The sequence below is a fragment of the Ursus americanus genome, chromosome 15, assembly GCF_024610735.1.
Source record: "Ursus americanus isolate L20-20 chromosome 15, mUrsAme1.1.p, whole genome shotgun sequence".
NCBI classification, from domain to species: domain Eukaryota; kingdom Metazoa; phylum Chordata; class Mammalia; order Carnivora; family Ursidae; genus Ursus; species Ursus americanus.
The window spans coordinates 45,397,601-45,541,779 of NC_142141.1; positions in this window are offsets into that span (position 1 = coordinate 45,397,601).

Here is a 144,179-nt window from a genome sequence, read left to right on the forward strand (position 1 = left end):
TTGGGAGCAGCCAAATATATAAACCAATTAATAACAAAATTAAAGAAATTAATTGATAATAATACAATAATAGTAGGGGACTTTAACAACCCACTCACAGCAATGGACAGATCATCTAAGCAGAAGATCAGCAAGAAAATAAGGACTTTGAATGACACACTAAACCAGATGGATTTAACATAGTCCTAAATCTCTTATCAAGGTTATGAGGCCTACTCTTGCTAGATCCCTGTTGTCTATTAAATGGTCTAATGAGGAATAGGGAAACCACATGATTTCTTTTCATTCTTTCTCTACAAATTTTATCCGAAGATTCTATTCCAGGGATCTTCTGATTACTGTTGAGTCTTTTGCCTTTATTTGCTCAACAATGCAAAATTAAAACATGTTGTTGATAGGCATAGAAACAATTAAGATTTTAGCCTGCCAGATATCAAGCTCTATTGAAAATCATAAGAATCAAAACTTTTTGGACTTAACATTGAAACAAAAGCATCAAAGATGTTTTATTGAGATTAGTTGAAGAATATCTGGATAAATTAATAATTGTATAGATTGGAAGAAGATAATTTAAAGATTTTAACCTTACCCAAAGCATCACTGAAGAACTTTTTAAAAATAAGAATTAATAAGATAAATCTAAATTTTTTTAAAGATTTTATTTATTTGAGAGAGAGAGCGAGTGAGAGAGAGAGAGAGGAGGAGGAGCAGGGGCAGAGGGAGTGGAAGAGGGAGAAGCAGGCTCCCCACTGAGCAAAGAGCAGGCCTGAGGCCTGACATAGGGCTTGATCCCTGAACCCTGGGATCATGACCTGAGCCGAAGGCAGATTCTTACCGCCCAAGCTACCCAGGCGCCCCAAGTTGAATTTCTATATAAAATTTAGATTTATCCTGGGGTGCCTGAGTGGCTCAGTTAGTTAGGCATCTGCCTTTGGCTCGGGTCATGATCCCAGGGTCCGGGGATGGAGCCCCAAATTGAGCTCTTTGCTCAGCGGGGTGCCTGTTTCTCCTTCTCCCTCTGTCTGCCACCGTGCTTTCTCTCTCTTTGTCAAATAAAAAGAACAATCTTTGAAAAAAAAAACGAAATTCAACTTGAGAATTAAAATATTATCTATGTCAAGTGAAAGACTGGATATAGTCAAAATGACTTATCAATATTAAAGTTTGGCAAAGGCAGAGTTTTGGCATTATTTGATTAATTAACATGATACTATGGTCTGACTGTTTGTGCTCACTCTACCCCCTCCCAGCCAATTAACATATTGAAATCTTAATGCTCTGATGCAGTGGTATTTGTAGGTGGGGCCTTTGGGAGGTTCTTAAACCATGAAGGTGGAACCCTTATAAATGGGGGCTCCAGAGAGATCCTTAATTCATTCAACTATGTGAAGACACAAAATGCTGCAAACCAGAAGATGACTCTCAACCCACTGTGCTGGCATCCCAGTTTCAGATTACCAGCCTCCAGAATGATGAGCAATAAATTTCTGCTGTTTATGAGCTGTCCAGTCTGTGGTATTTGTGATTGCAGCCTGAATGAACTAATCTTCAAGACTGCTTTAAGACTAGTTTAATTTTGACTCTTAGTTGAGAGAAGTCTTTGAATTTAAAATGAACATGGTGGTGTATTTACTCCAAAGTGCAAATTCTGTGATTGTGAAAATTTATTTCTACCACTCTACTGCTTGATTATTACATATGGTTTAAGTGATTTCTATTCTTTATATTTTTACTATACCCTTATCATAAAAGAAAAACATTTATATTTCTAGTGTGATACTATATGAGAGATGGGTAGTTAGGTTTATATTCAGGTATATAAGAAATATATTACAAAAAATTTAGAACTCAACTAAAAACAAGACAATGATTTTTTTAATAGAATTTCTATCTCAATAACAATTTCTTCATTGCATTCTGTTTTTACAGAGCAAATAATTTCCCTGTGAAGAAATTACTTCAAAATACACAAGTAGTTTGTGGTCAATAACTATAAATGCCCATATGTTTTCCCCTTCTTTGTGTGCAAGTTTTATTTTTATTATTTGAACATACCCAAAATTTGAAAGTTTAAGGAGCTAGAAATTCCCTAATTATTTATATTATTTTAAGAAACATGTATCAAAGGATGATGGCTCATGGTTGACAGCTTGACCTCTATTAAATATGATGTCTTTGAAATTCTAAAAAATAAGTAGCAATGAAATTACCTCAGCTTCCCTGTTGTGTGTATGTGTGTGTGCGCTTTTGCTCTATAATTTATAATGTTATTCTCTTTTGGATTCAAGGTAACTAATATTCCTGTTTTGAATGAGTCTCCTGACTTCAGTCGATATAGCTTCTTAGTAATAACAGGCAGCTAGTGTACTTCCTAAGGTTGAAGAGTTCACTGGCATTGTGATGAACAGACAGAGCTCTAGCTTTATCTACTTTACTCACAAAACCAGAGAGCACTGCCTAATAACCATGAGATATTTTCTCTTATTTCTCCAGACATAAGGCTGATGCCTCTAAAAATGGTAAAGCGCAGCAACAAATTCTCTTTTATATGTATCTGCTAGAAATTCAATATCTATGATTTTAGTATTCTAGGAAGTATTTAGACTTTTCAAGCATCTAAGGGCTAAATTCCTGTGCGATACTACATTTTTCCACTTATTAAATAGAATATGTAAACTTTAAAAAATTTCAACTGATAGCAGGTATTTGATTGTAAAGCCAGGAGAAACAATGTCAAATTTTCTCAGAATTAACAGCTCTATTTTTGTGAAATATTAATCATAAAAGGATTTGGGAAATCCAACCCATTATTCTTTATTTTATTTAACTTCTTGGTTGTATAACTAAGTCTGGAGATTCAGAGCATAGGAAGAATATACATTTTACCACAGATTTTTTAACTGGCAGGAAAGTTATAGACTTCAATCCAAATACTCTTTTTAAATAATGGTTCTTGAAAATAATTAGGAAAAAATAACATTCATAAGTAAACGTTTATGAAATATTTTAACTACTATTTGTAATTATTAGGTATCCGTATTTCAATTTTTTCTATTATTTAATAAAAATGTGTTTCTTTTATGGTGCATCATCTTCATGAAAAAAGTGAGAAAAACACAAAATGGGTAATTTTATCAGGTCTGTCTTCTGTGAAAAGATTAATATATGTAGGTTTTTGGTGAAGGAACTCAATTGCCTAAAGATTTATGAGCCACAGAGCAATGCAAGTGGGTCTCTGAAGACCCGCAAATAATAATACATACATAAATCCAGATTCTGACATCCTAGTGGGTCTTTTTTTTTTTTTAAATCAAGTAAGAAGTCAGAAAATTTAATAGCACTAACTCTATCTTTAAACTATTTGAAATCCACAATAATACGTTATTCTTATGGATTATTTTATCACAACAATAGTGTGAAAATAAATCTGGACAATATTCACTGTGGGAAATATAGAAAGCATTTTTAAACCTCATTTCTATTTTTCTCATAAATCTCCCTTTAAATCACCATACTGACTATTCTGAATTTATTTGTTTCAAAGAGAAGTTCTAAGTGGTTTTAATTTTTAATAAACCAACTTTTTAAAATAAAAGATCTCAAGTGCAGCTAATGAATTTAATGAATTTCCTGAGCAATTTAAATGATAAAACCATTTATGAACATCCGGGTCAAATGAACATTCTACCTCTTTAATTAAATGCTTAGAAATTGGTGACATTTTGAAATAAAATAAAATTGTTTAGGGTATCCCTATTTTGCATATTCATGAAATTTTACATTAATTGTAGATATAGCCCATTACAAAACTCCAAAACTTATTTTTGAAATAAATAATGACAATACAACTATTCCTACACTGTGTTCATTCTTCTGACTGACAACTGGTCTACTTCTTCCATTGCTATTGCTGCTAATATATCAGCAACTGTTACAACAGTAGTTCAGCCACATTTAGCTTCCTATGACACTCAGAGTACTTAACACAAAAAAAAGTTTTCACAGAATTCCATTTAATATGCACAGCTTTTATGTTAAATGGTTGTAATTTTCAACCCCTTTTAATGTATAAGAAACAAAGTAAAATATTAATGACATTATCAAAATGATTTATGTAAACCATTGTTTTAGCTCATAGAAGAAAGCAGCATATTGGAAATGTGACCAGCCCTATGGTATAGAAATATAAAACAGGCTGCATGGTTCCATTGTCAAAGATCATCTCCATTTTCTCATCTATCATGATATTCAATAAGAGATGAGATTAAAGTCACTCGTGAAGTGTAGACACTGAACATTTTAGAGTCACATGCAGTCAATGAAAGCTTTTAGAACATGTCAGTAATATAATTCTACACTACTCTGTTTTTATAGTAATAAGAGTTCATATATTTTACATAAATCATATGAAAAGTGCCTGTGACATCTGATAGAATCCCATTAGAAATTTTACTTTAAAGTCTGATAATGTGGTTCCATATACTATATTATATGCCCTCAATGTTTTAATGAAATATTAAAATAACCTGAAGATCACTGAAGTAAAATCGTTTTATCTTTTTGGAAGAAAGAATAATGATTTCTGGGTGTAGAGTTTGGTAATAGACATTTTTCCAAAGGAGACATACAGGTGGCTAACAGACACATGAAAAGATGCTCAATGTAACTCATCATCAGGGAAATACAAATCAAAACTACGATGAGATATCACTTCACACCTATCAGCATGGCTAAAATTAACAACGTGGAAAACAACAGATGTTGGCAAGGGTGCAGAGAAAGGCAAACCTTTTTATGATTTGGTGGAAATGCAAACTGGCTGTGCAGTATGGAGTTCCTCAAAAAGTTAAAAGTAGAACTACCCTATGACCCAGCAATTGCACTACTAAGTATGTATGGAGGTTCCTCAAAAAGTTAAAAGTAGAACTACCCTATGACCCAGCAATTGCACTACTAAGTATTTACCCAAATGATTCAAAAATACTGATTCAAAGGGTTACATTCACCCCAATGTTTATAGCAGCAGCGTCAACAACAGCCAAATGATGGAAAGAGCCCAAATGTCCATTGATTGATGAATGGATAAAGAAGTAGTAGTATATATATATACAATGGAATTACACACACACACACACACACACACACACACACACACACACTGGGATATTACTCAGCTATCAAAAAGAATGAAATCTGATCATTTGCAATGATGTGGGTGGAGCCAGAGTGTATTGTGCTAAGCAAAATAAGTCAACCAGAGAAAAACAAACATCCTATGATTTCACTCATATGTGGAATTTGAGAAACAGAACAGATGAACGTAGGGAGAAAAAAAGATAGGCATACCATAAAACAGACTCTTAACTATAGAGAACAAACTGAGGGTTGCTGGATGGGAAGTTGGTGGAGGACTAGACTAAATGAGTGATGGGTGTTAAGGAGGGCATTTGTGATGAGCACGGGGTGTTACATATAAGTGATGAATCACTGAATTCTACTCCTGAAACTAATATTACACTGTATGTTAACTAACTGGAATTTCAATAAAAACTTGAAACTATAAAAAAACAATTTGTAAATGTAAAATCATGCTGTATTTTCTTTGTTAATCCAAGAAATATATTTTTCATTCATACTAAAAAAATACTTCTAGAATAGTGCATATTTTTCTCAATATATATATTTTTCTCTTAAATTTCTTGACTGTGTAAGCAAGGCTGAAATTCCTTGCTTTAATCCATCTTTGGCACGTTTTACACTTTGTTGCTTAAATTAAAAGCTATTTATTTTTTTTAAAATTTTTTATTATGTTATTTTAGTCACCATACAGTACATCATTAGTTTTTGATGTAGTGTTCCATGATTCATTGTTTGAGTATAACACCCTCTGCTCCACGCAATACATGCCCTCCTTAAAACCTATCACTGGCCTAGCCCTATCCCCCACCACTTCCCCTCTGAAACCACCAGTTTGTTTCCCAGAGTCCATAGTCTCTTGTGGTTGATTCTCCCTTCTGTTTACCCCCCTTCATTCTTCCCTTCCTTCTCCTACTGATCTCCCTGCTATTCCTTATGTTCCATAAATGAGTGAAACCATATGATAATTGTCTTTCTCTGTTGACTTATTTCACTTAGCATAATCTCCTCCAGTCCCATCCATGTTGCTGAAAATGTTGGGTAATCGTTCTTTCTGATGGCTGAGTAATATTCCATTGTATATATGGACCACATCTTCTTTATTCATTCATCTATTCAAGGGCATCTCGGCTCCTTCCACAGTTTAGCTATTGTGGACAATGTTGCTATGAACATTGGGGTGCATAAGGCCCTTCTCTTCCCTATGTCTGTATCTTTGGGGTAAATACCCAGTAGTGCAATTGGTGGGTCATAGGGTAGCTCTATTTTAAATTTTTGAGGGACCTCAACACTGTTTTCCAAAGTGGCTGTACCAACTTGCATTCCCACCAACAGTGTAAGAGGGATCCCCTTTCTCTACATCCTCTCCAACATTTGTTGTTTCTTGCCTTGTCAATTTTTGCCATTCTAGCTGGTGTAAGGTGGTATCTTAGTGTGGTTTTGATTTGAATTACCCTGATGGCTAATGATTTTTTCATGTGTCTGTTAGTCATTGGTATGGCTTCATTGGAAAAATGTCTGTTCACATCTTTTGCCCATTTTTTGATTTGATTATTTGTTTCTCATGTATTGAGTTTGAGAAGTTCTTTATAGATCTTGGATACTAGCCTTTTATCTGTAGTTTAATTTGCAAATATCTTCTCCCATTGTGTGGGTTGCCTCTTTGTTTTGATGACTGTTTCCTTTGCTGTGCAGAAAGTTTTTATCTTGATGAAGTCCCAAAAGTTCATTTTTTCTTTTGTTTCTCTTGCCTTTGGAGACGTGTCATGAAAGAAGTTACTGTGGCCGATGTCAAAGAAATTACAGCCTATATTCTCCTCTGTGATTTTGATGGATTCCTGTCTCACATCAAGTTCTTTCATCCATTTAGAGTTTATCTTTGTGTATGGTGTAAGAGTGGTCAAGTTTCATTCTTTTGTATATAGCTGTCCAATTTTCCCAGCACCATTTATTGAAGAGACTGTCTTTTTTCCACTGGATGTTTTTTCCTGCTTTGTCAAAGATTAGTTGACCATAGAACCGAGGGTCCATTTCTGGGTTCTCTATTCTGTTCCATTGGTCTATGTGTCTGTTTTTGTGCCAGTACCATGCTGTCTTGATGATCACAGCTTTGCAGTACAGCTTGAAATCAGGCAATGTGATGCCCCTGGCTTAGATTTTTCTTTTTCAACATTTCCTTGGTGATTCGGGGCCTTTTCTAGATCCACACAAATTTTAGGATTGTTTGTTCCAGCTCTTTGAAAAATATCATTGGTATTTTGATCAGGATGGTGTTGAAAGTGTAGATTGCTCTGAGTAGCATAGACATTTTAACTATGTTTATTCTTCCAATCCATGAGCATGGAATGTTTTTCCATCTGTTGGTGTCTTCTTCAATGTTTTTCATCAGTGTTCTGTAGTTTCTAGGGTATAGATCCTTTACGTCTCTGGTTAAGTTAATTCCAAGATAATGTATGATTTTTGGTGCTATTGTAAATGGAATGGATTCCCTAATTACTCTTTCTTCAGTCTCGTTGTACGTGTTTAGAAATGCAACTGATTTCTGAGCACTGATTTTATATCCTGCCACATTACTGAATTGTTCTATGAGTTCTAGTAATTTGGGGATGGAGTCTTTTGGGTTTTCCATATAAAGTATCATGTCATCTGTGAAGAGAGAGAGTTTGACTTCTTCTTTGGCAATTTGAGTACATTTTATTCTTTTCTGTTGTCTGATTGCTGTTGCAAGGACTTCTAGTACTCTGTTGAATAATAATGGCGAGAGTGGGCATCCTTGTCGTGTTCCTGATCTTAATGGAAAGGCTTTCAGCTTTGCCCCATTGAGAATGATATTCGCTGTAGGATTATATGGTTCTTGTCTCTTCTCTTATTAATGTGATCTATCACACTGATTGATTTGTGAATGTTAAACCACTCTTGCAACCCAGGGATGAATCCCACTTGGTTGTGATGGATAATCCTTTTAATGTACTGTTGGATCCTATTAGTTAGGATCTTGTTGAGAATTTTGGCATCCATATTCATTAGGGAAATGGTTCTGTAATTCTCCTTTTTGATGGGGTCTTTGCCTGGTTATGGGATCAAGATAATACTGGCCTCATAGAATGAGTTTGGTAGTTTTCCTTCTGTTTCTATTTTTTTGAAACAGCTTCTGGAGAATAGGTATTATTTCTTCTTTGAATGTTTGGTAGAATTCCCCTGGGAATCCGTCAGGCCCTGGACTCTTGTTTTTGGGGAGGTTTTTGATCACTGTTTCAATCTCTTCATGATTAATCGGTCTGTTTAGATAATCAGTTTCTTCCTGTTTCAGTCTTGGTAGTTTGTAGGTTTCCAGGAAGGCATCCATTTTTCCAGGTTGTTTAATTTATTGGCATATAGTTGTTGATAATAGTTTCTAATGATTGTTTCTAGTTCCTTGGTGTTGGTCATGATCTCTCCCCTTTCATTCATAATTTTATTAATTTGGGTCCTTTCTCTATTCTTTTGAATAAGTCGGCCAGTGGCTTATCAATCTTTTTTATTTTTTCAGAGAACCAGCTTCTAGTTTTATTGATCTACTCTACCATGCTCCTGGTTTCTAAGTCATTGATCTCTGCTCTAATCTTGATCAACTGCCTTCTCGTGCATGGGTTAGGCCTGTTCTTCTGTTCCAACTCCAGCTTCTTTAGGTGAGAATATAAGAACTGCATTTTAGATTGTTCTATTCCTTTGAATGAGGCTTGGATGGCTATGTATTTTTCCCTTAGGACCGCCTTTGCAGTTTCCCATAGGTTTTGGACTGATGTGTTTTCCTTCTCATTGGTTTCCATAAATTGCTTAAGTTCTTTAATTCCCTGGTTTACCCAGTCATTCTTAAGCAGGATGGTTCTTAGTTTCCAAGTATTTGAGTTTGCTCCAAATTTTTCCTTTGATTGAGTTCCAGTTTCAAAGCATTGCGGTCTGAGAATATGCAGAGAATGATCTCAGTCTTTTGATGTCAGTTGAGGCCTGTTTTGTGATCTAGTATATGGTCTATTCTGGAGAAAGTTCCATGTGCATTCAAAAAGAATGAGTATTCTGTTGTTCTAGGATCTAGTGTTCTGTATATATCTATGAGGTCCATCTGGTCAAGTATATCAGTCAATGCTCTTGTTTCTTTGTTATTTTCTGCTTAGATGATCTGTCTATTGCTGAGAGTGGAGTGTTGAGGTCCCCTACTATTAACGTATTATTATCTATATGTCTCTTTATTCTGGTTAAGAGTTGGCTTGTGTATCCAGCTGCTCCCCTGTTGGGGGCATAGTTATTTATAATTGTTAGATCCTCTTGCTGGATACACCCTTTAAGAATAATATAGTGTCCTTCTGTATCTCTAACTACAGTCTTTAGCTTAAAATCTAATCTGTCTGATATGAGAATTGCTACCCCAGCTTTCTTTTGAGGTCTGTTGGCATGAAAAATAGTTCTCCATCCCTTCACTTTCAGTCTGGATGTATCTTTAGGCTCAAAATGAGCCTCTTATAGACAGCATATGGATGGGTCATGTCTTTTTATCCAATCTACAACCCTGTGGTATTTTATGGGAGCATTTAGGCCATTCACATTGAGAGTGATTATTGAGAGATATGATTTTAATGATGTCATGTTGCCTGTGAAGTCTTTGTTTCTATAGATTGTAAATTTCTGTTCTGTATCACTCTTGGGGTCTTTTTACTTTTATAGAACCCCCCTTAATATTTCTTGTAGGGCTGGCTTGGTGGTCACATAGTCTTTCAGTTTCTGCTGGTCTTGGAAGCTCCTTGTCTCTCCATCCATTCTGAATGACAGCCTTGCTGGATAAAGAATCCTTGGCTTCATGTTCTTTTCACTTGGTGCTCTGAATATATCTTGCCAGCTTTTTCTGGCTTGCCAGGTCTCTGTAGACAGGTCTGATGTTATTCTGATGTTCCTCCCTCTGTAGGTAAGGATTCTCTTCCCCCTGGTAGCTTTCAAGACTTTTTCCTTGGATCTAAGATTTGTGAATTGTACTATTATGTGACGTGGTGTTGGCCTGTTATCACTGATCTTGGGAGGGGTTCTCTCTGCCTCTTGGACACAAATACTTGTTTCCTTCACCAGATTAGGGAAGTACTCAGCTACAATTTGTTCAAATATCTCCTTTAGACCTCTCTCTTTCTCCACCTCCACGGGGATGCTGATGATTCTGACATTGGAATGTTTCATCGAGTCAGTAATCTCCCATATTCTTATTTCTTGAAATTGGAGTTTTTTAAGCCATGTTCCCTCTTTTTCCTTCTTTTCTATCATCTCATCTTCCAATTTACTAATTTGGTCTTCTGCCTCGTTTACCCTGGCTTTCAGAGCATCCAGTTTAGACTTCCTTTGATTCATAGCATTCTTAATTTCTGCCAGATTAGCTCTCATTTCCACCCTTAGAGATGCTATATTCTCGTTAATATTTTTGTTAATATTTTTTTCAAGCCTACACATCATCTTGACCATTGTTACTCTAAACTCCATTTCTGACAATTTGGTTGTATCCATATACATTTGTTCTGTGATCAGAGGCCACAGTCTCTGTTTTCTTCCTTTGTTGGGACTTTCATTGTCATTCTGATGAGGTGTGGTTGTGGGGATGTAGAGAGCCCAAATTATTGACCAGGACCCAATCAAGGTGCACTTGTTTTATAGGGACCTTAGGGATGTGGGCTTCTTGTTTTTTCAGCCTGCATTCTGGGAGAGGGGCCTGCCACGCTGATACTCAGGCAACCTTGTTTGGGTAGAGTTGCCTTGTCCCGGGGGGTTGGAGGGGAGGATGGGCACAGTGCAAACTTGTTTTTCTGGGCTTTTGTTTTCTGGCGGCTTTCCCTGGTGGCTTTCTGTGACTCTTCTGAGAGTCAGAGCAGCAGTGACTGTAATATCCTAGCCTCTGTCTCAGAACAGAGAGATAGCAGTCTGCTCTTCACTGAACTCTCCTGGACACTTTAACTCTGTTTCTGTCGGTGCTGCTAAAAACCCTGCAGTGTCCTGGGTTGTGCACCCCACAGCCATTCTCCCAGTCCTCACTCCCAGGGCCAGCACATCTCTGCCCTTTGTGTTTCTAATACCGCCAGCCACCCCCGGTTCCCGGGGGCACACACAAGCTCCTTATTTCAGTATTGTTCTCGTCTGCTCCAGAGCTCTGGTTTTCAGTCTGGTCACGAGCGCACTCCCGAGCTCCTGGTTTCAGACTGGTTTGCATGCATGCTCCGGAACTCCCGGTTTCAGTCTGGTTTCCCAGCGGCTACTGGTCCCGAGTCTGGCCCACTCCCTTTCCTGGTGCCCGAGCGCAGCGGCTCCCTCCCCCTTCTATTTATCTTCTGATATCTGTGCACAAATTCACGGCTCCCCGCTTGATACCTCAATACCCCGATACCCAGCGCCAGAGATGTTCATTTGTAGAGATCCAGATGTATCTTCCTATGTCTCAGGCTGATTTCGTGGGTGTGCAGGATGGTCTGGTAGATATCCAGCTCGATTCAGGGGACCAGCTGAAAAAGGGTCCACTACTCCTCTGCCAACTTTTTCCCCCCCAAAAGCTATTTCTTTACCATTGTTTCATTTTTACTGCTTGAAAAATATAGATTATTTGAACATGAGTAAAAATCTTGAACATTTTAATTTAACATGAGTAAAAATCTTACCTATTAGAATTTAGTAAGACATTTTGCCAGCAATATTTTTAGTGTTATTTTGAATAATAGTTATAAAAAGCTAAAATGGATAGCTATACTGCAATCCTGACTATGTTCTTTTCATTTAATTGAAATAGCAGTTATCTTCAAATTGCAGAATTCAATAGACCAGTGCTTGACAAACTGCTTAAAGGGTCAGATATAAAATGTATTAAGTTCATGTGCCATGTAGTTTTGTCACATCTATTCAGTTGTGCTGCTCTACCACAAAAGCAGCCATGGACCATACAGAAACAAGTGGATGTGTACGTATTCCAACAAAATTTTATTTACAAAAATAGATGTCAGTCCAATGGGCCATAGGTTGCCTACCTCTGAAGAAGACAATTATTGGTGATCTTATTTGACCTTTACTATTGTTTTACTGAAAATAAAATGATGTTTTGACTGTTCATTTCTTCATAAAGCCTATGTACTTTAACATTAGTGCCATTTACCTAATACTTGAATAAAATATTCATGTTTATTTGTTTTTACTAAAGTTAGTCCATTTCTTGAAATATATTTCTGACACTACATATAGCTACATAAACTTAACTGTCTTTTGTAAAGTCATGACTCTGAAACCTACAACTTCTGCCAAAATCTTATTCCTGAATTCCACCATCAAATATTCTTTTACTTATTATATATAATCTCACAGAAGCCTTAAGTTTAATAATGTCCAAACTTAACTCAAACTATTTCACCCAAGACCTCTCAAAATTAGAACTTAAGGTATGACGTCTTACCTAAATTAGAAACATGTGTTTCTTGCTAGATCTTCTTTTGTCTTGAAATATTATGTTCAACCAATGACAAAGACCTTTTATTCTTGTTTCCTAAATACTTTGCCCATACTTTTTTTTTTTTTTTTTTTTTATTATGTTAGTCACCATACAGTACATCCCTGGTTTCCGATGTATGGCTCAATGATTCATTAGTTGTGTATAACACCCAGTGCACCATGCAATGAGTGCCCTCCTTACTACCCATCACCAGCCTATCCCATTCCCCCACCCCCCTCCCCTCTGAGGCCCTCAGTTTGTTTCTCATAGTCCATAGTCTCTCATGTTTCATTCCTCCTTCTGATTACCCCCCCTTTCTTTATCCCTTTCTTCCCCTACCGATCATCCTAGTTCTAGATGAGAGAAATCATATGATAGTTGTCTTTCTCTGCTTGACTTATTTCACTTAGCATTATCTCCTCCAGTGCCGTCCATGTTGTAGCAAATGTTGAGAACTCGTTCTTTCTGATAGCTGAGTAATATTGCTGTTGCAAGGACTTCTAGTACTATGTTGAATAATAGTGGCGAGAGTGGGCACCCTTGTCGAGTTCCTGATCTTAAGGGAAAGGCTTCCAGCTTTTCCCCATTGAGAATAATATTTGCAGTAGGCTTTTCATAGATGGCTTTTATGAGATTGAGAAATGTACCTTCTATTCCTACACTCTGAAAGGTTTTAATCAGGAAAGGATGCTGTATTTTGTCAAATGCTTTTTCTGCATCAATTGAGAGGATACTATGGTTCCTGAGTCTTTTCTTGTTGATATGATGTATCACGCTGATTGATTTGCGAATATTGAACCACGCTTGCATCCCAGGTATGAATCCCACTTGATCGTGATGGATAATCCTTTTAATGTACTGTTGGATTCTATTAGCAAGTATCTTGTTGAGGATTTTGGCGTCCGTATTCATTAGGGAGATCAGTCTGTAATTCTCCTTTTTGAGGGGGTCTTTGCCTGGTTTGGGGATCAAGGTAATATTGGCCTCATAGAATGAGTTTGGTAGCTTTCCTTCTGTTTCTATTTTTTGAAATAGCTTTAGAAGAATAGGTATTATTTCTTCTTTGAATGTTTGGTAGAATTCCCCAGGAAAACCATCCGGGCCCGGAGTTTTGTTATTTGGATGGTTGTTTATCACTGACTCAATCTCTTCATAATTAATTGGCCTGTTTAAAAAATCAATTTCTTCCGGTTTCAACCTTGGTAGTTTATAGGTTTCCAGGAAGGATTCCATGTCTTCCAGATTGCTTAGTTTATTGGCATATAGCTGTTGATAAAAATTTCTAATAATCCTTCCAATTTCAATGGTGTTCATCGTGACCTCTCCTTTTTCATTCATAATTTTAATAATCTGGGTCCTTTCTCTTTTCTTTTGGATAAGTCTTGCCAGTGGTCTGTCAATTTTATTGATTCTCTCAAAGAACCAGCTTCTAGTCCTGTTGATCTGCTCTACTGTACTTCTGGTTTCTGCTTGATTGATTTCAGCTCTAATTTTGGTCAACTGCTTCCTCGTGCGTGGATTAGGCCTGTCCCTCTGTTGCTGTTCCAGCTTCTTGAGGTGAGGATATAAAAACTGCATTTTAGATTTTTCTATTCTTTTGAGTGAGGGTTGGATGGCTATATTTCCCCCTTAGGACTGCCTTTGCATTATCCCATAGGTTTTGGACCGTTGTATTTTCATTCTCGTTGGTCTCCATAAATTGTTTAATTTGATTTTTGATTTCCTGGTTTATCGAGTCATTCCTGAGCAGGATGGTTCTTAGTCTCCAAGTGTTTGAGTTTCTTCCAAATTTTTCCTTGTGGTTGAGTTCCAATTTCAGAGCATTGTGGTCTGAGAATATGCAGGGGATAATTTCAATCTTTTGGTATCAGTTGAGACCTGTTTTGTGTCCCAGAACATGGTCTATTCTTGAGAATGTTCCATGGGCATTAGAATAGAATGAGTATTCTTTGGTTCTGGGGTGTAGTGTTCTATAGATATCTATGAGGTCCAACTCGTCGAGTATGGCATTCAAAACCTTTGATTCTTTGCTTAGTTTTTGCCAGGGTGTTCTGTCTATTTCTGATAGTAGAGTGTTGAGGTCCCCTACTATTAATGTATTTTTATTTATATGTCTCTTTATTCTGGTTGAGAGTTGGCTTGTGTATCTTGCTGCTCCCCTGTTGGGGGCATATATATTTATAATTGTCATATCCACTTGTCGATGCGCATACTTTTATACTCATTTTTTTTTCTGGTTCATCAACTCATCCTTTATTTGCTGAACTCACACAATCATTCCTTACTCTAGCACCATCTCCCTCAGCACATCCACTGTGCTACTCCCTAGGCACACTTGATCAGATCACTCATTTTAATATCCTACGTTTACTTTCATAGCTTACATGACGATCAAATTACTTATCTTTGTACAAAGTGCTCTTAATGATCCAAAGGTTTTTTTAACTCTCTTAACTGTTTAGTTGTTTTTCTTCCCCACATCCTCTTCCACTTTCCTTCTACCAATACTAAAAAATAATAGTTGCTTAATAAGCATGCCATTCTCTTTCATTTTTTTGTGCACATTCTAATACAACCTCAGATTTCTTCCTCTACATACACACATGAACAGCTCTTATTTATTTTGTGACTGGGTTGAATTTTTAAATATTCTGAGAAGTATTTCCTTGTTTCATATTATCTATTTATGTACTTGTACATTTTAATCTATTTTAAACATTTTAATTATTTAAATCTGTACACTATACTATAATATTGTATAATACATTTGTTTCTCATTAGAATGTGAAACCCTTGTAGATGTAACACTGCCTTTGTTCAAGAGATCTTTAGCATGTAATACAGCTCCAGATATAATAGGAAGATAGTAAGTTTTTATAATGGTTAAAATAAATAAAGGATAAATGAAGAAGGAATTAGAATCTTTTAACATATTTTTAGAATGCAAAGATTCTATACATTTCCTTATATTTCATTTTCATTAAAAAATCAAACTTTTACCTTATTTAAGTTCTGCCCTTGATCCCACTTTTCCTATTTTAGGACAGATATTTGCACTAGTTTCTTAGTACAGTACATGCCATAAAATTTTATTTCTAATTTTCTGTGTAAGGAAAAGCAATATGATTGAACATACTTTTATACATCGAACAAATAAGAATCTAATGCCTTCAATTTATAAGGGATATTGCAGGACTTTACATTGTAAGGTGGTAAATACTCTCCCTTAGACGTACATTAAATACTTTATGGTAATTTTGAATATGTCCTCAGAATGGCATTAAGCAATGTCCGTAAATTAAAGTCAGTTGATGAATGCATAAGCACATTTTAAGTGATTAATCTGGCCTATTATTATTTTTATTTAGTTGATTATGTGTCTTAGAATATTTTCTAACTTAAATAGTATAATGTACATATTCCTATATGTAATAATATTTCTATATGGGTATATGGTTACTATAGGTAGACAATCTTTTAGAGCAGGATTGATTTTCAGATTGGTGTTTTGTGTGTGTGTGTGTTTATTCATAGGCCCATTTGTTAAAAAAAAAAACTTACTTAAAAGCTCAATATCAAACAATCTAATAAAAAAAAATAGATTTGCTCTGTTTGAAATGGGGGTCAGGGGCTCTGAGATATATTTGCCAACAGCACAATTCTCAATTCACTGGTTAACAAATAAGGAAAAGTGCAGCTCTGTTAAAATATCTGCATTTAGGTCTCTAGTGCTTACTCTGTTTTTGTTTAGTGCTGTTTTAGGTTCATTTCCCAGGGGTAGAGTAAATTGTTTAGAGAGTACGTTTCTGATTGCCTTAGGATTGTATCAGTAATAATTTCTGTCGAACAGTTATATTTCCCTCATTAAAAAATTGCATTCTATATCATTCTTTTTTAGAGGGTTATGTTAATTTTCTTATGAAAACTAGTATTTCTATATGTGAAATAACCACAAGAGACATATTTCATTGTATAACTTATCATAAAAAATTGAACTTCTGATGATTACTGTAGCCTTTATAGCTGTAAAATATGTAATATTTTGTTTAAGACTTAAGTATAAAACACTTACAAATACTGCAAACTTTTCAATCTTTCTTTTTCTAAGGAATGATTATTTGACAGTTTCAAAAAGGATGACATTCAACTAACACTCCTAAAAATACTTCAGGATCCATTCATACCATTTATTTTGAATTCATCTCCTTAAAAAATATTCTTGGAGGTTGATAATTCCAAGCTCTGTTTTAGGTAGATAGGTGATAGGTAGGTAGGTAGATAGATAGATAGATAGATAGATCAATTGATCTTTGCTTTTTTGGTATGCTTTACTTTCTATGTACAACAAAGTACATTATTTGATTTTGTATGTCTTTAAACTTCATAAAGTTGCCACATTTTTAATATATTCCTTTGTAACTTTTCTTAATTCTGTATTATATTTAGGAGATTCATCAATGTGGATCCTTTCAATTGAAAGTAATTTAATCTCAATGCTGTAAAGTATTCTATTGTGTAAATATTACTCAATTCACTTAGCTGGTGTGTGTATGTGTGTGTGTGTGTGTGTGTGCGTGCATGTGTGTAGCGGTATTTAAATTTTTTGGATAGTTTTGCTTTTAAAATCATTGCCATCAAAGTAGGCTTGACTATGTTATATCATATCCATGCAGCAGTTTATTTGAGGTATATTTCTATTTTTGAAATAACCAGCACAAGGTCATATCAGATGATGAAAAATTTCTTGCTAAATTAACTAGCTTTGTAATTTTTGATGAGTTGCTTATCCTCTCTATGTTACAGCTTCCAATATATTAAATAGGGATCCCTAAAATACCAGATTCACATTTTTCTGGAGGATTAAAGTCCTTAGAGCACTGATTGTCACAGGCATTCAGTGAACTTTAGTGATAAGAATATCTATTATTATTATTTTACTGTTATATAACTGGGATGTAGTATCAATAATATAATTACCATTCTAATTATAAACATATATTTAACATACTATGCTACATATTATATACCAATTGTATAATATTAACTATAAAATAATTACCATTTTTCCATAATTATATTTTATTTATTATTATTATAATTTACTTAGAACCAATGATTGTTAATGATGTGAATTAGAGTCCATTTTTTTTTTTTCATTTTGGGAGTTCTATGCCCCAACACCAGTTAGTGACCTGTCAGTCCATCTTACCCCACTTACCTGCAATGTCACCACTGCCATTTTTCAATTTGTTTTTCAACTTATGTAGGTCTATTTTTGGTCTCTACACTTGCATTCACTATCTTTTTCTTTTTCCATTAATTCAGTTTGCCTTTAATATATTAAAATACATGTTATTATTTTTACCTTAAAATAAATAAATTTAGTTTAGTTCCTAAATACTTATATTACATCTTGTATATAGTAAGAAAGTAAGAAGTAAGTAAATAAATGAACAATAAATAACTTGTATCTAGCAATATTGTTACTCTTATTTACCTGTTCTCATTATTTCTATCCTGGGCTTCCTTTCAAGAAAAACATATCATTTATGAACAGCAATAGCTTTGGTTTTTCCTTTCTTGTTTCTATGCATTTTATTTCATTTTCTCATCTGTGTAGACCTTGCTCTCAGATACACTGCTAGATGGAAATAATTATAATATCTCACATCTGATTTTAAATGGAATACTATAAACTGTTCTTTAAATGAAGTTTGTTATAGGTTTTTGGAAATTTTCCTTTATAAGAGCAAAGTGTTTTTCTCTATTTCCAGTTTGCTGAACATATGTGTAATAAACAGGTCTTGAAATTTATCGATTTTTTTATCCTTCCATTATAATAATGGCTCTTTTTATTTCTATTAATCAGCTGATATGGTAAATTTGACTTATAATTACTCAAATTGCAGAAAAATCTTACATAATTGGAGTAAAATCAGATATGATGAACTTTTCCATATACAATACTAGATATGTTTAGCTACTATTTTGCCTAGTAAATTTCCATTTATACTTTCTGTGAGATTAGTCTATAAATTTCCTAGCTTGTATCTTTTTGGTATCAAAATTATACCTACTTCACAAGGTGAATTTTGAAATGTTCCTCTTTTTTTCTAGTGTCTGGGAAAATAATTTTTAGTTTGGAATAAAGCATTTCTTTTTTAATATATGGTAGAACATGGCTTTCTTAGTGAAATATGATCTTTGTATTCATTCTTAATATGTAGGAAAGGGTTTATATTTTATAAATTGTTAAGTGTAGGATTCTGTATATAGATGCAATTTATTCAGATCTTTTCTATCATTAGTTAATTTTTTGCTTGGCTTGACCAGTCTATTTCTGAGAGAAATTTCTTAATCATTATCAGATACCAACTTGTGTGACTCCTTAGATATTTTTGTTTCCTATAATCTTCCTCTTTTGGTAGCTGTTTCACACATGTAGATTTGTCTGTCCACATTTGGATATGGAGATATTGCCTAATTGTGGGGATGGAATCTTGCTTCTTGTGTTAAATGAAAAGCCTAATGGAACACTTTTGGTAGTGGTTGTTTAGAAGAATGTTGTTTAATTTTTGAATAGTTGGATTTTCCAGAATTTCCCTTTTGTTATTGATACTGAATTTTATTATGCTTTAGTCAGAGAATTCTTTGTATAATTTCACCATTTTAAATTTATAGAGTGCTATTTCTGGTTCTTTTTGTGTATTTTGTTGTTTATTCAACTTTCTATGTACATTTGAAAATAAATACTTACTCTGTAATTTCTGGGTATAGATTTTTTACAAATGCCACCTAGGGCAAGCTATTGAGATTTTTAAATTATTATTATTATTAGTAGTAGTAGTAGTATTTTAGTCTTCTGTATTCTTTCTCTTTCTTTTTTAGTTCTTTTAATTATGAAAAAAGAAATATTTTAATTTCCACCTCAGCTATAATTGTGGATTTGTATATTTCTCTTGTTTTTTGCAAATTTTGAAGTTTTATTATTAGGTCCAAGCACATTGAAGACTGTCATGTCTTCTAAATAATTTGATTCTTTTATCATTATGCCAAAAACAGCTGTAGCCATTCCTTCACACTCTGAAATTGTGTTAATCTTTGAGAAGTACTGTATTTGAGCAAAAATGCCTCTCAAGCAACTCATTTTTTCTAGTTGTTTCTTTCCCCCCTATGCAACTGTTGCTTTATTTTTCATTTATTTTGTGTATCACACCCTATTTTCTGGATCTTTTTCTCTCTTGCTGATGTATGCATTTAAAAATTGTGTGTGTGCATGCATCTGTGTAATGGTTTGCTGGCTGTAAAATCTTTCTGATCCAATTTGAATAAAAATTTAATTTTGTTCCTTAAGTGAATTATTTTTAGAAAAGTTTATATTTTCATTTTTTTATATTTAATCCATTTATTTAATCCATACCTTACACTTCAGAGATTGTTCTTCATGCCTGATTTTATCCCTTGGCTCATTTCAAATTCTGTGTAAGTTTGGTTTCCCTCTTTGTCTTCATTATTCCTCAATGAACCTGATATTTTATTAATTTTATTAGTTTTCTCAATTATAACATTGTTTCTTTATCTGGCACCTTCAACTTTCATTTAAATCAACTCTTATATTCAATGATACTTCACAATAATTCTTGAGGCAAATATGCAGCTTTACTATTACTTATAATAAAACTAAATAATTTATGGTATATTTTCCTCTGGGGATGGAATAGAAATGATTTTATAAACAGCATTCCTTCATTTTCAGTGATTTAAGTTTGGTTCCTCTATGGACAAAGCCCTTTAAGTATTTAGGTCTGTGTTTAATATTTATATCAGTTACTTATTTCCTTGTAACAAACTAGCCCAAATGAAGTGGCTTAAAACAACATTATTTAGCTCAAATTATGTGGATCAGAAAATTGGACACCACACAGTGGAGTAGCTCTTCCAGTCCCATGTCAGCTCTCTCATGCCACTGATATCAGTAGGGTGCTCTGCTCTGGGGGTCTGCCGGCTCAGGCTAGAATGACTTGAGAAAAGAGTTTGGAACATGGGACTCATCATCTGAGTATGGACCCAGAGGGAGAAATACCTGAAACTTTTTTTTTTGTAAAGTGTGTACCACAATATTTTAATCTGAATATTTAGTTTAATTGAATTATATTTACAGAAAGGGCTTTAAATAGTACTCTTAAAGAATTTCTTAAGTATTTCTCTGTAGCTAAGTATTTGAACATTAAGTTTTGAAGCTGAGCTTTTTCTCTGAGTTGAAAAATGTACATTTCTAGTATAAAACAATTTATGTAAGTATTGCATTGAGTAGAAAGTGAAAATTTACCAGAATATGTCTGCTTAAATGAACAAGAGCAACAATAACAACAGAAGATTTCTGGAGAATGTTTGAAATGACTGTCATTTAAATTGATTTAAATTTTAATGTATATTGAGACACTACTCAGTGAGTCACCATAAGTGTCTCCCCCCAAGGGTGTAAACCCATACATTCCATCCAATTACCTCTTAAGGCTTTAAGTTCAGTATCTTCTGATATTCTCTACATTATGCCCGAGACTAATATACAGGGGAAAAAAGTTAACTCAAACATGAACTACATATAAAATGGCAAAATGCATTATAGTTATTTTAGAGAAGAAGTAGTTAATTTAAGTTTTAGGCCATTTTCTTAAGTTCTCAATACTTGGGAAGCTAGGGATCAAAAGCAAGCAGATTAAGACCATCTGTTCCACTCCCTAATGATAAATACCAATACCAGTTATGGAAAGCTCCTTAAGAAACTATTTCAGAAGGAAAGAAGGAAAGAAAGAAAGAAAGAAAGAAAGAAAGAAAGAAAGAAAGAAAGAAAAGAAAAGAAAAGAAAAGAAAAGAAAAGAAAAGAAAAGAAAAGAGAGAAAGAAAGAAAGGGAGGGAGGAAGGGAGGGAGGGAGGGGAGAGGAAGGAAGGAAGGAAGGAAGGAAGGAAGGAAGGAAGGAAGGAAGGATAAAAGAAAAGAAAGAAAGAAAAAGGAAATGATTTCTTCATAAGGATACTATAGAGGATAATTAGTTGGTTTTTGAGGATTGTAAGAATTAGAGAATGTGGCAACTAATACTGGTGACACAGATAATATAACATATTGGGAACAAATTGGGGAAATCATAGAACTATAAAAGGAAAAACAAATAATAATTTGACTAAACCTAAATGACTTAAAAAGAAATAGTGGGTTGAACAAATTTATATAGAAATTTGGCCACAAATAAAATGATCTAGTCTTAAGTCAGTAATTAACCAATTTATTTTAATATTTCAGGCAGAGAAACCATTTAAAAACAGCAATGTTTTGGTTTAATGAATCTGGCTTTTTTATGTAACAGTTATTCAGATGGAAAAGTTTGTGAATAAGAAGGCTCTTTGAAAGAGGTTCATGATTAAATTTTGTATCATAAAAAAAGGACTTATAGGGAGTGGGAGTGTCTAGAAATGAATAAAAATGAGTATTAAAGAAAATAACCTTCTCTTAACTTTAATATTTATTCTGAATTTTGGATATTAAAGAGGTTAGTAGGGAATATGAGAAAAGAGAAATTTAGGGAAAAAGGAAACATTCGATAGAGAAAAGTATTAAGCTAATAAAGTATCCTGTAAGTCTAATGATTGATTACCTCTCTCATACTGGTAACTTCACCATCTTTTGTATTTAATAATGTTAAACCTCAATATCTATATAGAATCAGTTGGCCTTCTTACCTTCTCTTTCATCCCTGTAACTCTAATAATATACCCTGATGCATAATAATTATTGGATTAATCTGTACTGTTTGATTATACAGTGTAAATTCTGTAAGACAAATTCAATCTCATATATCACCATGACCCCATATGCTTTTTCTTCAATATGCGTATTGTCACCTAAACACACCCTATTTGTTGGTGGTATTGGACTTATGTTATTGCCAATAATTTTCTTCCACCCTCCTTCATCTGAAAAATTCTGCTCATCTTCATTGTTCCAATTCAAATATTGCTACTTTGTGAAGGAATTCTATTCTATTCTTTCAGTCAGTTTTCTGAACTCTGTTCTCTTGACATAGTTCTATTATATTGTTTATTGTATTGCAGGATAAATCAATTCTACAAATGTGTTTTCTTTACCCTATGTTTAACCTCCTTCAAAGCAAAAAGGTGGTTTTCTTCATTTTTATATTTATAGATCCTACCTCACAATGTTATTGTAAGAATTAGTGTAAAGTATCTAGAGAAGTGCATAACACAGAATTGGATAGACTCTGTTGCTGTAACAAACTACCTGAATATCTCAGCAACCACATATTTATTGTAGGTCAGCAAAGGCACTCTGCTACCACGTTTTGTCGCTGATGAAGACTCCATCTTGACATATGCTTTCAATATTGCAGAGGCAAGGGAAACCACATGCTGGCTCTTGAAACTTATGCTGGTAAGTCAGGAAAGGCACTTCTGATGACATTAATACCTTGCAATTAATGAGCTAGGTTTGATTGTTGGGTTGCATACTGATATTCACATTACTAATGTTGTATGTTGTTAGTTACATAGCTGTGTAGAGTCTGGATAGCAAATTTTGGAGGAAACAATAAATAGAAGATAAAATGATGTTTTGAACAAAGGACATAAATTATTATTTTATCTTATGATTGTATTCTTAGTTGATCTCTATCTTTACCATGGGATAAATCATGTGCATCTACTCTTTGTGTATCTTAAAATGTGGTTATCCCTAATGCATAATAAATGCATTTATCTTTTCTCTTTTTATGATTGCAAAACTAAACACTAGCTTATGTTACAAGTAAGTAAGCATAAGAAATATATTTTAATTCATGAGAGAGTTCATGAATATTGGTATAAGTATAATACACAGTAATTACTCTGATAATTCCAAATAAAGAATCTAGCACTATACTCCTATGGAGAAAGAAGGTCTAATCCTAAGAAATGCAAATGGTTGAGGCTGATTGATAAGATATGCCAAATATTCAAAAACTTGAAAAGATATTTTCTGTGGTTGTGTCATTATAGGCACAGTATTAAAATAAATTTAAGAATAATTCCTAAAACTGAAGTCAGTTATTAACATCTGAATAAGTGTGGTAACATGGTGGCAGCACATGACTTAGGAGAATATAAAGAGTAGAACAAAAGAAAAACGTATTTAAAATGCATACATTTCAATGAGAACAACTATGCTTATCAGCAGTTTCCAATCTAGCTTATTATTGGGCTTTAATTTTTGTATAGAACGTCACATGGCATCCCTCGTTAGTAAATAATATAACAAACCAGTAAGGCAGTGTGCAATAGATTTTATATATGCAATCCTTGGAGTATTACACTTAGAGGAAACCTAACCCTAGTGACTTCATTCCTCTGAAGTAGATACCTGTTGTTAATATACTAATATTCAATGGACTTTTGAGCAACTAGGCTCTCAAAAGTATGATACACACTTCTCTGAAATCTCACTTAAATTCAAACATATACACACACACACACACACACACACACACACACGCACACACACACACACACACACACATTTAAAGGTATGGAATGAATATAAGACTTCTCAACTTGAATCTCCTAGATTTCAGCAATCTTGATTTTGGCCTTTAAATAACTCTATCTCAGTAGCCAGTTCTATAGCATTCATTACTCTTTTCATCAATTTTTAATTCCCTAATTTTTAAAGGGAAATAAAAAAAATTACTAACAATAATAAATCTGAAAAATAAAATGGGAGAACTTTCCAGAGAAAAATGTTCAAAAACATGTATATATACATATATATGTTCACACGTTGTGGAGGGTGACAAGTTGTGAGATCTGTAGTTGGCAAGCTGGAGATGCAGGAGAGCTGATGGTGTAAATTCCAGTTGAAGGTCAACAGATACAAAACCCAAGAAGAGCCAGTATTTCAGTCGGAATTCAAAAGCAGGAAACAAAATGGAAGTCCCAGCTCAAGGTCGTGAGGCAAATGGAGCTCCCTTTTACTTATGGAAGGGTCAGCCTTTTTGTATTGTTGCTGTTTTCAGTTGATGGATGGGGCCTACCCACATTAAGGAGGTCAATCTGTTTTACTCAGTCTGTTTCAAAAGCTAATCTCATCCAAACCATCCTCATAGACACACTCAGAATAATATTTCACCAAATATCTGGACATGTGGCTTAGTCAAGTTGACAAGCAAAATTAACCACCACAATTATGTAGTAATAAATTAAAAATATGTATATTAGCATATATGTATGTTTTCTTTCTCATTACATAATAATAAATAAACCTTTTAAAATAAAGAAACCGTGGTGTGCCTGGGTGGCTTAGTCAGTTAAGCATCTGACTTATAATTTCTGCTCAGTTCATTATCTCACAGTCTTGAGATCAAGCCCCACGTCTGGCTCTGCATTCAGCGTGCAGTTTGCTTGTGATTCTCTCTCTCCCCCTCCCTCTGCCTTCCCCGTCGTGTGTGCATGTGATCTCTCTCTCTAAATAAATAAATAAAATCTTAAAAAATAAAATAAAGAAACCACGCAAAGAATAAACAACAAATTGCACATAAATCAATTGAGGTATTGGATATAAATAAAAGATACATACTGTGTCTAACATAAGCAAAGAAAGGAATTTCTAGAGAAAATACTTGACTTTGATGGGAATTTAAAGCATAATTGAGCAAATACTCCTAAGGAGAGCCAGGCACTAGAACAAGTTCAACGTCCACATGAAGAAGCAGCAGGTTATAGACTTATCTTCTGGTTTATGCACTGCTGTGACCAAGCTATAGAGGAGAATAGACCCCCCACCCAATATTAATTCAGATATCAAGCCTGATGATACCACATACAAACTGAGAACATAGGAAGTTTTATTACTCACATACTGAGACTCCTGTGGATAACAGAGCAGATCTTCAAAGTTGTCCTAAAATAACTTAAGAGGGCAAGGATGGGAGACTGGTTAAAGGTTTTTGTAGTATTTAGGTGGTGGGAGAGGACTGAGGGTCCCTATGCTAAGGTAGGGTGGTTTGAAAACATGTGTGGTTTGAAACTACATCTTGTGTCAATGCAGGAAACACCTAGGCTTTTTTATCAGCTTACCCAGATATGAGGCTAAGGGGAAGTTGGAGAGATGAAGCAGTCAGCAGTCAAACATCAAAAATGGGATTCAACTCATTTTATATACTCTGTCTGATCAAATTGCATGTCCCCACTGCTTGTTCAGTGTTCTTCAAAGAAGATGAAGTTACTAGGATTGTCACTGATATATTTGCATACTTGTATTAGCATCCAGAGAATATGATTTGTAATTGTTGTTTCACTTAACAATATCTGGGTGACTACCACATTTAAGACAATGCTCTAGTCTAGGCACTCTGAGTCACTGAGCTAGGTCTGAGTATTAATGAGTGAAAGGAAACACTAGGGACATTGTTGGATGGCAACAATGCAAAGCACTGGAGTCCTGTTCTGATTTCCTACCTTGGTCCCCTTCTTCGTAAGCATTGAATTTCTTAATGTGTCCTGCAAGTTTTAACTGCTTAAAATCTTTATATTATGGTTAATTCAGTGTTGGTAAATTTTAGCTCCATCCGAGACTGCTGACAACATTAAAAACAAAGCAAAAATTTAAAGGATTCTATTCTATTGCCAAACATGTTAAATAAAGCTAAAAGTTATCAAAACTAGAATCTAATAATTAAGGAAAAATTTATTCTAATAGCGAAGACTTTTATTTATTCCCATAGTGTTGTTTTATATATAAATCTGAACTAACTAGTGCTGTTACATAGAGCTCACTATTTAACACACAGTGTTTTTGTTTTTGTTTTTTGCTTTTCCATCATTATACTAGATAAGGAATATCATCTAGGCAGTGGTATCTCTCTCTCTCTGTCTCTATGTCTCTCTGTATGAGCCTACGGTGCAGAAATTTCTCTCATTTACTATTCTTTTTAGTGTGTGTGTGTGTTTTGGGGGGGAGAGAGAGAGAGAGAGAGGGAGAGAGATAAGTGCCTTCAAATTAACTGGTCGTGCTATGACTTCATATAATATGTTTAGGATATAACCCAGTAGAATGAAAAGAACTATAAACTTTGAGTTAGAAGACAGAGGAATGAGTCTGGGTCTACACTTACTAGATATTTTTACTGAAATAAATCAGTTAATAAAACACAGCTAGAAAGTAAGATCTCTTCTGCATGATACCACTTGCCTTTCTATTCTAGGCTGCTGTCTTCACGTATAGAGTGAGGGATTTAGTTTAGCTGACCATAGAGACAGCATCCAGATATATAGCTTAAAATTCTATAAATCACTTGACAGCATGTTGGTGGGACCTAAGATTTATTTAAGATAGGAAATCATTAATTTCTCCTTTCTTGTTTGTTTTTTGTTACTTGGGACAGGCAATTACTAACCAGCATTAGTGTTTAGAAATAGTACATAACAAAATCCATGAATTTGGATAATAATTTCTTCTTGAATAAACACTATGGATTTAATATTCATTGTATTTACCAATTATATTTGGAAACTGAAATATTAGGTAGCTCTTAGTATTGACAGATATAATATTCCATAGTAAAATATGCTTTAAAGATTGAGCTAAAGAAAACTCCACCATATTTTCATAATAGGTATGCACTTGATTCTAAGCCTTTAATAGTGTAAAAGTTTGTACCAGTTTGATAAATTGTATTTATTATTTATAAAATATTAAATTATACTGTAAAGTGTCTGTTGCAATTACAATCTAATAACAATCTTTTAACTAATGGTGTCACTGAATAGTGCACTAAAATTTATTATTAAATTATAAGTGTGTCATATTATTGTATGTATTCATTTTTTCAGGGTTGCTCCTACAACTTAGCACACACTGCTGAAGTGGTATAGTCTAGTAAATAAATTTCTGTTGAATATGAAACATGACATTGAAATTAACCTGAGTAATGCCCATGTTGAGTTGAAAATCCTACTTTGGCCACTCAGTTATGTAGAAAGACAAGGAAATAATAATAGAAGGAGATGTAATGAATATATCCTTATATCTCAAAACAACAACAACAACAGGGAGGTATCACATCAAAATAAAAATAAGTTTACTAAATAACTTCATGTATTTTCTCTTCTGAAAGCACATTAAAAGGTTTCTAATTATAAATCAAAGCAAACATTTTTGGAAATTTCCTCTCCTCAGTGTTTTAAAATCTCCCATTCCCTTTGTCCATAACTTTTCATTCTTCTCCACATACAGTATCCTATAAATTCTACCCCTCCCATATAGCTTATCTTTATGTTTTATAAAAAACAAACAAACCAGATTTTTCCAGTGTAAACTTCAAGTTATTTTACTGCTTAAGGGCCATCCTGATAGGTAATGTTGGGGTTGAGAAAATGAAGACAGAAAAAAGAAGTACTTTTGAGACTATCAATTTTTTCCTAACAGATAGAATAACAAAGGGTCTGTGTATACTAAAACATTTTTTATCAGGTCTCCTTAAACACACACACACACACACACACACACACACTCATATATACATACAGGGTTGAAGTTTTTATTATGATATGAATTATAGTGGTACCAACTATAAATTTAAATAATATGAATGCATACGGATAGAGATGATTGATTAAGTTACTAATAATGATACGGCTTTTCATGACCTGTTGAAATTTGTCATTTTATAAAAGTAACTTATTAAATACAAGTACAAATCCATTTACTGAGAAAGAAAAGTGATATCTTTCTATCTATAATTAGTATATATTTATAATAGAAGTTGTACAAATTATTACATAAGATTGAAAATTAAATTTATACATTTTTCTAATGTTCCACTTATTGGAATTGAATATATTATTTTTACATTTAAATTTAAATATCCAGTAAAGAGGAAAACAAAGGAATAATTTATTAAATTAATGTGTATGTTGGAATTCCAGGAAAAGGAATTATGATAATAGCTAGAGTTCTGTATTAATCTTCTGGACCAATCCAATGGACTAGTGTATGAGCCTTTGGGATAAATTGATGGAACTGTCCTAACAAATATGATACATTGGAAAACAAGAACACCTCTAGCCCAGGTAACATATTATAAACTAAACTAGGAGAAAGTCATTCTTCACATATTTGCAGGGTGCAGAAAATGAGAATTCCAACAATGCCTTGATTTTTTTTTTAAGATTTTATTTATTTATTTGACAGAGAGAGAGAGTACAAGCAAGGGTAGCAGCAGGCAGAGGGAGAAGAGACTACCCACTGAGCACAGAGTCCTACGTGGGGCTTGATTCCAGGACCTTTGATGTTTTAACAAATATCATTAACAGCAGATTTAGAACTTTGTAGAGTTGGAACCCCAAACTGGCCTCAGGATTCTAAAGATTGGCAATTGTGCAAGTAATTCGAGTTGTTTTGAGAGCAGCAGAATACTAACATGGGGGATGTCACAAAATAATAAACAAATTAAATACACACATGGGACCTTCTAGAGATACTCCATAATAATTTGGTGTTTGTGTGTGTTTACTGGTGTGGGTGTTGATGTGTTTTAGTGGAAAGGATGATTTTGCAATACTAAGTGAGGACAAGTTTCTGTGAAATTAAGAACTATGAAGTTAATCAATGTAAACCAATTTCAAACTTTTAGCTGGTGATCCTACAGAAACATTGTTCACGAATATAAAATTGAACTGTCTGAATTTGTACTTGAAGAATAAATATTGATTTTTATCATGAAATTATAATGTCCAGTAGAAAAGAAACATGGAGTGAATTCCTTTGCAAATTCAGAAAATTTTAGTGCTTGCTATGTACCAGGCACTTTATTCCCTAACCAGTAATAGTTATCACCTTATTGATTTGAAAATCAGTACAAAATTTTTCCTGTAAATTTCAGAAACTCTTCAATTTTGGAAAATAGGAAATTCATCAATGGAAAAGCCCATAATTGATATAAATTTTTCTTAGGATCAACCCTATTGAATTTCTATTTGACATTGAATCTCTACTGCTTGCATTTTTAACTGAGTTAGGTGATCAGAATCCAGTGGGACACCAGACAGGCTAGGTTGCTCTACAACCGAGAAGGGAAAGCATTGTCAGAGACTCTAATGAGAGGACCTATTCTAATAGAGGAGATCAGGAGAGACTACCTATAAGAATGACATTTAGTAAGACAATATAAGTAATGGGTTTTTAAAGAGAGAAGAGAAAAATACTTCAGGCAAACGAACAACCATTTAAGAAATGCAAAGGAATACAAAATATGTGAGAAAGAGAAAAATAAGCATATAAACTGTGATAAAGTAGTGGCAAGGAGAGCATTTGAGGCCATATTGAAGCTGTGAGTCTTTATCATAAGCTACTTAAGTAAAGCACACGCCCTTAATGCTAGCATAAGGACAGGACAGACCCTGAAGTGATTTAAAAAATGTGTATATGTTTGTACACACATACACACACGCATACACACATGCATAATATATTCATACATAATATGTATTGTAGTCTCAGCTCTAATTACTTTAGGCATCTGGTCTAGCTACTGGGGAAAGTGCATATGAAAAACTGTTCTGAGAGTAAAATTCCTGTCTGAAGGAAAAAATAAAAAGAATGTACAGACAGCATACCCATGGTAAGTAATATGAGAATGATTGTTTTTTTAACGAGCAGCATATGCAAACATAAAAAAGTAATATGAAAAATAAAGTATCCAGTATTTGTGGTCAGAGAGATTTTAGATAAAATGTTATACATTTTACTTCTGTGTGGCTTAGAGCAAATTACCATGTTGAGATAGATTTTCTCAGGTTGTTATTATCTATTTAGTATCTTTCATTTAGTAATTAGATATATAGATTTAAAGAAAATTCAGATTATGTAGTTATTGTTTAATATGTGTCAGCTGCTATTATTTTATTAATTTTAAGAATTATATTATTTCACAATATAGCCTTGATTTGTGATTGGTATAATTACATCCCATACCTAACAATAAAAAAAATGCTGCAGAGATATTATCACTTTATTCCATTGCATTTATTCACATTTTTAATAAGACTGTATGAAATACTTATTTCACAGTTGTATTATTTAAATGTCTTATCTGTGTAATTTATAAATATGCATTTAAACTACAGAGTATAACCACTTGTAAGTCATTTTGGTCTTTAGGGTTCAAATGACTTAAGAAGTTGCCAAAAATTATATAAAGCTCAAGTATCCCAGGTGAAATCATGCATAATTAGTGACATGTCATTGAACTTTACTGCAGTGCTATAAAGATATAACATGACAAATTTACTTCAATTATATTATTGCTTTTATATAAAACACAATAAATAGACATGGAGGGTAGTTTAAATAGATTTAATAAGTCAGTAGTGTTCATACATCATAAAATTTATTTTTCCTTCTTACCAATTAGGAGATTTCTTAAACCTTAGATTGGTAAATTATACCAATTTATTTTTTTGTGTGTGGAAATATTGTCAGAATCTCTGACTAATAATTACTAGGAAATTTTTTAAGTGGTTTTTTTTGGGTTGTTTTTTTTGTTTTGTTTTGTTTTGTTTTTGGTTTTAAAAGAAGATTTGTAAATACAGCATTCCCATCCAGGCATGGATTCTATATTTACAGTTATCCATTGTTCAATAAAAAACTGCTTTATGGGGCACCTGAATGACTTAGTCATTTAAGCATTCAAATCTTGATCTCAGCTCAAGTCTTGATCTGAGGATTGTGGGTTCAAGCTCCACACTGGGTGTGGAGCCTACTTAAAAAAAAAAACAAAAAAACAAACAAACAAAAAAAACAACTACTTTGTAACTTAGTGGCTTTAAAAAGATATTTTATTTTACTTATGCTTTTGTAGGCCATCAGTTCCACTCAGCTGGGTATCTTGTATCTGTTGTATGCATAGTCAGCAGGGCAGCTCCACTGGGAACCATAGGATTGACTTTCACATTTATTACTGTACATGACTGGTAACTGATTGCTGTATTGACTATCCTAGTAATCCAAGGGCAAGATTCTTCTCCATGTGGGTTTATGATAGGCCACTTATACTTACTCACAGCAGGTGGTGTGGGTTACAAGAGAAAACTGGGTCTGCTAACTAGTCGTGTCGCTTTTGTGTATTCTGTTACTCAAAGCAGTTCTAGACCCTTATCAGATTCAAGGGGAGATGACATTGACCTCACCTATAGAGAAAGAGTATCAAAAAATGAATGCCAATTGAGGTGCTTGGTGACTCAGTCATTTGGGCGCCTGACTCTTGATTTCTGCTCAGTTCATGTTCTCGGGTTGTGGGATTGAGGGCCCCCCACCGCCATGAGGCTCCATGCTTAGCACTGAGTCTGAGTCTGCTTGTCCCTCTTCCTCTGTTCCTCTCTCCTCTCTCTCTCTCAAATAAATAAATAAAATCTTTTTAAAAATGAGTGCTTATATTTAATCTACTACAAGTCCTAAATGCCCTGTGTATGAAAGTCTATGGGGGTTTGCAGTTATTTGAAATAACTGTGCTTGATAAATATAGATCCTAAATATAAAGTACTTAGAGGAAAGCATAATAGATTTATTTCACTGACAATAAGATGATAAATTGAACTTAAGAGTCGTAATAAGTGGTAGGATTCAAATACTCAAGATATTTATCTATATTGTTAATGTGACATTCCTGTGTGTTTTGAGATTTAGGCTCAGGAATAATTATCCCCAGAAACACACAACTGAAATTCCTTTGAAAGATGCAGACTTCATCTCAGATAAAAATAACATTACAGAGAGTGGTATTATTATAAGTCAGAATATAGGCAGAGGATGTGTCTAAGTTTGGATTACCCTTCCCCAAAAGTAAAACTTGAGACAAAAGTATGTGTGAAATTTGTTTGGAACATGAAAGAAATTATGTGTTGGGAGAAGTAGAGAGAAAAGAAACAGGAAAGTAATGGCTTAATAAAGGGGTTATTTTGTATACAGCTACCATTATGAGAATTGGAGTTTAACCTTGTTGGGAAAATGCTGGAAGTTATTTTAGAATGTACATCTCAGAGTTACTCCCTGCCTCAAGGTACAGATACTGGGTTATTTATGCAACTATTATCATCAGTCATCCCTTGAAGGCTACTTTCTGGGGAAGGTATTTCTCTGGTACTGTAGTCTAACTTTGGGTGTAAACAGGGTACCGAAACCAGAGGAAGCTTCAAGAAAAGAGGACAGATATTTGGAGTCATAAGTTAGTATAGCATGCACTGAAGCACTGCAAATAAGGAAGTATGGTTGGGGGTTGTCAGCACCTGCTATAAAGAAATGTATAAAAAGAGAAAGGTGTACCTATGTTTAAAAGGTAAATCACTAACTTAGAGTTAGATTATGTAATAGATATACATACCTGTGAAAATAAAGAATTAAGAATTAAGATGTGTTTAGGCTTATGTAATATGAGAAATTCTGAAGAGCCACATACCTTTAAGTAAAATAGTATCTTTAGTACTAGATACATTTTTTATAATTTAACCTTACATTTTAAGATATTGTTTTTGGATTTTATATGTTTTGGTTAGCATATAAATTAAAGATAATGGATCATTTTGCAAAAATAAACAGCAATCTTTAAAAAAATGAGACCTTGCCATTTGTGACGACTTGGATGGACCTAGAGGGTATTATGCTAAGTGAAATAAGTCAAACAGAGAAAGACAAATACCATATGAGTTCAATTACATGTGGGATCTACAAAGCAAAACAGATGAATAAACAAATAAACAAAAAGCAGAATCAGACCTATAAATACAGAGAACAAACTGATGGTTTGTTTAGAGAACTTAGTAAAAGAGGAGTTAACAAAAATATATATGGAATTAACTCGCTCAGAGAGGGTGGGCGGGGGGGGAGCAAAATAGTGAAGGGGGGAATACAAGCTTCTAGTTATGAAATTAAAGAGTTATGGAATAAAAGGTACAGCATAGGAAATATAGTCAATGATATTGTAATAGTTTTTCATGGTAACAGATGGTAGCTATGTGAGGTGAGCATAGTATAATGTATAAACTTACTGAATCACTATGTTTTACACCTGAAACGAATGTAATGTCAACCATACTCAAATTAAAAAATAATAATAAATAAGCAGCAATGTTTAAAACACTTAAAATACAATTTTGTCAAAATATATTTGTGATAAATAATAAAAGATGCTTAGTGAATAACTTGGATATATTTAATATAATTAGCTTTTATGCTGGATATACATACATCATCAAGAATTAAAGGATAATAATAAAAATACTTAATATGATTCTGTGGTATATTTAATAATAATCAAATACTTATGGTTTCATGCCATACTACATTTGTATTATTTGGATTGGCTTTCAAAGTTTTCAACCCAAAATACAGAAGTTTTTATAATTCTGTTTAAAATGTTTGTATTATTTTAATAGTTTACTCAGTTTTAATTTTATTTGAAATAAATATATAGATCAGCATTCTGTTCCAAATAATTTAAAATAAATAATGTTTATGTTTGATCTTACCTATTTAATCAGTTTATTTTGAAGGTTAGGAAAAAGTACTGAATGCTTTTATGAACACTCTAATTTACTCCTTTCAGATTTTCCCATTGTTAAATAAAATGGTATATGTATTATTACATGTAGTTCTTTCAGCCCTCATTAAAATTCTCCAGAAGCATTCTGTTTTAGGACTAAAATCAGCAGTCATGGATTGTATGCTTAATAATCATTCCACTGGGTTTATTTTTCAACATCCCTAGGGCATTAATCTTTTGAAAACTCTCTTGCAGTTGAGATGATTCTTCTCTAAAATATTTCTTCATTCCCAATAGCACAATATAATAGGTACTAGTTCTGTTTTCATGGAGCATCAACTAATTTGCAATCACAGCAGATCTTAAGCTTTCTTCATTCAAAATGTCTTAAGCTGCCAGAGGTTATATTCATTCAATTAATGTTTGCTGAGTGAATTAATTCCATCTATATTTTTGGTAACTCTTCTTCTACCAAGAATTTCTTTGAGCCAGTGTGTCATGTTATGATCCTGGTGTTTTTGTGTGTGTGTTTGTTTGTTGACATCTAATGATAGGTCAGTGCAAACTATATCTGATGATATCTTGTTAACCTTTTTAAGTCTAACATATGCCATGCAACTGTTTCAAACTAATTCTTTACCAAAGCATTACATTTAAAATATCAGAAAGGTTTATTCTGAAAACACTTAATGTACTTAAACCACATAATGTTTTCAACTTTGTAAGAAAGGCAATGTTCATAGTGGGTTTGAGATGAGCACTTGAGTTTGCAATTTGGATTTCTTATTTACCATGTGAAATTGAGTGATTTATTTAAAATATGAGTGCCTCAGTTTCCTAACAAATAAACCTGTTATAATAAGCACACGTGACTTTGTGTATATATGGAATAATCAGTCACACTAAAGGATGTAGTTAGTAGCCTACAAGGCAAATCATTTCAGCAGCTGACATGAATATGTAATTAATTCAGAATCTCTGTAAGTGGAAAATCAAGCAGATACAGAATAAAATAGTCTGATATAAATCAACAACAGATCTAAAGCTACCTTTGCTGCTTGGATTTGAAAATGGACAAAGCAAAGATGAAGCTAAACCTGATCTCAAATAATTCTATTTTGCTATACTGTCTAAAGATGTACTTTGAGATTAAATATAAATATTGTCTCCTCCCAGTTCTATTTATTTGGTACTTCTGCTGTATCGCTTCACATTATTATTTTTTATTCCTGGCTTCATCTCTCTGACTGAATTTAAAGAAGAGGCTTTATTTTCCTCATACTTCTTTGTACAGTATTTATAATTGCATTAGCCGCAATGGCTTCTTTGTGCTTCAAAATATTTTATTGATTACAGTTTCTCTAATAACAGAAGGACAACCTAGGAAAAAAGAAAACAGCAGGGCCTACCAATGTAGGCCACGTGTGTTTCATGTACCAGATGGAATCTAGAAACCAAAGGAGCATACCAAAAGAAATCAAAGTGTTAATAGTACAGATTATGGATACAGATTGGAACCTTTATATACACCATGACAATCCTAGGGAACAATACATTGTGCTGTAATGGATACCTGAGAGCATAAATTATCAACCTAATAACGGAGTAGGGAGACAACTGCCAAGTGGATACAGGGGAGGCAAGTGTGGCATAGGATGGGCATGAGAAGTAACAACATGAGTAAGCCCTGTTTTCTCTGGCTGAAAGAATATGGGAGAACATACCTGAGAAGAAATATAAATAGTGCAAGAGAACCTATGAAAATTAAAAACTCCATATTTAAAAAGAAATTTCCACATTTAAGAACCTGTGAAAGTCAAAACAATAAGAATACACAATAAGGAAAGAATAGTCTTATCAGTAAATTGTGTTGGGAGAATTGGATAGCCACATACGAAAAAAAAAAAGGAAATTATGTCCTTATCTTACACCACACACAAAAATTAACTCAAAATGGATTACAGACTTAACTGAAAGACTTGAAACCATAAAGTTCCTAGAAAAAAACAGAAGGTAAGCCCTTGACATTAGTCTTGGCAATGATTTTCTGGATAAGACTCCAAAAACACAAAAACAAAAATAAACAACTAGGACTACATCAAACTAAAAAGCTGTACAGCAAAGGAAATAATCAACCAAGTGAAAAGTTACCCTATAGAATGAGAAAAAAATATTTGCAGACCATCTATCTGATAAGGAATTAATATCCAAAATATATAAAGGATGGCTCCAACTCAATAGAAAATCAAATAACCTAGCTAAAAATGGGCAAACTATATGAATAGTCATTTCTTCAAAGAGGATCTATAAATGGCCAACAGGAACATGAGAAGGTGTTTAACATTACTTATCATCAAGACAATATAATCAAAACCATGATAAAACATTACCTTATACCTATTAGGATGGCTATTATCAAAACAAGTGTTGATGAGGGTGTGTAGAAAGAGAACCATTGAACATTGCTGCCGGGAGTGTAAATTGGTGCACCCGTTATGAAAAGTAGTAATGGAAGTTCCTCAGAAAATTAAAAACAGAACTACCTATGATCTAGTAATCCTACTTCTCTGTATATGTCCAAAGGAAATGAAATCAGGATCTCTAAGAGATATCTGCAGTTCCATGTTCATTGCAGTATTATTCACAATAACCAAAATATGGAAACAACCCAAGTATCTATTGATGGATGAATGCATAAACAAATGTGGTATATGCATATAGTGGATATTATTAAAAAAAGAATCCTGTTATTTGCAAAAATATGGATGAATTTGGAAAACATTATGATAAGTGAAATAAGTCAGATACAGAAAGATAGATACTCTATGATCTCACTTCTATCTAAAATCTAAAAAGATTGAACTCACAGAACTGGAGAGTAAAATAGTTTTTAGGGACTGGGGGATAGAGGAAATGAGGAGATGTTGGTCAAGGAATAAGTGTGCAGTAATAAGATGGGTAAGTTCTGGGGATTTAATTAAAGCATGGTAACTTTAAAAAATATAAAATCCCAAATTTAGAATTCCATTTTTGAAAGACTCAGATTAACAGTCCCCATTTAATTTTCTAAGGTTTGGATTTACATTCTTTTTTTTTTTTAAGAGTTTATTTATTTATTCGACAGAGAGAGAGACAGCCAGCGAGAGAGGGAACACAAGCAGGGGGAGTGGGAGAGGAAGAAGCAGGCTCACAGCGGAGGAGCCTGATGTGGGGCTCGATCCCATAACGCCTGGATCACGCCCTGAGCCGAAGGCAGACGCTTAACCACTGTGCCACGCAGACGCCCCTGGATTTACATTCTTGACACTTACAAGCTGTGTGATGTTTGGGTAGTTATATAAGCTATCCCAGTCACGATTCCCCAGATTAGAGGGTGAATAATATCAATTATGAACAGTTATATTCATACCTTTATTGCTATTCTTACCCATATGGTATATACTTTTAGTTTGAAATGTATCAATACACATCCATAGATATTGATGTCAAAGGGCTATTCCAATTTCTCGGCATTATTGATGCTGTAACTGTAAAAGATGTAGTTGTAAATTTTCTACAAACTTTCAATTCATTAATTAGCCAATATAGAAATAATCTCCCAGTGAAGTCTTCTCTGTCCAGTATTGTTCAGAATTACTTTATACCAAAAATTGAGTCAACTTTCAGTAAGATCTTTAAATTGAGTTTCATTCACTAAATAACTTAGATAATTAGGGGAGATATCAGGCACTGGTTGTATAAACATTGAAACCTCTGAATTATTATTAACCCATCAAAGGCAACATTTTATAAAGTATTTAATACCATAAATTACATGAAAATTAAATAATAAAGAAGTCAGAAATGTCTCTTCTGACAAGGTATAAAAAATACAAAGCAAGATATTGCAACATTTATTTTAAGGTGGCTTTGTTTTCTTTGTTTGTGTGTTCAACAATGAAAAGTGATTTTTTAATAGAAATATTGTGTAATAAAAATTTATTTCAAGCAATGATTTTTGCTTACCTCAAAATTATCAATATTAAAGTAGCTAAAATATTGCCTGTCAAGAATCTTAATGATATTCAACATTCTGAAAATTAAAAAAAAATCCTTTTATCATTTGCTGTGAATTGAATTGCTTCCCCCACACCAAATTCATATGTTGAAGCCCTAACTCTCAATGTAATGGTGTTTAGAGGTGAGGCTTTTGTGAGGTAATTAGGCTTAAACAAGATCATGAGGATGGGGATACCATGATGGAAATGTCCTTTTAAGAAGTTAAAGAGACCAGAGGGGTTAGGCCAGTGATGGGTATTAAGGAGGGCACATATTGCATGGTGCACTGGGTGTTATACTCAAATAATGAATCATGGAACTACATCAAAAACTAAGGATATACTGTATGGTGACTAACATAACATAATAAAAAAATATTATTAAAAAAAAAGGAAAGGAGTCAAAAGACAGTCAGCGATGCAAGCCAGAGAAGGGGCTCTCACTAGGACCAAATCTGCCAGCACCTTGATCCTTGACTTCCCAACCTCAAGAACTGTGAGAAATAAAAATGTCTGTCGTTTAAAATACATGTCTATGGCATTTTGTTATAGCACCTGAGCTGACTAAGAGACAGCATTCAGCTACGAAATCCATAATATTTCTTTGAAAATGAAAATATACTTAGAAGGAGCCCTTATGCCAACAATGCCCGTTCAAATGTTCTGCAAGTTTTTTCTTTTGTTGAAATGATTTTTAGAGCATTCAAGGTATAAGACACACTCCCTTTCCTTTGCCGAGAAAGAAATCGATACCAATGGAGTGCATAGGCTAGTGGTTTGGAGTAATTTTCCTGTATGACTTTAGATCCTGAAAAGATATTATATAAAATAACTGATGCAGGAGAGTGTAACACCATTCACAAACTTCACCTGTTCTAACACCTAGAGCAGTTATCTTGCAAAATTGTCCCAGGGTATGAGTTCCTTCCTGTAGATGAAAAGAATCTCCACTGTGTTTCTTTTGATGTATACAGAGTTGGGTAAAAAAAAAATTTAAATGTGCATAAGGAATATCCTGTTTTGGTTTGGATAAGTAGTAATATATTTTTGTGATGCCTTATCAAGGGAAGGTAATGTGAGGATTATGATTTTATGGCAATTAGTTGTCTGAGAGAGCATACTGGATTAAAAACAAATGCAGAGCTGTATAAACGTCTTTTGAAAAGACTAATGGTACATTGTGTCTTCTGCTATCATTTGGTATTCAACTAACTTAATACAAAGTAGCATAAATTATCTTTTTGAAAATATTGTAGTTATTCATAAAGTTCTCTAGACTCCCTCTGACACTGCTCAAGGCACAGTGGAATTAGAGAATTCAGTTGGACACTTGTATTTGAAATGTGTTAGAAGAAAATTCTGTTGACTTAAAATAATTTAGAATGTCTATTGAAATAAATTTTATATTTAAAAATAAAACTGAAATTCACACTACTTCATAATCTAATAGAATAGATCCATCTTTTTTTTCTATTATGGAAGATATGAAATATTAATGTGCACTGTCATGTGAAAAAAAAATGATGTGTAGATAATAAAACCCCCTATTAAGAAAATTCAGGAGAATCAAATGAAGTAAATTGTAGCATTTAAAGCAAGAGAGTTCATTCAGGTTGGCAGACACAGATCAATTAAAAATTATGCTTTTCCTACATATATCCTAAAAATTACCAGTTTAAACAAATTAGGCAAAACATTTACATTAATAAAAATAGCAGCAATAAAATTATCAAGTGCCTTGAAATAGTGCTGTAGGAATGTCAAAGACATTAAGCTGCATATCCCAAAATAGAAAAGAATATATAAGAAAATTTGGATAAATGAGAGAGAGCTCATGTCTTTTGGTTTAGAGCACAATACTGTGTAAATATCAATACTCAATATTTATTTGTAAATTCAATTCAACCTAAATAAAATAGCAACAAGATTATTTGAAGAACTTGGCAAGCCAATTTTAAAATTCATATGAAAAAGTAAATGTGCAAAAGAATAGCTTAGACAAAATTTGTTAATGGATTTTATCTTTTGCTGTCAAAGTAGAAAAAAAATGGTTATTTTAATTTTTGGTGTGAACTATGCATTTCATCATCCTATGCATGAATCATTTTCTTGGAAAAAGTAATATCTAGGGAACTATTTAAATATATTCTAGTTATCCTTCACACTATTTTATATTTTCAGTAACTATTATATGTAAATTATACTCACATTAATGGTAATAAATTATACATATATATAAATGCAATTATTACATATATAACTGATTATATGCAGCATATTGTATATATATAAAGCATATATAAACAGAGAGCATAAACACACACATACATATATATAAAATTATATTTTGAACATATTTATTAAAATAAAATATTTACATGGAAATTAATCTTATTGTATGGCTGTGTCTAAATCATATTGAAATGAGGTGGTTACATATAAATAATTTTTACATCAACCTTCATATTTTAAAGCATTGAATTGTACTTTAATTACTTTTATTTCTGAAATTGGCTTCAGAAAACTATTTTGACTCTCACAAATAGATGAATATTCTGTAGATTTTATTTTATGCAATTTAATATTCTGAACATGGCTTCTAATTTTTATTTTCTAGTTTATTTAAAATACAGTGACAATCTAGATTTCTTTAACAGTTTAATACAAGCTGACTTCACATTTTGTTTCTAAATATTTTGTGGACAGATTTTAATTGAAACAAGGGACTTTTATTTTTGTCTACTATTGTCTTGCTCAATTCTATACTTTATTTCCACCCATTTAAATTCTTATGTTGGCATAAGGCTAATTACCTTGAAATACTTATCTATATCAAATGTCCTTTCAAGATCAGAGAATAACAGCCTTTCTCCTTTTGAATGTCTACACAAATTAGCACTTATTTTACAAAATAATCACCCAAGTAATGTTAATGTTAATATTCCTGGTAAACAGTAACTAGAATTAGTATTGAACAAATTCTACCAAGAGTTACAACAAAGCCACAAGGTGGCCCCACTATGGTGTCCTGTCTCTGGCCCTTAATCATCCCTTTCAGTTAGGATCTCTCACTATTTGCTATTGCTTCCATCAGGCTGTTTTAAATACACTCTGAGTTTTAACACTATGTCAAGAAAAACTTTCCCTACCATCTTGCAGAAGTGGGCACACAGTTGTAATGTTCAAACCTATAAAAATGCAGGCAGGGATACTTGACCCCAAAACTTTAATCTTGAAGGAGGAAAGGTTTAAAAGGAAGTGGCAGAGCCTCACATAGCCCATCATGGGTAGATTTTATGCCTAATAAATAATAAATAGTGTCATTTAAAGCAAAATAAACCGAACCTCAAGAAAAAGTCAACATGGTAAAATTTATTTTCTGATGAATTGTTACAACTTTCAATGTATTAATTGTCCTTAAAACTACTGTTACTTTCCTAAGAATTATGTAATATCTTACATTATGAAACCCAATTAACTCACTCCATGGGCTTCTTTTCCAGGATCTTTTTAGAATGAGCAAAATGAAGCATTTAGACTGGGTGTTCTTTACTACTACCAAGATTTGAGATAAGATGGAGGACTTAGTATAATAATTACAAGCATGTGTATCTGCCATTATTGAGTACTGTCAATATTTGAGATTATCATATAAAAAATTATCCCTTGTTTATCTGAAATTTAATTATATGCACTGTTTTTATCTGGTAAATCTGTCAACCTTACTGTTACTGTGGCTACTTCTTTATCTCCTCCTACTGGCTAATATTTTATTGCTGGCTTCACATGTGGCATGTAACTCTTTTAAGTATTTTATATGTATTATCTCACGGTCCTCACAAAAATCATGTAAGGATGCTATTATTATGCCCATTTTATCAAGAGAAAAAAACCTAAAGCAAAGAGAGGTTAAATAACTTGACAAAGGCCACACACAAGTAAGTGATGTGGCTTGTTTCAAAACCAGTCATTTGAAATTCAGAATCCATGTTATAGTAATCTAAGATTTACTGCTTATAAGATTTTTTTCCTACTTCAAATGTAAAGAATTTCATCCTATATAAGATGCTTCATTTGGATGTGATTACATTCAATATTATGAAATACATTCTGTTCAGGAAAGGATTTTAGTTGGCTGCTAGTATAGAGAAAATAATTTGATCCACGAATGAAAGAGAAATCAGTTGCCTGGGTAATTTGCAACACAAAAAGAGAGTTGTTTCATATCCATTAAGAGAAGAAGGTCTATTTTCCAAAATATTTTGTTCACATATTTTTACCTTGACCTGTGCAGATTTCTAACTCACAAGTATGTATCTCTGCTGTTATAACCAAACTGACAGTCTGCAAACAAGAGTGTTGCTCACTTATTTATTTCAAAGTAAGAAAGTACTAATTTGACACATAAATTTCCAAATAATTTTCTGTATATGTGTGCTATAATTTGCTTGATTGCCTAATCTCTTCTTTATGGAACCTGATGATGTTAATCTACAAGATAAACCCTATTGATTTTCTGAACCAACTCTGGTGACCGTGAGCTCTAAATTAGACTGCCTCTACCAGAAATTACTGTAAGTAGTAGTATATATTGGCCCAAGCTATAACTCTAAGTAGGTAATTAACAGAAACATGTTGAATGAAAGGGAATAAATATAGAAGTATATAAAGTTAGCTTGAGTATTTTATGGAACATTATTTGGGTGCCACCTAATGCTATCTCGAGAGTTCCTTAATCTGACTTCATTATGTTTTCTGGCTCTGTTTTTCCTACCTGAATTTACTATAGTGACAGCTGTTCCTTGTTGATCTTGTTTTGGCTTCTGCATCTGGATTCACTCCTGGTACATGGTCACACATCCCTGGTTTTCAGGAGGCTTAATTCCTGCTTTCTGGCATCGGCTACTGCATTCATTCAGATCCTGCAATAGGTTCCCAGCAGTGCTTCATTCTCCATCATTTCAAATCAGCTTACATCTATTCAGACAACCCATTCCAGTCAATTACCCAGTTATGCCCATGGAATCTACCCCTGGTTGGCCCCATGGATTATAGCACATGCAAATCCTATTCTAGTCAAAATCCATATTCAGAGTTCTGTTTTCACAACAGGACTGGATTTTTGCCCTAACAACAATCTGTATGGCTGAGACCTTAACATTCTCTCTAGTTCCTGGCAGTTCTGTGGAAGATAGTTAATATACTACAGTGTCTCAAATCAACAGACTGGAACATCTAAACTATTTCTACCATATCCAATGCAAGGATTAAAATTACTTAGACATCAACATTGACCCAAATCAATTCTGTAACATCTTTGTGCATTGGACATTTGACCCCTAAGTAACTCTTAACCATACCCCATTCCTACATACCTTAAAAAATAGACTGCAGTTAGATTATTCCATGTTTAGTACAAATCTACTGCCAATTAAATGTATCTTCTGTTGAATAAAGCTTTAAGTCACTATAATTTTTTTCTTTAGCATCATTTTCATTTGGCCTTTTCCTTTGTGTCTTGTCCATCTTTCTTTATTCTATTTTTCCTATTTTTTTTAAGCCCACGGGAAAACATTTAAATGGAACAACATCACCAAAAACAAAAATTCTAGTCAATGTGTATTCATGTATTATTATTATTTTTATCTTTAAGCATGATGAAATCACTGTTCTTAAGTAAAATGATGTATTTTCTCATTTTTAGTTTTGGGGATTTTTTTTTTTTTGAGGGGCAGGGAGTTAATTTGTTTTTGAGTTTTGTTTGTTTTTAGATTTTGCTTTTACCTTGACTCGTTATGTCTGTGCTATATATAGAATAATCCAACAACTCTGCTTCCTCAGTTACTCGATTTTTTTTTTGTATAGACTTCAACTATTTTATTCTTTTAGCCAACTTGTTTATTAAATACCTATGTTTATATTGGCAGTTGCCATTTTAGGCCCTGATTTTTTTAATTGTTTCCACTTTTTTCCAAATAGGAATATTTTTACCACCTCCAATCAAATATATTGTCAGGCTTATCATATAGAATCCCCAGAAAGAGCCATTTTCTAAAATATTGAGAATGACCTCTTCTTTGTATGGAGGTCCTGAATCACATAAACCAGATATTGCTGAAATCTGAGCGATATGTAATTTCATTCTGCTCCCTTTGCTGTGAAATATAGAACCATTGGTGTCATGAAATCGAACAAGGATAAAAATGAAGGTCTTTACTGATAGAAGCATGTGCAGTTTATATTAGATTAAGAGGGACGGAAACAGATCTGTAGCTTTTGAAGTACATGAAAAACTACAGTAGCACCAAAGATACTGGCAGGTCAGGGGTGTAAATGGAAATAACTACTTTAGGGACAGACTGTTCAAGACCCATATTGAGAACCTGTGTGTCACATATTTCCAGAAAATCAATTTATTTTCAGTAACTTGGGAGTGCTATGGTTTATGAAATATAGTTATAGTTCAACTGTCAGCACAAAGCAAGATTTCAAAGTGAAGTTCACCAGTGTTGTTTTGCTCCTTTAGGAGAAAAACACACCAACTATTTTACTTTACTATGCACTTTTCAGTTTTCTACCTAAATTCATTCCACAAGATGTCTTAGTAGATGTGTTCATTGCTTACAAATTAAAATAATTTGAACCTGTGTGAATACGTTCATATGATAGATATGAGTCTCAAGTGAACTTGTCAAGTTGAATAAAATATTTAGACAAACTGTGATAAAAACAATTTTTTTCTTGTCACTGACTAATAAGGTGAAGTAATCTCTGCCTACTGAACACATCTACCTACAGATACTTTTCAGTTGTAGCAAATAAGTAGTAAGCGTCTATTTATATATTGATAGCCCCTCAAAATAAATTATAATCAATTTACAGTTATTCTGAAATATCTCCTTCAATACTTTATGGTTCATGGTGGTAACGGGAAACACTTACCAAACCACATTAGTTATCATATTGAAAAAATATTTAGTTCCCAGAATTATATATAGCATTGTATCTTATTAATGATTAAATAAATGTCAGCGTGTTATTAAATCAAACTACCATTTACTATTTAATCAATTTTCAGTATGGGAAAATATTTTATAAAATACTTTGAAATATATATAATGCTATTACCTATTATATTTATCAAGTAAAATCCTTTTCTATTAATAATAGAATCGGCTTATATTTCACCTACTGGTGTCTGAAGAGTTTTCTTCCTTTCTTCCAATAACACTAATCAAAAGATATTTTATTGATATCCTGAGATCTAATGGTCTTTGTTTTCTCCCAGAACCAATATGTGGCACATTTATTTAGCTAAACTTTGAGACCTCTGAAGAAATGAAAGTATGAATTAGTATATAGGAATGGTGATGTAGAAGTACATGAACCTTCTGTGGCTCACTGAGTTCAGATTTTACCAATATCTTTTCTTGTGTATCTGTTCTGCGACAAGAAATGCCTTTATTCTGTAACAAATAAAAAGCATATATTACCTGGAGGTAGAGGTAGAAAATATCTTTACAGAGTTAGTAAATGCCTATAGTCATGCATTCAAAAACCTTAATCTTTTCCTAGACCCAGTCTTGACAAAAAATTCATCATCATGTGTTTCATACTTACAATTTCCATAAAATGTAAATGCTGCTGTTTGACCTTGACTGAACATGGAATTTGACAATAAGTTTAATGAAGAAAAAAAGAGTAAGATGGCATGGGTGTTTTGAGGTTTGATGAAGAAAAGGGAGAACACAAAAGCTGGAAAAAAAAAAAGCTTTGGGTAGAAGATATAAATTTTGAATGCATCACATTTTTTGTTGATCCCCAGCAATGGTTGTCTGGAAGATCTTTGGAAAGTGTGTAATCTAGCATTGAGTATAGGTCCTAAGTGTGAGTTTTACATACTTACGGGACATATTAAAAATATATCAAACCAAATACAGTGTACATATAACCTTTTTGAAAAGACAAGAACTTGCAAATTGTAAATGCCTTTGTTTGTTGGTGCCAATAATATCTAAAGAGCCATTCAAATTTGGTTGATGAAGGACACATGTTGGGTTGGCTGATACTTCTTTTCTTATTGTCCTGGTAATAGGTTAGGGAGTCCTTCATTGAGTGCCTTGTAGATAGCAACCACTCAATTTATTTTAGCTATGTGTAAATGAATATTAATAATACAAATGAGAGATCCATCATATTATTTAAAATATTATATACCATTTTCTGAAATTGTACTATTAATAAATGTAAGAGTTGTGTTAATCTCTTTCACTTGTGAGGAGTAGATTACCTAAAACATGACACAAGTCAAAGGTGAGATGTGTCAACAGCAATGGGCAATGTAACTGATACGTCACATGTTATCACTTTTGTTTGTCTTACGGGTTAAAAAGAAAAAAAATATATATATATATATAAATATGATTCTCCCACTTACTCCCAACTTCCTCATATTCTAGGTTAGAGGGAATATATATAGTCTCACCGAAGTTGGAAGAGAGTCAAGGAAAAGTCATTACAGCTGCACCAGATAAAATTGGATATGTAGACAAATTGGCCCATGTACTAAGTAACATGAAAAGAAATGACCTGATAATCAATTTGAAATTTAAAAAGGAAAATAAATACAGTATGCAAAAGATTGTCAAAGAGACCTATAAATATCCTTTGATGTGTCCTATAAATGTTTCATGTATGAAAACAATTGAAGTAGAACACAAATTCAATTAAAAAAAAGACTTTCAATAGTTGGATGTCATAATAACACAACTAGCTAAAATAAATAAATAAATAAAAAGCCAAGAGGGAACAATGAATACCCAAACAATGCTTTTAAGCATTAATAAATATATTAATAGACAACCAAAACTTGACACAGAAGGAAAATTTGAGATTACTGTGAACATAGAAGGAAAACAAAAAAGATTAAAGAAATAAGAGAGAAAATAATGAACATGGGGGATATAAACATAATAGTTTAAGTCTTTGAAGTAAAAAATCCAAAAGCTATATCCAACAAATCCAAAACAGTATTTGAAGATAATTAAAGAAATAATCCTGAAATTAAGGAAGATCTGAAACTACATATAAAAAAAGGTCAATATATCCCAAGGAAAAAGACATTAAAACATGTTTATTGACACTCATATATGCTGATTCAGATATCAAATTCAGAGTCAAAGAATTCTTGATTTCCTAGATATATCAGTTAATAATGCAAATAAAAGATAATTTGATAACTACAGCCTTAAATAAACAGTTATTGTAGGCATGTGTTTACAATAAATGCAACTATTTAGAAAAGTCATCAGGGTCAGACATTTTGTATCTTCTTGTTTTGCCATGTGGCTCTCATCTCATGGATATAAGATATTGTACTACCACTACAGGTGTTTCTTCTTATTTTCAGGCATGAAGGGTAGGTTTGGCAAAATTAAGAGTAAATAACAAGGTTTTGTCTTCTATCATGGGGGATGATAGTGGTTTTATAATGTGTTATTTTAGTAAATGATAACCAAAATTTTATTTTTCATTATTTCCAGTTTAGGATTAGCTACAAGAAAAATATGCATGAGATTTAGTAGGCAAAAATGAGGCAGTATCTACCAAACTCAAAGGGCACAGCTGGTTAGAAGGAATGAGGGAAATACGGTGATAAGTTGGATTTCAGTTTGTCCATGCCTTTTCTCCTCCAACACCTCTTTTATCATTAAATTTCCATCACTTCTGATCAGTTTCCATCCCCACAGTTCAACTGTGACCCCAAGCCTACCACCAAGAACTTTGTTTTAAATTCTTGGAGGGGCACCTGGTTGGCTCAGTTGGTTAAGCATCTGCCTTCGGCTCAGGTCGTGATCCCAGGGTCCCGGGACCGAGTCCCACCCTGGGTTCCTTGTTAAGCAGGGAGCCTACTTCTGTCTCTCCCTCTGCTCCCCCGCTCCTGCTGTCTTGCTCACTCTATCTATATCTATTTCAAATAAAATCTCTTAAAAAATAAAATAAATAAATAAATTCATGGAGCCACCGACCTTCCATAGGCATCAACATCAGTCCCCTCTGCAATATTATGATAGCATCTGGATATGCCTAGCCCTTTGCAAGCTCCAGTTCACTCACCTGCATGGGTTAGTGACATTTCTCTGATTGTTTATGAACATTTAATTCCATAGTTTTTACAACATTGTATATAATCTAATTTCTATATAGAATTCCTTGTTGCTTAATACTCATAGAGTTTCTCATAGATTGAGACCTAACAGATATAGAGGGAGTTCATTTGGCAGAAGTATGCCACTTGAACACTACTAAGTACAATGGAATAAGCAATGTGGGAAGTTTTAACTGGACACATTGCTATCTCTAGAGTAGACTAATTTTATTAGAGAAGGAAGTCTTGTTGGTTAAGCAAATAAAAACATATACAATTTATACAAATGAACAAAGGCAAAAAAAAGAGAGAGAGAGAGAGAGAGAAAGAGAAACCCCAAAACAGACTCTTTACTATAAAGAACAATCAGATGGTTACCAGAGGGGAGGTGGTTGGAGGGATGAGTGAAATAGGATTAGTAGTGCACTTGTCTTGATGAGAAATGAATAATATATGGGACCGTTGAATCACTATATTATAATCTTGAAACTAATATAACACTGTATATTAACTACACTGGAATTAAAATTTTTAAAAAGCATAGGACATTCCATCTCCTTTACTAACCAACATATATTCATATACTCCTCTTAACAGATAAGACTCTTAGCCACCAACCAAGAGAGAAGCCCCATATCACACACAGTTACTACAGTGAGCTTATGGACCAAACTCTTTGGGTGATATATTTCATTCTCCATTGATCCTGATGAGGCTCCTCATGACCTTAACAATTAAAATCATTAAAGACATGTTATCTGCTTCTAATAAACCTGCATATGATGGAGGAGAAAAAAATTAATAACTGTGATTTAAAGTCCCAATCTGATAAAGAGAGAATATGAAACCAGTAGCAACTGTTGGTCCATACCAAATTCTGCTGATTGGCAATTGGGAAGTCTATATACTCCTGTTAGTGGAAAATGTTCATGGTTAGTCAATCATGCTGCCCCTATTTCATTTCTCTAGGAAGATCTCCATGGCCCATGTTATTTCAAATTTCATGAATCTGCCTACAATGAAAATCATTTGTGGTCATTACCCACATTGCAAATCAGCCTCAGAGTGATTATCCCTTAGGATTATACAGTGTTTGTGCCTTAGCAAGTTATTTGTGACCTATACTCCTTCTTTCTTTCTGTTCAGCCATCCATATCATATGATTTTTGTGTTCTTGTTTGCAAGATGGCTATTATACATCCAGAAATTGCACCTGAATTTAGTCAGGAAGAAGAATAACATAAAAATAAACAACATAAAAATAAAATGAGAATTTGAAAGCACAAAACAGTTAAATCTTTTATCAATGCTAATCATAGCATCAACAATTCTTCTCCTATTAATACCAATATGTCAATTCTGTATTAGGAATTTAGGTTGGAATAGTTGTATTATACAAAGAATTTCATCACAACTGCTTTGATCAGAATTCTGTCACATGCACACCATTATCTGCATGGAAATGTAGACAAGTGAATATTTGTAGGTAGGTACATTGCCACCTAAACAAGATTGAGGCCCTATGAATAAGAGGAGAGTGATTGATATCAGATAGCAGAGTCAGCCATTGTTGCCAAAAAATTAGATGGCACATCCTCGAACCAGTTCTTCCAATCTCATAGAGAAAAAGAGGGGACGGGGAGGAGAGAGAATGAGAAAGAGAGAGAGAGAAACTACAATAAATTTTTAAAGCCCCTGAACAGGCAAGGAAGACTTCATTCAAGACCTGGAAGAGGCCAGAACTCAATTTGAGCTCAACTCTAAACAAAGAACTGGGAAAGTTTTAAGAGCAGGGCTGGGGGAATCATACACCACCTGTTTTATGTTTTGACCCTACTCAAAGGAAAAGTAAACTGTGTCATATCTTTATGACAGGAAGTAATTTTACAACTTGGAACAAAGTGCAGCACGGGAATTAGGTTCCTACCCTTTTAGAGAGATTGGGAGATCTAGGAACTGACTTTCTCGATAATTACCTTTCAAAGGGATAGCTCCCAGCTCCTTGACAAAGACAGTCCTGGCTTGCAAAACTGGCAACAGACTTTTAAAAAGATTTACATCTCCAAGGGGCAGATGTAGTCCCATTTGTTTATTTTTGTTTATTTTTTTTTTTACTTGTGCTTTTGATGTCTTATCCAATAATAGCAACAACTACAACAATAAAAATAGTAATAAATCATTGCCAAGACAAAGGACAAAGAACTTATTCCCTATGTTTTCTTCTAGGAGTTTAATGGTTTCAGGCCTTAAATTTAAGTCTTTAATCCATTTTGAGTTAGTTTTTGTGTATGTTGTACAGTAAGAGTCTAATTTCATGATTCTGCATGTGGATATCCAGTTTTCCCAGTACCATTTATTGAAAAGACTATCCTTTCCCTATTGTATATTCTTGGTGCCCTTGTCAAAGATTAGTTGATCATGTATGCATGGGTTATTTCTGGGCTTTCTATTGTGCTCCATTGGTCTGTGTGTTTGGTTTATTTATTTATTTTTTTAAGATTTTATTTATTTATTTGACAGAGAGAGAGACAGCCAGGAGAGAGGGAACACAGCAGGGGGAGTGGGAGAAGAAGAAGCAGGCTCCCAGCGGAGAAGCCTGATGCAGGGCTCGATCCCAGAACGCCGGGATCATGCCCTGAGCCGAAGGCAGATGCTTAATGACTGAGCCACCCAGGCGCCCCTGTGTGTCTGTTTTTAATGGCAATACCATACTGTTTTGATTACTATAGCTTTGTGGTGTAGTTTGAAGTCAGAAAGTGTGATGCCTCCAGCATTGTTCTTTCTCAAGATTGCTTTGGCTACTTGGCGTCTTTTGTGCTTCTATACAAATTTTAGGATTTTTTTTTTTCTGTGAAAAATGCCTTTGGAGTTTTGATAGATATCACATTGAATCTAAAAATGACTTTGGGTTGTGTGGATATTTTAACAGTATTAATTCTTCAAATCCGGGAATGTGGAATATCTTTCTACTTATTTGTGCCTTCTTCAATCTCTCCCCTTAGTGTTTTGTAGTTGTCAAAGTAGAGATCTTTTGCTTCCTTGGTTAAATTCATTCCTAAGTATTTTATTGCTTTGGTGCTATTATAAGTAAGATTCTTTAAATTTATTTTTTCAGATATTTTGTTGTTAGTGTATAGAAATTCAACTGTTTTTTTTTTGTATGCTGATTTTGATATCTAGTTTTATTATGTAACAACATCCTCTGGATGGTCCTATCCTAAGGATGTTGGGAAATCAATCCTTTAACTTCAGGTGATGGATATTGAATCACCTAAGGCAATAATATCAAAATCAGGGGCACCTGGGTGGTGTCTGCCTTCAGCTCAGGTCATGATCCTGGGGTCCTGGAATTGAGCCCCACATCAGGCTCCCTGCTCAGCGGGGAGTCTGTTTCTCTATCTCCCTCTGCTGCTCCCCCCTGCTTGTACACACTTGCTGTCTCTCTCTCTCTCTCTCTCTCTGTCAAATAAATAAATAAAAATCTTAAAAAAATAATATCAAAATCATTTCCTTTTCCAAGTGATTATAGTAAGCATGAGCCAGAATCTGACATATTCTGGGGCATGTATCATAAATAGAGGTTTTTTTTTTTTTTTCTATGAGTGTTCTAGGAATATATTCTTACTGTTAAAAAGGATGGTCTCAATTCCTGTCAGTTCTGTATGTTATCATGTAAGGGCATGGTCCTTGAAGTTATCACAGTTATTTCTTTACTGTGAAGGAACACATAATAATACTAAACTCAGCCTCATGGAATGGAACTTAGGTGACATAGCAGAAAGATGAAACAACCCAGGGTTCTTGTTGATATCACTGACATTGAATGAAGCAATCTTAGAAGTGCCTTTCCCATGGGCTTCCTATAATTTGAGATTAAAAAAAAAATGTTCTAAATGTTAAAGCCATCTCTAGTTGGGTTTTCTGTTGAATACAACCTAAAGAGCCCTAAGTAATACAAAGAATCAGAATTTAAGTTCTCATAAACTACACCCCACAAGGATTATTAAAGTTCTTCCTTTAATAATAAAAATAATAAAAAATAAAGAAGGCTGTGGGAACACTTTTCAAAGGCAAGATAAAGCATATGCAAGAAAAAATATCTCTAATAATGCACACATCGTGATAACCATTACTATCTTTAGTTGACTAGATTTTGGTAATTTAAAAATTTTGGTCTCTGACAGTTCTTTGTTTGCATTTTATAGAGTAAGTATATGATATTTGTATTTTTTAAGCTTTATTTATTTATTTTAAGATTATTTATTTATTTATTTGAAGAGAGAGAGAGAGACTGACAGAGATAGAGAGAGCACAAGTGGGGAAGAGAGGGAGAAGCAGGCTCCCACTGAGCAGGGAGCCCAGTATGGGGCTCGATCCCAGGAACCTGTGTTCAAGGCCTGAGCCGAAAGTAGATACTTAACCAACTGAACCACCCAGGTGCCCCAGGATATGATATTTTTAAAGATCAATTTTTAAAAAGTAATAAAAAGCATCAGTTGACCTATTAGTAAGCTGCCTTACAAAAGTTAATGATGAGATATATGTTAAATAATAATGGTACCTCACAGGTAATATAAATTTCTGCATCCATCTTGACCTCAATATTTAGATCAGCTCCAAATCATCAACCTTGATTAACATTACCTTATCCTTTGAAAAGTTCTTTAAAACTTGTCTGTTTTTTCCAAACCTTTCATTAGAATGCCATTTTACGATTTTTTACTTTTTTAAGATGAAGAAACACTCACAGAATGCAAACGTTTACTCAGCAAAATTATCTCTTCAACTCTCAATAGCATTTTGAAAACAACATTGTATTTTCCAAAATAAAGATAAAAATATATTTGTAATAGGTGCTGCCAATGCTCTTACAAAAGGAATAGTTTTCTTCCCAATTTTATCATTGTTTCTTGTGCAGCCTTCTGTTTAGTTATATTTTTAAACATATCTTTCAAAATACCATTCCTAACAAGCTTATGTAAATTTAGCTTTCATTTAATTAACCTTTCTTCAATAAGGATTTTCACTCAAAGTTCTTTGTTTCTATCTGTTCTGCATTATCTTCAAAATGAAATGGGAAAACATTCTGGAAATTTCTTTTGAATATAGAGAGCTGAGTTTTAGCTTGTGTAGAAGTTGAAAATTTAGATGTCAATTATTGCCAAGGTCATACCAAAAATATATTTTAATATAGGATCTGGGCCTTGCTGGTGAGAACTACACAAGTTTGATACAGAAAAGAAGGACATAAGAACAGTTCTTCTCTGGACCCATCACTGATTGAAAACAACATGTCCCTGTCCATAGATGAGCCCACACAGACTATGCAAATGTAGACAGGGGCAAGACACCATAATCAGATGCAGTAGGTGGAAACAAATATGCTTGAAAAGTGTGAATTTATTTAAACACAGCTCAAGAAGTTACACTTTTTAGAAAAGTGCATATTTTTAAAAATCACTTCAAGACAAACCAATTACCATATGCTGTGAGGTTTGAATTCATCCTAAAATGAAAATGTGTTAAAATCTGTCAATTACTTTTTTTTTTTTTTTTTACTGGTAATCCTTTTGAGCATTTCCTTTTGGATTCTATCAATTAAGTGTTAGGTTCCCCCCCCTTTTTTTTAATATTGTGAACTAAGATAGCTTACAGTAGTTAAATAACATGGGCAGCATGGAATAGAAAAATTAACCCCCCACACACACGCACAAATTCTAAGTTTCAGTGCTTACAATTAGTGCTTTGGAAGTGCAGAAGTCATTTTAAAAATTCAACCCACGTCAATTTATGTTTAATGAGTGTCCACTCTACTGTGAGATGATACATTAGTTTATCATTGCTGCTGTAATAAATTGCCGTAAACTTAATGTCTAAAACAACACTAATTTATTATCTTAGAGTTCTGTAAGTTGGAAGTACAGAATGCATTTTACAGCACTAAAATCAAACTGTCAGCAGGGCTGTGTTCAATCTGGAGGCTTTGGGGAAAATCGTCTTTTTCTTGCCTCTTCTAGAGGCGGGTGTCTTTCTTGACTCGTGAACAAACATCACTGTCAACTCGGCTTACACCTTGAAGTCAGCACATCCATCTTGACTCTGTTCTTTCTTCTTCCTCTTATAGTGACCCTTGTAATTAGGCTGGGTTTACCCAGATAAACCAGGATAATCTCAACATCTCGCACTTTTTAATCAAAACACATCTGCAATGCCCCATTTGCTATGTAAAGTAACATTTTCATAGGTTCCAGGGATAACATCCTGGATGTAATGGATATGGGGATAGGAATTTATTCTGTCTACCACAGGTGATCTCTGTGACTCAACATCAAATGCTCAAAGTTCCCTCCTTTTTAATCCTAGAATACCTCCTTTTCTCAGCTAAAATATTTTATCATTTCACGAATTCTAGATTTTACATTTATAGAATAATACACAAAATGATTTAAATACTCGTGCAAAAATCATGATCCTAAATATTGCAAGTGACTAAATAAAATACTTTAGGTAATGTTTGGATATTTTGAATCTATGCATAGAACTTAAATATTAAAAGAACATCTTTTAATAGAAAGTCTGTGAGATCCTGAAAAACGTTGCTAATAAAATAAACTCTCCCTAGCTTTAAAAAGTTATTTATGTAGGAGAGAATTAAACAGTAATAATGATAAGCAATTCAGTTTTTCCTATATGCACATATTGATTTTGTGTCTTTTTTTCTTTATGGAAAATTTATGTTCTTCATACAAAAGTTTAAAATTATGGGGAAGAATTACAACATCCACCTTAAAGACAAGGATGGGGATGTTGAGGTATAGTACATGTGGCAAAATGGAATTTAGTATGTTGTTTATTTAAATGTCTGTGGATCTCTAGCATATGTTTAATTAGCGTTATTCTTTATTTTTAAAGAATGGAGTAAATTTAATTTTGGATTAGTAATTTCTGCTGGAAGGTTCAAATGAAGATAGGAAAAAAGCAAACACACACACAGAATAATAAGCCACCAAAACATCAGCATGAACACCACCACTAGTTCCAGCAAATATTGCATCAAAATAAGAAGATAAGATGCTGTTAACACATGGTTTTCTCAGGAGTACAACTGCCCATCCAGAACTCATAGTGATTCAACATGGTCCATCCTCAAAAACCAGATTCATCTGGACCAGGGCTGGAAACTTTCTTGGAAGACATTTAAAAAGATTGGCTAGCCAAATTGCCATCAGAGAAATAGGATTACATGGAGTCTCTTGGATATTTAAATTGAAAACAAAATTTAGAGACCTCTAGTGATATTACAAAAATTCTATTTCACATTTCAACATTAATGAAATTGAACTTCTCTGTGTTCTAAGTGTACAGATATTCCTAATGCCATTTAGAGAGATCAAATGCCAGAATACCCAGTATAATATAAATTGTAAAGATACACTTATTGGATAAATCAGAAGCTGTTTTTTGAAAAGATGAATATTTCGTGCAAAACTTTGGTGAACCAATGGAAAAAAGATTGAAGTTATAAATTAGAAAATATTAGAAAAAATAAGGAAAAGGCTTTTTTCGCATCTTAATATATAGCAAAACATAAGATGGATTCTCATTAATATCAGCATTGAATCAAAAGTCCTACAAATTGTAATTAATAATAGAAGCATGAAATGAACAGGAATACAAGCAAAAAGGTACATAGACTATCTTCTCTTTTATGGCAGAATAATTTTTCGGTGCAAAAACCAGTGTCACTGTATCTTAAAAGATATGATGAGAGGTTATGGATAATGTTTGTGTTCACAGGTATTTTTTACTCACCCTGTCCATCAAAATATGTATTTTGGAACATGGCCATCATTCCATTAAATTGTTTGTTTTTGTATAGTACTTTAAATGATGTTGGTAAAGCTGCAGAATTGTTTTTTTATTTATTTCAATTACAATTTTTATCAAAATGAGGGATACAAATGACATATCTGAAATTCTGCTTAAGAAGAGTGTTTTCCTGACAGTAAGAAAGACCAACTGGCGTTATTCATAATGAAAACCTGAGTTTAATTTTTTTTTTTCCTCTATGTGATGGATAAATGCTTTGAAATTGAGTGTATGATGCACTACTGGATTTGATGTTACTCCCTGGGGAGTCAAAGGGCAGAACAATTTAATGCACAGTTAATTTTTAAAAAAATTTTAAGATGATGTAATAACTATATTGTATATATTCTTGTAATTTTATTCATGATTCTTTAATTAGAAACAAGCATATAGAAGAGAAAATTAATAGTGAAAAACATGTACAGACCAATATGATAAAATATATTTCATCAATTAAGTAATATTTATAGCTGATTTCATTTGATCAGATCATTAAAGACATTAAATTTTAATTTTGAGGAAAATATGACTGGCCTCAAATTTAAAAGATGGCACATAATTTTTCAATTCAGAAGTATAATGAGATAGTTTCTAAGTTCCTTGTAAGTCTAATTTAGACGCTTTTGAATGCACAATAAAGATTTCAAGTGATCGGAACAATGCAGAGTAGATTAGTGTTATAGTGAAAACAAGTCACAAAATGTAGCAGTTGAAGCCACCCTGAGAGGTTCTTCTGTGTGTTTCCTTAATCCAGCTCAGGTCCTAAAACTAGACTATTATAGAGAAACTCATTATATTTTGACATCCAGAGAAAGGAGTTTTACAAAATACAGGTTTTTTTTTTTTCTTAGTGCAATGCTTCTACATTCCTGGAACCCCTCCTGTCTTTTGTATTTGAACATTTTTAACACCTAGTTGTATTGATATTGCTGTTGTATATGCAATGTAAATCCTTGTTTCATATATCTCATCAATATATTTTTAAAGTAAGATGTAAATGTACTATATACAACTTCCATACTTAATATCACATCAGTGAAATATACTATAAAATGCATTAATTAAAATTGTCAACCTTAAGCCTACTCTTCCCTAGATTTTACTAAAATGTTGGAGAAGAGCTGCTGGTTGACAGATCAATAATCATCTCCTTTTCTTCCTTCTCAACAAACAAATTATATAAATTAGTGAATTTTATGTGCAAACAAACAGGGAATATTTTATGATTGGTCCAAGCTAATTATGACTTTTTTTTATTCCTCTATGCTAATGAGTAGTCTAGCTATGCGTGCATTCTTTTTTTTTTTTTTTTTAAGTAAAGTAGGACTTCTTTGGGGTCTTCCATACAGAAATTGTTATTGTAAAAAAGGAAAGGAGTTATAAGAAAAGCATCTTTCCTGCTCCCTTCCTCCCTGCTTTGGAGACTCTCCAGCCAGGACATAAACCCTGGATCTATGATAACTAACTCGGAATCATGGAGAAAAATCCTTAGAAATAAGGTTAATTCTCCAAGTACACAAAGTAGGGGAGAAAAAGGGCTGTACCCAAGAACAGCAACCACAGACCCTTTGACTACTAACTACAGACATACATCATTTTATTGCACTTTGCTTTATTGTGCTTTGCAGATACCTAATTTTTTACAAATTGAATATTTGTGGCAACCCTTCATGGAGCAAGTACCATATTTCTAATAACATTTGCTCACTTTGTTTCTCTGTGTCACATTTTGGTAATTCTTATAATATTTCAAACTGTTTCATTATTATTTATGTTATAATTTGTGAACAGTGATCATTCGTGCTACTATTGTAATTGTTTGGGGGCATAATATAAGATGGTGAACTTAAGTGGTGAATGTCGTCTGTGTTTGAACTGTTTTACTGACCAGCTATTCCCCATCTCCCCTACTCCTCTGGCCTCCTATTTGCTGAGACATAATAATATTGACAATAGGCCAATTATAACCCTACATTGGCTTCTAAGTTTCCAAGTGAAAGAAAAAATCACACCTCTTTCACTTCAAATCAAAAGCTAGGAATGATTAAGCTTAGTGAGAGAAGGATGTCTAAAGCCGAGGTAGGCCAAAAGTTTTCTTGTGTTGGTTAGCCACATTGTTAATGCAAAGGAAAAGTTCTTGAAGGAAGTTAAAAGTGCTACTCCAGTGAATGCACAAATGATAAGAAACCAAAACAACCTATTGCCGATAAAGTTTTTTGTGGTCTGGATAGAAGGTCAAACCAGCAACAACTTTCCCTTAAGCCAAAACCTGATCGACAGCAATGCCTTAACTTTCTTCACCTCTATGAAGACTAAGGGAGGGGGCGCCTGGATGGCACAGTGGTTAGGCATCTGCCTTCGGCTCAGGGCGTGATCCCGGCGTTATGGGATCAAGCCCCACATCAGGCTCCTCTGATGTGAGCCTGCTTCTTCCTCTCCCACTCCCCCTGCTTGTGTTCCCTCTCTTGCTGGCTGTCTCTATCTCATAAATAAATAAAAAAATCTTAAAAAAAAAAAAAGACTAAGGGAGGTAAGAAAGCTGCAGAATAAAAGTTTGAAGCTAACAGAAGTTGGTTCAGGAGGTTTAAGGAAAGAAGTTGTCTCCATAACATAAAAATGCAACTCACGTTGCAGATGCTGATGAAGAAGCTGCAGCAAGTTATTCAGAAGATCTAGCTCAGATAATGAAGGTAGATAAACTAAACAACAGATGTTCAATGGAGACAAAACAGCCTTCCTTTGGAAGAAGATCCCATCTAAGACCTTCATAGCTAGAGAGTAGCAGTCAATGCCTGCCTGCCTTCAAAACTTGAAAGGACAGACTGACTCTCTTATGAGGGGCTAATGCAGCTGATGACCCTCGGTTGAAGCCAGTGCTTGTTAACCATCCTGCAGCTCCCATGACCCTTAAGAATTATGGTAAAACTATCCTGTCTGTACTATATAAATGAAACAACAAAACCTGTATGTATGACAGCACATCTATTTCCAACATGATGGTTTACTGAATATCTTAAGCCCACTGTTGAGACTCACTGCTCAGAAAAAAAAAGAAAAAGAAAAAGATTCCTTTCAAAATATTAGTGTTTATTGACAATGCACCTGGTCATCCAAGAGCTCCGACGGAAATGTATAACAAGACTAATGTTTTCATGCCTGCCAACATAACATCCATTCTGCAGCCCAGGGACCAAGGAGTGATTTTGTCTTTCAAGTCCTATTATTTAAGAAATGCATTTTGCAAGGCTTTAGCTGCTATAGATAGTGATTCTTCTGACGGATGTGGGCAAAGTAAATAGAAAACCTTTTGGAAAGGATTCACCATTCTAGATGTCATTAAGAATATTTGTGATTCATGGGAAGAGGTCAAAATATCAACATTAATAGGAGTTTGGAAAAAGTTGATTTCACTCCCCCTCCTGGATGACTTTAAGAAATTTAAAACTTGAGTGGAGCAAGTAACTGCAGATGTGGTAAAAATAGCAAGAGAACTAAAATTAGAAGTGGAGACTGGGGCGCCTGGGTGGCTCAGTCGTTGGGCATCTGCCTTCGGCTCAGGGCGTGATCCCAGTGTTCTGGGATCGAGCCCCACATCAGGCTCCTCCACTCGGAGCCTGCTTCTTCCTTTCCCACTCCCCCTGCTTGTGTTCCCTCTCTTGCTGGCTGTCTCTGTCAAAAAAAAAAAAAAAAAAAAAAAGAAGTGAAGACTGAAGATGGGACTGAATTGCTACAGTCTCATGATAAAATTTTAATGGATGAGGAGCTGCTTCTTATAGATGAGCAAAGAAAGTGGTTTCTTCGGATAGAATCTACTTCTGGTGAAGGTGCTGCAAAGAATGTTGAAATGGCAACAATAGATGTGGAATATTTCATAAACTTAGTTGATAAAGCAGCAGCAGGGTGTAAGAGGATTGACTCCAATTTTGAAAGTTCTACTGTGGATAAAACGCTGTTAATATTGCAGGCTACAGAGAAATTGTTCGTGAAAGGAAGAGTCAGTCAATGCAGCAAAGTTCATTGTTGTGTTATTTTTAAAGATTGCCACAGCCACCCCAGCCTTCAGCAACCACCACCCTGATCAATCAGCAGCCATCAATATCAAGGCATGAACTTCCAACAGCAAAATGATTACAACTTAGTGAAAGCTGAGGTAATAGTTTGCATTTTTTAACAATAAAGTATTTTTTAATTAAGGTGTATACATTTTTTAGACATAGTGCTATTGCACGCTTCACCGACTACAGTATAGTGTAAACATAACTTTTATATGCACTAGAAAGCCAGAAAATTCATTTGACTTACTTTATTGTGATATTTCCTTTGTTGTGGTGACCTGGAACTGAATCCACAATATCTCCAAGGTATGCCTATTCTCATTAGGGAATAACAAAACCCAAAAAGCATACAGTAAATTTTCTTAGGGTATAAGCTAATCTTAGTCACAGTTTCTGTTACTAGAGCCAACAACATTTCTTTATCATACAACTTTTATTTATTCATTTACTTATTTGCCTTGATCTCTTATTTTATCTATAACATAATGGACTAGATTTTAAGTTGCATAAACCTAGAGAAGAATCATCTTATTCATATTTTAACTGCTCCTAATTAATGTACATGTTTCATGAAAAGTAGAGGATAGCAATTTAGAAAGAAAATAAAATAGTACTCTTGTTAACATTTTGTTATGTATCTTTCATCTAATTTCCTGACATGCACATATATATACACATACATACATGCCAGAAATATAGTCACCTGGTAACTCATGTAGTTTTGTTACATAGTTTTTAAATAATTTTGTTTTTTAGAGGCACCTGGGTGGCTCAGTTGGTTAAGCTGCCTTCAGCTCAGGTCATGATCCCAGGGTCCTGGGATTGAGCCCCGCATTGGGCTCCCTGCTCAGCAGAGAGCCTGCTTCTCCCTCTCCCTTTGCCTGCTGCTCTGCCTACTTGTGCTGTCTATCTCTCTGTCAAATAAATAAATAAAATCTTAAAAAAAATAAATAAAATAATTTTGTTTTTTTAAAACAGTTTTAGGTTCACAGCAAAATTAAGCAGAAGATACAGAGATTTCCCATATACTTACTATCTCCACATATGCATAGCCACCCCCCCCATTGGCATCTCATGGAACAGTGGTATCTTTACCACAACTGAGGATATATTATTGTATCTTATTGTTGAGTTTTAATAGTTCTTTTTTATATTTTAGATAACTGTCCTTATTAGATATGTCTTTGGCAAATATTTCCTCCCAGTCTCTGGCTTATCTTCTCAGTCCATTCACTTTATTTTTTGAAGAACGTAAGTTTTTCATTTTGGTGAAGTCCAGGTATTGATTCTTTTTTTTGCATGGGCTACATCTTTGGTGTTGTATCTAAAAAGTCACTGACAAACCCAAAGTCATTTTTTTAAAGATTTTATTTATTTATTTGAGAGAGAGAGAGAGAGAGATAGTGAACATGAGTGGGGGAAGGGGCAGAGGGAAAAGCAGTCTCCCCCCTTGAGTAGAGAGCCCAATGTGGAGCTCGATCCCAGGACCCTGGGATCATGACCTGAGCCGAAGGCAAATACCATACTGAGCAACCCAGACACTGCTAAACCCAAGGTCATTTAGGTTTTCTCCTATATTATCGTCTATGAGATTTATAGTTTCGCATTTTTAATGTTAGGCCTTTTATTAATTTTAAGTTGATTTTTATGAAGAGTGTACAGTTTGTGTCTAGATTCATTTTTGTTTGTTTTTATTTATTTGTTTGTAGATATCCAGTCTAGTACCATTTATTGAAAAGACTACCTTCTCTCCGTTGTATTACCTTTGGTTCTTTGTCAAAGGTCAGTTTGACTGTATGTGAATCTGTTTCTGACTCCATTAACCTATTTTTTTAATTTACTTCTATCAATTGCCTAACATTTCCAAAATTATGAGACTTTTCATTTGTTTTTCATTTTCACTTATATAAATTGTAGTGTCACAGTATATTTTGTATGACATATTTATTGCATCTAAAATTAAAATGAAATTTTATAATGTACATTATACACATTTATTTCTGTATTTTTGTGTTTTAAACTTATACAAAATGCATAGTTCTTTCACTTATTTCTGTCACTGAACAATATACACCAATTTACAATTAAAATGCCATTAATATCACTTTTTCTTGACAACAATAGCACACAACTAATTTATTGTTTATATATTAACTCTATTCCAAATTTATCATTTGGGACAAAATTCTAAAGAAAATTAGATTTATGGAGAAGTTCATAAATTGTCCATATGTTCATTAAAAAACAACAACAACAACAAAGCTCAAGAAATCTTCATGTGTTAAGAATAAAACAATGCATTTTTATTGTAACAAAAAAAAATTGGGGCAGATGGAATGATGTTGTAAAAAAACTGCTTGAGAAATGAATTTTCAGATTAGTCACACTTTTATTCCTCTCCAAATTCTTAACCCATTCATGTAGTCTTAAGTTTACAATAAATGAACACACAAATAAAAAAGAAAAACAAGTATCATGACTTTCATATGCCCTTTCATTAGAAAACTGTAACAGTTTTCTAGAACATAGAGGAAGGGGAAATCAATTTTTTTTAAATGATGATGATAATTTTATAGATACTGGAATTGGTTCAGCAAGATTAACTTGTGTATTGACAAGTTGCTTATAATGCTTTCTGAAGCTCAATTTCCTTATGGATAAAATGTGTTTAATAATGACTAATAATGGGGCACCTGGGTAGCTCAGTCAGTTAAGTGTCTGACTCAATTTCAGCTCAGGTAATGATCTCAGGATGGTGAGACTGAGCCTGTTGGGCTCCATGCAATATTCTCCCTCTCCTCCCTTTACCCTTCTCCCACTCCTTGCATCCGTTCTTGGTCTCTTTCTCTTAAAAAAAAAAAAATAATAATCACATAGTTTTGACAATGAATTGTAAAAAAATGTACATTAAAATATTTTTTCAACTTCTTCTTTTGGTGATCTTCAATATATACTTTGCTGTACCAGTTAATATATAACTTAAGAACACATTATCACTTAGGATTCTTTCCATCTAGCTAGCTAGCTAGCTGGCTTTGTGTGTGTTACAAGGATTTGATCGTACGTAATTGTCAGAGCCAACTAAACATTTTGGTTAAGCAGTCTCTGTATGGCTTTTTCTTTGCATATGATGCTACAGTTGAAGTCTTCAGAAATGGGGAAGGGAAGATGGTATAAGATAAAGGAGAACAAGAACAAAACTAAAATTCATAGCAAGAGCTGGAGCCCCTGATGATGGATTGAAAGCCATGTCGGTTTTGTAGCCTTTTATTTTATTGCTACAAGTATCCTGCAGAAGCTGGGCCCTTCATAACAGAGCTAAACACATTCACCTAGCTTATCTGTAGAAGAGTTTCAAGGAAGATCCAAGGGAAAGTGAAACAGTTGTAGAGTCAGACCCTGCTTCTTGCCAATGTTGTGAACATTCATATCTTCACCAAAATGTGAGAGCTTGAAAATCGCTGCTTCACCTCTGCCCTCCAAATCAAAAACAAGAATCTCTCTTGTGGTCTATCCTAACCAGAAACGCAGGAAAGGGAATTCTTGGAAACGCAGTCTAACCTAGCCGAGTTGGCACATTAAGAAGCATAAGAGTGCCAACTTGGCACTTATACCATATATCTCCTTAAAACATACTTCATTTCCAAATAGAGAAGATAATAAATCATGCTTCTACCTAACATCATGCAACTCTCCTGATAACTGAAAATACAGTGGCATTTCCTAGAAGAGGCTGGTTGCCCTCTTTTTGTCTTTGTGTGATGTTCATTCTTTTCCTAGCTTCCTTTTGATAGCATGTAATTTAAATACTGAGATATGAAATTAATTATAATTAATACATCTCACTTAGATGACAAGGATATGAAAAAAGAGGAAGAAAATATACTTACCTAACATATGTATACACTTATATCAAAATTAGGATGAAAAACTCCTAATTATTACAGTCCTCATTTACACACATCGTGTCATGACAATAGCTCATATATACAGGGTAAAAATGATTAAGATGGCTATTTAAAAAATATTTGCATATAATTTATTTTACAGTTTTATTGATGTATAATTGATGATATACAAAAAATACACATTTAATGTATACAATTTGATGATTTTTGACATGTGCATACACCTGTAATAATATCACCACAGTCAAGGTAATAAACATATCCATTATCTCCAGAAGTTTTCTTTTGAACCGGTAATATGTGAAAACTGTTGAAAACATTTTGATCAGATGGGACATATGTTTGGCTGTCTTCAGTTTCTGGGAATCATAGCATACCTCTGCCTTTAGTATTTTATTTTCATTTCTGAATAATGATCCCAAAATATTGATTCGTCTCTGAATAAATAATTACTGGAAGTTGATTCTTCATCTAAATAGGAAAATTTCACAAGATTATACCTTATTGCAAGCTGGCAATTTTTTTTTCCTGAAGTCTCTATTTTTAACAAAAATAAATGAAAAATAAATATTTATTCAAGATGGATTTACTTTATTGTAAATCAAATTGCAATATAATTACTCTAACAATGGCAGCCTATTTTTATTTGATTAGGAAATGAAATTACCTAAAATAATCCATGTTGTGACAGCAATTATTCAAGTTATATAAGTTAACTAACAACTGTAAATAAGAACAATAGCAACTAAGTATAGTCATGGCTATTGTTGTGTCCAGCAGCCCAAAGGGGAAAAGAAAAGATATTTTCCATTTCCTCATATCAGTCAGATATCATCTAGGAAGAGACACTGGTTTGGTGCATGCCACAGGTGCACTCGGAAACAATTATTGTGGTGAGATGAAGGACAGTGGCCAGGTTTGAGTCATGTGCATTGATTTGGCCAGGGTGAGAGTATTTTTACTAACTGGAGAAAATTTCTCAAAACATAGTGGAAAGTTGGGCTGCTGATCACACAGAACAATAGATGCACATTTAATGTGCATCTAGGTTAAAGAGGTTTTTAAAAATCTTATTATTAATATTCTCGTTCATACTATAATTTCCCAGAAAATATCCTTAATGCTCTGAGTTCTTTCTGGGACGATTTTCATATAACTAGGCTAAAATCAATAGATGAACAATGACAGAATTCATCTAAAATGACACTGAAAAACTATATTTCTAGCCATCTTATTTTCTTGAAAATTGTTTTAAGCCACATTTTTCCCTCCGCCTATCTTTATATGTACACACCACTATGCTGTAAGAAACTACAATACTTTCAAAAAAAAAAAAGACTTTATTTCATTTTTGCATTATGACAAAAATCAAAGAAAGCTCACACATTACCCTCTCATGAAATTTGCCTCTCAGGCAATATTTTAAGGTTTACACCTTTTTTTTTCCCCTTGACATGCTTGCAGCAATCATTTAGTTTGAATATCTGTATCGAATAACAGAAGATACTATAAAGCAGATTGTATTTTTCACACTTTTGGCTAAATATATGTATGAATATCTTACTTCTTCCTAAAATAAATCCCATCCTTTGCCAGTATCGTTAAAATTCTGTAGTGTATTACTGTTTCATGGCAATGAAGTTCATTTCAAGATGAACTACTGCATTTAAAACACTAGAAAAAGTCATGAAAAAATTAATGCAGCCTTAAATTTTGAGCACATTTCTATAAATGAAAATGGTTAAGAGCTCACTGCACTTAGAAGCTTACAACACATCTTTTGTTATTTTAAAGACATCAAAATGTATTTAGATTAGTGTGTTTTATTGTTTTAAAATATAAGCCTATTAAACAAGGGAGGATAAGCTAATCTTAGTTCATTTGCTGTTCTAAAAGTCTCCTCAAAGTTACCACTATCCCTAATTATTGTTGAAACATCATTACAAACCTTTCTGTCACCTCTTATATGTTTCCCTAAGGAAGACACCGTAAGAAATGATCCATAAAAGCAGATTTAAAAGTGGTGTCAACAATAGTGTATAAACCACTATAGTCATATTTTCACAGTAAAGGCATTGAAATAAACCAGATGGTCTCTTCCCTTCCTGAAGGTTAAATTGAGTGCATATTTACTTTCCCTTTAATTATAACCTTCATTGTTCAGGAAAACTTTCAACTGAAAGACATTGCACATGATTTACATATAATTTGTCAAGTCAACGCATAAACTGAAAAAAAAAGGTAGTCTATCATTTGGGTAACAAATAGGGTTAAGCATTGCATCTGTCTCAAAATTATACATATTTATTTTTGTTGATGTAAAAGTTGTGTATAACTTTTTTCCTTAGCTATATTTTGTTCAGAGAATCTTGTATCACTTGCTGCTGATAGTTACATACCTTCTTGGAGCCCCATTTATAAAACATATTTAAAATTTTTTTAAAACACAGAGTTTCCCTGAGTATCAAATATGGTGATATACATTAACCAAGGATATTAGATCATACTCAAAAGACCCCCAACTTTTAAAAGTTGGTTAATGAAAAGTAGAAAATGTAAAACTGAACATATCAACCCACAAATTGGGTGGGTCATTAGCATCCTTTTTGTTTGACTACAGAATAAAGGATATGTTAGCAATTGAATGCTAAATATTGGAAATCTCCATTAATCCTAATATTGTCCTATGGTATGCTTCTGTTATCAAAATCAATATGATAAATGAAAGCACTGATATTTACTGAACATTCCATGATGTATGTACAATGTAATGTTTGTTTTCTTGATTTTATAGATCAGGAAATAGGAAGTGAGAAAGTGTGTAATTTGCCCCACATCACTAATCCTTCTACCTATTACCATATTTGGAGAATAACCTCAATTATTAGATGTCAAAAACAATTTAGTGAAAGTTAAACAAATATGACAATACAATTAGACAGTATCTGTGTAAGCAAGATGCCTGAAACAGTGTGTGAAACCAAAGAGGCAATGCGGTGCATTCACAGAGGGTGACACTTGAGTTCACTCCATCTGTAATTGCAATGTTTAAGTTTCTTGCAGAGGCGGGAATCTGACTGGCAGAAGGGAAACTGCTGGGAAGAGGATAGAATCTGTGAGTCCTTCTTGAAGTGGAGAATCTCTCAAAGACTTCTCTGGAAATTGAAAGAGGTGTGTGTGTGTGTGTGTGTGTGTGTGTGTGTGTGTGTGTGTGTGTTGGGAATAAGGTGCATTCTCACTCACTGTATTCATTAAAAGAAATCCCAGCTCAACCAGCCAAGGCTGTTTGTACTAAAATTCTTTCAATTGTCCTTTCCCTTAATGAGGTTAAGATGATAGAGAGCCATAGAATGCTATATGAGGCCTCTGGTCAACAAAAACTAAAAGTGAAAAGAAAAAGGAGAAGAAGGAGAAGGAAGAAGAAGGAGGAGGAGAGGAGGAAGAAAAAAAATGAGACTTTCCATATGATGAAATGGAAATATGTGTCACTGTAAATAGAAAGCATGTAAACTCAGAGGGAAGGATTTTTCAAGTTACAAGGTGTATGAAAAATGCTACAAGAATTATATGTTTATCATAACAAATTTCCAACCCTTGAAGTATAAAGCAAACTATTCTAGGAATAAACACGTCAATCATGAGAGAAAAAATGAGATAAGTATTAATATTCATAACTCTAAATGTGAAGATATAAAAAGATTAATATAAATATTTTTAGATGAAAAATGGGCATTGTTGTTATGGTCTAAATAAGAATATTGTTCTGTGCAGACTGCTAATTTAAATTAAATCCCATAAGTTTTATTTTTGTAAGTAAAGGAAAATAACTGGAGAAAGGGAAAGAGTGCCATGGATTGAAATGCGCCCCCCCCACCCCAAGTTCGTCTGTTGAAGCCCTAATTCCCCATATCACTGTATTTGGAAACAGGATCTTTAGGAGGTAATTAAGTTTAAATGAAGGCATAAGTGTGGGGCCCCAATCTGATGGGATTTTGTAGCTTTATAAAAGCTTTATAAAAAGCTTTATAAAAAGAGGAAGAAAGGGATACAACAAGAAAGTGACCATGTGCAGGCCAGGGAAAGAGACCTCACCAGAACTGGACTCTGCCAGAACCTTGTTTTGGACTTTTCAGCCTCCAGAACTGTGAGAAAAAGAACCGTTTTTTTAAGCCACTCAGTCTATGGCATTTTAATATGGCAGCCAATTCAGACTAATACAAAGAGAAAATTGAATTTATTTCAACAAATATTTATTAATTTATTGTATGCAAGACATTTAACGAAGTGCTAAGACACTTCACACATATTATTCTTTATTAAATAAGTAAAAACATATTATACAATTTTACCTTATCTGACCAAAGGAAAGAACAATTAAAATAACAGAAATCTATATAAACATATATGTATTCAAGCCCATAAACATGTATAAATATCTATTACAGGCATGCATGCAAATGTTCGTGTAGTTGTGTGTGTAGAGAGAAAGTGGGAGAGAGAGAGAGAGAGAGAGATTGGGATTCGTGGAGCAGATGTGATTACACATTTTTAAAGAGTTATATTATCATCTTATTAGTACCTCTGCTTAGCAATAACATATTCATATTTCAGTAAACAATAAAATAATAGCAATTGACTAGTTTTCCTGTTTTTCATAGTGATGCTCAGAAAATTCAGGCCTTTTTAAAATGGAGTCCATAAGTAAGAAAAATCCAGATGCAAAATATCAGTGTTCTTTAGCAAGAAAGCATTGAGTCCTAAGTGTACTATAAATAGTACCAAACTCCCAAATCACACTGAAATGAAACACTGCTAGAGTGGAGACACAATGTCTCAAACAGAATCGCAGCAAGTTTCTTTTGTTCCACTTAAACCAACTGTCTAAGTTCACAAATATAGGCTCTTCCTTCTTAACCAAAAAGAAAACAGAGGAACGAGGCAATTTCCTAGATGATTATCACAATTCAATGCTTCACTTTTCTACAGAGCTCTCTGTCAATTATTCTTATTTAATGGAAGTAGAGATTTTGGAAATGAACATATTTGAGTGACAGTAATTTTTCTAAAAATTGCTTAAGAAAAATGAACCTTGAGGAAAAAAAATCATATCAACTTCATGAGACCAGAGCAGAGCTATTGCCTTTTCTGAGGTAATAGCAATGCTACCATTCAAACAGGGCCTGAACTCCAAAAATAGCTGTATTTCCCAAATCACCAATAATTAACAGTCATTTTGTAATGAGAATTTGCATAGAATAACATGGCATTTATTTATACATAAACTTGTTTTTTTTTTTTTTAGTAAATTTATAAAATGTGGCCACAAGATAGACCATGATGATGCATTGATACATGGGCAGAAGAGATGTCTGTTTGCTTTGAGTAAGGAATTAGGGAGAAAATTAGGGAGAAAACAATAATATATATATAATCTCTCTATATATATAATCTCTCTCTCTATATATAGATATATAATCTCTCTCTATATATAGATAGATCTATAGATAGGTAGATCTTCAGAAATGATAAATGCTATCCTAAAATCACATGAAATGATGTAGGAAAATATGAATGGGGAAGTGATTTTTAAGGTATAAGCTGAATGAAAATTGGAGCCAGTTATATTAAAATGTGGAGAGACATTCCAGAAATCAGAACAGAAAAAACAAAGTCATAAGGCACAAGTGTTTGAGTGGGGATCAGTAAACTTTTTCTGTGAGAGCCAGTTAGTAAATTGTTTAGGCTTTAAGGATAACATATGACCTCTGTCATATATTCTTCTGGTTTCATTTAAAAGTGTTTTCAAATCTAAAAATGATTAACTCATGGGTTGTACAAAAACAGCCCGTAGGTTGGATTTAGCTCACAGGCCATGGTTTGCTGACCCTTGAATTCAAAGAACAAATAGTAGACAGGCAGGGATGGGATTTAGTTGGTTAAGTAACAGTGCCAAGATTCAAGGCAGTCTGATTCAATAATATGATCCCAAGCATTGCCCTACCCTACTTCACAACAAGTATAGATACAATTCATATAAACAGCAGAAAGGCATGAGTTGCAAACTCTTCCTCATAGAATCTGAGAGGATTAATTGGGTTGGTGATGTCTATAGAGGATGTTAGAGGATGATGCCACATCATTTCAATCTGTTCTTTGTTAATCTATTTTGGTCTTGAGCAAAATATATCTTTTTTTTTTTTTTTTCCTGGTGAAGTCAGTGAAATGCATGTATATTAGCACTTTTTCTATGCCCAGCCTTGTGGTAGGCCCCATACAGAGGTAATAGTAAATTTGAAGACACAGTTAAATGTCGCTGGGAGAGGCACTATGAGGTGGCTGAGAGTAGAGCTTTTGAAGTCAGATTGTGCTAACTTGAACACCACATTGGCAATTTCTTTAGTTGTGTGACCTCAAGATGTTATTACCTTACATCTCCGGTCTTGATTCCCTTTTTCTATATAAAAAGTCTCAATAAAAACTCACGAGTTCCAAGTTAAAAAAAAAGTTAGCAATTATGAAACAACAATCATAGTATCACACATATACTTCCTCTTCTTTTTTTTTTCATTTTAAAAATAATTACTTTTCTCTAGCTATTAAAAAAGTAAATAATGTGGACTTACAAATTTATAAAAGTGCTTACATTTTGGACTATAATGTTTTGATATAGAAATATAACTGAAGGCAGAAGCAAAAGTAAGCAAAAAAGTGAAATATTCAAGATCCAGGAAGAGAATGAAAGAATAAAATACTCCAACAGAAGCATATTCTCACCAGTGTGAACAAAGACATATGAAAATGAGGGGATAAATAACAGACTCCAGAGGAACAAACATGGAAATTGATATGTTAAATCTTCTCCAAGCAGGAAATCTTGACTATTTATCTAAAAAAAAAAAAAAAATAGCACACTTTAATTTTCTGTGGCTTAATTTTATGTAGGGGGACAAAAGTGCAAATGTAGGAATTACTTTTCTGTAGCTGCCATAAAAAAAAATTACCACAGAATGAGAGGCTTAAAACAATATCCTTTATGACCTCACAGTTTTCATGGACTATTAGTTTAGCACACAATGGCATAGGTTCCTCTACTCTGTGTCTCATAAGACCAAAACAGAGGCGTCATAGTTTTAAGATCAGCCAGACACTTTTTTTCTGGTTTGGGAGTGTATTTTCCAGCTAGGGGAAGGAAAAGAGTTGATCCATATGTGGACTGTCTTACTGTGTATATAATCTATGGACCAAGATCAGTAGTCCCTCAAAGCCTGAATTTGCAGAAGGAGGAAGCACACATTCACCAAATGGATAGCTGGGGGTAATTGTGAATGAGGTCACTGCTATTTCCACTCCTTGCTTTCTGTACCTTGGTATTTTACATCTTCAAGACATATTCCTTCTATTGCTCAATCAGGTTTTAGTTTCTGGATAGTGAATTATGTAACAGATCCCACAGTCATTCTCTCACTTCTGCACATACTTTATCATAAAGAGAGTTCTTGTCCTGAGATAATAACATGAGTCATTCAGCATTAGTCAGTAAAATATTTTGTGAGCCCTCAAAGATAGTGATGCTGTCTGAAGTACTGTGGTCATAAAAGGCAAACCTATATCCAAAAAATGTGTCACTCCATATCAGGATAAGTGAAAATGGAAGGGATGCAGTATAAACAACTTGCTACTGAGTGGATAGTTGGTTTCTTCCAGGGTTGGTATTACAGTGGGAGCTTACTATCTCTGCTTCAGTCAGGTCTAAGATCTAATAACAGCACACGTTAGATCAGCTGTATGGAGTGAAAACTCATGCTCTTGGGCTTATGCCTTGCTCTCCTCTTCCCCCCCAAGAGTGAATGTATTGGTATCTTTAAGGACAGAGGCTGACAGCCTTTCCATGTGTTGTTAGTGTCTTTTCTGCAATAAAAGTCCACTGGTAGTAATTAATTTGTAACATCTTCACGGTTTGTGCCCATTCCCTTAAGTCCACTTACATTTCATTTCCAAATAACTCTTTGTGCTTCACCTTCCAAGTTTATTCCTCATATACCTTAAAAAATAAGCTAAGCTATTCACAACTATCGATGAGTCCATGTACTTCCTTAATGCAAGAACACTTGTTTCTCCACACAAATTATGACTAGTGCATCATTTAAAAGTCTGTCTCTTGGGAGGATTTACCCTCATTTGTATCTTTTAGCATTGTCACCCCTGAATGAAGACATAGTACACCGACCATCATTTGTTAACTAAAACCAAATACATTTTGACGTACCTGTGAACAAGCTTCACTGTTTTTTCCCTCCTTCATCAACTGTTCATATGGACACCGTAATACTACTATTTGTGAGGTGGAGAAAGGACATAAGTGTAGAAGAGTTAGGTAAAATGGAGTTCCAGGGCACTTGTTCATGCAGCTAGCTTGTGCTCTCTACTAATGTGTAGTAATAGAGGCAGTAGAGCAGTAGTGGCTGCTGATCTCAAGTAATTTTATGATCATTGGTCAGAACTATCTAATTTATGAAGGGAAGTTGAGGATTCACAGTCACTTAATGTCTAATGATCAGTTACTACTCTAGCTCTACCAGGATCTACCAGCATGCCAGGAACTATATTTTTTAAATAGTCTATAATTCTCAACTGCACATGGCATAGTAACTGTTCAAACCTCTATTCAGAGACAATCAATTGCATTATTATCTACACCCAGCTACCTCTAATACTCAGGTGTTCTACTGGGTCATGGGGCCCAATCTGTCAGGACGGTGTGTCTTGCACTTTGTACTCATTTCAGGATCCAGTATTGTTCTGGGACAGTTAAAAACCAGGAGCCCTTCTCATTCCACAGTAAATGGGTTAGAATTGTATTCACACATGGAGAAAATGCTGCTTCCAAAATATGAAGTACTCTACCAAGGGTGTTTTCTTTGTTCTTAGCAGAAAAGTAGGCAAGGTACAAATTCTTATCCTTTTCTTTGGAGGAGATGACCTGGCCTGTTCCAAACCACTGCATACCTGAAATCTTCACCAATGTAGCAGTACCTTTACCCTTTAGCATAGCCCTAGTTATGTCTCAATAAGTAATCCAGAGTGCTTGCTATTTATTGCTATCCAGATACAATTTAGTTGATATTATAAATATAGTGAGCCACTATGACATTCTCAAGATGTTTTCTTGGATTATATGATATCAGAGTGTAGAATTAAACATAATTGTAGCAACATCAAGAATGCATACTGATAGTTATTGTGTGAATGCAAACTGCTTCTTATCTTCTTTAGTGATGGGCATTGAAAGAAATGAAGCACATTTACCAGACCAAAAGCTATATAACCCTTATGGAGGCTGTGTTACTCTACTCCATTAAATGTTCCAAATTTAGGAAAACTGTTACAATTCTGACTCAACCTTAGTTACATTTTTTGCTAGTCCACTTTCATCTGTCCTGATTCATCCAATTTTTTCATAGGTTTTATGTTGAAAATAAAATGAGGGAATAAAAAGAAATGTTACCTCCACATTTCCTTAAAATTTTGAGAGAGGCATTTTTTCCTGAGCTGATAACGTTTTTGATTGACTATCTTATTTGGGGGGTTCACAGGTTTTCAGGATTTCTGTTTAGTCTTTCTTACTATAATAACTCTTTTTCCATAGGTCAAATATCCAGCTTCTAAATATATTAAATTCAATTGTATTTTGAGGAAATGAGTAAATGATCACCAGTTTGGGCCCTAAAATCAGTTGATTTACTGTGTGGTCAGCACTTTATTTTACAACTAATCACTATATACTCTACCTTAACCAATGCTTTTGGTCCTTGGGTATCAATGATTTCATGGACACGGAATCTAATACTCCAGCAAATATTGGTTATTTCCTTTTTACTAGGGAATGGCTATTTGTGTAAATGGTTATATGTCCCTTTGGAGAAGGGCAGAGTAAATTACTACAGAATCCACTTAAACGTGATTGCATGGTCCTTCTTCATGAGGATCCATCCCTTGCTTCAGTTAGTAGGTACTGAGTCTGAATTATGACTTTCTGTTGGAGTTATTGCCTTCAGCTTTCTGCTAATATATTATAGAATGCGTGTGTATGTATACATATATTTATGTATATGTGTGTGTGTGTATAAATTCCCTATTAATTGTCCATCCATTTTGTCTCTTAGAAGTCTATTTTCTATTACCCACTTCCGTAGATACCTAAGGAGAAGGTTACTCTTTGACAGCCATTTTAACTGGCTGTTAATTATGCTTATTACACCAGTCTTATTGCTGATGGTTAAGTTCTGCCATTGACCTCTCATAATTTCATCTTCCTATTATTTCATTTGGAATTGGGGATTTTAGTTCTGGAACATCTCCTTCTGTAAGCATGGTCTACAGAAATCATCCACTTCTCACCTTCCCAATGGTATTAGTTCTCCTACTGCCTCATTTGAGATTTCTGCATAGTCTTCAAGCAAGAAGAATGGGGGGCAGTCTTACTTAAAGAATGGGATACTTCTGCAGATTCACAGGTTTAAAGGATTCTGAGTCTTCAATTTTTTCAATCATTTTCTTCAATATTCTTCATGGTATTACTTCTCTGTCAGGGCCCAGACTTTGGCACAGTAGAATTGCAAAGTGAAAAATTCAACATTTACTGATGTTCTGCTGCTCATAATTAGGTCCTGAGTCTAATGCTTAGCGTGAATAGTGCTGTGACACAGTAAATAAGGAATTTTTTTTGACCAGGAGTTACAAATGCCATATTTTCTTTTGCATACATGATGGATTTTCTTGAGGTTACCATTTTTTTTTTCCTTCCAAAACATTATTGGTTCTCAGCAATGGTCATTTGATTCCATGGTCCTGATAATTATTATTCCCCATCTATCTCAAACTCCAATAATATTGTACAAGTCAGTGCATTTATTTCTGTTGTACAGCTACAGAGTGCCACAGAATATCAACAGTCAACTTACCTTAGTGAAGGTGCCTTCTGTTGCATCCAACTGGTGAATGAGCTAAATCCATAAACCTATCATTATAGTTTCCTTCCTAAGAAATCAGAGTCAACCTTGATCTTATTTTCCATACTCATTTCTCAGAACTAAATGATCATCTAATCCTGTCAGCTTTACCTTCAAGATATATCCTGAATCTACCTTAGATAGTCCTGCCTAGAAACAGAGCCTGAGATAAAAAATCTAGTGTGATTTTGAGGAAGCAGTTTTCTAAAGAAATTGATAGGAACTGTAGTAAACAGAAAAGAAAGGGGAAAGATCCAAGCTAGGATTGGTTGTTAGGCAAAATTTTGACTTAAGTTGATCCACAGAGCAGTCTGAATTGTTAAGTTACACTGCACAGTTGTGGTGTCTTGTGACAAAAATTCCAGGTTTTTGTACCCCATGTCTGTTAGCATATGACTGACTCTCAGAGTTGGGGACAGGTATCTTTCCAGATGGCTTCTCTCAGCCAAGGTCAATTCCCTGTATAAACTTACAAACTTAAACCAATATCTTTGGCTTTCAGATGGTTACAATTTTAGGTAAAAGGATTGTGGGTAGCACATCATGAATGTTCATTACAGTTATCTAACTGAAGTAAACTGATAGGTATATAGCCTATACAAAACTTCACTAATTATGTCTGCATTTCTTTTTTTAATGGGGCATTAAAATAACATAATTTTATAACTTTATTAAAGATGCAACTTTTTTTTTTCTTCCTCACATCTCTCTGCTTTCCTTTCAATTTCATGAAATGAACAAGTCAGAGCCCTGGGGAAACCTACAATAGAGTTATCCATTTCTGCCACCTAGGCATGAAACAATAGCTGATTTGGGACGGAGACAAAAATCATTGCATTGCAGTTACTTCTAATATTCTCCAGCTTTCCACCCAAATTTCTTCCTCTTTTCTATGTAATTTTTCTGATTCTATGGTTTTAAATGTCATATATTTTCTTATTTATTTATTTATTTACTTTTAATGTTTTTTTATTATATTATGTTAGTCACCATACAGTACATCCCTGGTTTTTTATGTAAAGTTCGATGATTCATTAGTTGCGTATAACACCCAGTGCACCATGCAATACGTGCCCTCCCCACGACCCATCACCAGCCTATCCCATTCCCCCACCCTCCTCCCCTCTTTTCTAAAAGTTCCCAACTTTATAATCCCACTTTACATTGTTCCCATAACTCTAGGTTCTTATTTTTAACTCCTTCCTAAATGAAAACCTACCCTTAGACATGAAAAGCAATTCCAAAACCTACACTTTCCCACACACTTGCTACTCAGAGTGTATTTCCTGTATCAGTAAACTTCAGCTTCCTCTTTTTAGGCTCTCAGCCCAAAATGTTTGGAGTCAACTTGATCTTTTTCTATCACCTCCTCAATAGCCAATCTGTTGACAATGTAGTTGATTCTACTTTCAACCAACATTTAGAATCAGAATACTTCTCACTGTTTCCACAGGGATCCGAGTCATGATCATCTACCTTCTGGAACATAATAATCTTCCTTGCTCGCTTCCCTCCCCCATTTTTAGTCTCAGTGATAGTGTCACTTCTTAATAGCCTGTGATGACTTACTATCTCCTCAAGAGTGAAACAGAACTTCGTTTTAATGGACAGGTTTTTGTGGTAGAAATTCAATGTCTTTAACAGGAAAGAAATCTAACATCATGATTTCTCTGTCATCTACTATCCATTTCTCCAGGGCCTACTTGCCATATCTCAAGATGTGAAACATGGAGTAAAGAATCTCATAAAGCAACCAGATGGTATTTAAAAAAAAAAAAAAGTGAACCAAGTTCAATGTTGAAATCAATTTAAAAAAAAACTACCAGTAATTAAACAGTTACATTGAGACCTTAAATTTTTTAAATAAAAAGATAACTAAAATGATAAAATAAAAAAATAGTGTTTTTTTAATCATGTATTTTTTCCTGTTAGTTTTAGTCCTTTATCAAACTGAAGTCACTATTTGACCATTGCTGTGGATTTTGAAGTTTACTTTAGACCACATAAGTACCTTCCCAACACCTAATTATACCCTGGAACCTTATTATTGTTAATAATTAACAAGTTTTTAGATTTCAAAACGTTTCCAAAGAAACTGAATCTTGAGAAATTTGCTCCAAAGCAGAGTATTCATAATTAGTACAGTCGAAATGTTCACTTAGAAGTTTTATCTGAACCTGAAGTCTGTAAACTTAATTACAATGCTATGCTCCTGTTCAGAAATTGAAACAACAGATTGCCATTGTGTTGATGATGATGAACTTGTCTCTATCTCTTGTTTCATGTAGGAAAATCACCAGTATTTGAAAGAATTTGTCCCATCTTTTGCCTGATATTTGCTAACTTGGCATGCTTAGAGAAAACCAGCCATTCCTGATGCAGGTGGCAAATTCTTCTGAAGGAAACTTCTGCATCCCACTCTGGTAAGGTGTTTTCAACTGTAGCTAGTATGAAACTCAAATCTAACTGCTTATTCAATTTAAAAATAGTATGTATAATTAGAAAAAAAATAACGACATGTCCAAAGATAAGACAAGTACCAAGCATCATACATCCTCAATTCAGGGCCAATTTCTTTGTTATTATCCTTTATAACTCTGTCCTGACTTCTTTTGGATACTCATTTTGTTTTCAGTATCCCTGATTGTCAGGAAGTATCTGTCAGCAGCATCTAAGCAGCTGAGGTCACACACTTTATCCTTTCCATCTGTGAGAGATTGAGAAAATCATTTTCCTGTTAAAGGAACCAAGTCTTTCCTTAGTTTGAATGGTCCAGTTAGGTCACATGCAGTACCTGGATCAAGAACAGTCATCAGGAGAATGCTATGTGAGCTTTGGTTTGAGGCTGCATCCCTCACACAAGTACTCAGTGGGGGTGAACGTGTACAGGTGGATGTCATTCATTCTTTCATTCACATAATATGTATTTACTTAGAATTGCTGCATGGTAAGCAATATTGTACATGCTGGATATACAACAGTGATCAAAATTGATAAATCCATTCCTTCAAAGGCATATATTTTAGTAAAGGAGGGAGACAAACAATGCATATTTAATATACAATATGGAATATGAAGTTTATTATTTATGATATGTATAATATACTATGAAATATGTTTCAAGCCAATTTTAAAAAGTAAGACCATGTGTTTCACGCCCATGTAAAAAAGTAAAGCAGAGTAGTGTAAAGCTTTTACACTAATAACAATACTTCTTATGTCACATAGAAATATTGAGTCAAAATAAAAAAGTTCTGGAAAGGGCAAAGTGCTAGTTGTGGCAAAGGGTGTCCTACTAGATTTTAGAGCTTATTTTAAAGTTGTGGAACATAAGTAACTCCGATCTTGTCTTAGTGATAAATAGAGGAATGAGAGAGAATATAAAAATTCATTCATATAATAAAAAATTTGTTTTGGCAGTACAGATGAATAGGAGAAAAGATGGTTCAGTAAATAGTGTTTAAGAAAATGATCTTCTGGGGCGCCTGGGTGGCACAGTGGTTAAGTGTCTGCCTTCGGCTCAGGGCGTGATCCTGGCATTCTGGGATCGAGCCCCACATCAGGCTCTTCCGCTATGAGCCTGCTTCTTCCTCTCCCACTCCCCCTGCTTGTGTTCCCTCTCTCGCTGGCTGTCTCTATCTCTGTTGAATAAATAAATAAAATCTTTAAAAAAAAAAAGAAAATGATCTTCTATGAAGAAAATAGAGAAATTAATCCCCTTTCACATATTATAGATAAACATAAATTTCTTTTTAATCAAATATTTAAATGCAAAAAAATAACGTTTTATTTTATTATTTTTAAGTTTCTTTTCATTTTACTTTGAGGTATAATTGACATATTCATTATATTATCTTTAGATGTACAACATAAAGATTTAATATTTGTATGTATTGTGATTAATCAGTACATTAGGTCTACTTAACATCTGTTACCATTCTTTGATTTTAGAAAAAATAATATATTTGAATTTCCTATTTTATTTTTGGATCATGATAAGTTTTAAAAACAGTGAAATTTTCTAAAATTGATTTAGTTACTGATTGGTGGACTTTATTCACTTGTAGGAAATTGACTATTGATATACAAATGTATAACATTTATGAAATATTCTTGCAGGTACTTTATAGAATTTTATATTTTTTCTAAAAAGGATTTATGCTTTATATTAGATTTATTTTCCAATCTTCTTCATTTAATTCCTCTCTCATTTTCTATTATATTTTCTAGTTGGCTTTCACTTGTATAGGAGGAAATTACTGAATTCCTTTGATAAATTGTATCTATCATCTATCTATCTATCTATCTATCTATCTATCTATCTATCTATCATATCATCTATCTATAATCATCATCTGTACATATATATAATATTATAATAATCTACATCTTTTTTAAAATCTTTTAGCTCATGCCTTTATCTTGTTTCATAGCAATAGTTAAGATATTGACTAAGATGGCCTCAAAGTTTCCTTCAGTTTGCCTAAGCTTTGGACAGGTTTCTTCCTGTCTATAGATTTCTGACCACCTTTTCCTCAGAGTTTTAGAAAATGTTTATTGCAAATTTTTCTCTGTCATTTAGAGATGTAAATATTTATAAAAGCCTCTTGCCAATTTTTCAACTCAGTAATGTTTTTCTCAAGGATCTGTATCCCTTTGAAACACAGTCACCAAAAAAGATAGAACTCCTATGTCCTAATCTCTATGAGAGGGTAGGAGCCTAAAATTATCAAACACAGATGGTTTAATCACCTTCACCAACCTGCACCCTCCAACCCATTGCACCCTCTAGTATTTTTCCATTAGTTAACCTCAACACTCAAAAACTTTTGCGATGGTCTTGAATAAAATCATCCTTGCCTGTTTAACTCCTGTCCAGTGCAGTTTTTCTTTGACACTATCCAGTATTATATTGAGCAGATATGCATATATTAATGGAGAAAATTCTAGGAGGAGGAGGTTATCTGTTTTTAAATTTTGGCTAAACTCACTTATAGAAAATATTTATGATATAATTGATTTCATAATATGTGTATGTGGGAAACTTTTAGTTACTAGTTTTATTTTATTAATGGATATTCAATTCAATATTTAAACTGCAACTGATTACTTGGACATCTAGGCGTGTATTGGGAGGCCACCTTCACTAGACTGGGTATTAAGAACATGGACAATAAATGATTTTTATACACAAAGAAGATATTAAGAGTTCTGAATGCATATTTAGGAACCCCATATTATATTATTTTAATAAAACTTGGGTATTATTGTGTTCAATATCACACAGAAGAAAACATGTGAGGCAATATTTTCATCATCGTACCTTAGTTTTTGTAACAAGATAGCATTGTATAATCATATTCTGGAGTAATTGAAAAAGATAATATTAATAGGAAATCATGTGAGAGGTGATTTTTATACACTGATCAAACTATTTTTGTGGATTCTGGAATCAATAATGAAATTTTTGTAAAGTTCTTAAAAGTATGACTTATTTCCTTGGTCCTAAATGAAAATATACAAGTTTGGAATTGAGCTGAAAAAACAGGGAAAGAGCCATGTAAAAGTGTGTCTTGGACATTTCTCTTTCTCTCCCTGACAGTACTGATTACAGGGAGTGTACATTTTACCATGAAATTCACTTGAGTTAATATGAAAAAGAATAGGTGTGAGTGTATTAGCAATACAAAAACCCTTGATGATATAAAAATTCTTCCTCCCAACACACTAAATGTAAAGAGAGAACTTTGATGAGAGCAATTTCAGACTTATTTATGAACTTACTATAAAATATATTTCTACAATTCTCTTTTAGCAAATTTTATTTGGGTGTAGATTTCAGTGAAAGGAGTCAAGGGCATCATTTCTTTCAATGGTAACATTAAATATTCCATTAAAGATCTAAGAATAGCCTATGGTAGAGAAGGAAGAGGGGGAGCATTTTTAGTTTTTCCATTATTCTGTTCAGCTTGAGACTAGATGAAATTGGATTATCACTAAGAAGTATGGAAAGAAGCATGCATTTAAAGAGAATAAATTCTATTATGTGTGTGTGTGAAGAGGTGCTCAGGATATCAGATAAATAATCTTAGACCTAACACAAAACAAATTATTTAGTAACTTACATTCATACAGCACTTATAATATCTCATGCATGGCTTATATATAACTCCTCTTTCAACATCACTATACTATTGGTACTAGTATTTCCCAAATCCACAGATTAATAAACAAAGGAGATACATACATATATATATGTATATGTATACATATATATATGTATATGTATACATATACATATACATATATACATATACAAATACAAAAGATACATATCTTTTGGTTATGAGATATGTAGGTAAAACACTTGAAAGCCCTTCAAAAATTAACATTGCATTCTGGTCATCATTCATGAATTCCAAATTCTTACATATGGACTAAAAACACACAAAATATTTATAAAATGTCTACTGTGCTTCAGGGTTATGTAACATATTGGATAAATTTAGGCAAAAGTAATACTACTTTCAAGGAATTCAAAATAATGTGTATATTTTTTTAGGAGGAAAAAAATCACATAAATTAGTATTTATCACACATTTACTGTAGAAGAACATCGAGGCATCTTCAGGACCCTCTAGTGAAATGATCCACAGATGAGAAATATTTGAAATTCATTGCTGCAAATCTCCTTGTTCCTCCTTCTCATTATCACCTAAAAAAATAAACAAACAGATGGCAGAAAAGAAAACAGAAAACTGTAAGTTATTCATTGCATTCTCTCGTGGGGAAACGTTTTTAGTCAATCACAGAACAGGAAAACATAAAATACATTGTATATGATTTATTCTTCATGTTTCGTGCTCATTTTATCTATGTTCGAGATTTTGGGATTTTTGGAGAGCCAGTCATATATTTCACATAAATAAATAGAAATTGAGTGACATATGAGTTGAGAAGAGCTATGTTGTTGAGGGACTAAATGTGTGTGGCAGAGGTCTCAAGGTGTCACATGAATCTAAATTTGATTCTATGGATTCTACAAGAACTGACCTGACTTCAAATGTAAGACAAACCAGTTCTGTTAATCAAAACAAAAACAGTTAATCAAAATGCATAAATTATTAAAGAAATTGAGTTATCTAAAAGAATTGAAAGGTACTTTGCCGTAGTAAGAGTATATGCATGTGACTGGGCATTAATATTTGGTCAACTATCTGAAAGAATTATTTTCTGTTCAACTTTTAAAAGTGCTGACTCTGCCCCTTTGAATCTATAAACCTTCCATATATATATATATATATTGGAGATACAAAAGCCATGTAATCAGGAATATGTATATCTGCACTTCCTACATTCCTGTCTCAGTTGAATTTAAAAAAGAAAAAAAAAAGAGTGAAAAAGAAAAGAAACAACTAAAAAATAAAAATATGACTTTCTGTGATGTTTTTTATTTGGACTAAAAGTCTCCACACTTTCATATTTTATTCTGCTTTCTGGTTGTTTTGACTTATCTTTTAGAAACGTATTAAAGCATATTTTTATATTAGTATTTAATACTAAGTAGGGCTTATTAATGCTCTTTTTTTTCTTCTATTCTTTCCTAAACAGAGGAATGTTTTGAAAGTACCAGATATATAAAGTATGAATGAATAAATGAATGAATGAATAGAAGAAAATGATTAGAAAATACAAGATAAACATTAAACTTTATATTAAATTAGTCTACCCCTAACTTGAAAAAAAATGCACATTAGTCTAAAAAACGTTAAAGTGTCCATGAGTGGAATTCAACATGTTGAGATGAAAGTAAAGGACATGTCTGCCATGCAGTTTTAATAATTCAGTAATCAAACAACTACTTTATTTTTTATTACTTTCATGCTGGATAAATGAAACAAGAATTATAGAAAGCTGACAAGTAACAGTGTGCAGATAATTGCCTGTCTTCCTGATTACATGGCTTTTGTACCTCCAATTATTTAGGATTATCTTTTTGCTTTCTGAAGCTAGCCAAAAGGAATACATTTAATGCCTTAATTTATAAAAAAGGACTTGGAGTATTTCTTTTAGTACCTATATTTCATATTTTTACATTTTTATTTGTTCATATTTTAACAATTATTGCTTTTCACTAAGAAGATGACAATTATAGGTTCCTGATTCAGGATCAGCCTCCTTCTTGAACAAGTGAGTGTGACAACTATGAGATTTCTCATGCTAGTGCTGGCTGAGTCTGAATGTCTCCATTTGATCATTTTCCTGGCGTTCCCTCTTTCTTTATTATTTCATTTGTGTTTCTCCCAATTTTGTGTCTTTTCCTTGATGTTAGGAAATAGCTCTCATTCCAAAGGTTTCTGGTGACTTCTGGTGGAGCTTCCAAATAGCATTCTCCATTCTCTATACTGTTTTAAAGAAAACATTAAATCATTTGGAAGGTATTTTAAGACTTGCTACTTGGCAGGCAGTAAACACTTAATTGTTTTACTAACTCAAATAATGTAGATCTCTGACAAGAATTGAGAGAGATAGATAAAAAGTGAAATTTTTTAAAAAAGGAAACAGAGAAAAAATAGGATAGAGGTAAAGATAATGGAAATATTTTGTTGTGTATGTAAGTACATTTATATTTATATAAGTAAAATAATTACATTTGTTTTAATACAATTTAACTTATTCAACAGGAATGACCTATTTCTAATATAACTACAACAAAGCATTCTAGTAAGATTTTTAATAATTGGGAATTAAAGAATATCAAACAATTAAGAAGGAAAGCAAAGGACAGATATCCCCTGGTTTTGTTTCTGATCTCCTAAGTAGCTCCATGTTGTAAAATAGACATGAGGAAAAAAACGTATTCTGAATATATTGTATATTTATGTTTACATATAATACATTTTTATAATGGTATTTTGGTGAATTATTGTGTTAAACAACAAAAATAGGATATTTCAGTAGTTAAAAACAAAGACTCAGAATAGGTTCTTTCAATTCTAACTATTTCTCATGAAAAATGTTAAATAGATATGATCTTTATATATCAGAGTCTCAGATTCATTATTAGAAACTTAATTTTTTAGAGAAAAATCTTATATTGCTGATTACTTGTTAAGTGTTATATGACGTGTAAGAATAGAAAGGTGTTTACAATTGGACAGTTGACATGAGAGACTGACAGAACTACAAACACATCTATAGTTTCTTTCTCTTTGGAGAGTCATGCATTCCTCAATACTGCTGTGAAAATAAGAATCATTCACACTTCTAAGGCTATTTTCCCACTGTTAAAAATTAATTAGAAGAATAGCATTTCCAACCCAGGTGAGACAAATCTGTAATTCGTAACTATAATATTCTAGAGGAAAAGGAGACCTGGAACTATTTCTTTCAAGTGGCTAAGGATATCACACATGAGAGAAGAAACATTTAATTTTTTGTGGAAATATTATTTATAATTTCTATTTATAGGTTCTAGGATTTTTCACCTCTAGTTTTTCTATTTGAAGAGCAAATTTATAGAGCACACTTAACAAAAAACAAAAGTAAATAAAAACCTAATCATCTATTGTAAATTATGAAAAAGCTAGTAGGAATTTGCAGCCTCAAAGCCATCAAGGTGCAGAATCTTAATGGAGTTAACAGGAGCTCAGCAGACATATCTTCAAAGGCCACTTGATTAAAAGCTGATAGAAGAAAATTCAAAATTTACTTATTTTCAGAAAGATAATTTTCTATTTTCTATTAGGAAACATGATTTTTTTTAAAAGATTTTTTATTTATTTATTTGACAGAGACAGGCAGCGAGAGAGGGAACACAAGCAGGGGGAGTGGGAGAGGAAGAAGCAGGCTCCTAGCAGAGAAGCCTGATGTGGGGCTCGATCCCAGAAAGCTGGGATCACACCCTGAGCCGAAGGGAGACGCTTAATGACTGTGCCACCCAGGCGCCCCAGGAAACATGATTTTTATATTGTATATTTTGATAGTAACTACTTCTCTTGTTGGGGAAACGTAATTTATTTTTAATAATAAAATAAAAATAGTAAAATAAAATATAAAATAATAATAAGATAAAAATATCTATTTAGTAGTTGCAGAATTATACTAAGTACATGTCCTTAAAATCATCAAATATAAATCTTGTGTCCTTTGGTATCACTCTCCTAACTGATGTGAAAATTTGCAAAATCTCATTACTCTTAAAAATAGGAATGTAACTATTATGCATATATTCCACCTTTCATACAGTTAAAATATACATATTTTATTTCCCTAAGTAGATCATGAATTTTCCAAAAACACAGAAATTGCTTCTTATGTCTTGTCTCCATGACAGACTTTGTTATCATCCTTATTGTTAGGGAGAGACAGGTTTCGTTGTGTTACAAGTGAACACCAAAATGTCAATGCTAACCAGTATAAAAGTTAGTTTTTCGAGGTTCTGTGCCAGCCCAGAAGGTAACTCAGAGCTCTGGACTCTATATTTTTGAAAACACTATCTTCATCATATTCCTTCACAGTTCTCTGACAAGAAAAATGTGATCTAGAGATGTACACACAGGACACATTTTAAATCAGGCATGGTGGTGTCTTACATAAGTTCTTCCCATATTCCTTTGGCCCAAATTTAATCATTGAGCCCCAACATACAGTTAAGGGAAGCAGTAAAACAGAAGAACATATGTGTATTCTATCACACTACCACAATTACCCTAATCAATAAAAGAACAAATATTTCTTTGGGCTTAACTGATTCAGGCTCTATTCCTAGTGTTTTACATATATTGACTCACGAATTTTCACTTAACTTGATGATATAAATACTATTAAAAACCTTATCTTTAGAGAAGTATAATTCTGTAATGAATAGTCCAAAGTCTCAAATCTCCATGGATTTACATAATGAAAATATACTTCTCTTTCATATCACAATAAGTTGCATGTGGGGCAGGGAAGCATCTTCTCCAGGCAGCAATTCAGGGACATTGCCATCTTCCATCTTATGGCTTTGGCCATGAGCATCATCAGAGTACTTTCCTTTTTACATTTTGATAGGGAAAAAGAACAAAATTATGTATGGGTCAATTTTGTGGGCCAGGCTGGGTGCTGAAATCACTGGTCTCATCTCACTGGTCAGAAGAGAATACCTGAGCAGACATGAATGTATATGAGATGGGAAATATATTTGGACTTCGTACCTAAAAACAAAAGGAAACATAGTAGTGATGAGTCCTGGCAATTGTTGCCACACCCCATTTTTAAGTAGAAAATCGTGGAAGGGAGAGCTTGAATAACAATTTGGTCAAGGTCACACAGGTAAGAAGTGACAGAAAAAGAACTTGAACCCATGTAATTTATCTTCACAATCTCTGCTCCTACCCTCCGTACTATTTTTGTAATGCTCATAATTTGAAACGAATGTTTAATACATATTTCTTAAACAAAGGACTGTAGAACAGATGACTCTATCTAGAATGTAGAAGAGGTAATGTTAATAAACTTTTATTAAATGATTGAATGTAGAATAGATAATTTTACCCAGATAATTGAAATATAACATTTTTTTGGCTACCACTTGGTAGCACTTGCTGGCATTTTACTATCACTGGTAAGGTGTTAGTTACCCAAGCACATTATAATATTTAATTCCTTGGAAAACATTTTGTAGATATTGAGTTTAATATCAATAGTGTGTCCTCTACACTCAATCTGATGATTAGCTGTTCAGGGATGCACCTGTTGATTTGGTTTCCTTACCTTCACCTTCATTTGTTCCAGCCTGTATCTTTTAGGATACAGACTGAGAAATTTAGAGTTAGCACTCATTTCCCTAGTCAGTTTAGATGGTCCTCACAGAGAACAGAATCCCAGGAAACATTTTAACAATTATTGAGAGGAACGTGGTAGATTATCAAACACTTCTTCTAACTTAGTTTGGGAGAAAACCACTCTAAGAATGGGTATTTCCAGCATAGAAAACATGAACAAAAGAAAGGGAGGATAACTCTCACATGAGATGGAAAATTATTTTTAAAACATCTTATTTCCCTGCCTTAACTTGCAAGGAAATTGCTATATTGTTAATGGTCTGTGAATCTTTAATTACAGATAAATGTTCATGTTAGTATCTGTCCTCTGGGCAAAAATGCAAACACATTACACCACAGGAGAAGCAAAGAAATGAATTTATGCTTTAATGAGCTGTGGAGTCTTATTATTCACCTAATATAAAATGACACTTTGACTTTGTACTGGAAATAAACTGGGAATATGAGGTCCAATTTGTATTCAAGGAAATTGTTTACTCTGAAAATTTATCCAATGATAAGTTATTTTTTGTTTCGTATCTTGAAGACTTCCTTTTATTGCCTTTCCATTCTATTTTTAATTAGTTTAAAGTAATTATTTGAAAATTCAACATTAATCTTCTCTCTAATCTGAAGGGAAATTATTCATGGTAAAAGCTCATGTTAGGTTTGTCATTTCACAGTGACACTGTGTGTTTTTCTATCTATATACGAACAAGAAAAATCAGAATTAACAATTGCCCCAAATGCTAATGGCCCGTCCATCTAATCAAGCACTTTTCATTATGTAGCATCACCAGATTTAATTGAGCATTTAATTCATAGTTTGTCACTCTGCTGGTTGCTTGGTGATTTATATCCAGTCCTCACACCAAAGCTAGAAGATAATGTTGATTTAAATGGGACATCAAAACTCAAACCATTTTAAGAAAAGAAACCAAATATGTCTAGTAGATATGTTAGTGTTATTCTTAGTGTTGCTTATACCCCAAGTGTGATGCATGTTAGAGAAGAAGAAAACTGATAACAGCAACAAACTTCTGGCCTAATGAATGAAACTTACAAGCATTTATAACTATCATAATCTGGAAAATTAAATATTATTCAAAACGCCACAAATATTAAAGAGCCAATCAAATTTTTATTTCTATTAGAAGATAAAACTTATATTCCAAAGCTGTATTACTATAGTATCTAATACAGATTATTATTTTCTTTTATTCAGCTGCAGGGAAAGGGGGATATTTTTCATCTTCCTGAAACTTATTTGACAACTGTTACAGGGATTTGCAACTTCAAATCTAAGTAAAGCAATGGGATTTTTGTAGTTTGCAGGGAGAAAGAAAATCAGGTCTGAGGAGCTAAAAATTAACAATACTGATAAAAATGAGTAGGATAGAAAAGGTTTGAGGTATTTGATGTTTTGTATATTGCATAGGTATTATCATCTTCAGTTTAAAATTGAGGAGGATGAAGCTCAGTGAGTGTAAGTAAATTTATTCATTCAGAATGTATTTATTGAGTTCTAGTCTGTGCTAGAGACTGCTATGAAGTGAGAATATTAGCTGTGATAAAATTGACCCATTCTAATCTCATGTAGCAACATAAAATAAATAATCCCCAAAATGTTTACTTATTTTAAATTGAAGTAAATCCAAAAAAAAAAAAAAAGAGAGAGAGAGAGAGAAATAGAAAGTGCTGTGAGAAATATAGAACAATTTTGATCTTGTATGGGTGTCAAGGGAAAAAAAATCTGTGAAGAACTGCAATTTAAAGGGTCACTTGAAAATTTGTATATTTATTAAATTACCTACGTTTATGTAATTGAGAGAGAAAGAGAGGCGGAGAAAAAGAAGAGAAGAGAGAAAGAGAAAAAGAGAGAGAGAATGTGTGTGTTTATGATATTTCTTTTCCCTCTGTATTCTGAGCCAGTGAAAATGGGTAGAGTGGCCAATTAAGAATAAGAGCACAATTCATACTTTATTTCTGCTGAAGGCAAAATGGACAAAATGGCTTGGACCAGTAAAATATACTTACTGTCTCTTTGTCTTAGAACTGAATTGACTTAAGCACCTAGTCGAAGTGGAGGAAAATGATTCATAGGCACAAATTCCATATTATATTTGTGAGAACACTATATCAATGTTCATGCATATGATGAGTGAATTAATCTATAAAAATATATTTCACTTTTGGAATGTATGAAAATAGTTCTTAGATACTAACATATCATATATAGTCCTCATTTTATATGTATTCTACTTTATGAATTGGTATTTTCATCCTACTTCAACCACCCACATTTACTGCTTCTGTTTTATAATCACCCCAAATGAAAAGCTCTATTCCAGCAACTTCTCTTTTCTTTACATTGTTGAACAGGTACTTTTCCTTGCCTTATTTGAATGGTCACTTCTAGTTAGAAAACAATGACTATCTAAATTTATTATATATATCACCTTTCCTCTTTCTCTAGTTTTTCACTCTAAAATTTGATATATTCTTGTCACTGTCATTAGCTCCATCATATATGTGAAGCAACATGATTGTCAATGTAATTAACTTCATCACATATACTTTACAAAGCACTAATTCTTTCCTTCAACATCACAAAATTTGCAAGCTCATTAGGCTCATTTATGCTTCTAATCTGTCTATAAAAGATCTATCTGAATAGCCTAGAAATTTTCTTGGAACAATGTAGCTTCTCATAGCAAATGAATAGCTGAATTTATCTCAGAGTTTAAATTCATAATTTCATTGATTTATAGAAGAAGTAAACATTATAAATCACAACATATATTCTAACTTTGTCATTTTCTGGCTTAGAAAAATTTGCACAGTATAAAAATGTTAGAAATAAAAGAGTCAAGAGAATTTCATGATGGTATAAGGAAATCATCAAACTTTAAAATATATGTTAAACATTTAGGAAAATGAGTAGCCTTAAAAATGTGTTATTTTAATTCATTCTATATCCCTACATCCATATTTTGTTCATATTAAGCTTATTTTACATTTTCTCTCCTCTTCTTAAAAATAATTTAAAATAATCACTCATTTATTCATTCACCCAACAATATTTGTTAAATGATTACTTGTTTCAGGTACTTCTTCATGTGTTGGGGAAAGCTATGAAACAAAACACATAAAACTTACATTCTAATGGAAAGATATACAAAAAAATAAAAAATAAAAAGGTAAAATATATGGAATGTTAGTGATAAGAGATGAGGAGAAAATTAAGCAAGAAGAGCATATGGCTGTGGCAGGTGGTATTTTTCAAATATAGCCACAACTACATCACCCATCCTACATGCTGTTTTACAATGTGATATTACCACCTTGCCTTTAAAAGGCAGTGCTGGTCCACATCCTCGTGAATCCTAGTGGGTCTGAGACTAATTTAACTGAAATAATGCAGTCAAAATGACAATTGTGGTTTTGCAGCCAGGTCCACAGTAGAGATTTCACTCAGTCCACTGGGACACTAGCTTTTGGAGCTCTGTGCCTCGTGTAAGAAATCGGATTATCCTGTTATCCTTAAATGCTCTGAGCAAGTCCAGGGCATATGGATAAATGACTTGCAGGTCCTATGATGGAAAATCCCATCTGAGGTCCCAACTGGAAGGGAGATACGTGATTAACGATACTTGCAGATGATTTCAGTCCCTGGCTTTCAAGTCCTCACAGCCAACAGTTAAGACCAATCTCACCTAGTATTGCCCTGTCCAAATGCCCAACCCATAGAATCTGTGAACTTAATAAATGGTGGTTCTATGTACTATATTTTGGGATGGCCTGTTCCGATAGTAAGTAGAGAGTGGAGTCTTACATTTTAGACTAGATGACCAGGGAAGACTGAGATTTATGTAGTCTGTACTGCCTATTAGGGAGCCAAGTGGAGTTGTCAGCAAAGGAGAGAAGATACAAGTCTGAAGATTAGGAAAAAGGTCCAGGCTCAAGACAGACCTCTAGAAGGACTTACTTGGGAAATATTGCATAAATGGAGTGTTCTAAAAGGTTTTTTTAATTTTTTTTTTCATTACCATTATACATATTCATAAAGGAAGCATGTTTTCCAAGACCCAGAGTTGTTTTTCCAATTGTATCCATAGGATGTGAGGTTAAATATTTCAAGATTTTTAGTATGTATTTTTACATATTTACAATGTGCATGATTTTAAACCATTCTTTTATTTAAGTTTAAATGTATATTACTAGGGCAGATAATTCCTTCAGTTTCTTCTCATTTACTTAAATCTCATTGCTCTTCAATTGATGAGGAAATAAATAAGCATATTTACCTAAAGTCTCAATTTTAATTTACTACATTTGCTTGATTCTAACATCTCAGATACAAATACATAATTATGCTGAGCAAAGTAAGTCAATCAGAGAAAGACAATTATCATATGGTTTCACTCATATGTTGGAATACAGGAAACAGCACAGAGGATCAAAGGGGTAGGGAGGGAAAACTGAATGAGTAGTCGTCAGAGAGGGAGAAAAGCCATGAGAGACTCTTAACTACAGGAGACAAACTGAGGGTTGCTGGAGGGGAGGTGGGTGGGGGGATGGGGTAAGTGGGTGATGGGCATTAAGGAGGGCACGTGATGTGATGAGAACTGGGTGTTATACAGAACTAACAAATTATTGAACACTACATCTGAAACTAATGTTGTACTATATGTTGGCTAGTTGAATTTAAATTAAAAAATGTTCAAGTTTGAATCTGAAAAATTAAAGATGAAGGATGATATTAAAAATACATAATTAATTTAATATAAATACAAATGGTATGAAATTATATTTACACATAATTTAAGGAATAACCCCAATTTTATAAAGGATAAACTATAGAAAACTGCATATTGATATCAATAATACCCAATAGTAGTACAATGTTTGATTTGTTGTTTTATATGTAAATTTAGATTTATTCTTTTAAAAAGTGCACCTTGGGGTGACTCAGTTATTTAAGTGTCCAACTTTTGATTTCAGCTCAGGTCATGCTCTCAGGGTGGTGAGATTGAGCCCTGTAGGCTCTGTGCTGGGCATGGAGCCTGCTTAAGATTCTCTCTCTCTTCCTCTCTCTCTGCCCCTGAATCTCTCTCTCTCTCTCTCAAATAAATAACTAAATAAAAATAAAAACAAAAAGTGCACCTTAAAATCACAAAGGTAAAAGCAATTTTTGCCATATGAGCAACAACAAAAAAAGATAATTAGGAGATCATCATTCACCCTATAGAACTTTATATTATTTTAACTTATATCAGTATACTACTTGACATATTTAAATGAGATGACTATTAGAGTTAATGAATGGTAAAAAAGACTAAATATTTAAATATTTACATATTAATAATCTCTTCTACTTTGCATGTTCTCTGAATTATAATGACCTATGGTTAATACTTATCATATTTTGTATATTTCTTACATATAACCTGTGAGGATCTCTTCCATACATTCATTGTATGATTGTATATATTCATATTTTCTATTTAAACAAATTTTTATCATCTGAAGAAAGAAACATTTAAGGTGAATTACTTATAAATTTCTGTAGCAACACTATGGACCACTTAGGGATTATATGAATTGCATTTCATAGGTTACTCTATAGGATATTTGGCCTATAGCCTTTAATTGTCACTGTATAACAAGCCTTTCCAAATTCGTGTAGCTTAGAATCAACCACTGTTTATTATTAGCTATCTTGCCAGTGGCATGCCATGGTTTAATTGATCTAGGTTGAGCCCAACTTATGTTTGTTGGCTTGGGCAGTTATCAGTGATTGGCAGGACCTGAAATTTGATCATGGCTCTTCTCTTGGTTGGGCTTGCATAGGGCACTTCAACTGATACGTCTCTTCTTCAGTTGTCATTCACCCTCCTTTTAGGACCATCAGACTAGCCCAAGCATGCTCTTATTGTGGGGCTGTGAGTCCAATCTTCCAAATGCTTTTCAGGACACCACTGGTGTCAAGGACCTATTGACCTAATTAAGCAAGTTGCAAACTGGGCTCAGGGACAGAGGTTTTGTTGACTCTGTTTATTAAGCAAATTGTGATGAAAACAAAGCATATGAAAAGTAGACATTATGTTAATTATTATCAATTTTTGGTAACAGTGACAAAATATATACAAAGTAAATGAAATTTTGGTATTATGTATGTTATCATTTAGTAATTCATAAATTTAAAAAAAGGAAACAGATTAGTTTAAAAAATGTATAACCGGTAGAGTTTTTCTATATGGCACAACAAATTGAATCATAAAAAAACTTGAGGACTGCCCATCTTTAATATAATTTACTGCATATCAAGTATTATGAGCAGGCTATGAAGTCTCACACACAAGTTGTGTCTTTCTACAATGTCAGTTTTATTCAGTCATAAAGCAAGGTTAACATAATAATAAAGCAGGTTTAGGACTCCAAACTGAATGACATTTCAACATGTGTTTAACTTGGCTGCTTACATATCACACAAAGCAAGGCCCAAGAAAGTCACACAACAAGGAAGATAGAACAGGGGGCAGGAAGTTAACAAACCAAACACAGTTGAGATAAAGCCTCTGTCCAGTCTGGGTCAGCTCTCATCACTTACTGCTTATCATCTTTCAAGCAGTGAAGGACCTCTGTTCTGTTAGGAGATCAATTGGGCAGAGCCTTCAGTGGCAGCTGTCTTTTTTAAGTGGTCAGACATGGAGAGGGAGTCAGCGTCTGAAGAGTCTGACAGTTGCCTACAAAAATCCTCTTTCTAAAGGGATTTAATCAATCTTGGGACTTTGCAGACCTCTTCTGTTTCTGCTGGTTATCACTTCTGAGTGTGTCATCAGCCAGTGCTGGTCTCAGGGATGTGTGGTCTTAGCTGCAATGCCCTTAGCTGCCTGCATCATTGTTTGACGCAGGTCCCTGCTTGACACAGGTCTCTGCTTGATGTGAGTGACTCCATCTTGCTCTCTACATCAAGTGACTAAAATTTTGAATAATTATATTTCTCTATAATTAACATAATAATATTAATATTCCTAGATATCAGATTTCCATGGCTGAATAATGTATTTTCTATTTTTAGTGGATTATATGTCATTTTAAGTGTTTTTTCCCCCAACAATAACAAAATATGATAGATTTACTCTGCCTTATACTATTTACTAGATGTCTCTGAGGCATAGTTTAGAGATGTACTATGTGCAGTAGATGTATAAACGATTTGTTTACATTACTCTATATAAATGATTTGTTTGCTTAATGTCTTGGAAATCATCTGATGCATTATGGTTGCTGATACTGTTGTCATCAGATTACTATAATAAACAAGATCTGTATCTAATTCGGTCCTCTCTTGTCTAAACCAAATGCAGGTGTTTATCTCCATTATTTTTTTATATTAGTGGCACTTTTATCAAATTCATATGAATGTGACACATGTTAAAAGTTTTAATTTTTTCCTTATTAAATATTATTTTTAAAAATTATGAAATATTTCAAACAGAAAAAGTAGAGCATATTTTAAAAAATATCTATGCATACCCTACCAAAATGTAAGAAAAGTTAAGAGCACTTTGCCACATTTGCATCAGACCTATTATTTGAGAAATAAACATTATAAATGTCATGGTGCCTTCTTTGACCACTCAATGATCCTTCATTGGGGCACTATCCTGATCTTAGTGTTTGTATCATGGATTGATATTATAATATTTTTACTGCATATGAATAAATTATATATAGTATATAATGTTTTGCTATTTTAGTGTTCAAGTATAAAAATATATGTTAATGTGATTATTGTAATTTAATGGTTTTAGTCATAATTTTGTCTTGTAAGTTGACCTGCATCTATTAACCAAAAAAAAATTCATTTTATGAATAACCCATTTATTTAGTCCATTTCCCAGTTTATAGGAGCCATACTATTTTTATAGTATATATCTAGAACTGAATTTGTTGAGTTTTATGGCATGACATCATTCACATTTACTAGCTGTATTAGTTATTAATCATTGTGTTATAGATTTCTCCCAAACATAGCTACTTAAATTAATAAACACTCATTTTCTGGGTTTTTGTGGGTGAGTAATCCCAGCATGGTCTCACAAGATGACAGTCATCTCAAGGTGTGGCTGAGGATGGATCTGCCAACGAGCTCATCTACATAGTTGTTGGTAGCACAATCTCACATGTTGAACTAAGGACCCACATTCTTCACTGGCTGTTGATGGAAAGCCAACTTCAACCCTCTTCACCAGGCAGTTCGCAGTTGACCAAATTGAGCAAGGGAGAGATCCTAACCTTTGTAATCTAAACTCAGAAGTAATACCCTATCACTTTTGATGTATTCCACATTTTGGAAAAAAAACGGGGATCACAGAAAGGAATGAATACCCATACATGAACTCATAGGGAACTATTTCAGAAGGTACCAACCATGCTGGCTTCTAGTAAAGTGCACAGGTTTTCCTTTCTCCACAACCTTGCCAACAATTCTCATCTTTTCTCTTTTTGATGATAACCATTTCAACAGATTTGAGTAATATCTCATTGTGGTTTTGATTTGCATTTCCCTGATCATTAATGATATTGAACATCTTTTCATGTACCTGTTGGTAATTTGGATGTCGTTTTTTGGGAAAAAAATGTTTATTTACTTTCTCTGACCATTTTTAATGGGATTACTTGTTTGTTTTTGTTAATCGAGTTGTATAAGTTATTTATATATTTTAGATATTAATCCCTTATTTGAGAAATGGTTTCAAGTATCTCTCCTAATCTATAGATTGTCTTTTCATTTTGTTGATTGTCTTTTGCTGTCTAGAGGCTTTTATGCTTGATGTAGTACCACTTATTTATTTGTGATTTTGTTTTTTGTACTTTGGTGTCATACTCAAAAAACCATTTCCCAGATCAATGTCAAGGAGCTTCTTCCCTTTGTTTTCTTCTGGGAGTTTAATGGTTATCAGGTCTTATTTTTAAGTCTTTAATCCATCTTGAGTTAACTTTTATGAATTGTGTAAGTTAGAGGTCTAACTTCTTTTTCTTTCTTTCTTTGCCCTTCTTTCCTTTTCCTTCCTTCCTTCCTTCCTTCCTTCCTTCCTTCCTTCCTTCCTTCCCTCCCTCCCTCCCTCCCTCCCTCCCTCCCTCCCTCCCTCCTTCCTTCCTTCCTTCCTTCCTTCCTTCCTTCCTTCCTTCCTTCCTTCCTTCTTTTTGCATATGGTTATTCGGTTTTCCCAACACCATTTGTTGAAAAGCCTACACTGTTATAAATGGAGAGTTTTAGTTATTTATTTTTCAGCTGTTTTGTTGCTTGTATATAGAAATACAACTGACCCCTGCATGTTGTTTTTTTTGCTTAATTTTATTGAATTTTTTTATTATTTCTAACTTTTTTTTGGTTTAGTCCTTAGGACTTTCTATATATATAAGAACATATCATCAGCAAATAATAATTTTACTTCTTCCTTTTCAATTTGAATGTCTTTTATTACTTTTTCTTGACTAATTCCTCTAACTAGGACTTCTAGCACTGTGAATAAAGTGATAAGGATGGTCACCCTTGTTTTGCTTCTGGTCTTAGAGTAAAAACTTTCAATTTTTACTGTAGACTGTGATGTTAGGTGTGGGTTTGTCATATATGGCCTTTATCATTTTGAGGTTTGTTCCTTCTACACCCAATTTGATGACGGTTTTTCTCACGAAAGGATGTTGTATTTTGTCAAATACTTTTTTCTGTATCTATTGAGATGATAATGTGATTTTTACCCTTCATTCTATTAATGTGATGTGTCACATTTATTTATTTTCATATGTTGCAAAGTTTTTGAATTTTGGATAGATCCCACTTGGTCATGGTGTATGTTGCTTTTAATGTGCTATTGAATTAGGTTTGCTAATATTTTGTGGTGAATTTTTGCATTTATATTCATCAGGGATATGATAGGCCACAAAACAAATCTTATCAAATTTAAGAAAATTGAAATCATTCTAAGTATAATTTCTGACCAAAATGGTAAGAAACTATAAATCAATAGCAACAAACATGTGGAAATTAAACAACACATTCCTGACTAGCCAGTGGGTGAAAGAAGAAATCGAAGGGAAATTAAAAAAATATATCAAAAATGAAAATGGAAACACAACATACCAAAACCTATGGAATGCTGTGAAAGCAGTACTGAAAGGGAAATTTGAAGTGATAAATATATATATTAAGTAATTAGAGCTCAAATAAATAACCTAAACTTATACCTCAAGAACTAGAAAAAGAATAAACTAAGCCCAAAGTTATCAGAAGGAGGGAAAACATAAAGATCAGAACAAAAATAAATAAAATAGATAACAGAAAAACAATAGGAAAAAAAATCAGTGAAACTAGGAGATGATTAGGAGATGAACTAGGAGATGAAAAGGTAAACAAAACCAATAAAACTTTACCTAGAATAACAAAGAAAAAAAGAAGACTGAAATAAAATCAGAAATGAAAAAGATGATGTTATAATTGATACTACAGAAATACACAGGATCGTAAGAGACTACTACGACTAACTGTACATTAACAAATTAAACTTTCTAGAAGGAACAGATAAATTCCTAGAAACATACAGTTAACCAAGAACGAATCAGTAAGAAATACAAAATCTGAACAGACAAATAACAAGTAAGAAGATTGAATTAAATTAAAAACCTTCCAGGGTAGAAAAGCCCAGGACCAGTTTTCATTGGTGAATTCTACCAAACATTTAAAAAGAATTAATGGCATTCCTTCTCAAACTCTTCCAAGAAACTAAAGGGAAGGGAACACTTTCAAACTCATTTTACCCTGATACCAAAGCAATATAAAGACACAAAAAGAAAAGAAAACTATGGGCCAATATTCGTGATTGTTTTAAATTTTAACCTTATCAACACCATATAAAAAATCAGCTTTTCTCCATTTCTTGTCAATTCGGTATAGACAGATTTATAATTTTTCCAATGGATTATTAAGTATTTAAATGTTTATTTTACATACATTATCAGTGCAGTTTATATTTTTCTATGTTTATTCACCTTTTCAATCCCCTTCGCTGTGAATTATGTTTTACTTTTTTCAACTTGGTTTAGTTGTATTTTTTATTTGCTCAATATTTTTATATTACCTCAATACTAATGTTTTTGTTTGTTTTTTTAACAGTTTTATTGAGGTATAAATAATTAATATATAAATAACTGCACATATATAATAAGTACAATTTGATGAGTTTGGATATATGCAAATACCCACGATGCCATCACTACAATCAAGGCAATAAACATATCCATCTTTTCCAAAAGTTTTCCTTGTCACTTTTATTTGAGAACACTTTAACATGAGATCTGCCCTCTTAACAAATATTGAAATGCATCATACAATATGGTTAACTATAGGCACTATGTTTTATAGGAAATATCTAGAACATATTCATCTAGCGTAACTGAAACTTTATACCCATTAAATAACAACTTCCCATTTCCCTCACTCCTAGCCTCTGGTCACCATTATTGTATTTTCTACCTCTATGAGTTTGAACATTTTAGATACCCCTCGTAGTAGTAGTATTTGTACTATTAAATCATGTACATGTATAGTACTACTAAATCATGTAGTATTTGTCCTTCTATTATTGGCTTATTTAATTTACAATAATATCCTCTCCATTCATCAATGTTGTCACAAGTAACAGGGTTTTCTTCTTTCTCATGGCTAATTATTATTCCATTGTATGTATATACCACATTTTTTTTTTTATCCACACATCTGTCAATGGACACTTGGTTGGTTTCCATATCTCGGCTATTGTGAATAATGCTGCAATGAACATGTGAGTGCAGATACTTCTTCAAGGTCCTGATTTAAGAAGTGAAATTATTGGGTCATATGGCAGTTCTATTTTCAGTTATTTGAGGCGTCTCCATACCCTTTTTCTTAGTTTCTTCACCATCTTACTTTTCCACCAATAATGCATAGATTCCCTTATTCCATAAACTTGCCAAGATTGTTTTATATGTATATATGATAGCCATTCTAACAAGTGTGAGATATTACCTCATTGTGGTTTTGATTTGAATTACTTGATAAATAGCTATGTTGAGCATCTTTTCGTAATACTTGTTATTTGCATGTCTTCTTTGGAGAAATGTGGGTTCACATTTTGCCCATTTTAAAATTTTCTTTCCTTTGAGTTTTAGGAGCTCCTTATATATTTTGGAAGTTAAACTCTTATGATTTATGGTTTACAAGTATTTTCTCCATTTCATAGGCTGCCTTTTCATTTTATTGTTCTTTGTTGTGCAGAACATTTTTATTTTGATGCATTCCCACCTATTTTTACTTTTGTTATCCCTGCTTTTGATGTCATATCTAAGAAACCATTGCAAAGACCAATGTCAAGAAGTGTTTCCTTATGTTTTCCTCTAGGAGTTTTACAGTTTGATTTCTTCCATTTAAGGCTTTAATGTATTTTGAGTTGATTTTTGTGTATTGTGTATAGCAAGGGTTCAATTTCATATGTTTGCAGGTGGATATTCAGTTTTTTCAACATAATTTGTTGAAGAGATAATCCTTTCTCATTGTGTGTTCTTGGAACTCTTGTCAAAGACCAGTTTACTACATATATGTGGGTTTATTTCTGAGCTCTCTATTTTGTCCCATTGCCTTATATTCTGCTCTTCTGTAAGTACTACACTGTATTAATTACTGTAGCTTTCCACAGCTAACATACTCAATGGTGAAAAAGCTTTTCATCTAAGCTCAGAAACATGGCAAGAATGACCATTCTTTCCACCTTTCTTCAATGTAGTAATGGAAGTTCTAGTCAGAGAAATTATTCAAGACAAAGAAACAAAAGTAATCCAAATAAGAAAAGAAGAAATAAAATTATCTTTTCTTGCAAATGACATATTCTCCATGTAGGTAACCCTAGAAACTCCCAAAGGAAGAAAAAAAAAAAAGAAAATAACAACAAACAAAACAAACAAAAAACAATAGTTAGGGCTAATAAGCAAATTCAGTAAATTTGCAGGACACAAAATCGACATGCAAAAATCAGTTGCATTTCCACACACTAACAAGGAGTCATCTGAAAAGGAATAAAGAAAACAATACAATTTATAATAACATTAAAAAAAATAAAATACTTAGGAATAAACTTAAGTAAGAGTCAGCCTGTACACTGAAAACCATAAAACAGTGGTAAAACAAACTAAAAGAGACATAAAGGAAAAGACATTCTGTGTTCATGGATTGGAAGACTTAACATTGTTCAGATTCTCATACTACCAAGGCAACATACGGATTCAGTGTTGTCCCCATCAAAATCCCAACATTTCTACGAAGATAGAAAAAGCAATCCTAAATTGAAAAAATAATCCTAAAATTTATATGGAACCACAACAGACCCCGAATAGCCAAAGTAAACTTGAGAACAAAGCTAAAAGCATCACACTCTTGATTTGAAAATATATCACAAAGCTACAGTACTAAAACTACATGAGTACTAATGTTTTTATGTTGTGTGTGTTCTAAATATCTTCTTCTATTTTGGGCTGCGGTAGATTGCAACAAATGGCACATTGTACTGCAAACTTATTTGTAGTATGATTTTACAGTTTTTCTCTTGAAGAAATAAAGATTAATAAAGATTCTGGGCTGCACTCAACTTGCTTCAATGTTGTAGAAGTAATTTTATGTGAATTACAAACCTAGACCTCAAAAGAACATGCACCTTTTATTCTAACTCTGCTTGCATTCTGGCCTGTGACGTTCCTGGGGAAAAGCTGAGTCTAGTCTCTCTGATGATATAAGACCACACAGAGACAGAGAGAAGCCCAACTAACATTTAATACTATTAAATGTTTAATGTTTAATGCTATTAAAAACCTTTAAGAAATAAAATAAGAAATTGAAAAAAAGGAATAAAGAATAACACAAAAATTAAAGGATCCAAAACATTCAAGCATACCTAAATGAATCAAATACAGTTTTTATTTCTAGATACGAAAACTATAATACTTGAAATAAAAATGCAGTAACTTTTTTTTTAATTTTGTTGTTTAAATGCTGTGACTTATTTAACAATATTTCAGATACAGTTAAAGATAAGAGTATTAAACTGGAAAACAAACTTTAAAAAATACCTAGAATTCAGCAAAGAGTGTTAAATATGTCAATAATATTAATTAGAGATTCAGAGGCATAATAGATTATGGAGTTATTATGCAAATGTAAACTATAGGTTTCATTTAATCAAGGTTCAAATTATAAAAGAAATCTCACAGAAACCAATAATAATGTGTATAAGTCTATATGTTATTACAGAAAAGCAGCATTATCACAACAACATTAAAGGAAGAGTATGCATCATTGCTGCCTCACAGCAAGGGCCTGGACAAACAAACATAAATTGTCATTTTCTTTATAAGCCAAATAGAGATACTTTCTCTCTTAGACTGGAAAAGTGACATGTGTATAGAATATTTTGGAACTAAAGCTCCCAAACCGTAGTTTTTGTTAGGATTTCTAATAGTTTGCTATTTTCATAGGCATATCCTTACTATGTAATGCAGCATATTTGCATCAATCAAGTGCATTTAGGTTTTGTAGTGGTAGCAAATACATCCAAAATCTTGGTGGATTAGTACAATCAATTGAGTTTTTTTCTCAAGTTTTGTTTCCATCAAGACACAATGAGGGGTTCTTTGTTCAATAAAGTTATAATGGAATCTATACTGATGGCAGGTCCACCTACACAGGGAGATAGTAAAATTTTCTTGGAAAGCAGCACACTTCATTTCTCATATTTCACTGGACAAAGTCAAATTGACATGCCTGACTTCAAAGAGATAAGAGAAGGCTAAGTATATATTCTGCGTAGAAAATAAACAAAATATTTGCCAGGAGTTCTAATTATTACTACATAATTTATTTCAAAAAAAATAAATAAAAGGGTCCCAAAAGATTTTTAAATATTTCATACACACTATGACCATTCCAAAAAATTATTTAATCTAGTGCTGAAAACGTTTCCACTCTTACTTAAATATACTGAATGCTAACCATTAAGTAAAATTTTATTCAATATTGAAATAAATTTGTGTCAGCTTAAAATCATGTATTTAGAAGAAAAAATAAACATTTATTAAGTTGCTTTATTTGACTATAAATCAGAGGACATTGAAATCTCCTATGTTTTATTTATTTTTTTTTAAGATTTTATTTATTTGTCAGAGAGAGAGCTAGCACACGCTGAAACAGGGAGAGCAGCAAGCAGAGGGAGAAGCAGGCTCCCTGCTAAGCAGAGAGACAGATGTGGGACTTGATCCCAGGACCCTGGTATCATGACCCAAGCTGAAGACAGACACTCAACTGACTGAGCCACTCAGTTGTCCCAAAATCTCCCATGCTTTAAACTCACAGTAGGAAAAATTTAAATGAAACTTGATAGAACTACTGTTATATTTAATATTTATTTTATAAAACTTGAAGAGTTCTATAAAAGTATCCTCCTTGAAAGAAAAAAAGAAACAAAATTGTAAAAAAATATAATATACAATAAAATATATAGAAAATTCATTAATTAGGCAGAGATATTTATATGTATATACAAATATCTACATAGACATAGATATATCCAATCATCTAGTTCTTCTGTATTCAGTATTTATTGAATAAGTCCCATATACCAGGTACTAACATTGCTGTTTGCATCATTAAATAAAGCAGAAGCTATCTCTGCTTTCATTAGAAGTTTAATTCTAATATGATCAATGTTAAATTGATCTTTCCTTCTTTCCAGATGGAAATATTTGTCACTACTCTTCACTGTATGTATTTTAGAATGCTTATATGTGTATACACACACACACATAGCCACATATATTTGAGAGTATAAATGTTTAGCTATATATACCTTTTTAAAAATTACATAGATACACATTAATATAGATTCAAATTATTTCTATAGATTTATTTCAGAGTGGAATTATACATATTTAGAAGTCTGTCTTCTTAAAGGTGCAAGAAAATGAAACTGGACCACTTTCTAACACCATACACAAAAATAAACTCAAGATGCGCTGTAAATATATTTCCATGTCTTCAAAATACCTACATCATCATTTTAAATGAGTAGTCACTCCTTATTTTGTTGCCATATTCAAATTATCACAAACATGTTTTTTTGGATATTTAAGATTTGGAAATATTTTGTTATGCAACAGTAAAAGTTAATGGAGCTTTAAATAGAAATGTAAATTCACTAGGCTATGTTAAAATATTCCTCATGTTCAAATTTAAAATTTACTGTCAAAACTAATACATTTGTTGGATGAAAATGCCTATATTTTTCTAATTGACGTCTTTAAGTGCTGAACAGATTGTTTTTACATACTGAATGTACTAAATAACAAAATCAATTTTTCTCAGTGAATCTTGAAAAAATATGCAAAACTAAGAATGAATATTCAAGTAGGGCATTCATTGACTTTACCCACAATAAGTAGTTTTTTATAGAACATAAAGGTGCTTCATCTTTAATTTTAAATAAAATATTCCTTTAGAAAAGGGTGAATATCCCTTATAAGTAAAGTGTTCCTTTTTTTTTCTTAAATCATATAGACTCATTCTAACATGAGGAATTTTACCAAAAATATATTGCATGAAACATTTCCTGTCATGAATCTGAATTAGTTCCTAACACTATTTGAAATCAATACTTCCTGAGACACATTGCTTTCCTCAGTGTACGTGTTCACAGAATGTAATATTATAAAACAACATTCTGATCACTTTTATTTCTTTCCATTTCAAAAATGCTATAGTTCATAATGTGAACATATTATGCCATTTTACATGGGAATTGAGAGTAAAAAAGTACATCAAAGAAGTCATTTGTAATCTTCTGTAAGGATTATTGTTACACCTTAAACTGCATGAATTAATTTCCAGATGGAAAAATGGTAAATACATTTTGTATGGTATACTAATCTCAGGAACTTTGAAGAGGACAAGGCATTTAAACACTGTAAACACAAATAAAATGACTATTTTTTTGATGATTCTCTTAGAAAAATCAACAATTTATTTAAAAAATTAAAATCTTACAGTAAACTTTTTACTTACTTTTTAAATTGTTAATTTACATATATTGAATATTAAAAACAAGATTTAAATATTTTGTTTTCTGTTTAAAATATATATAGCAAGAATGTCTGCTTTTAGTGTATCTGTTAGTAGTAGTTCCTAATCTCTAATTCAGCTAAGTATGCCACTGTAAGGAATCTATCTACTTATGTATCTATCTATGTCTACCTCTCCTTATATCTATGTATATGATTTAGACATTTTTAACTGATACAATTATGAAATACAATATTCAAATAAAAGTGATTTTTTATGAATGTGATACCTCTATAGGTCTTTAAATACATGATATATGTTTGAAATCTTTTATATAAAGAAAGTTCAGTGATATAATTAGGATTGATTGGCTTAGGTACAACTTAAATGGACCCTATCAAAGGGTCTATGGATATTTTAACCAAAATTATTCAGCTATTACTTTTACTTAAGGCTATCCTACGTGATGACTAGAACAGGGTACAGACAGATATCAAACATTAATTTGAAAGTATAAATAGGAGGTAATATCAGTATGCTTAATTAGAATATATAGAAACTTTGCTTTTTCACAATTTCATCCAAACATTTTTATGTAAATTTTTATACATGAAAACGTTATACCGAAATTAGCTTCCTGGCTGTGGAAAACAAATTTAACCAAGCCAAACTTACAAAGTTTCATCTGGAATCGAAATTAAGCTTTCTTTAACTCAGCAAGTATTTTATAACTATAACAACTATAACTATATATATATATTTCTTTGTTTCTCTGTGTCTAATTACTGTATATAATAATGTTCTACTGAAATACAAATGAAAAATTCTCCTCTTACATTTATATGTATGCAGGGTGGGGGGCTGCTGCTCACAACGACAAACTGTGAACAAAGTCATTTAGAAGAATGAACTAAAAGGGACTGGAGTAGAGCTAAGAGATGAAATCAGTTAAGAAAGATGGGACAATTTATGAAAGAGTGTTAAACATAAGCTTCAGTATTGATTGTTTAGAAAATTGCTTACAGTGAAGCACGGTTAGAATATGGAGTTTAAGTCAGAAATGCAAGAACCTGGGAAAATCATCCGAAGTCCATGTTGAATGTCCTTACAGGCACAGTCCCACAGAAGCCTGAAGTGTCTCAAATAATTATAATTAAATCTGTAAAGATACATGTTTTAACCAGAATTATAGTTTGGAGTTTATATACAAGGTGTTGATTTGAATCAACTGCAAAGAAATTCACAAAGATTTTGAGTGAGTTGCATTGTCTACAGACTCAGCCGCTTGGAATAAGCAATAATGATTTTTTAATGTTTTACTTCTGGGGTCCAAACTTCTGTATTCAGGAAACAGACTTACTAAGCAGAACATCATCTTCAGTGTCCTCATCAGAAGTGGCTGGGGGGGGGGGTGGTGACTGAAAAGGAAGGACACTCTAAGGGTGGAACCAAGAGTTGTAGAATCAGTCATTCCCTGGAGAACTGAGGTGCTACTTCTTAATGCTTTCTTTTCAGGACACCTGGGTGGCTCAGTTGGTTGAGTTTCAGACTCTTGGTTTCTGGCTGAGGTCATCATCTCTCATAGCCATGGGATCAAGCCCCGCATTGGGCACCATGCTCGGCCCAGTAGGCTTGATATTCCCTCTGCCCCTCCCTTTGCTCATGTAGGTATACATGTTCTCTCTCTCTCAAATAAATAAATAAAGTTTTCTTTTCCATTTATTTCCAAAATACTACTGTCTTCTAGTTTTCCTTTTGGGTGGTTCCTCACCAGTATGTTTTGCATGTACTTTTTTTCTTGCCTGAATCTCAAGTTTTTAGGTTCCCCAAACATATTTTCTCACTTTTTAGACTTTGCCTGACTTATCTCAGACACCGTATGGTTTCAACTACCATATACACTAGGGTTGAATCTGAAAAATTAACTCCCACCTAAGCTACTTCCAAGTAAACATATTCATTTGAATATCTAAAAAGGAACTTAACGTCAACAGTTAACAAAATTGTGGTTAATATCCCTTCTTTCCTCTGCACTTCTACTCCTACACACACACACACACACACACACACACACAAACACACACACAACCATATACACTCATACACAAAACTCATGTTAGTACTGTATGTACACAGTCATGCACACTAAAAAATGCAAATATTTTACTGTGCCTCTTCAAATATTTTCTATTTCATTGAATGGCAAATAGCAAACATGTTTTAGATTACAGTTTTTAAATTCATTTAATAACTAATAGGTTACTGTTAAATTTAGTGGGAATTGCAGCAGAACAAAAGGAAACTTAAAGATTTTGGGTGCAGAAATAGAAAACTTTTATTTTTTTTATTTATATTTTATTTATGTATTTATTTATTTTTAAAAGATGAACATGGGAAAGGGAGGAAAAATAAAATAAGAAAAAGACAGAGAGGGGGGCAAACCACAAGACTCTTAAATATAGGGAACAAACTGAGGGTTGCTGAAAGGGAAGTGGGTAGAAGGATTGGCTAAGTGGGTGATGGGTATTAAGGAGGACACTTGATGTAATGAGCACTTGGTATTAAATGCAACTGATGAAGCACTAAATTCTACCCGTGAAACTAATACTACACTATATGTGAACTAACTTAAATTTAAATAAAATCTTGAAAGAAAAAAAAAAGAAGTAGAAAAATTTTATATGGAGAGAAAACAAAAAAAGATCTCCAACACGTTTAGTAGATAGAGGGGTATACATATTTGAAAACGTATTGCACTCATTATTTAAAATCAGAAACAATAATGATATTAAAATCCAATATAAAAAGGAAGATTAAAATGAATAAAATGAGATTTCTGAGTCTATAGAAAGAAGTATTTATCCATAAGAATATTTCTGGGATGCTACAACATGGACGGCAGTGGAGGAGATAATGCTAAGTGAAATAAGTCAAGCAGAGAAAGACAACTATCATATGATTTCTCTCATCTGTGGAACATAAGAACTAGGATGATCGGTAGGGGAAGAAAGGGATAAAGAAAGGGGGAGGCAATCAGAAGGGGGAATGAAACATGAGAGACTATGGACTATGAGAAACAAACTGAGGGCCTCAGAGGGGAGGGGGGTGGGGGAATGGGATAGACCGGTGATGGGTAGTAAGGAGGGCACGTATTGCATGGTGCACTGGGTGTTATACACAACTAATGAATCATTGAGCCTTACATCGGAAACCGGGGTTGTACTGTATGGTGACTAACATAATATAATAAAAAATCATTAAAAAAAAAAAAGAATATTTCTGGGAAAAAATTTTCTGGTGCTCATGTGGCAGGAAAGAATAGTATATTTCTGTTTATATTATGCCAAAAAATAATTCTATATATGAATCTTCAAATAAAACATGTGTAACAAGTCTTAGCCTAGAATTATGGTGACTCTTAGTAACCACATAATAATTTTTAACTAATAATGTGTTTATTTAGTAAATTAAAATTTTTAGTTTCTCAGAATTATGCTTACTATTGACATATAGAGAAATAATCAAATGAAAGTTTTAAAATAAATGGATAAAGTAATTGAATAATCTTGTCTGTTTACAATACTACAGATATATTTTCTTTAAAAATTTTTGATATTGTCATGTCTGATGTTTGATGTTTTCAATAGATTATAAATTGGCTATAAATTACATATTTTTCACATAATAATTACTGATATACCATATCAAATATGGCAAAATTAATCAAATATAGAATTATAATGATAGAAATTCATTAGACTATTTTAAAGCCCACTTGTCTATTTTACATTTTTTAAAGAGATTTTTTAGAGGCTTGTAAATTTATGAGAAGGAAAAAATTAAACTGTAAAAAGAGCAAACTTTAAATCATCCAGGCTAATATCCCTGTTATGACTAATCATGATTGTTTAGCTGCCTGTCAATCCTGACAAAAAGTGAGGTACTGTAAGTTTTGACATTCATGTAGACACTTTAGAATACACTGATTTCTCTAGAAAGATAAATATATTGCATTTTAAGAGAAACTCACTTCATGGGCTCTCAGAAGAAAAACATTGAACAGCATTGTGGGTAATATCTTCGATGATCTTTTCATAGAAAACATAAGGTATTTTGCATAGAACCATTTTGAATAAAAATTCAGTTAGTTGAATTTATTTCATTGGATGTGTTTGCACGTCACTAATTTATATTGATAGCAATCCGAAAATGCGACAGGCTGAATGGGCAGCACATCCATTAAACTATCTTGCTGAAAGGTCATTTATCTGTAGACTTGGAAAAAGAACTGTATTAACAGTCAATTTAAGCTTAAACACACAGAAGAGCTTGACAACACTGTTCTTGTGTTGCTTTTAAAGTTTGTTCAGGCAACAATTTTGACATTTATTCTGAAAGTCGAAAAGCCGTGTTAATTCTTCTTGAGATGGGAGGATCACCTTTGGAGGTGAGACAGATTGATGTTTCTGGCCAAGAAAAACATTTTTATCAACACAAGTTCTGAATTTGCTGATTTTGTGAGGAAAGTGTGAATGAATTCTGAACTGAAACCCAAGAATACATAAAACATATGAGGATTTTCTTGGAAAATAACAAGACAAAGTGTAATATGGTACGATATCTAATTTGAGAAGTACCCCCCATCCAGCTACCTACAGAGCAATCAGAATGGATTTATTGCAGAATAAACCCCCTTACATAACTAAAATATTCTCCAATTGATTAACCTATTTCAAGTTTATTATCAAGATAATATGAGTTTTTTCTTTCTATCCTTAATGACAGGTGATCATATATTGTTCCTGTAAACTCTCCTTTCAGATTTTTAAATATTAGTTAAAAAGGAAAAGATGAGAAATTCTCATCTATCATTTGAATTTGAACTATAACCATTCCTGCCATGCCCATTCTTTTCAATATAATACTAATGAATAGAGTAAACCATAAGGCTACTTATCAGACATTGCATGCTTATTATGTGTATGTATTATTCCTAAAAGCCTTTAAGAAAATTAATATTATCATAATTATTCTCATTTTATGGATGATGGAACTAAGGGAACATTTCATGGGAGATTATATATGAAGGCACATACTCTAGAAGTTTGGAGATTGTGTAGTGAGTCTTGTACCCACTGCTACAGTTGTAAATACCACTTTTCCACAGTCTCAGAGATAGTAAATGGCAAAGCTGGATTCAAAACTAGGTCCTTTTAATTCCAAACAAATGCGTAAACTATTACACAATAATGCATCCCACATAATTGGCAATATCATATAAACTTTGGATCTATCTTCAGTTTATATTACCTTGATCAGAACTGATTTGGACAGTGATAAATAGTGATTGATTGCAATGTTATCAATTTCTCTGTATCAGCAGTCCTTTAAAAGACTATGTACCTGCAGTATTATAGACAGATAAGATTAATTATATCCATTTATTTTAAAATTTTTGTTCAAATTTTTTTCTGTATTTGAGAAATTTGAACAATTAAAAATGAGTTCCTTTATAATTTGCAAGAAACTTTTGGATATGTCATAAGTATTGCATAGTGCCATTCAAAGGGAATTATATTCGAGAAATTAAATTAAAAGTTTAACAAAGATTGGTTTCTGCCACTCAAGACAGGGTTAATTTTTTTTTTCATTGCAAAAAAGAGCTCCTTGGAGTCTTTCATTCAATTTAAAGTATTTAATCAAATAAGAAAATGTAAGGTGTTAATCAAATGGGAAAATTCTAGGAAGGTTTTCCCACTGAGGATGTACCCATGGTCATATTGACAGAGTTAATGAGATTTGGATACTTGGATATAAAACCTCTTATTAGGGGGGAAAATATGTCTGACCTCTGAAGGATTTTAGTATACATTTGTCAAAACCAATAGATGTAAACAGATAAAAAGTTTCAATTTCCGTTTTACTTGATCATTTATTTCTAAGAGTAGTTAGTAGTTTGTAAAATATGAGCACATTGCACATGTGCGCACACACACACACACAGAGACACAGACACACCCACCCATCTCCCCAGGGACACTTTTCATTTTGAGTGGTATTACTGAGATCTAAGTTGTAATGACAAGCATTATGTAAATCACATAGAAAATGAATTAAGTGAATTACTCAAGGTCAGATATCTAAGACTGCAACCTAAGCTTCTTAGCTTTGTTTATATATTATTTGTTGCTTGTGCTAGATAAATGTTATTGACTTCACATTTTCATTTAGATTTTTTGTTTTTGTATATAAAGTAGTCATCACATCAAAATATTAAAAAATTAACACACCAATGAAAATATAACCTAACAAAATAATATTTGTCTGTTTTTAATATTAAATTACTGCTTATGAGTAAAGAGATAAGAAGTATGTAACATATAGCCACAGATATGAAAGATAATAAAATCATGTAAAATAATATGACGTGCAACCCTGAACAAATGCATTTTAAAAGCTAACAAATGGGAGCTTTTATTTATTTTTTTTTTAATTTTTTTTTTAAAGATTTTATTTATTTATTTGACAGAGATAGAGACAGCCAGCGAGAGAGGGAACACAAGCAGGGGGAGTGGGAGAGGAAGAAGCAGGCTCATAGCAGAGGAGCCTGATGTGGGGCTCGATCCCAGAACGCCGGGATCACGCCCTGAGCCGAAGGCAGATGCTTAACCGCTGTGCCACCCAGGCGCCCCCAAATGGGAGCTTTTATAGTGAAACATAAATTAACAAAATTAAGTTAAAGAACAGTTTTGATTTTATTCAAAATGTTCCATAACATAGAAAATATTAAAAAATCTTAGCCAGTCTTCTTACAAACCTAGCATAACTCAGCACAAAGAACACTATAGATAAATTTCATTTTGAATATATGCCAAAATAGAAATAAAATATTAGAAAATTAAACCATGCAGTAGTACTTAAATCAAATGAATCACGACAAACAGGGTTTATTCCAGGAATATAAGGTAATCTATCATTAGAAAAACCAATCAGCATTATTTACTATTATTTTTTTATTTCTGTGTCTTAGAGATACTTTGTCTTGGTCAATAAGAACCTTTAGTGTTATAAAAGTAAATGAAATATAATCGCAATTTCGGTAAAAGGTAAAAGTTCTAAATGTGTATAATGTAGAGAAAATTAACTAGGTTTTATTTATAAAAGAATAAAGCATTTAGGGGTGCCTGCATGGCTCAGTTGGTTAAGCATTCAACTCTTTCATTTCAGCTTAGATCATGATCTCAAGGTTGTGAGATTGAGCCCCCTCATCGGGTAGGCTGGGTGTGGAGTCTACTTAAGATCCTCTCTCTCCCTCTCCCTCTGTCTCTCACATTTTCATGAGAATGAGCATAAGAGAGCTCATGCTCACTCTCTCGCTCTCTCTCTCAACCCACCTCTAAAAAATAAATAAATAAATGAATGAAAAATAAAGCATCTGGAAGTCTGAGTGAACATCAGAAGTATCAATTAAACTCTGGCCCAAAGATTAAAAAAAAAAGGTGTATATTTTGTCAAAATGTAAATGATGGCAGTTTTAGATAAGCCTTTCAACCTATTTTCCATGAGTTCCCGTATTAAAAAAAAAAAAAATTAAACACAAGCTCTCAAATTTTGATCTTTAACATTATTTCTGAGTTAAAAAAATGCAAACTATTTCAGAGTAGCTGATTCCATGCTATTGTAGGAAATCTTCAACTGCAATAGCGCACCTCCACTAACCAATTTTATTCACGCAGATTAGTAATGAGGATAAAGTTATAAATTAAAGTTGTGTGGTTTCACATCTGATTTACTGGGTGTGGAGTCTGCGTGGGAGAAGAATAGTGGGAGAAGAATTGAAACCCTCAGCAAAAATGTAGTAAGCACTTTGGGTGTTTGATAGGCGTCCCTTCTCTGTTTTTGGAAAATTGAAAGTCACTGCACTTAGCCTTCGCCACTGCACTGTGCAAAATTAGCCACTGCTCTGTGGCTCTGAGAGCCCCAATCCTATCTCTGAATAGTTCTAGGCACTAGGTAGGTTTTGCTTGCTCCAGAGCTCAGAGCTCCACTTCCCACTGCAATGATTCTGTGATGCCCACAAGCCACAATTTCTCCTCTGTTGTTTTGGGGCAATTTTAATATTCCCTGAGGCAGTCTCCAGACAACCTGTGCTACTTGGTCTGTCGAAGTTATTTCCCACGACTTCAATTACTTTTCTTTAGTACTCTGTTTAAATAGCTGCATAGGTTTTGGCCAATGCCATTTTCCCCTATAAGCCTTATGATTGTTAGTGGTAATTTTGCAGAAGACAAGGTATTTCAAGAACCTGTAGATTGTATTCTAACAGATATGCCTGTACTGATGATAGTGCTGGAACACCTTTTTCCAGAAAACAAAAATGCTTTCAAAAGTAAGAGGGATATATCTAAATGTTAAAGGAGCTAATGTTAATAGAAAACCTGTTGACTAGGCAATGATAACAGACAGTAAGATAGAATAAAAATTAGAATTATTTGGAATATAGTGACACAATGAAACCCCATTAGCCCATAAAATATATTTTAAAAAAAAACTAATGTAAAATATATGGAAAATTAAGACTAGTGACATAATTATTAGTATTAGACATACTTAAAGGCATGTCTTTGTTTCAATAGTTGTATAAAATCATTATCAGTTTATATGTGGCTCTGATTATTTCACAATATTAAGCATTTATCTGCATAAAAAATGATGGCTCACAAAAATTTTTCTCACTAAAAAATAGAGAAGGGTAAGTAAAGGGAACTGTGAATACACCAACCTGTTCTAGTAAAAGTAGGGCATGCACTAGAAACAGAAAGTCTTGTTAGCTCCATTTTTTACAGTGTGATCAGGGAGAGAGCAGTCTCCAAATCTGATGGAAGATAGTCCTTGATGTATTGCCTAGAGGAAACCAGCTTTGCTTACCCAAACTCTGGCTTCCTAAGAGTCTTAAACTCTGGGCCACCCCTTTAAATTATAGTATATGATGCTACTAAGAAAGCATGACGTTTCTAAATATTAAAGGAAGTGTGAAATAAAGAAAACTAAACTTGGTGGAAATGGGTATATGCAGAAAAACCTCCAGGTTTCCAAGAAATGTATGTGTGCTTGGAATGTTCTTTTGACATACGACATTAATGGTATGTTAAAAATTGGCCTAGAACAATGTTCTAATGAAGATTTTTGAGAATTCTAGAAGGGACAACCAGAATTAATATTTGAACTGGAAATCCGGTTGACAAACCACAATCCATAACCAGGCAGAGATAGTGTGCTTTTTTATTTCTAGCTCTGGGATTATTTTATTCTTAGAAAGTATGAGAAAAAAATATGAAGAAAATGAAGAAATAAGTGAAATATATAATATATACTGCAATTCCTTTAAATAGTATAGGAAGAGAAATAAACTTCTATAGTTATTTAATTATTTCTGCATTATTATATTTGAGGCACTTGGGAGTAGTTGAAATAGTAAAATTAGTTTAAGGAAATGTCAAAGAGCTTTTTAAGATAACAATTCCTGCAAAAGTAAAAAAAAAAATTATTGTGTGTAACTTTTTTTAGATCTTTAGAATACACTTATTTACAACTAATAAATTATGCATTAAACAAACTAAAAATATCCATAACTATATTTCTGCAACAAAAGCCTTTTGGATAGGCTCATTATTTAATAGCATGTACCATAATTTACAGTTGTGTTTATATCACTCCTTTTTCTTCCTTTCTACTTCCTTTCCTTCTCCTTCCTTCCTTCCTTCACATTTTTCCTGTTTGATATTGGGTTTTCTGACTTACAGTAGGCATGCCAATAATGTTTTTGAAATAAGTGAAAGAAAGGAATTAAAGTGGAGAAACCAAGCAATTATTGAAATTTATTCCATACTTTACCAGTAATGGATAACATTTCTATAGACTTAAGTTTTAGAAAGATCTCAGTAAGACAGGAATAGAAAGATATTGATAAACCAGAATTAGAAGGTATATGTATGTATGGGCATATGATTCTTGAAGAATCTGTCATTTCAAGTAATTAAATGGCTCTGAAATAGTTGGCTATCCAAATGGGATGATGTTTAGTGCTGACCTCAAACTATCTCAAATGTATTTCAAATAGACTAAAAGGCTAAAACAAAAACAAAAACAAAAAATTCAAAAATACAGTTGAGCATATAGAAGAGTATATTTCCAGTGGCTTGTTTTTAAAATTTTTTTAAATGAATGCAAAAGTCCAGATGTGAAGGCAAAAATTAGCAGATTTTACTACACACATTTGTATATGTTTGTCTTTGTATATTTGATGAACTACAGTATGTACAACATATGATTGAGAGGGACACCTGGGTGGCTCAGTAGATTAAGCAGCTGACTCTTGATTTTGGCTCAGGTGATGATCTCAGGTAGTGAGATCCAGCCCCGCCTCTGCTCTTTGCTGGATGTGGAGTCTGTTTAAGATTCTCTCTCTCCCTTGGCCCCTCCCCCACCCTAAAAAAATAAATAAAAAATAAAAATTAAAAAAAGGATTGAAAGACAATATCCACAACGCTTGTAATAGGATATCTGTGTTCTTAAAATAGACTTTCTACAAACTGATTTAAAAAGTATAAAGACGGTATATGAGAATGTGAGGGCGATCTGGCTGCGACATCTGTCACCCCATTGATCATCAGGGATGATTTGGCTGATCTGGCTGGGGAGGTGGATGTCCCCTATCTTCCTCACCACTTTGTGTGCTTCCTTCCCAAAGCTGCATGCTCAGTCTAAGACAACGACCTTCCCTAATAAAAGAGTACCGTTTTGTTTTGGTTTTGTTTTTTTTTTTTTTTTTGGTCAAAAGTATATCAGTAGCTGTGCTCACCTGCTCACAACCTCCAAACAAACTCTCAAGATCCATTTGTAGGAGAAGGTAAGGTGGTCAAACTTCCATAAATTTAAAACAAACAGACGAACAAAAAATGGTATGTGATCAAATAATGCCAGAAGATAAAGACAAATGACAAGAAATATCGTCAATGTCACTAATGATTAAATACTTTCAAATTAATAGGCTGTTATAATTGTTTAGGTATCAGTTTGTAAAAGGTAAATTATTAAGAACATTTAATGATAGAGGAGAATGTAAAGAAAACATGTCCTCATGCACTGTAGGTGGATGTAAAAATATCAGTATAGTCTATTTAGAAAATACATTTCCATTTATGAAAATTAAACATGCATCACTGTTCATCAGAATGCTGCTCAATAGACTGGCTTATACCACACACCAGATTTAAACCTGGTAATGAATGTAATAGCAGAAATATTTTAGAATTGAACTTAATTGTTTTCCCTGATACTACATCTGATGATTATCTCTGTAACATTTAATTCATTATATTTACAGTTTCCTAGTGCTGTGTATTTTCACAACTTCATTTTCTTTATCTTGGAGAAGAAAAGTTAAGCTTTTGAAAAATATAATTTCATTAGTATACATTTGAAGCAGGGGTGAAAAAAATAAATGATAAGAAAGTATAAAATACCTTTTTTTTCTAGAGAGAAAAATAAATGCAATTTAGTGACCCACTGGCTTAGAAAGGCTGAGTTATTAATGATGCAAGGGGTCAGAAGCAAACTAAGTGTCCAGGGAACAAATTTAGAAACAAACATTCAGGGAAGTAAAGGAAGTAAAATCCCATGAATAAAGAAACCACAAAATGAACAAAAAATACTACTTTTAGAGCAATGACAGACTCTTACCTACGTGTCAATAGTGCTATGCAAATTATAAACTGGCTCTGAATTTTCCTTGATTAAGCACTGAGGGGCAAAGTGTTCGTCAATGGACAGCCTTACCCTATAATATAAGACAAGTGATATCCATGTCCAATGAAAAGAAAAATCCTCTTTCAGAGTTAACTATTTTTCAACCTATGCACATCTGAGTCTCATAAATTGCTAAATTTCTGTGCTGGATCATTAGATAATAATTTATTGCCTTGACAGTGTTTATTTCTACTATTTTTCTAATTTTCATTAAAGGTCCTAAGACATCTGTAGGGGAAACTCAAAGTAGGTTAAACAAAATAAAACAACTGATTGCCAAACTTTCCTCTACCAAATCTTATATAACAAATTATCTAATCTCTTTTTTATTATTTATTTAAGTATTTTTATTGGCCATGTGTTTCAGGATCTAATGCTTTTTCACATTAATTAAAAGCTGAAATTAAATGGGTGCCCTGATATTTCTACTATCTGTGTGAGAATGGCCATGAAAAACTTGACGCTTATATTTTGGTATAAAGAGAAGTGAAAGCAATAGTATTATTAAAAGTCTTCTTTAAAGAGTGTTTGTGTGGATGTAAATTTATAGGTAACCCATTTCAACTTAATTACTTAAAACAAAGATAATTTGTTGCTATTGTGAATGCCTTCATAAACATAATTTCTATCTCAAACATAAATCATATAAAATTCAAGGATAAAATCATAGTTGAGCCATGAAACAAGTTTTCAAAATTTTTAATTAATTTCTCAAAATCAGAGCCCCTGTACATTTTAAGTAGTGGCTCAGGAACTTTTAAATACACAGAAACACAAAACGGAAACCAAACAAAATTCAGACACAGGAATATGGAATTTTAAAAATGCATTTTTAATGTATGGTTTTAAAGGAAAAATTCCAGGAAGATTTTATTGTGTTTTGCATGTGTTTTGTAGCATGTGTTTACTCCTCTTGCATTCATCATCTGCCAATTTCTTGATCTCTTTACATAGGCATGACTAATAAGCAAAACATATTATGGTCATCTATATTTTTATTGAAGGTGGGATGTTTAATCATTTATTCCATAAAAGTCTGTATGCAAGTCTTTACAGTAAGCACTAATTTTTTTTTTTTTAAGATTTTATTTATTTGAGAGAGAGAGCAAGAAGAGAGCACAAGCTGGGGGAGAGGCAGATGGAGAGGGAGGGGCAGACTCCCCACTGAGCAGGGAGCTTGATGAGGGGCTCCATCCCAGAATTCTGGGATCATGATGTGAGCCCAAGGCAGACACTTAACCTACTAGGCCACCCAGGTGCCCTGACACTAAAATTATTAAATACATAATGAACAGACCAATTCAGAGTACTTGCATTATTTCCTTTTAATTTACGGTCATTTTTATAACTAAGACATCTTTCTATACACTATATGGATGTGGATACAGATTCCAAGAAGATGATGAATGTGAGAGGGAAAAGGGGCTTGGCAGATATTCAACTAAATCAGTTTTCTCAGAGTGAAAGATATGGGTAAAAACACTATGCTGGTAAGTGCTGAGTGGGTTAGAGTCATGGGAAGATCAAGGACTAGCACATTTAGAACATGGCATAAGCCAGAGTTTAGTATGATTCATGTCCCTTGATGGCTTATAAATTAAAAAAGATCATTCTGGCTGAATAGATTACAGTCGAGTGGTATCAACAGCCCGAGGAATCTGGCCAAACAACAGCAAACATGAGCTTCAAAGTGCTTTTGGCATTTGTTGTTAGTTAGACAATGTTGTCATTATAGGGGAAATTTATAGAAAGCATTCATAGAATCTAAGCAACATGTCCCTGAGGTAGGAATAACATGGTTTTGGGGGTACAGAAGACTAAATGTGTATCCTTTAAAGAGGAAAACAGGTCCTGGAGTAATGTGATAAACGCAAGTGGTGTCTTGGGTAACAGGATAAAATAGCATCTGTAAAATATGGTCCATGCCTAAAACAACTTAGGTTGCTTGAATTCATTCGGGGATTTATAAACTACTACTCTAGCTAAATTTCAAAATTCTGAGTCAGGAAAGGGCAATGATTTTTAATTTATATGCTACATATGCTTATATTTTAGCATGCCATGTTTTATAATTTCAGATAGTTTCTAAACTTTACAAAGTCTTCGACAATATACTTCCTACTGCTTCTCTTCTGTAACTCCCAGTCAAGTTAATTTCACATAGCCCATTTTATCTTCAAAATGAATGTAGCACTTTTAGATCAACAAATAAATCCCATAAAAGGGATATTAGCCTTGTTCCTTTTTTTTCCCCCCTCCAATTTCCTCTCTTGGTCCAGTACAGAAGGAACTTTTAGAGACAAATCTAATCTTACTGACTCACAACATAAAGTGATACTTTTTTTTTTCCATATTTAGTTTAAAGAATACAATCCTTAACGTAGTTTTTGGGATTTGAAGGAAGAGAAATAAATAGCACTACTTGTCCTTATTCAAGTTCTGAAACAATTGATAAATAAGACCAAAGATTAAGTGGAATGGAAGATTACAAAATGTCTTGAATCCTGATGAAACTCACCTTGAGGAAAATGGCATATATAACTTATTGTATTAACTCTAAGACCCACCTCATTTCACATTTTAACTTATCCAAAATCAGGATACATGCATATTCAATGTTGTCTTACAATTACTATAGTTAGCTGGCATTCAGTGCATACTTGTTAGTTTCTGCTGATTTTTCCTTCCAAACTCATTTATTAGATATAGTCACTCATGAAACACTAGGGGGAAGTAAGTGAAAAACAGAGAAAGAAGCTACTTATGCACTTATGCTTTCAATACTCATCTTCATTTACTGTATTTGTTTTCTTCCAGCCCCTAGACTATATGATGCATTCCATACATTATTAGAGTCACTTTGAATATTCAACAACATACTCAGACATAGCTTTGCCTTAAAACACTCTACAGTTAAAATCATCAGTTTTGGCTAAAGACAATGAAACTATTTAATCGGCACTCTTCAGTCAGCTTGTTAACATTTCAGCTTCAATTGAAACTATTGACCGTTTGCTTTTTGAAATAGTCTCCGATTTTAATTTTGGTGGCGAAACCCCTAAAGGTAATTTCTAATCCCAGCAAAAACCCTAATAGAATTTCCAATCCCAGCTATGAGTAACTTTGATAGGCCAAAGTCCTACTCAGGTCATAGAGAAAATCCAAATAAGAGGAAGGAGGAGGAAGAGAAGAAGAGGACGTTTACTGAATAATGAATCCATTGTAAAGCTGCTGTGGCAATCAACAGTTGATGATACACTATTCTATATAGAAAGAAACCAAAGAAGAATGGGCCAGTATTATGTTGCACCAGTTTTCTTCCTTCTTAGAGGTTGACTATTCTTCATATGGAGTGACAAATTGAAAATCTGGGCAGTAATGTCCAGAGACAGAGAAGATGGAAGAGATTTCATCAATCTTCACTGGAATGGGAGCATACATTTCTGGTATTTGGAACTAATAAGGTAACCAGAATTTGATGGAAGTGACATCTCAGAACAAAGAAAGGTACAGAGATATTAGCAGGATAGTCAGTTTTCCCCTTGAGCCATGTGCCAAATTATTATGTTGTGCAGGGCAAGATCTTAAAAGTCAAGACAAAAGAATCTGAAAGGAAGACTGGGGTTTTTGACATTTTCTCAGTGTTAAGGGAATAAAAATTGAAGTTCCTTAGTTTCCAAGGAGAAGAAACATAATTATAAAACAAATATTAATATCTCTTATTCTTATATAAGTGTGAATGTACCAGAGAATCAAACCAAAGTGAACTAGAGATTCACTCAAAGACTAGTACTCTGCATCAAGTCAGTATGATGTGATCTTCTCTCAGTCTTGCTATCATATTACAAGGTTAACTCTCGAGAATAAATCATCATTGGAAGCCTTTACTATTTTTCATACATAATTCTGATCATTAATTTTATGTGTCAGTTTGGTGGCTATTGTGCCCAGTTGTTTGGTCAAACACTAGTTTAGATGTTGCTGGGAAGGCATTTTTAAGATGTGATTAGCATTTACAATCAGTCAACTTTAAGAAAAGCAGATTTCTCTCAATAATGTGGATAAACTTCATAAAATTAGTTGAAGTCTTTAAGAGCAATCAGGTTTCATGAAGAAAAAGGAACTCTGCCTCACAACTGGAACATTAACTCCTACCTAAATTTCTACACTTCAGGTCTACTCTACAGATTTTTGACTTTCCATTTCCAACAACCCACAAACCCCTGAGCCTATCCCTTAAGATAGCTTTAGATGGAGAGACAGGTAGATAGATAGATCGATAGATAGATAGACTCCATTGGTTCTGTGTCTCTGGAGAAGCCTGATTCAGACAAGAGTACCAAGCATTAAAACAAATTTTGAGGCATATGATAAAGAATACCAAGATAAAAATAAAAGTAAAAATGAATACTAGAGGCAAAATCCAAGATAAATAATATAGTAGATTTATCACACATGGATTTGAAAATAAATGAGAATGTTATGTTCCTGAACACAGGTGAGTAGTGGGGAATTTACCATAGAACAATTAAAATAAAAGGGATTAAATGCAAATTCTAGAATTGAAACAGTGATGACTGCTGAGAACACAATAGATTGTTTTGGCCTAAAATTGATCACAGCATAAAAGGATTTGTGAACCAGATGCCAAAGACCACCAATATCCAGACTGAGGCAAAGAGTGAAAAAAAAAAAAAAAAGAAGGAAAATACAGAAGAAAAATATCATGAAAGATATGTGAGACGGAGTTCATGGATTTAATACACGTATAGTTGAAGTGACAGAAAAAGATGGGAGAGACACTGGGACAGAAGTAATAACATGAGATTTATGTGCTAAGAACTTTCTAAAACTGATGATAAGTAATTACCCAAAAGGATGTAGGAATGTTAGGCAGATAAAGCAACTGATTCTACTACAGTGATTTTCTTTGTTTGTTTGACTTTTTTTTTTTTTTTTACTGTGCCAAAGGCTACTTTTTTTCTCTTCTACATAATATTTTGACCAAGACATTTTATGAAAATACAGAAGTTCTATTGTGTATATTTATTGATAGTATAGATAAGAGCAGAAGGATAATAGAAGGATTCAAAAGGATTTGTAAACATAGTAGTGATGGTGTGGAATTAAACTGAAAATTAAATATACATTTAAAATTATTAAGTAATATATGTATCAGTTAGAGTTCTCCAGAGAAACAGAACCAATAGGTTATGTATAGAAATTTCTTGAGATTTATTATATCAATTGGCTCACACTGTTAAGGAAGCTGAGAAGTCTCATAATTGGCTGTCCACAATCTGGAGATCCAGGAAAGCTGGTGGTATAATTCAGACTGAATTCAAAGTTTGAGAACCAGGAGAGTTGCTGGTGTAACACACAGTCTAGGCTGGAGGCATGAGAACGAGGAGGTTTCTGGTTTCCATACTGGAGTCTGAAGACCCAAGACCCAGAAGCTCCAATCTCTGAGGACAAGAAAAGATGGCTACCTCAGCTCATGAGAGAATTGTCCTTCCTTTGCTTTTTTGGGCCTCTAGTGGATTGGACGATGCCTGCACATTGGTGTGGACAGATCTTCTCCCTTCTCAGTCTACTGAATCAGACGCTAATCTCTTTTAGAAAAACCCTCACAGACACACCCAGAAATAATGCTTTACCAGCTATCTGAACATCCATTAGGCTAGTCCAGTTAACACATAAAATTAACCATCACAATATAGAAAAATTCAATTTCAGTAGTCAAGATTACAGGTTTGGATTTACCATCACAATATAGACAAGTTCAGTTTAAGACCTGATTTACAAATTCCGTATGGAAACACTTGGTACTTTACAAGAACCTGAACACAGTCTGAGCAAATAATAATACTGCTGACACAGGTATCTTGTACTTATGATATAAAAATATAGTAATGGGTCACAAAAAGACCTTAATCCTACATAATAATGTTTGAAAGTTATATATAAAATACTATGTGTAGTTCTAAGACAATGCAAAATTTCCGAAGTTCTAAATGAGATATGTATATCTGAATGATCTGGGAAATATGTAATACAAACAATAAAGCAAATTTTAATATTTTATTAAATCATACCATATATTTATACTAATGCTTAAATTATTAAATATTAAATTTATTTTATTGAGTTATTTTGAAAGTATTATTAAATGAATGAAAATTAATATTTGAATTAATGTTTGTTTTGGTACATAGAGGGTGTGAAAGAGATTATTAAGTAATAAAAATATAGCTGGCATTACCTTAATTAAGCAGTGTGTTTAATGTCATGTTTAATAATTTTGCCTTATTTGGGAGGTGATAGTGTTGGATGGGTTTTAAACAAGGATTTGCATGATCAGAAAAGTTATTTATGGATGTCATTACTTGGTGAAACACAGGATAGATTAGAGGAGTAAAATTTTTAGAGTTTATGGACATATAAATATACTGATTAAGTTAAGTACTATATTCTGGCTAACTGAACATAATAAAAAAATTAAAAATAAATAAATATATGTATATTTAACATTAAAAAGTTAAGGACAGAAGAACTGACAAACTGAACTTGGAAAAATGCAGTTGAAATTAAATATAAAATTATTTTATTGCTTTATGAAACTCATTAAAGTTATATCAAAATTGATTGTTCCATAGCTAAAAGGATTCTGTTCTGCCATTATTTGTCGAGTTCATGTTTAAAGGCATTGCACAAGATATTTCTGGATGTGTAAAGAATGTTAGATATTATTGCTATCCTTATAGAAAAACCAGACAAGAAAACAGGTATTTTTATTACTTGCTTGAGAATTCTAATACTGCAAGAAAGACTAAATAATTCTGTAAGTTCGGAGGGAGAAATAATTTCCATCTGTTGGTTAGAATGATGACGATAGTGGTGGGACTTACAATGGGGTTTTTAAAAATCTGAAAAGGTCAGTTTACAAAGGCTTTTATTTGATTTCTTTGTTGAGGACTGAAATGAAATTCTCCATTTGAAAAAAGGTAATATATTCTACTTTAGACTGGAAGGAAAGAAATGGAAATGGAACAAATAATGTGGAAGCATAAATAATATATAGGAAATCACCACTTGGTATATTTGGCCAAAGTATATGGATCAAGGCCAATATATATATAGTGTCAGATCTTTGATACTTGTTAGTTTAAAGTTCTGGAAAATTTGCTCAGTTGTTAAAGTGTGTCTTTAATTTTACTATGCCTTTGAATATTTTTCCTCTAGGAAAATTTTGGTAGCACTTTCTGAGGAAAGATTTAAGGAAGAAAAATCTACTTTGTTAGTTTTGGTATTTGAATAATAAAATTCCAAGAAAAGAGCATTTGCATTGGGGATACAAAGAAAATAATAAAAGACATGTTATATATCTAGTCAGGATCACTTAGAAACTGATTGATTGGATTAAAATACAGTGCACAATGATGACTTGATGCTTAAAATATAAATTATTTGAGGATTGTGACACTAACAAAAGCAATAAGGCATGCAAATGAGGGGAAGTTTGAGATTAAATTGTGAATTCAGACTTGCTCATTGAAAATATGACTATAGGTCCTAACATGCTAAACACGTGAAAAGCACATCATATTTGCTGCTTGTAAACAAAAACAAGATGGCCACTGATGGGGTTTGTTGTTATTGAGAATATAGAATTTAATATTGCTAAGGGTATTGTTTTTCCTATATTGTATGTGGTAAATGTAAAAAAGGTGGCCAAAATTCCACCTATGCACATTCCTGTACAATTTGAGCTTGCCTCTTCTTCCTTCAAGAGATTTACTCTCTCCACCCCTTGAATGCAGAATTTGCCATGTTTTGCATAGGCCAATGGACTTTAGCAGACTGACAAAACTAGACCCTTGAAACATGCTTTTGGAATATGATATCTCTAGCCACTGAAATTCCTGAGCCACTATATGAATAATCCAGGAACATTCTTTTAGACACCACATGGAGAATCAGATCCAGCCCAGGTATCCCCCCTAAGGACCCAGACTTATTTGTGAGGCCATGCTATGTTATCAGTTTGTAATCAGATGACCCAGAGAACTGCTCAGATGACCATAAGCATCATGAGAAATAATAAATATTGTTGTCTTAAACCAATATGTTTTGAGGTCACTTATTTCATAACAAATGCTAATTGATAAAGAATTTGGTGTGTATAAGTGAGATTCTCCCTTTAAAAAATCAAAATAAATGTTTTTGATTTTTATAAGAAGCATCAGGTGGAAACTAGGAAAGTGTCTAGGAATCCATAAGAAAAAAACTAGAAAAAAACGACAAATGACGTAGGAGCCGAAACTGAAAAAGTATTGAGGAAATGCATAGAAAAGGATGAAAAAAAAAAAGTTCAGTTAAAAGGTAGTAAAATGTTGGACAAGAATATTATCTGTAATATCATAGAAGATAAAACACATACCTAAAGACATTATGCGTGTTAAAAGAGTTACCTGACTTTTCCCAGCTATGTCAGGAAACATTAGGTATGTTAAGTTACAGTGTGAAAGTATTAAGCTAAGGAAAGAATCATTCAGTTTGAAAGAATTTATATGAAATCTATATAGCTCAGGATTTGCTATATATTATTTAGAATATTACAATGTGTGTATGTCTGTCTAATCTATCTATCTATCATCTATCTATCATCTATTTACCTATGTATCTGTCATCTATAAAATTGTTAGATTCCCTAGCATGCAAGATTTTTAAAGAAGAAAATAAAAGCTCTGAAAACAACTAATGGAGTTGTAACATACTTTGTTAAGACCTCTGAAGGATTTAAGGTATGCCTAGTAGATGAGCTCAGCTAGAGCAAAAAACTTTTTAAGAATCCTATAGGGATTCACCTATAGTAATCAGGCATATGGTTCCAACTGGAGAGAATTTCATTTCATTAAAGTGTATGAATGTGTCTTTTGAAACAGGAATTCATAGAAAACACACTAAATCTTTAAGAGAGTTGTATTCACAAATATAATAATGACTTTGACTGACTGGCATTGAACTTGTTTAATTAGAAAAATGGGATCTGGGCCCAGATTTCTAATGAAAAGGAAGTTGAATTGAATGTTACTGAACTTCAATCATGGGCTATTCTTGTGAAAAGGAAATGCCATCCCAGCAGGCAGATTCAAAATTTTATCAGAGGGTAAAGCCAAAATCTAAAGAGAACAATAGACGAGGAAACAACTCCTAGGGAGTAGAACATATGCTCGGCTGGATTTCTAAAATGCTTTTTGTTCTTCCCTATTCTGATCAAAAGTTCCTATTGTGATTATCTTATTCCTGTTTCACTCTTGCATGTTGGGTGTTTGGGGAATAAATGAGGTTTCTTTTTCATTCACTGTCTTGGATCAAGAGGCAATGCCCTTGAAGAACTGCAACTTTGTGTTTCATCTGTAACTGGACCTAAGGCAGTTCATAAGATTATGAATTTTGAGCCTGATACCTTAACTTGAAAATAATTTGGTGGTTCCAGGAATGAGAGTGAACATATTTTATATGGGGAAGTAACTTAGGTTAGATCCCTGGGAAACATATTCTGAGATGTGTATCTGAAGTTTATTGGTAAAAGCTCAGAAACAAATCTTTGAGTGAATGACAGAAGCAGCTTTGGGCAGAGGAAGAATGTGAACTCTAATGAAGTTGCAACAAATCCTCAGCCAATATTATCGACAGCTCTGGAACAGAGATGGATCCTCAAGTTGACCCAGGTTGGGGCAAGGAGGCTAAGTCTTTATACCCGGCATGGGCAGATAATTGGATGCAGCCTGCATAAAAAAAGGAAGATATATTAGAGGAGGCAAGTCCTTTAGTATAAGGGAAATTCCTGGGGAGGGGTTAACCTCTGAGCTTTTCATAGAAAACTTTCTTGCAGCGAGGGGTGAGAAGCTTTTGTCATTAAAGGAAGATCTAAGGGACAGACTAATTTGTGGCCAGAGGCATATGTTGGCAAATTGAAAAATGTACCAAATTTCTTTCATGCCTATGTTCACATCCACTTGAAATGTGATTTCATCACTCCTCCTTCCTAAAGTAAGGGTCTAGCTCTCTGACTCTTAAGTGTGAAGCTGGCCTTGTGACTTGCTTGGGTCAATGGTATGCTTGGAAATAACAAAAAACGAGGATGAGGTCACTTGGTGAGAGGGCAAGAAGGACCACATGGAGAGAGAGGCATAGCCATCTCAGTCATTCTGTTCATTCCAGAGGAGGCCAAGGACATGTGATGCCCCTGTCTTGGACAATCAGCTCTTTACAAGCTGTCTGAAAACAGAATTCCTACCCAATCACAGTTCTAAGAAATAATAAATCATTGTTGCATTAGGCCACTTAATTTCAAAGTGGTTTTTATGCATCTAACTAATTAGATATGTAACATTATTTCCTTTGCCTCTTTTCCTTTGCTTTTATTGTATATTAATATCATTTTTTCCTATGGTGAAGGCTTATGGACAATCTATGGGATAAATTAATCATGGGTCAAAAGTGGCTAACTAGAAGCACTATAGGTGTGTGACTTCATAGTTTGGAGGATAATATCAAAAATTATGATATATCATAATATAGGTGGCATACTGAAATGACTAGGTAGCACAATCAACATTTGAAAACTATCAATGTGGAAGTGACTGCCCTTGTTATTCTATTTGTCCAAGAAATATGAATGGAATTTGTGTCATATTTTAAAGATATGTTTACTGCCTACTAATACTCATCTCCCTCATAGGGAAAATGGAACCTACAATATTAGTATGATTACAAATAATAACCATTTGTGGAACAGATCATATGAAAAAATGTAGCCAATGCATGCATTGTAAGGAAAACAATGGACAAAGCAACATATTTTGTTTTAGGTTTTTCTCCATATGTAACATTTAAAAATCCACCATTGATGTATATTTTCTTATATGTTCAGAAAAGTACATGTCTTCGTGGTAGTAAGCAATTTAAAGAATATTTATGAGTATAGGTATATGATCAAATTAGCTTTTCATATCAACATTATTGTCACACCCAAATTTAAATGCATACTAGCTTAAGCCATATATATGTGTGTGCATACCCACATACACATAAAATATATAAAATATATAAACAGGTCTTCATATCTATAACTTAGGCTCTTTCTTCACACATCATATACACAGATGTAATAGTCTTTATTAACTAGCATCATACTTTGTCTTGAAATTAAATATTTCACCAAAATCTCTCTTCTCTATTTAGTAGTTATTACGAAAAACAAATATTGTGTGCCGTAACCTTTGAGAAGAATTACCAATATTTCTTATTAAGATATGTTCAGAATCAATTTATGACCTAACAGTAATTTTAATTCTTCACTGAAATGGACAAAAAAGTGTTTAAAATTTTTAAATTACCTATTTATATACATATATATACGTGATATATATATATCATGCGGAACAAAGGGAATTCAGTAAAGGACATTAAGAGTACACTAACTGCAATGAGCACCGAGGAATGTATAGAAATATTGAACTATTGTATTGTACAACTGAAGCTAATATAATGCTCTATGTTAATGATACTTGAGTAAAAAATAAAATTAATAATTCATGGAGGTGAAAAATATACAGCAAGGGGATTGTAATCAATAATATTGTGATAACATATGTTAAAAGATGGTGACTACATTTATTGTGGTGAACATGGTGTGGTGTATAGAGTTGTTGAATCACTATGTTGTGTACTTGACATTAATATAATATTTTATGTCAACTCTACTTCAATTATAAATGTTTAAAAAAATGTAACCTTGGTATCATCTATTCATGAAAGTAGGGAGTCAAATATAGCCTCAGTTTTTCTTTGCACCTGGCTCTCATCTTTTTCACAAGTCTGTCTGGTGTATCATCATCAGGGACAAATTTATTTCAAAGGATATTATAAATAGCACAAAATTTTTACTCCATGTTTAAATATGTAAGGTGCATACACATTTTTGTCTCAAGTATTAATCATCCATTGAGTAATGTTTTGTTTCATAAAACAGTTGTAGTATATATAAAAGAATATCAAATAAACATAAAATATATTATTACTATGTGTCAAATTCCTGGTAAACATATTAAAAACACAGATGTAATGATTAGTAATTTATAACTGTTTATCAAACAGAGTAATGCTTAGCTAAGTAATCATCCACCAAAAACATGACATAGACAATGCATCATACTTGATATTTGGTAATTTTTATAAATACACTTAACTAAAACTATGTACTTTGTCGTGTAAAACGAAATATAATTTAAGTTAAAAATATATTCAAATAGTAACATCTTAAAATTTGATAGCAAAGTATAATTTTATGATATACGTATAATCTATGATAGTTTATGTGTATATATATTTATGCTATATATATATGCTATATATATATGCTATATATATGCTATATATGTATATATATGCTACATATATGCTATATGTATGTATATGCTGTGTATGTGTGTGTGTATATATAAATATATATCTTAAAAATAGAAACTCATTTCCTAAAACTGAAAAGTGTGTGTGTGTGCACATGCACATGCTTGTGTGTGTGTGTGTGTGAGAGAGAGAGAGAGAGAGAAATGTTACCTTGACAAAATTCATAACTATGGCCTTGTTATCTGACCTAAGGTTTGTAAGTATGTTCAATATTTCTTTAGCCTTTTTTTATGCTTGAGTACAAGTTATATTGCTATATATTAAAACCATTGGAATATCAGTTATATGTACAATTTAATTCTATTAGTTTTTGCTTCACATAGTTAGCTGCTCTATTTTTGGCCATATATATACATGTTAAGTTCTTGGAGAACTGGCTTCTTTATCATATGTAATATTCTTCCTTATCCCCAGTAACCCTTTTTTGCTTGAAATCTGCTCTGTCTGAAATTAATGTAGCTATTCGTACTTTCTTTTGATTAGTGTTAGCAGGGTGCATTTCCCATTTACTTTTAGTCTTTATGTATTTTTTCACTTAAAGTGGGTTTCTACTAGATGGATAATAGATGACATACAGTTGGGTTTGTTTTTTGATCTATTGACAATCTCTTTTTCAGTTGGTGCATTTGAACTATTGACACTCAATGTAATTATTATTTTTATCTTCTACTCTTGTTTTGCTATTTGGGGTTTTAACTGAGCATTTAACATGATTTCCTTTTTTCTTCCTTCTTAGCATATAGATTATACTATTTGTTTGTTTAACTTTTTTAGTGATTGTCCTAGAGTTTGTAACAAATAATTATAGCTAATCCATGTCCACTTTCAAATAGCACTATACCATTTCATGTTCATGGGTGAGTAACTTATAACAAAATAATGCTAATTCTTCTCTCCCATCCCTGTGTTATTAATTTCACTTACATATAATCATCTCTCCCTATATATATTATAAACATGTATCTACATATAATCAAACATACTTGGGTATATTATGGGCATTACTATTTTGAACAAACTGTAATCTGTTAGATCAGTTGAAAATGAGAAAAATGAGGGTTTTTATTTTACCTTTGCTTATTCCTTTCTTGAAGAAATGATATGCCAAGTTCTATTTTCTTTGGCATTTATTCTGCTTGCTATTTTTTAAGCTTCCAGGATATTTATTTATTTATTTATTTATTTATTGGTGTCTGACATTAATTTGGGGAAGTTTTTAGTCATTTTTGTTTCAAATATTTTTTTCTGTCCCTTTTTTTCTTCTCTTTCTGGTTAGTCCCATTACACATACGTTACACCTTTTGTAGTTGTCCTACTTGAATATTCCGTATCCGAGGTTTTGCATAGTCTTTGTTTTCTTTGTCGTTGTTGTTTGAGTATAGTCGACACATAATATTAGTTTCAGGTGTACAACATAGTGATTCAACTTCTCCTTATGTTCTCTGTAAGCTCTGTAAGTTTAAGATGTATGTTGCATGTATAAACATGCAACACTATTACAAGATCATTGACTATATTCCATATTCTGTGCCTCTTATGCCTGGGAGTCTTTGTTTTCTTTGATTTCTGATTTTAGAGGATTCTATTGATATATATCTTTCCTCAGCCATGTCAAGTCTACCAATAAGCTCATCAAATGCATTCATTTCTGTTAGTGTTTTTGTTTTCTTTATTTTTGTTTTTTATCTCTAGTGTTTTTTGCTTTTTCCTTAGGATTTCCATCTCTCGAGTTACATGTCTATCTCTCCTTCATGCTAATTACATTATCTGTTAGAACCCTTAGCATATTAAGCAGAACTGTTTTAAATTCTTGGTCTGATAATTCCACTGGCCGCACCAGGTCTGATTCTAAAGTTCTGTCTCTTCAGATTATGTGTGTGTGTGTGTGTGTGTGTGTGTATTGTTTTGGCTTTTGGTTTGTGTTATATATATATTTTTTTGACAGTGGGACGTTATGCACAAGGTAAAAAGAACTGCTGTAAATAGGCATTTATTAATGTGGTAGTGTGTTGTGGCATTACACAGTCCTGTGGTTAGACCTCAGTCTTTAGTGAGCTTATGCCTCTAGACTGCGAACTTCACAAGAATTTCTCAATTTTGTTTTCTGCCTCTTTTGGTGGGACAGGATGGCCAAAGTGGGCTGCATTGAGTATGCTCCTTCCCTTTGACCCTTCCCCAGGTCAGTTAAGCCCTGGTTAACTAGTTTCCCCTGAGGTCAGGCCTTGTTATGAACAAAGTGCCTAGAGTATTTCAAAATGGTTCTTTTTCCTCTCCCCCAGCTGGGAGAAAGAGGTGACTTTTCTCAAATATTTACTGTGGGAATTTGATTGACCTTTTGGAGATAAATCTCACAATATTGTGGGGCCTCACCCCCTTCCCCAACCCCCCCGCCACCATAACTGTGTCCCTCTGTAGTTAAACTCTCAAGAGTTGTCAACACTGAGCCTCCACCAATTTGTCAATTACAAGTGAAGATTTTTTTTTCTCTCCAGACACTTGTTCCTGAGACAGCTACTGTTTATGAGTCTCTGCTCTGGTAAGTCAAAACTCTCTGTATTTTACCTATCTTTCCAGTCTTGGAGGCAATTGTTTGTCCTGTGTCCTCTCCCTTAGGGATCCAAGAAGTGTTGATTTTTGTTGTTGTTGTTGTTGTTGCTGGTTGAGCTTTTTATGTTGTTCAGATTGAGTGTCAACTTCCAAGCTCCTTACATGCAGCACTGGAAATAGGAAATAATTTTTTTAAAGGTTTTATACATATTGCAAATCAGAAGAAGAAATGCTGGTCGTTATGATGATTATATTTATTTGAAATAAGTTGGGAAAGTCAACACAAAGTATCTTGGAAATTATTATTATCTAGAGAGCACTGTGGCTTCAGGGTAATAAAAGTGTATGCTTTATTAATGAACAATAATTTTTAATTTGGTTATTTTTTCAAGGCACTAATGCCTTAAAGTGATGCCAACTAAGGAGAAAATCTTCTGAGGTGCCCTGTTTATGTCTTGGTGAAGTAACTGCTCTGAAGTGTATTTGTTTGTTTGTTTGTTTATTCCTATAATGTATGCAAGGGAGTATTTTCAAGGTAGCAAGGGAGAGTACATTGTGCAGTAAAGGAAAGCCCCTTACTCTATGATAATTAATTTGCCACTCCAGATAAGTTTTGGTATTTTTTTAAAAAATGTTTTATTCATTAGCGTTGATTTATAAATATTTATTTTCTTAAAATAGTCAAATATAAGGCTAAATTATTGACTTTCTAATGTTTTCATAAATAGGTTTGATATATTTTCTAACCTAATATGTTTCATTCATCATTTGATATTCATTCAATTTATTATGTATATATTTTATTTTTATTTATACTTATATTTTATATTTCATTTACATATTCATTATTTATATTTAATACATATTTAGTAAACATACATGTGAAGTAATTATTAATTGAATTTATGATTAATATCTTTTTAGAATAACACTAGAAAGGATTCCATTTAAATTATTATCTTTGGTAAGAGTTTATAATGTTGACTATATTTTGCATAGTTTAGCTCATTTCTCGATTATCTAGAAATCTGTTGTCTTTGACTTTTCCATTTTAAGTCATATGTAAGTCGAGGCTTCTTATCACAAAATATTATTTGATGGTTTGTCTCTTTGAAAAATTTTTTAAAGAATACTGAATGGACATGATAAGCAATGTTTGCTAATTATGAGGCCAAAAGCACAAAAATATATGACTTACTCTTCTTTTCTATTTATATTTTTTGCATATCAATTAAGACACAAAGAGTGTGGAGAAACTGTCAGTTTTTAGTCCCATTTTAAGAAAACGTGCTGGCAATTTTGCAGAATAACTATGAATTAAGGATTGTCTTCATCTCTTTCTTTCTATTTTTGAAGTGGCAATTATTCCAAGAATATATTAATATTTGATTTCTTAACAAGTTTCAGGTCTCACATTAAATATCAATTCTAAATACTGGATTTGCTCCACCACCAACACACATATAGCAACCATGATGTCTTTGTATCACATATATCATAATAGTGATGATTTGTGTGATTATGTATCTACTATGACTCCCTTACTAAATCAACCATAAGCCATCTAAGCACAGAGAACTTTTATCTTCTTTGCTCCATTGTCAATCTGGTTTGTGGCATAGGGTTAGTAGTTGATTAAAAAAAAATGTTGAGAACATAAATAAATTCCTTATCTAGTGTTTGTGACAATCTACAGTATAAAATATGTTAGATAAATTCAAATCCATCCCATTCAGGGTCAGTCTGGATATTTCATTTAATTGCACTTTATTTTTATTCCCACTCAATCATAAATCAAATATAATTTAAAAAACATTTTCCTCTGCTTTTAAAAGCTTACTAAACACAATAGTTTGTTATCTTAGCAAAATATATCAATGCAATATGTATGCAGAAACAATAAAAAAAGATTAAAGTATGGATTACATTTCATGTTATAATAGATCATGGATATAATAGATAATTTATATTTTTATATAAAGTTACTATAAAACAAATACAAATCATAAGGAATACAGAAAGTGTAGTAAAAATATATAAACCATTTAAAATTGCCTCCCATATTCTCACAACACAAAGAGGAGTCACTGCTAATATTTTAGCTTATTATTTCTGGAACTTTATTTTTTCTCTGGTGAAACTATGTGGTAATCACTGTGGATGTGGATGTAATTTATGTTACTAGAGATTTTTCCATGGATGACCTGTATGTATACATATGCATACATACATGTGTACATATATATAGTTATAGCATATAATTATGTGTGTATAATATACACCATGCATACGCTGTAAGGTGATATATGCCTTAACATTTTGTATCATGATTATAGCTTTTTTTACTTAAAATCATTTTGCTAGTACTTTCCCATATAATTCATTCTAAAATAATTTTTAATGGCTACGTATCACCATTTTATTCTCCTTGTTCATTTTAGACTATCTCGAATCATATAAAATCTCTGTGTTCTTTCATAAAAAGGAGTTGCCACTGATGAATAGGTATTCTTTCAATGTGGTAGAGAAACTATGATGAATTGAAATGAGTTATTCTTACAATTTCTCGAATATATCTGTATCATCTTCAATAAAAGCAGCTCTTTGGTCTATTCCTACTTCTCTAAGTATTAATACAGTTCTTGTTTTGGGCCCAGGAGTATGTGTTACCTACTATATAAACTCCATTGCCATCTTAATTTTTATTTTTCATATGTTGCATCCTCAACATTAGCATACAAAGATAAGTAATATTAGAGGCAAAGTAGCGTAAAGAGTGTTTAAACCAGTTCCCAAGACAATGCCATTATCACCTACACCAAATATATGGTCGGTTGTGAATTCCAGTTTGCATGCTATTTTATATATTGTTTACTTGCTTGTTGTTTTACTATTTATTTTTTTATTTCCTTATGGCAAACAGTGTGTAGAAGAAAAAAAATATCATTATACCCCCCCTTTTTTGGATGGCTAATCTTGCCTTTTGTTTCATTAAAATATGTTTTTGAGTATTGACCATATGTTAGGCACTACTTTAAATACCAGACTACATCAATAGACAAAGAGCTTACTCTATTATTGGAGGAGAAAAATAATAATCACATGTGTAATGAAATAATTTCAGTGCACATAAATTCTATGAATAACTAATGTCAGAAAATTATGGAGAGGGCTAATTTGGTAGAGTGATAAAAATAACTCTATGTGTTGACTTTGAAATGAGGTTTAAATGATAACAAAGAAGTATTCACGTGAAATTCTGGATGATGAGTTTCTATACATGGGAGGAAAAAGACATGTGATAATGGGTGATATTTAAACAAAAGAAAACAAACACAAGACACTATTTAGCAAGGAAAGAAAACCCAAGAAATGGTCAGAGGAAACAGCAGGTAGGTAATTGTAGGTCATTGAAAGGGGTTTGGATTCTTTATAACACATAATAGCAGGATATCATCAGTTTTATGAATGACTGTGACATAACCTCATATATATATTTATTTTAATTTTTCTGAATATTATGTGGAGAATGAGTCTTATGGTGGCCAAATATCAAGTACAGAGATGAGTTATGAAATTCTAGCAGTAATTTGAACATCTGATGATATGTGCTTAAAATGTCAACTTATAGTATAGCAAAAACATTGAAAAATATTCAAATTCTTTGAACATCAATTCTACTTTTTATAAATATATGCTAAATAAATAATGTGCTATGAGGAATTTTAGATATCATTATAGTTATATTTAAAATAATGGGTTTTTTACAATTTAAATATCCAAAATAGACATTCAAATACATTGCTATCTAATTTGTTTCCCACTAAAATTATGCTTTAAAATTATATATCATGACATAAAGTGTTGTTTATAATGCATGTGTAAAGGCAAATTAAACAACTTGTACACTTCTATTTAAATATGATTATATGCCACCTGTTCTTGTGTTATTTTCTTTCCATCAAATCTCCCTTAAAAGACAAAATGAAATAAACTAAGATATTAACCAGTGAGGTAAGAAGAATTAGTGAGTTTGATTGCCAGCGATAAGATGACATAAACAATGAAACACATTTGCGGGCTTGGGATATAGGTGGGTAGGCTGGTCCTTGCCTAAACATATATCAAGACTTGCTAAAAAGTTACATTAATTAAGCAGATTAATATTGGAATAGACAGAAATTGCTCCAAACATCTAAGGAAATAGTGAACTATGGATGAGAAAAGTCAATAGTTCTGTGACATTTGGTTATTCAGCTAGAAAAAAAAAAATGTGGTTTCCTGGTTCACATTATACACAAACATGCCTTACAGTTTTTTCTTACAAAATATAAGAAACATTTTTGAAATGTGAAACAAAAATAGAATGACTTTAGTTAGGGAACAGTTTCTTAAGTCACAAAAAATGCAAACCACAAGAAAAACAATGGAAGTTTTGAATAAATCTAGATTAAATGTGTAAATGGCAAAGTATACTATGAACAAAATAGAATTAGAATCCATAAACAGGGGCGCCTGGGTGGTGCAGTCGTTGCTCCCTCCCTCCGGCTCAGGGCGTGATCCCAGCGTTCTGAACTCGAGCCCCACATCAGGCTCTTCTGCTAGGAGCCTGCTTCTTCCTCTCCCACTCCCCCCTGCTTGTGTTCCCTCTCTCGCTGGCTGTCTCTCTCTGTCAAATAAATAAATAAAATCTTTTAGAAAAAAAAAAAGAATCCATAAACAGACACAACTAACAAATTATTCAGAAGATAAAAAGAAATGCAATTATTCAAGACAAAAAGAGCAAATAATCCTGTTGAGATTTGAGCAAATTTGAGCAGAATCTATGATCAGACATTATATAGAAGAGACACACATGAACAATGCTCTGATACACAGTTGTTGAAGAAATTACAATAAACAAATGGGAGATACCATTTTAAATTCTAATCACTGGAACAATGGAAACCTTCATACACCATTGATGATGTTCGTTTGTAAAATTATTTTGAGTGCTAATTTGAAGATGTCATTCAAAGATGGAGTGAGAGTTTTCATCCTATCCTAAACAACTTAGCAGGGAAAAAAGATTTTCAGAAATCTATCCCAAATTTTCAAGGCATAAACACTGGAATCTATGCAAGAATCACATTCGAATGCAGTCAAATAAAAAAATTCCAACAGGACTTTTAATACGGCTTTGGAGGCTGGGTTTATATCTTATAAGGAAGAGCAAGAATAAAATGATAGCCATGATAATCATGAAGAAATGTTATAACTTATTTAGTTGTATTTTATTCAAAAAGTGATAGATAGATATATTTATTATCTCTCTCTCTCTTTCTCACACACACACACTCCAGGGTGGAGATACAGAATGTCATATGTTAATAATAGCACTATTGTTTTTTTTAAAGCCTGAGTACAAAATAAATATTCAACAAATACACACACATTTAATAGATAAATATATTGTGATGTATTCATACAATGGAATATCATAGAATTGGGAAAAAGGAAAAATTAAAGAGTTGCAAGCTCATCAGTGTGGTTGGATCTCAATGACAAATCAAGTCATAATTAATTTAATTTTAAAAAGGCAGATTACATTTATAAAAAATTGGAAAATAGGGGAAATACCAATCCATTATTTATAAAGTCATAGTTAAATTATTTTTTAAATGTAGAAATATGAAATTCATGGTACTTTTTATGTAATACAACTACTTTAACAGCTTAACAAATATTTAGCAAATAGAATCCTATAGTAGATAGGGACTTCAGGAACATTTACCCAATTGTTTTATATTTCCATAAAAGAAATGCAGGATAATTACAGGAATGTCCCAAACATGAACTCAATTAACTGACTGCAGATATAAGCTTAACTCTGGCTCAAGTATAGTAAAAAATAATTGTATGATCAAGGGGTACATGAACTTCCTGTCATGTTAGCTTTATAGTGTTTTACTAGTCAGTAGGGGACTGAATATTTTGTATATTTTGTTTTATTTTCAAATAACAAATTTAAAAAACAGACCATATTGTTTACTTTTATCCACCTATCTCAAGTGTGAACATTACATTTTAAACATTCTGAAGATATATAAATATAATAAGTGCATAGAATAATTTCAATTATTTAAATATTGGTTTTGTTTTTTATTTTATTTTTTCCAGTTTTACTGGGAAAAAAATTAGCATACATCACTGTATAAGCATACAACATGATAGATTGATTTACATATATTGTGAAATGATTACCACAGTAGGTTCAGCTAACATTTGTCTTCTCTTAAAGATACAATAAAAAGAAAAGAAAGATGAATTAGGGAGAAAAAAGTCCCCCTTGTGATGAGAGATCTTAGGATTTACTCTCTTAACAACTTTCATATATATCACACAGCAGTGTTAACTATAGTCATCATGTTGTATATTTTATTTCTTTAAAGAGTAAATCTTCCTATTGTTCTCAAGTTATCTTAAATGATTATAGATTATAATTCTTTTTTGTTACTTTCAGTACCTCTTAATCTTTAGTAATGATGCAAAAAACACATACATGCATGCACACGCACACCAACACACACACAATCTTTTTTTATTAACTTAAAACATACCCGTTTTTTAGTCCTTTTGTTTGTGCTGCATTCAATGATTTATGCAATGCCATTTATTATTAAAATTTATCTAAATTCATTCTCTGTACTTATTAAAATATTTCAGGCTTTTAAAATTTCTATCCTCGTATTGCACTGTAATATCATAATTCATTTAACATTGTTCTATTTCTTGTCTCCTTGGATCAGTATTGACTCTGTTTTATATCTTTACATCTGTAATAATAATACAACACAGAGAGAAACAAATAATAATTCATTTTGTGAACATCTATTCAGAAAATTGCTACATCTTTAAATTCCAAAACAAAATTACGTATTTCATATAACAATACATAAGCTTTGCTGAGATAGTTAACATTTATTCCATGAGGTGTTTTTCATTTTTATTCCTTCTTTGCAGAAAAAAGAAAATCCTTTTTAATCACATTTTACACAAAACACTTCTGTAGCCAGTTCACCAAAGATTATGAAAGAGGAATATGTTACTTTTGAAAAAACAACTTTATCCTTAGGTTATAAATTAGAAACAGAACAGTATGGTGAAAAAAAAAAGGCCTTTTAACTTTTTTTATTATTGCTTATGTTTTTTATAGATTTGAATGCCATGTTCATGATCTTTCCTAATCCCTCTCACTATTATCCAAACAATTCTTTTTTTAAATTTATTTTTATTTTTATTTTATTTTTATTTTTATGGTATATAACCTAGATGTCCTATTAGGAAAGTAGAGTGCAAATACTGGAAAGGAGATGTAGAGAGAGTCAGACGTTGATAGTCTTCAGATTTGATAGCCATAACAGAATGGCCATGTTCATATTGAGACAATCTATAACTGATGTAGATGTTTCACAATGGGAAGGATAGGATGTGATGTAGTTATCAGGAACTCTTATGTGAAATTTTTCCTTCAGAATGTTATAGCAATTAGAAAAATGAGGAAATTAAAATGTGTATCCCAGTTTTATAATTTAACCAAAGCTCTCTTTTTTCAGCCCTAAATTTAATGTTCAGTTTTAAACTTGGAAGCACTCTTACAGTTAAGTAAAGAAAAAATAATCTCCTCTCTTCCATGTGTATTAGAATCCTGTGAACACAGTAGGTTACACAGAATAAGATGCAGAAGTTAAGAACGGAAGGTTTGAAGTAATTCTGTCCACCCAGACATTAATGGTAAATTATTCTAGACCCACTTGATAAAAACAAATGAAATCTTATACAATTTGATTAAAGATATTTTTTTGTTATGCTAACATTGTCATCATAGGATTGAAATGGTCAGGAAAACTTTAGGGATTGCGTAGAGGCAATTTCTGAGCATCAGACGTCTAGAATACCACCTCAACATCCTTTGAAGTCTACTAAGAAGGGTTACATATAGTCGCAGTTCTAGAGGAAGTCTTGGATTATAAGAAGGTTTCCATAAAAAGACCATATAACAAGGGCTGAGAAGGATTTTAATTGCCAAAACTGGAGTACCTAGAATGTAGTGTGTTTTAAGAGGGTGTCTGTGGAACCAGCTGTGTGCAGAACACAGGAAAGAAATTAATGTTGACACAGATAGTACAAATTGTCTTAATTGAATTATGAGAATGATTATTGTATTAAACGTTACATGAAGTGTTTACTGTGCTGCAAACCAATGGACAAATAAACCACTGAATATACAGTATCATTCTATCATCAAGTTTAGCCTGTAAGTGAAGACATACTAGGCTTCAAAGAAGCGAAGGAAAATGGAAAGAAGTTCTTGGCTCAGGAGTGAAATATAATTATTACATAGTGGCAGAATGCCAAACATATTAGTCATTTATTGGACGATAAGCTCTTAGAGGTCCATGGCTATAGTTTGTCCCCATTTAAATCCCAAATGTTCTTTAATGACCATCACATGATAAACACCATCCAACAAACTAATCAACTGATTTACTAATTAAAAGTTAACATGTGCTGTTGACCATCTCTATGGCTTCTTTGGCAGCTATTATTTACAATAACCAAACTATGGAAAAGGCCCAAGTGTCCATCAACTAATGCATGGATAAAGAAGTTGTGGTATATATACATGATGGAATACTACTCGGCATAAAAAAGAATGGAATCTTGCCATTTGCAATGACATGGATGGAGCTAGAGAGTATTAGGCTAAGCAAAATAAGTCAGTCAGAGAAAGACAAATACTGTATTATTTCACTCATATATTGAATTTAAGAAATAAGACAAATGAGCAAAGAAGAAGAAAGGAGAGAAGGAGGCAAACCAAGAAACAGACTCTTAACTATAAAGAACAAACTGATGGTTACCAGAGGGGATGGGTGAAATAAGTGATGAGGATTAAGGAGGGCACTTGTGATGAACAGCAGGTGTTGTATGGAAACGTCGAATCACTATATTGTATGCCTGAAACTAACATTACACTGCATGTTAACTAACTAGAATTTAAATAAAAACTTTTAAAAAGTTAATGTTGCCATTTTCTAAGACAATGTGAGAAGATATTTTATTTAATAATTTTAACAATTATAGGAGTCAGTAACAATATTATTTGAAATAATTATTAGGAAACATACTTCAAGAATTAAGGCCAGGCATTTTTTGGTTGCAGAAAACAAAGTCAATTTTTTTAAAGAAGTACTAGACTTTTGATACTTTCAACACTGTCAAAAATATTTCTCTTGGGGCACCTGCATGGCTCAGTGAGTTAAATGTCTGTCTTTGGCTCAGGGTCCTGGGATCGGACCCCATGTTGGGCTCCCTGCTTGGTGGGGAGCCTGCTTCTCCCTCTCCCTCTGCTTCTCATTTGTGCTTTCTCTCTCATTCTCTCTCAAATAAATAAATATAATCTTTTTTAAAAAATTTCTCTTCAGCAACAGAATGGCCTCACAAACTTTTCACACTTGAAAAAACCAAAATTGCCCCCTGATAGTATTGTTTCACTGTTCATCTTCCATTGGACTCCGAATTAATTCAGCCTTTTGAGGCTGGAAGAGATGATTTTCTATTGTATTGAGTGCATCAAAAAATAATTTAATTGCCTACTACATCTAGTCATAAACTCTCCCAAATTCCTTATTTATTTATTTGTTTGTGTATTTGTTTATTTATGGGAGTGCGTTAAGAAGGTCCATGTAACTTGTCAAGTACATTTAACCTTTTTAGCTTTGATCTGTACTTCAATTTTTACAACTATTACTAACCCTTTTATTATTTTTTTTATTTTTGGTGTTTTTCTAGTGACATAATTAAACAACACATTCCATGTTTTTTAACATGCTTTGGATGCATTTCAAATTTTCTTCTATCTTTTACTCACACTTCTCCATGTCCTGCATAGAAAGTCGTAGCAAATATGACAGTGGAAATGAGAGCTAAAAGACACCGATGACATTGCTCAAAATGCATATTTCTGAGTTTCAGTAAGGTGAAAGATGTCTCTTGATAAAAATATTTTCAGCCATCCCTGTATTAAGCAATCTACCATTCAATCAATCAAAAGATGACATCATGTCACAGAAATGTAGTCCAGAAAAGTGTGATATATAACCTTATATCTATTTTAAACATGCATCTTATTAAATGTCAATTTCCTTACCATTATGTCTTAGAAAAAGCACATGGAAAAACAAAAAACAGGTGTGGCTTATTTTTGCAAAAACAAATATTAAGGTAATTAATAATAGCTTTAAATGGGCCATAAATAGTATATTTAATAGCTCATATTGAAATAAAATATTTTGTTTAGAAATATTTTGATCCATGATAGTAGTGATTTAGAATAGTTTAGTTATAACACGCAAAACGTTGACTCTTTAAAAACATTGAGATGACTTAGTGGATTAAAAAATAAACATTGCTCTTTCTATATATATGTATATATATATATATATATATATGCACATCTCTCTATATAATATACACACATCTATAACATTACATGTATGCCTTCAAAGATATAATATGTATATTTACATATATTTATGTTAATATGTATTAATTTATACAATAATAAATTTAAATGAACTGTCAGAAGATGACTATTGCTTGATATATCTTTTAAAAATCACTGTTAAAATAGTGTAAGATATTTATAAATAAGATCAGAAGATGGCTGGTATTTGCAGTATTTTTTTTAAAAAATCACTATCACAGTAGTCAGATATTTGTGAATAAGAATAAACCCAACATCAGTCTATGCACCAACATGATGCACACATAATGGAACCTCAGAAAAATGATTTATATTATGATGTTGTAACACTGCATAATTTCCTGGAACTGACATAATTTCCTGGAACCAATAGATATCAATACTATTCTTCTGTAACTTTGCAGATAAAACCAAGTAGTATATGTATCATAATGCAATAAAAGTAGTAAAGGGATTCAACATGCATGTAATTCTAATTGTGATCTCATATACACATTTTACTTAGTAGTACACATTGTTATTTTTTAATAGTTTAAAAAAAAGCCCTGCATCAGTACTGATATAGTTGACTTATGATATAATTTATAGTAGTAAATAAAATGTATTCATTTTTCCAGATTAGTTTATCCAACAGTCCTGCATCATTTGTGGATCAGGCCCTTAACCTTAGGTTGGTGGAGGGTGGTCTCCTTTCACGAAGATTAGAGATCCCTTTTTTTAATGTTCTCCTTATGAAGCATCAACAAGCATGATCAGTCTCTTCACTGAGTTACATCTAAACCAAGTACCAAAATAAAGATTAAGGAATTCTTAGAATTAATGAAAATGAATTAGCAAAAAATATACATGTTGTTTCTAACTTACCACAATATTTTTCTTTCTTTACAGTCCTCCAGTTTCTAAACAATAAGCTGTATTGACCAAAACCACGTAAATCTGCCTTTCCCTCCTTCCTAGCCTACCATCTCTCGACCACCACCTGTCTATGTCATAGAGCTATGCAGTTTTTCACCTTACGCAATGCTCCCCCCCCCTTGGAAGCCCATCTATTCTCTGATGTCATTACAAGTGTCTCAGAGGTGCTCTGCTAACTAACGGACCTACTCTTTTATAGCACCAGGCAAAAGTGGGAAAGCAAGGATTCTTTAATAAAATTAAGGAATGGAGCACTTGGGTGGCTCAGTCAGTTGGATGACAGACTCGTGATTTCGGCTCAGGTCATGATTGCAGGATTCTGGAATGGAACCCCACATCAGGCTCTGCACTCAGCAAGGAGTTGCTTGGGTATTCTCTCTCTCCCTCTCCTTCGGCCCTTCCCTCCCTTGCACACACACTCTCTCTCAAATAAATAAATCTTAAAAAAATAAAATTAAAGGAAGAAAAGCTAAAACTACTTATATATTAATTTCAAATCTACTGTTATATTCATATGAATAACAAACATATAACATGAAAAACAATATATATATAATGGCATATTTTAAATGAACAATGAAGGAAAAACTCAATGGTAATTGAAGGAAATGCTCATTTTTGGTAGTAAACTTCAAACTCCAAGTTTATTAGGTAGTTTTCTTATAACCATAAGCTCAAAAATAAATAAAATAGATAAGACAAAGTGAGTCAAGAGAATTCATAACAGCAATCTTCCTTGTGTGTGTTTATTTTCTATTACAGTTAAGTTCCTCTAATCTTTTATATATTTAGCTCCAAATACTTCCCTGTTTTCCAATGTTTATATTTTCGATTGGCTCCTCAGAACAATTTAAAAACCAAGTAACTGATCACTGAAGTAATTATTATCTATTTTTTGACAAACCTCACATTTATACTTCAATCTAGATGCCTTTTTTGAGTACAGGCACAAGTAATGTCTTCACAGCCCTTCTTCAGAGGCACCCAAAATTTCAAAATGCCTAAGACTTAATTTGTTATACCATCAATCCAAGCACAGAATTTATAGTTCCCTGTTTCAGTGTTGGCAGGACTGTTGCTGATCCACGTCCGAAAACCAGCCTTTCTCCACTCTCTCTTTTTCACCAGTATCAAATCAATCACAGTATCTGATCATTCGATGATTTAAATATCTCTTAAATATGTTCACTCTTCCCATTTTTTACCGCCATTATTATCTTATTCTAAGCCATTATGAACCTTTTATCTGGGAAGATTTTTTTAAACTCTATTTATGGTGATATCACTATCCTGCTTATTTAATTATTTTCTACTTTTCAAGTTTGGAAACTTTTTTCTTTCAAGTTTTTATTTAAATTCCAGTTAGGTAACATATGTATAACATTAGTCTCAGGTGTACAATATAGTGTTCAACTCTTCCATACATCACCTGGTCCTCATCACAAATACACTCCTTAATACCCATCACCTATTTTACCCATTCCCCCACCCACCTTCATTCAGTTTGTTCTCTATAGTTAAAAGTCTTTTTCTTCGTTTGCCTCTCTCTCTCTCTCTCTCTTATTCCCAATTTGCTCATTTGTTTTATTTCGTAAATTCCACATATGAGTGAAATCATATGACTGACTCTTTAATTTAGCATTTACACTCTAGCTTCATCTATGTCTTTGCAAATGGCAAAATTTCGTTCATTCTTTTTTAGAGCTAAATAATATTCCATTGTATATATATA